This window comes from Lygodium microphyllum, chromosome 13 (genome assembly GCF_053477565.2).
Source record: "Lygodium microphyllum isolate KBCC chromosome 13, Lygodium_microphyllum_v1.1.10, whole genome shotgun sequence".
Lineage (NCBI taxonomy): Eukaryota > Viridiplantae > Streptophyta > Polypodiopsida > Schizaeales > Lygodiaceae > Lygodium > Lygodium microphyllum.
In genome coordinates this window covers 45,026,466-45,170,644 of record NC_141147.1, presented here as the reverse complement: position 1 = coordinate 45,170,644, position 144,179 = coordinate 45,026,466, and the positions used below count along the sequence as shown (strand labels likewise).

At 42.0% G+C, this 144,179-nt stretch overlaps 1 protein-coding gene, 1 long non-coding RNA gene and 1 pseudogene across 2 annotated transcripts; all 3 read left to right on the top strand.

Moving 5' to 3' along the window:
- Positions 1-27,295: 27,295 nt before the first annotated feature.
- Positions 27,296-99,568, top strand: LOC148026577 (uncharacterized). The gene is made up of 14 exons (XM_087691022.1): positions 27,296-27,913; positions 49,017-49,082; positions 49,167-49,249; positions 56,515-56,659; positions 56,763-57,293; positions 59,328-59,423; positions 59,543-59,643; positions 59,820-59,964; positions 60,147-60,305; positions 60,887-61,036; positions 61,181-61,268; positions 61,365-61,423; positions 98,746-98,803; positions 98,911-99,568. Exons 1-14 carry the CDS (start codon positions 27,434-27,436, stop codon positions 99,042-99,044), a joined length of 2,295 nt encoding a protein of 764 aa, XP_087547148.1. The 5' UTR covers positions 27,296-27,433; the 3' UTR covers positions 99,045-99,568.
- On the top strand, positions 66,524-68,272 carry LOC148026578 (uncharacterized). Its single transcript, XR_015692772.1, has 3 exons — positions 66,524-67,100; positions 67,214-67,887; positions 67,996-68,272. It is a non-coding gene; the product is annotated as an uncharacterized LOC148026578 (long non-coding RNA).
- A 14,011-nt stretch (positions 99,569-113,579) lies between the features above and the next one.
- On the top strand, positions 113,580-123,189 carry LOC148026576 (uncharacterized; annotated as a pseudogene).
- Positions 123,190-144,179: the final 20,990 nt, after the last annotated feature.

Below are 144,179 nucleotides of genomic sequence, written 5' to 3'. Positions count from 1 at the left end.
AGGAAAATCTAAAGCAGAAGACAAGGCCAAGGCAAAACTGAAAGACGAAGGCGTGCCAAGAAAAATATGGAAACACAAGAAGCACAAAAATCCAAAAAATCAAGGAGAAAGGTGCACAAGAAAAAGCGCAAGTCAATACTTTTGTAAAAGAGCTCAAGGAGTATCATGATTTATTTTAAGAGCGTCAGCTCTCACCCGTGCAAATTATAAAGGTAGAAGGGCAGTAGAAAGGAAGCCAGGAAAATAGGAGGACAATGGAAAAAAGGGCCTAGAGGCCACAACCGGCCTTGTAAAAAGGGGATGGATGCCCATGGGATTTTAGGGCATGTATATAAAGTTCAAAAAGTGAATGAGAGCTCATTCTTTGGTGTTTGGAAAAGTAGACTCTTCTTCTTCTCTTCTCTTTCTTGCTTGCTTGTGAGTGCTTGAGGGAGAAAGTGTGAGTTGAGTGAGGGAATGAGTGTGTGAGGGTGAGGGATCTTGGAGGTGAAGCCCTCCACCATCTCCTCTCTTATTCTTCTCTTCTCTTCTCTCATCTTGCATGTGGATATGGAGGATGGAGCTTGGAGAAAGGCATCACAAATCGTGGAGTTATAGGAGTGCTTGAGAGAGGAAGCAACTCAATCAAGCATCAAAGTAAGCTCACTACACTCGTAGAGAGGGATAGCGTGTCGGCTGTGTGAGAGGTAGCCATTAGTGTCGCTTGAAACGCTTGAACAATAAGTGACAGCAACCCTCCCACAGCAGAAAATGAACATGAAACCAAGGTAGAAGCGTGCAAAATTTATGCACATGGCTGAGCCATTAATCTCAAAATTGAAAAGAAACCATAAATCTTCCACTTAATAATGAACAAATTCGTTATCTTCATCATCTTCATCCATAGCTTCAACCATTATACAAGAACAAAAGGGAAAAGAGGAATTTCTGCATAAAAGACAGAGGAGAGAGGAGAGAAAACAACTTTTTGCACCACCAAAAAGGGAATATGCAATTGGACAAAAGAGGGAAGGGAAAGAGGCACATAACCACTCGTGCACTCCACTCCACCTCTTCCCCAAAAAGCACACCCCTTCTTATTTTTATTATTTCTTTAAAACTTTGATACATTTGACATTATAAGACCTTTGGCCTTTAATTTTGAGTATTCCTACCCTTCACAAATGCATGCACGTAACACTTTTGTGTATACCATTTATTTATGATGGTGGATGTGGATGTGGATGTGGATGTGGATGTGGATGTGGCCCCCTCATACCTCTATCTCTTTTTGGTGATTTTGTAACAATGTAATATTATTTTCTTGACAAAAAATAAAAATATGATGCATGCTTGGATTCTTTTGTGCCTTGTTTTTATGCTTCTTTTGAGTGTCATCAATAAGCAGTCCATGGGTATTGGTAGTTGAGCTTGAGCTCACCTCTACACATGTGAGTGTCAGCATGGTTATTAAATACCCCCAACATAAAGTTGTTATGAATATGAGAGTTTATTTATGCACTACTTTTACTAATAACATGGAAAAATACAATGCCTTAATCATGGGCCTGAATATATCCCAACATGGTGGCATTTGTTGTTTATTGGTGAAAGGCTACTCGTAGCTTAGTGATCAACCAATTGAATGGGGCCTACAATGTGAGGGATCCCATTCTACAGCATATGTATTATCATGTAGCCTTGGATATACTTCAGATTTTTGAGACAATGACTTGTTAGTTGGTTCCTCGTCAATGGAATCACTTTGTGGATTCGTTGGTAAATTATGCATTTGTTGAGGACATATTTCTCAACTGTCATCCTGAGGAGTTATTAGAATTGTATGATCTTATTAGCCTAGGACTACTGTGGGAACTACTTGCTAGCATGTCTTGTTATGGCTGCCAATGGTTAGTATGGGTGATGAGCTAGGTAGCGATTGATCATCTTTCTATTCTTTCATAGACACATGGGATGGTTCAATGACATATTCGTCAAACACCCCTTGCCATTTATGCAGAAGGCTAGCTAATAATTTGATGCATTTAGTGTAGGGCTTGAACGGCCCATCCCTTGGTCTAGTTTTGTGCTTCAGTAGAGTTTATGTGGGGACCAAGGGTTTGCTTTTTGCAAAGTAGAATGTTGAATGGTGCACTGTATGGTTATATTTCATAAGGCCAAAAGGGTCATTTCTTTTGGCATGAAATGCTTTATTTCTTTAGGCCAAGACTACAGTCAATCTCGTCGCGAACCGTCGATACATGTAGACTTCTGGCGATCAAGAACCCCTATTTCCACTGTCAGATCGCGAAGGACCAGGCTCTGCAGGCGGAGGACCACTCAAACACCTCCTTCATCAAGTCGTGGAGTTACAGAGATAAGCTCCATTATTTTTATCAATATTTCTTTCAATAAAGGTTAGAGAAAGCTTAAGAAGCTTATTAAGCTTCCAAAATTCAAATCGATTTGCAAGAGGACCCTCCGAAAATCACGCGTGGAGAAAAAAAACGCCCCCCCCCCCCTTCACGAAAAAATGGCGGCCTCTTCCACCATTAAGCCCTCTTAAAGCTCTCTTAATCTTAAGTCAAAGCTTAAGTCACTCAATTTTTACCAAGTCACACAGGGCAGAGAAGTCTGTAAACTCCGGGTCCTGCGCTCCAGAAGTCAAGTTCAGTAAGTCACTTGGAATCAAGTACTGCAAGTTCTGCAAGTCGGCCTAAGTCCAGCAAGTCAACAACTCTGCAAGTCTGCTAAGTCTGCAACTCTGCAAGTCAGACTAAATCAAAACTGACTAGTGCTTAAAACTCATAGAAGACTTGTTCGTATGCAAAAACTCTGAACTGGAAAGTTGTTCGCAGCAAACTGTTCTACCTATCTACAAATTCGTTGAAGTAGTTTCAGCAAACGGAGACAGAAATATTGCAGAATTTCTGAAAATTGAAGAAGAAAATACCCAAAAATACATAGCCTTGTAACCCCAAATTTGAGCTACGCTCATCCCGCTAACTGATTTTGAGTGAGAAAGGTTTGTTGAGTTTTACAGGATGACTACCCCACATATGGATGATCCTATGGCTGAAGACGATCTACCCGAGCCTACCATGGAACAAAAGCTGGATCTTATCATGCTGCAATTGGAAGAAGAGCGAAGAGCTAGGCAAGCCTTGCAAGCGCAATTGACAAAGCTACAAGGAGCGTCCACTGATAAAGAAGAACCTCAAGCTGAAGATTTGATTCGCCAAACCATCGACGCCACTCTTGAAGCACAAACCATTCGCAAGGAATCCAAGATAAGTAAACGAAGTTTCAAGTTTCGCACTTTCAATGGCATAAGAGAAGGAAAGACTGTTTTATCATTCATTAGCCAGTTTGATGACTATTTCCATGAGGAAACTTATCCCGAGAAAGATAAAATCAAGTGTGTTACTAATCATCTGATAGACAGAGCATCACTTTGGTGGACTGTAGTCCGCAAGAGCATAGAATGTCCTGCTACATGGGAAGATTTCAAGAAGAAGTTCATGCAAAATTTCCTACCACTGCAATTTCATGAGAAGGCTATCAAGCAATGGGATTTACTTCAACAATGCGATCGTGAGCCTATTCCACAGTATACAGAGCGTTTTTGGAATGCACTCCTACAGCTACGCATGCTTGAAGACGTACCAGAGACGACACATAAGCGGAAGTACATGTCTGGACTTCTTGGACATTACTACGCTGAGGTGAATATGTTCAAGCCTGCTACCCTTGAAGACGCCATCTCCTTAGCTCACGACACTGAAGATAAGTTACGCGGAAGAGATCGACGACCACATCCATTTCAAGCAAACGGTAATTATGGATCTAAACAATTCAATTCCAATTTCAGAAGGTTTAATCCAGGTCGTTTCTCATCACCATCTTTCCGCAAGAATTGGCCTAAACCACCTGCATTACCATCCACTGTCAATCCAAATCCTAAGCCTATTCCACAAGCAAATCCAAATATACCCAGACTCCCAGCCATTGCAAATAATGTGACCAAAGCCAAGCCCATCGTATGCTACAAGTGTCACCAGCCAGGGCATCTCGCAGCAAATTGTCATTCAAAGAAGCCATCAGCACATATCAACTACCTTGGAGCTATAGACGAAGACGAGCATGAGGATATGTCGGATTTCACTGAAGAAGAAGATGATCCTACTACTACTTCCGACACTTTACCAGGTATGCCTACTTCACATTCATTGTTACTATGAAATGTATGGTGCATGGAAAAGAAAGAACTATATTGCATGATGATGGTAGTACGCATGACTTTATTTCAGCAAAATTGGTAAAGGAATTGAAATTGCATACAGTACCTACGCACTATCGCATAAAAGCTGCATTTTTAGGCACTAGGTACAATGGCACACAAGAAGTTCAAGATTTAGAAATTCAAATTGGTTCATATATCGAAAGAAGAAATTTCTTAGTTGTCCCATTACAGTCTAGCGACATTATTCTAGGAATGCCATGGAGACACCAACATAATCCCAATATAGATTATTCCACACACATAATGAATATAAATTTTCAAGGAAAATCTATTACATTATTTGGTATGCATGCATCTCATATTTTTCCACTGCTTTCGCATACTCAAGCAAAACGTGCACTACGCAAGAACACTAAATCATATCTCATTTGGGTGAATGAATTGCACGCAAAAGAAACTCATATGCACCCTCAGCATAAGGAATTTCTTGCATATTTTAAGGACTGTTTTGCAGAAGACCTACCACCAGGTTTACCTCCATCACGTCCAGAAGGCCATAAGATTGACCTAATACCTGGCACACAACCACCTTGCAAAGCCCCATATAGGCACAATCAAATAGAGCAAAAAGAAATCCAGAGTCAAGTAGAAGAATTACTAAATAGAGGTTTAATTCGACCTAGCAGTTCCCCATTCGGTGCACCTGTGCTCTTAATCAAGAAAAAGAATAATACTTATCGAATGTGTATTGACTACTGAGCATTAAACAAGATCACTGTAAAGAATAGATATCCTATACCTAGAGTTGATGACCTTATGGACAAACTGCAAGGATCTTCTATATTTAGTAAAATTGACCTTAAGTCTGGATATCATCAGGTGAGGTTAGATAGATCCGACATATTTAAGACTGCATTCAGGACACAGTTTGGCCATTACGAATTTTTAGTCATGCCATTCGGATTAACTAATGCACCTGCTACTTTCAGTAGAATGATGAATCGTATTTTTCTAAAATATCAATATTGTGTGATTGTTTTCTTTGATGATATTTTAGTGTTCAGTCAAAGTGAAAAAGAGCATTATGAGCATTTATCATTAGTTTTTCAATTACTAAAAGAAAATCAATTGTTTGCAAATCCTGACAAGAGTGAATTCTTTAAGACAGAAATAGAATATCTAGGTCATATTGTATCAAAAGAAGGAATTAAAGTTGATCCTAAGAAAATTGATGCAATATTGCATTGGCCTATTCCTAAAAATGTACATGAATTACGCTCATTCCTTGGTCTTGCTAGTTTCTATAGGAAGTTTGTACGTAATTTCTCATTACTTGTTTTACCATTGACCAAACTTCTTAAGAAAGGCATTGTTTATCAATGGACTGAAAACCAGCAGAAATCCTTTGATTTACTCAAACGTGCATTGACCAATGCCCCTGTTCTACAATTGCCTGACTTTAACAGACCATTCTTTCTAGTTGTGACTAATGCTAGCGGATCAGGAATAGGAGCCGTGCTAATGCAAGACAACCATCCAATAGCATATTCTAGTTCTAAGCTGAAACCCTCTGAGCTCAAATATTCCACTTATGACAAGAAACTCTTAGTAGTTGTCCAAGCATTAAAACAATGGAAGCATTATTTAATGGGTTCAGAATTCATGATCAAGACTGACCAGCAAAGCATTAGAGATCTACTTAGCCAACCCCAAATTTCCGACCGTCATATCAAATGGGCTTCATTCATTCAAAGTTTCCATCCTATCATTCAATACCAACCTGGAAAAGAAAATGTAGTTGCTGATGCATTAAGTAGAAGACCTGCAATTCATAACATTTCTATCATATCTTTTGATTCTTTAATTGCTATGAAAGACACATATCACCAGGATATTACTTTTCATTTTGATTGGCAAAAATTAGTTCAAAATAATTTCATTCCTGTTGATTCATTGTTATATAATGATGGATTCATGTTCTTTGAAAAGAGACTGTGTGTTACTATTCCATTCCGATCTCTTGTTTTAAATGAAATTCATTGTCCCCCATATCAAGGTCATAGAGGTATCATTTCTACATTACGCATGTTAACTGAAGATTTTTATTGGTCGCATATGGATGCAGATGTATCTAATTTTGTTTCTGAATGTTTGATTTGTCAAAGAATAAAGAGACATCATGGTAAACAGTATGGACTATTAATGCCTTTATCTATTCCATCTAAACCTTGGGAACATATATCTATGGATTTCATTACTGGCTTACCAAATACTAAATCTAACCATGACATGATTTGGACAATTGTAGATAGATTTAGTAAGCAAGCATATTTCATTGCATGTAAGAAAACTTTAACAGCATCACAAGCAGCACAGTTATTTTTGAAAACTGTTTTTACTAACCATGGATTGCCGAAAGTGATTATTTCAGATAGAGATTCTAGATTTTGTAATAATTTTTGGATTACACTGTTTGCAAATCTAGGCACAAAGATTGATTTCTCATCTGCATTTCATCCAGAAACAAATGGACAAACAGAAGCCACAAATAGCACCATTCTAGATCTTTTACGTGCATACACTATCTCTAAACCTCAGACATGGGATACTCATTTACATTTATTATAGTTTGCATATAACAATACACCGCACACATCTACAAAGAAAGCACCTTTTGAAGTTATTTATGGATATAGATTATCTACACCTGTTGCCTCTTTGTCTAATAGAATACAAAGTGCCGATGATATTGCTGTTATGCATAACACTATTTTTGATGAGGTAAAGGATATGATTGCTAAAGCCCAACAATCATATACCAAACAAGCCAACAAGAAAAGACAAGCTATGAATTTCAAAGTTGATGATTATGTTTGGCTTAGAATAGAAAAGCGTAGACTGCAAAGTGTAGATAGACATCCAGTTGTCAAATTAGCTCCTAGATTCTACGGGCCATTTAGAATCATTCATAAGATTAATGACAATGCATTCAAGTTAGAACTGCCATCTCATTGGAAAATTCATAATACATTTCATATTAGTTTATTGAGACCATTTAGAGGCCAATTACCTATCCACCCTGTCTATGAAAACCCACCTTTACTAGAAGAAGAGACTGAAATACTTGAACCAGAAGCCATTATAGACACTGACTACATGACCACTAGAACTGGCCGAAGGTATTCTAGATATCTAGTGAAATTTAAGAACCATCCTGTAGAGGAAGCACAATGGATGCACGCTAGAGACCTAAATGCTTTCCCCACTCTGTTAGCTCCACATTGAGCTAATAGCAATTGAGGTCAATTGCTATCCCACCCCGGGGGTATGATGCCAGGAGGCATATTCCACGGTGGATTCCGTGAGGTTTTACGGTGGATTCCGTAAACTTAGATGACCGGGGCTCATACGCAAAGAGGATTCTTTGTGCGAGAAGTTGATGGGGACGCCTGTCCTTTTCGGGCGTTTCATTAATTTAGTGTGTACATGGGTGATTCCATAGCGGGTGATTCCGCAAAATGCATATTAAATTAATAAACATTTATGAGTTTAGAGTGCGCACTCGTAATAAATTAAGGTTAGGATTTATTTCTAACCAGTTGATTTATTTATGTAGCTGAAGACTGCTAGGTATTCACTTTTGTCGGTTTAATTGTGTTATTTTACTAACGATTGTGAATGCTTCAGTTGATGTGTAGAGATAGCAGCAGTGGCGGAGAAAAGCATTGGAGTCTAGCGGGTTTTCGACCTTTGGACTATATTTTGATAGGCGCCACACCTATATTTTGTTATGTCTCTAGAGACATTGATTATTTATTATTATTTTGTATGCGCTTATGCGCCTGGATATGTTATTTCTATTTGGACATTGAGATTGGGCGTGCCAGACTCTATGGGCACCGTCCATTAGCTTTATTTTCTTATTTTTGGTAGAAAGCAAACTCAAAAGCTAAAAGCTTGTCATATTTTTGTAATTGGGCTATTTTTTAGCATAAAGATTGGAAATATACATTAAATACATGCTTTGTGAAGCGCTCACACAAGGCATGGGGGAGATTGAACCCAATTTGTCTCTTGCCTCTTGTCGTGCTTGCTTTTACATGGGTTTTTGTGCTAAAAAGTAGAGTACTTTGTTCTTGGGGACCTTCCGGGATTCACCACGTGAGCTATCTGCGTCCGATCTGCGCACCAAAGAGACTCAAGAAGGATCAAAAGGTGCCAACTTCCAAGTTGTGCAAGTGTTAGCCAGTTATATACCATGCAAGGAACCATGGTCTTGTTCCCAAGATCTACAAGTTAAGAACTAGTTTATGTGTAATGGAGGAGCTTACTCCTTGTCAATAATATAACTCCACAAGGGGGGGGGACTAGCCCATCTTCTAGTCCCTAGTGTGTTCTCTCTCTCTCTCTCTCTCTCTCTCTCTCTCTCTCTCTCTCTCTCTCTCTCTCTCTCTCTCTCTCTCTCTCTCTCTCTCTCTCTCTCATCTGTTCTCTGTCTGCACCAGCATAATATTCACCATATATCTTTTAAGTATATAAGAAGGTCGAGCGTATATCTCAAATCTTATAACAGTGGTATCAGAGCAGGTCTCTTTGCTTTTCTCAAATTAAAGGTGATCCTTGAAAGAAGAAGGTAAAGATGGCAATTGATGAAGTGCCTACAAGTGAGCAATTACATGCTCAATTGATAGAGTATTGTAGCTTGTTGAAGATTCCCTAAGTACGTCAATTGATTGACAGCTTAAGGGAAAGGGAAGAAGCTAGTTATAAAGGACTGAATCCTCCAAAAGATGGTGATACTCGAGGAAACACCATTGCACCAATTGATGGTGAAGGTGCAATGCATCAAATTGCTGAGAAGCTTCCTAGAAGGAAGAAGGACTTTCGGGTTAAGAAGAGTAAAAAGGGTTATCGTAGGTCATAGTGCATGACATGGATGCCAAGTTTGTAAGCAAGTTTGGTAAGCGATGTTCAACTCCATGGGTACCAAATTAGCTCCTTCTATAGCTTACCATCCTCAAACAAATGAATAGATAGAGAGAGTTAACAATTGGTTGGAGACTTATTTGAGACACTTTTTCCATAATGTATAGAAGAATGCATAGGATTCATGGTTGCAATTGGTAGAGTTTGCCTTAACAACTCCACTCATTCCATCATAGGAGTTTTACATTTTGAGGCTTTGTATGGCTACAAGGTATCCCTTCCCACAGTCATTTTGACATGATAACCCTCAGAGCAAGGATCACATGCAAGCTCTCCTTCATCAATGTAAAGTGAATTTAAAGAAGGCCCATGATAAAATGAAGCTATATGCTAATGAGAGAATACGAAATCTAGAGTTCCAAGAAGGGGATTTAGTGCTCTTCAAGGTGCCCAAGTCTCATTACGATACTCTCAAAGATGGATCTAGTATCAACCTAGCTCATAGATTTTATGGACCTTACAAGATTTTTAAAAGAAGTGGTGACTAGGCATATCGGTTAGCACTTCCTTCATCCATTAGGACTCACAATGTTTTTTATATGAGCTAGTTAAATCCATTGGATCCATTGCGGATTGTGTTGAGGAGCTTCTACCTATGGATTATGAGGGTGTCGTTCAATATGTGCTTGAGAAGGTCATTGGCCAATGGGATAAGAAGTTTAGGATAAGAATGATCAAAGAATATTTAATCAAATGGAGAGGATTACCCTTGGAAGAAGCTTTTTGGAGACCGGCTTTGGTTATGAAGGAGTTTCCTTATCTCAAGGAAGCAATTGTGGGTGGCTAAAGATTTGTCATTTATGGCCTTATTCTAGCACAGTTAGCTCTCTATTTTAAACTAGATTTTATTATGTTTTAAGACAATAAACCACAACTTACATGGACTAAAAGCTTTCCAAAAGACCTTCATTTTGAAGCCTAGTACACCTCGATGGGAGCTTTCTACTATAGTTGTAGCAGATTTACTACAATAGGGTACTAGTTTACATCATGTTGTTCCATGTCTGTAGTCTTCATTTGGCCATCAATTTATGATCAAGTGATGGACTTTATGAGAGAGGTGAAAGTTGGTTTGCATTGAATGGTTGAATTCTCGAAACAATAGGAGCTCTACACTTGTCCCATAGTTGAGCACAATTTTGTGTGTGTATGTGTGTGTGTGTAAAGAGAGAGAGAGAGAGAGAGAGAGAAGTTTACTCATTTCTCCCATCATTCAAAATTTTTACTATTCTTACATTCATTCATTTTGATAATTATAAATAGAGGGAAGCATCATGATGAAAACATGCGTATAAAGGCCAAGCCTCTCTTAGAGATCAAGTTGTAATCAGAACCATGCACACACACACATGAGAGAGAGAGAGAGAGAGAGAGAGAGAGAGAGAGAGAGACTTTGCTCTTACCTTTACAATGACTCCTCTTCCTCTTCCTCCCCCCCCCCCCTTAATAACTTTATTTTCATTTCCAAGCTTTATTAGAGCTACTCTTACAAAATAAGGTGAGGTGTATGTCGGTGTTTAAATGTATGATTTGTAGTCCTCTCTCTCTCTCTCTCTCTCTCTCTCTCTCTCTCAACCCCTTGGGTTCGAGTTCATCTCCTCTACTGAAGAGGTGTGCATTATGTGGTTACATTATTTCCCTATTTCTCAAAGTTAAATATTGTAGTGGAATGCACTTCCTTAACCACAAACTATTCCATAGCAATTGTGTATGCATTCAGTAAATCATTATGCTCTAGAAATGTTTATAAGCTTGCTTATTACAAATGATTTTGACTAAATACATATCCACTATGTCACAATTGTGGGAGAGAAGGAAGGAGTCTCACTTGTAGCTTTCTTGCTTGCACAATGGGGGAATACACACAAAGGTGGAGGCTGAAAATAGGTTTCCTCTTCTTAGTTGTGTAAGCCAAAAGAACTCTAGTACATAGAAATAGAAGAACCCTATATATGGGTCTCAAACCAAACTCAACTAACTAACGTGGCATAGTAACTGAGCCACGAACTAGAGTAGATGAGGATAGCTTTCATCTAGCTATTATTCATGGGCAGTGTACCAACCGCATCTGAGCTAACAAGTCGATGACATAAAATGCACAACAGTCACCCTGGCGTATCACGAGTGGAGCTCGATATCTCAACACTCCCCCTCGAGCTCAATCCCAATTCCTGCACACCAAGCAGGTCTCTGAACTTGCGCAGCTTCTCTACACCCAATGACTTCACAAATATGTCAGCTACCTGATCCTCTGTGCTGACATAAACTAGATCAGTAAGACCTAGTAAAACCCTCTCCCACACATAGTGATAATGCACCTCAATGTGCTTTATTCTAGCATGATAGACTGGGTTATTTGCCAAGTGTATACTTTTCTTGCTACTACAAGTGACCGCAGCACTCCCAAAAGAGAACACATATCCACTGGTAGATCATCTATAAAAAATACTACCAGACCAATCAGCATCAGTGTATCCATGCAACTGTATCTGAATCCTAGTCTCATAAAATAGTCCATACTGCAATGTGGACTTCACATACCTGAGTATGCATCTAGCCGCATCCAAATGCGGTTTCCTTGGAGTCTGCATAAACTGACTTACCAATCCAACATCATAGCTCAAATCTGGCCTGGTAATAGTCATATAAATCAAACTTCCTACTATGTGTCTATACATAGTAGGGTCTTCAAGAAGCTCACCTACATCTGCACTCAGCTTCACATTCTGCTCCAAAGAAACTGAAATAGGCTTACAGCATGTCATCCCATATTTGGACAGCATGTCCAATCCATACTGCCTCTGCAAGAGCCACATCCCACTTGGTGATCTAATCACCTCAATGCCCAAGAAATAACGCAGCTCTCCCAAATCCTTCATCTCAAACTTCTGCTTCAATAGCATTTTCACATGAAGGATATCTTCATCACTATCACCTGTGATAATCAAATCATCAACATAAATGACAAGCAGCATAATACCTTTCTCTGTTTTTCTCACATAAAGTGAGAAATCTGCCTTGGAAATCTGAAAGTCAATAGTGACAAGATACTGACCTATCTTGTCAGACCATGCTCTAGGTGCTTGCTTCAAGCCATACAAGGCTTTCTTCAACTTGCAAACAAACTCAGGATGAACATCATGCACATAACTTGGTGGCTGCTCCATATAGACCTCTTCTTGCAAATCACCATGCAAGAATGCATTCTTTACATCCATTCTGCATGATCTATCATGTGGTTTGATGCACCTGAGTCAACATACCACATATCGTTGCTTTCTTTTGCACTTGTCACAGAATTGGTCATGTGCTGCACCATAAACAAATGCTCATTTATGTCATCACCCTGTCTACTAGAAGATGCATAATCTCCTTGTTGCAATTTTCCATTCATGATGTCATTCTGCTTTTTATAGCAGTCTTTAGCCATATGACCCATTTTACCACAGTAGTAGCATTCAACATTGTTGTTTGCATTTTGGCCTCTTTGCCATCCACCACGACCTCTTTGGCTCCCCCTGCCTCTAGAGTTACCACCACGTCCTCCTCCATAGGACTGGTTTTCAACAAGTTTGAATAGGTGTTTTATGCTATTAGCAGAGGTAGAGGTCATCTTTGTAGATGCCAAGGTGGTGGTCGTGGTTAAGGTTATAATGCACAACAAAATAGAGGAGGAGAGTCTTGATGAAAGAAGATTCAAAGAGGAAAAGTTACTGATTCTAATAGAAAACATAATTTTTGTGATAGCAAAGAGTGCTAGCATTGTGGTTAGAAAGGCTACATTTCTAAAAATTGCTTCCAAAAAAAAAAAACTGAAATTATAAATGGAAAAAAGCAACAAGGCAATTATGCATCCAATAGGAGAAACAACGATGATAGAAGTGAATAGTTGTTTGTTATGCAACACTTTATGAATACTATGACTGTTGATGATTCATCAAAAAATGATGTATGGTATGTAGACTCAAGTGCCTCTAACCACATGACTTCTCATAAAGAGTGGTTTAGAAAGATGTCTAGTCTAAAGTCTCCAAGCTATGTGGAGATAAGGGATGATATAGCTCACCCCATTACTCATGTTGTAAATATTCATTTGAGTATGCAAGATGCTAAAACTAAGTACTTGACTGATGTGTTGCATGTACCAACTATTACAAAAAACTTGGTTTTTGTTAGTCAAATGGTAGAACAAGAATTACATATTCGGTTTACATATGATGGTTGTCATGTAGAAGATCTAAAAAATGATTGCATGTTGATTGCAAAAGGAAAACATGCTGGCAAATTGTTTACTCTTGATGTAAGTCTACCTAAAATGGATGTTGTCATGTTTGCACAAGGTTCAGGTGTTGTGGCTAATATTGAAATTTGGCATAACAGAATTAGTCATGTGAATGTGCAATGACCGAAAGTCATGTAGTAAAAAAAAATTGTGGATGGCTTGCCCAGGTTTAGGATTGATGGGATGTATAAAGTTTGTGAGGCATGTCAATTTGGAAAGCAAGAAAGGCATGCATTTCCACATAAAAAGCATATATGTAAAAAGCCACTTGAACTTATACATTTTGATGTGTGGGTTTCTACAAAGGCTACAACTTTGAGTGATTGCAAATATTTTGTTTTTTTCATTGATGATCATACTTACAAAATATAGATTTACTTTATGTGTGAGAAAAGTGAGGTGTTCAGATAGTGTTGCATATTAAATGCCTAAGATCGGATGGAGAGTGAGAATATCTCTCCAATGAGTTTTCTAAAATTTTATATAAAAATGGTATATAGAGGCAATATACATGTAGATATACTCTGTAGCAAAATGGAGTTGCTGAGTGGAAAAATAGGCATATTGCAGAGATGGCTCATGCATTGATGTTAGAAAGAAACTTGCCTCATTACTATTGGGCTTAAGCAGTTGCTACTACTATATACATAATGAACAAGACACCCACTGTTGCTATACATGGTATGACACCCGAAGAGAAGTTTACGGGTAAAAAGCCAAATCTATCCCATCTAAAAGTATTTTGATGTATTGCTTATCTGCATATTCTTGATGGCTTGCACAATAAATTGGATCCCAAAGCATAAAGATGTGTATTTGTAGGATATTCTCTTGAGCAAAAGGGATATAGATGTTATAACCCTATTACATGTAAGCTGAGAGTTAGTAAGGCTGTTGTTTTTTATTAAATGAGTAGATGGTATAGTAATGTGCAAAATGCACTTGGGACTAATGAGCATGCAAGTGTGGTTGTGAAGAAAACATATCAATACACAAACTACTTGGTGATTTGGGGATGCAGGTTAACAAGAAGGTTATCATCTACTATGATAACCTTAGGAGCACCCAATTGGCTTGGAACCCAGTGTATCATGCATAGACCAAACACATAGAGATCCATTGCCATTTCATTTGGAAGTGGGTTCTAACACATGATATTGACTTGGTTTACATCAACATAGAGGATCAAGCTACTGACATTTTCACTAAGGCCTTGGGAGCTGAGAAGTTTCAATGCTTCAAGACTATGCTTGGAGTTCGCGAGCTCATGCTGAGCTTAAGAGGGAGTATTGAGATATCAAGATCTACATGAACCGGCATCCACTATGTGTCTTGGTGGTGATGTGGTAGGATATTTTTCATCGGCATGTTAGGTAACCAACATGAGGATATGCTAGTGATTCTACAATTGGACTACACCCACATAGTCCATCCTTGGTTATGGCATATTCATTGTGTCACATTTTCTTTCCTTTGTGGATTCACACTTAGTTACCACATGTACATACATTGTGGTACTTTGATATTAGTCTTTTATCATGTTATAGACTTAGTTATTTTATGTGGAAGAAGAAGGAAAAAGATTTCAGCCCTATATCTCTATGTGCTCAAGTCTCCATTGCCTTTGTGTATGCTCTTATTTTTCTCACCTCTCTCCCTCTTGTTTGTTTTTAGTTACCACATATTTATTATGATCAATATCCTCTGCCACTTAAATATATTACATTTAATTTCATGCTACTTATCTTTAGAATAGCATGTGAAGTGGTAAGATACGCTAACCTCTTAAGATTTGAGAAGGTAAATAAGTTAGCATAGTAAGGAGTATTACTTTAGACATGCTTCTATGAAACCTCTAAGTTACTCTCCATGTGTATACTTTTGTGAAAGCCTCTATAGAAAGATTTGTAAAAGAAAGCATTGCTTATTGGTCTTAAAGAATCACATATAATCTAAGATATCCACACACTCTCACTTATCTAATATGAAATACTTAGCTATAGTTGAAAAATAAGTAAAACCAGAATCATTAGGGCCTAAAAACTTATCTTTAGACTATAATATTTGATATAGATTTATATTTTACTATTATCTTTGTATAGAAAAAAGATTGAGAGAAACTAGAATAGTATCAAGTATTTTTCATGAAATCATGCGAATGTTTGCTCATTGAACAATTTTAGGGCATCTAAGGTACTAGGCTCCTAGGTGCCAAAGATTGCCTTCAAGCCTCCTTGCTTCATAGCCAAGGTTGAGCACCACAACACTTTTTCCCAAATTAAAAGAACCATAATGATTGTGATGATGGTGATCGAGTAAAGGCGGCTCATAGTAGATAGGTCTAGGCATGGCGAAGGTCGATTGTTTGCCACAAGGGTGCAGGCTAATTGAGGCTGCTCACTTTTGTCATCTACTTGCATATCTCTCAATGATCAACTAGGAAAATCATACAAAGCATGAGAGAGAGAGAGAGAGAGAGAGAGAGAGAGAGAGAGAGAGAGGAGACTTATAGTATTTTGATGCTCGAACAAGAGATCCATAGCCTCATGATAGGCCAACCCGGCATGCATGCCTGCTTGCCCCGTGCCTTCCTCATGGCCCTACATGGCTTCCATAGCAAGAGAAATATCTACATCCTCATGGTGGACCAACCAAGCATGCATGTATGCCTTCTCCATGCCTTCCTCATGATCATCCATGGCCAATGACAAAGAGATTTACCACATGGTAGGCCAACCCAACATGCACACATGCCTCCCCCCTGTTTCTTCCTCACGGGTATCCATGGCTACCTATACAATAGACATGTTGCAAGACTAGCCAACGTGTAGACATGGCTTCCTCTACATATCATTCATGATATCAAGAAGTGGTTTGGGCCTAAACCTCAAAGACCCTTTGTATCTTAGCTCCATAGCTTAACACCTTTTATAATACACATGCACAAATGGGATACGAAAAAGCTTGCACATGATGTTTTCTATGATGTTTCAAGGAAATTTTTGGCAAGCTACTTTCCAAAGGGGTTGCAATCAACCCTATACATAAAAATACAATGGCCTACTATTGCAATTGAGATAGGACCATCCTCTCATAAAACTTCATGTGTACTCTATGGGGAGGCCAAATTAACAATTGTTTTGTAAAATGTTGTCATTAACATGGAAGAACATCACAAAGACTAATGTGTTAGACAACAAATGCACACAACTTCAATTTTTAGTATCCAAATCATGATAAATATGGGTTTGATGTTAATTTGAAATGCTATCAATTTTAGTGCACTTTAATTAAAATGTAAAGAATGGAAAATACAAGAAATAACTATTAGGGGAAAATAAGAATATACCAACCACATTGGTTAGTATAAAAGGATGTAAACGGCTATTATTTTTCACTATTCAATACCACACGAGAATTGTCTCTTCATGTCACCTACTCCTCCGAGCTTTCATGGTTTCTGTCATCTCTTTCCTCTCATTATAGTCTTTCTCTCTCCTCATCAATAATTCTCTCTCTCTCTCTCTCTCTCTCTCTCTCTCTCCCTCCCTCCCTCCCTCCCTCCCTCCCTCCCTCCCTCCCTCCCTCCCTCCCTCCCTCCCTCTCTCTCTCTCTCTCTCTCTCTCTCTCTCTCTCTCTCTCTCTCTCCCCTCTCTCTCTCTCTCTCTCTCTCTCTCTCTCTCTCTCTCTCTCTCTCTCTCTCTCTCCTACACTCTTCTTTCTCCTTCCTAGTCTCCTTCATGATAAGCAGTATTAGAGCATTGGTCTTTGATCCCATAGTCACATCCTAAACCAAGATTCATTGATCCAAATAGTTAATCCAAGTTAGACAAGTACATGTTGTACAACTCTTAAAGGAGACTGGTGCATAGACCAAAGGTCCTTCAAGTGAAGAAGATAGCCTAGTTGGAGCTGAAGGGGACAAATTACCAGGTCGTCACCAAGATACATGCCATTTTGGAAGGTATTTTGGTAGAACAGGTCTCAAAAATTAGTCACCATTTAAACTCCAGTTACTTTTTGCAAAAGGCTTTCTCTATCGTCTCCAGTTACTTTTTGCAAAAGGCTTTCTCTATCATCTTCTTGCAAGCTTTATTCCCAAGCTTTCATGGTGGCTAACATTTAATTATTCCTCTTGATCAATAATGACTTTGTTATTCTATGTAATCATGAGGTAAATGATCTTCATGAAGAGCTTGTATGCTTGAGATAGCATTTAGCTAGAGATTGGAGCAACAAATCAACAATTTTTTTTGTCGCATTTCGCACTAATTACTATATGATACCACTACATCTTTCTCATGCTTTGACTCCTCCATCTTGCTTTGGTGCTTGATCACTACTATAGTCATCATTCCATGAAGGTAGTGAAGCCTCTCCTTCATCCTTTGAGCATTCTTCTTCACCCTTACAAACCCTATGGCAAAAATAGGGCAATAGCTCTTCTTGTGGAAAATCTTGAAGAATGCAAAGGGACTTTACATCTTCTTACTCTTAAGTGTAAAAATTACATGGCATAGTGGATAGAATTTGAGCAAGGAGTAGAGAATACATAGCAAATATGAGAAGAACAGAAACTGCTTTAATCTCAAACAAATTGATACAAAGATGGCTCTGTCCACCCATGCACTTCCACTGTGAAGCTTAGAGGCGATCTAGACAAATGATAGGCAAAGAGCTTAAGGGTGGTTGGAAGAACTCTGACTGGGTGAAAGTTAATTTGACGATGGCTTTAGAGGGGTTTTCCTTTTATAGCTCGAGAAGGTAGTCTAGTTGACTTGTCCAACCATATTATGAATCTTCCCTAGTCGGTCAAGGAGGTTAGCGCTAGGAAAATAGGGGTCATTGATAACTCCCATACCTTGCAACTCGATGCATTGTGCCTCGAGTTGCTACCAACATAACTACTCTATCTAACCCAAAGGTACCCACAAATGTCACCTTTTTTCCATCCAGTCATATAGACCACATTTGACATATAAGTTAGGACCCAACCACTGTGGCTTCTCCTCATAATGGGAGCCTTACAACTTAGAGTACCATGGATCATTGGCGGTACCTTACGAGGGTGGGGCATTGAGCGTATCTGACATCCCCCTCCTCAATGTCCACCCATAAGTGAACTACATCCTCGACCCAACACTGAGTCTTTGAAGTTGAACTCAAAGTAGATCCTTCATAAGAGATTTGGTGAAGATATCTACTCTATTCTTCTCCATTGGACAATAGACCTAGACAATAGACCAGCTCTGCTATCCCATCCTCGATCAAGTCATGCACCCAGTGATATTGGATCTCAAAGTGAGCATGAAAAACTTAATTTTTGGCAATAGTGATGCAACTCTAATTGTCACATCTTAGCACTATAGGATCTTCATCCTATGCTGCCATACACCATAGAATCCTCCTTAACCATACCACTTTAGATACATCAAAGCAAGCTGCCTTATACTTTGCTTTGATAGAAGACAATGTCACAGTTAGCAGCTTCTTATTACTGATCCAATAGAGTATTCCTAAACCTAAAGAGAAATAATATCCAAAAACAGATTTCTTGGAATCGCTGTCACCTGCCTAATCTGAGTCACTTTTCTGCATAAGAGCACTTTTGAAATTATATGTGATGCCATAGTCAAGAGTTCCCTTCAAGTATTTAAGCACTTGCATCCCATTTTTCCAACAACTTTGTCATGGTTTTTTTGAGAACCTACTCAAAACACCAACAAAAATTTTGATATTTGGCTTAGTATTACACATGTAGATGAGGCTACCAGTCAACCTTATGTACCTTCCAAAGTCTGCTATTGTGCTAATATATCCTCAATGGATAACTTCACATTAACCTCCATAGGTGTAGCTATCTCCTTGCACTTTGTCGTGCCAAATGCTTTTAAGTTATTCCATGCATACTTTTTTTGAGCGATGAAGATTGCCAGACTTTAATCCCCAAACAATAGTGCAACAAGTCTAAGTCTATCATTTTAAACTCAGAGCCCAAAGCCTTTCAAGTTTGATGGATCATATATTCATAGTCACATGTAACAAGAAGGTCATCCACATATAGGATAATCACTATTGACTTTTCTCCATCCCTGTAAACATACAAGTTAGCATCTAAAGCATGCCTTTTAAAATTAAAGCCTAAAAAGCATTCTTGAGGTCTCCATTCAATAATGTTGATTTAACATTCATTTGTAAACTAGTCACTTCTTACGAGCAGTCACTACAAGTATTATGTGAATAGTGATCATTTTAGCAGTTGGAGCAAATGATTTTTGAAAATTGAATCCTTCAATTTGTGAAAATCTCTCTACAACTAATTTGACTTTGTACTTTTCTAAGCTTCCATCATCCTTGTACTTTACCTTCTAGACCCACTTGGTGCCAATGATCTTTCTCTTTTCTGGCCAATCCACTAGCTCCCAAGTATCATTCTTCATTATGTTCTCATACTTAGCTTGCATAGCTACTCTTCATATTGGATTAGCAAGTGCTTCTCCCAAGTCTACTAGCTCCTTTACTTCTCTCGTAATCTCAGCCATGAAGGCCATATTGATTATGTGAGTAGATGCCTTTCTTTGCTCCTCTATTCTCAAAGAGCTCCTTGGTCCATCTATCTTTTCCTCAATTGTGGTAGACATAGGATTATTGCAATCAAAGAGTTGCTTTGTCCATCACGAAAATGGCTTTTTCAGTGACATGATTGTAGGTCAGTGAACTTTTTTCTCATCATCCGAAGATGATGCATCCTCCTCCTTGAGGGTAGGGACAACTCTTGGGATATATTCGTAATGGAATACTTCTTCACTAGTTGATAAAGTGGAAGAACTTATATTCTCCTCCTCCATTATTGTATGTGGCTACTCCTTAAACACCACATCATAACTCACTATGATCTTCTTTACCTCTTGGTATACAATTTGTAAGCCTTTTTCTCATTGCTATAACCTAAAAAGATACATTTTGTGCTTTTTGGATTTAACTTATTTTTATTATCCTTCGAAACATGTGCATGGCATTCACATCCAAAAGTTCTAAAATGTGAAATAGATGTTTTTTTTACCAAAATAGGCCTCATGAGGAGTTTTGCCCTTAAGGGCCTTTGTGTAACTCCGATTGAAGATGTAGACTTGTAGTATTAATAGCTTCAGCCCAAAACTAGTTAGGAAATCCCTTGCCCGCCCTTAAGCATCTTGCCATTTCCAGAACAGTCTGATTTGGTATTCAATAATACCATTTTGGTGAGGTGTATGAGGTATCGTTAATTGACACTTAATCCCTTTGCTCTTGGAAAAGTCTTCAAAATCCCTTGAGTTGAACCCACCACTACCATCTGTTCTAAACATCTTCACACTTTGTCCTATTTCATTCTCAATAAGTTTTAGTCATTCTTTAAACTTACCAAAAGCTTAAGCCTTATCACAAAGAAGTACACTCACATCTTCCTAGTGTAATCGTCGACGATCAACATAAAATAAGAAGATTCTCTCAAGGCGCATGTAGGCATTTTACCACACAAGTCAGCATGCACTAACTCTAGAGGAGCCTTCGCTCTGTTCTTGCTTTCTTGTGGAAATGCCTTTCTTTGTTGCTTACCCATCATACAATCTTCACATGGTTCCCTCATTTCAGTTACTACAAGTAGGTGAGCAACCATACCTTGCTTATGTAGCATCTCCTTTAATAGTGCAAAATCAATGTGACTAAATCTTTCATGCCAACGTTTACTTATGTCCACACCGACAATGGCTATAAGAGCACTTAATCCATGCTGGTTGTTCCTTATTGCTCCTTTGCCAACAACTTTACCTAGCGATGTTGATGATTTCTACACCTATCTTAGTGAACCTCAAATCATGTTAGCCAAGATCAATTAGAAGCAACTGATAGCAGATTTCTCTTAATCTCTGGAACATACAACACATTTGAAAGATTTTTTAGTTCACCATTTGTAGCAACAAAAAAAATAGTACATGTGCCCTTAGCAAGGCATTTTGCATCATTTTCAACTGTCACAGTGATGGATTCTTGCAGAGGCTTCATAGAACTATATATACATACATTTCTCATTGATCATGTGATGAAAGGTGCCACTATCCGATACCCATGAGTCAATGGTAGATATTTATTGCACTGAGGAACATACTTCCTTAATGGTTGCCATGAGTAATGCCAACTCTGCTTCAACTGTATTGGCAGCCTCCTTTCCTTTAGTATTCACAATGCCATTCTTTTCAACTCCCTTCTTGACATGACAATCTATCATTGCATGTCCTTTCTTCTTACAAGAGAAGCACTCTTCGTGAAACTTTTTCTTACCACCCTTCTTCTTTTTGTCACCGTTGGTAGAGGAGCCACCTTTGCCTTTCGCATTGGTAGAGAATGCAACATCTCCATTGCTATTACCTTCTCATGCTTTAAGCCTCAACTACTCCTCCATTAATATTGCCAAAATTCCTCAAGCATCAAATCTTGGGGTCTCGCTTGAGTGTTTAGGGTAGTTTACCAATCCATCAAACTTTGGTGGATAAATCCGAAGACACCTCTGAGCTAGCTTCTCACTAGTATTTTGTATCCCAATGCCAGCATTTGGTTGCATAGATTCTTGATCCAAGTGATCAATTCTTTAGCTATATCTCCTACAGCAAACTTCTCTGCTGCTAGTTGATTCTCCAAGTTCTGAACCCTTTTTTGATTTTGCCTTTCGTATTCACTTTTTAGTATGTTACAAGCCTATGATGCATTGGTTGTATGCTGAACCAAGGTCAAAACATCGTCATAATAGCTTATAACTAAGGCACAAATGCATCTGCATTCCTTTGTTTTCAAGCTTGTAGAAGATCAGCATTTAGAGGAATCATAGCACTAGAATTCTGCAACACCGTCTCCAAAAGTTCATAAGAATCGAGGATAGTTATAACTTAAATGCTCACAAAGTGTAGTTTTACCATCTAACTTGCCTTCGTTGAAGGTTAGTGGACAAATCCTTAGTGTTTGAATTATCGGTATAGCAACAATACCACCAAGTGCACCAACACTGCTACTTGATGCAGCAAACAATATTTCTTCTCTTGGCTATTGAAGCCCTTACCACTTGCATACTCTTCACTCCTCATAGCAACCTAAATTTGATACCATGTAGAAATTACATGCCATAACGATGGATAGAATTTGAGCAAGGAGTAGAGAGCACTCAATAAATATGAGAAGAATAAAAATTGCTTCAATCTCAAATGAATTGATATAAAGATGGCTTTGTCTACTTATACGCCTCCATTGTGAAGCTTAGATGGCGATCTAGACGGACGATAAGTGAAGAACTTAAGGGTAGTTGGAAGAACTCTGGCTGGGTGAAAGATAGATTGATAATGGCTTTGGAGGGGTCTTCCTTTAAAAGCTTGGGGAAGGTAATCTAGTCGACCTATCTGACTGTATTATGAACCTTTCCTAGTCGGCTAGGGAATATTCCTTTTATTGTGGGTTGAGGGTGTTGCCCCTAGACCCTTGTTAGGGGGGCTGTTGGCCCCCTTGAGATCTCCTAGCCAAGGGAATAGGGATCCCTAATAACTCCCACACCTCACAACTTGATGCATTATGCCTCAAGTTGCTACCATCATACTACTTTATCAACCCAAAGGCTAGATCCATGAAGGTCACCTTTTTGCCATCTAGTCACATAAACCTCATCTAGCATACAAGTTAGGACCCAACTAATATTTGTGCTCACATATGGTTTCTCCTCATTACGGGGGCCTTACAACTTAGAGCACTATGGATCATTGGTGGTACCTTATGAGGATGGAGCATTAAGCATATCTAACACTAAGGTGTATCTACTATCCATGGGCTTCCATATATGCCAAGATTAAGTCATTTTCCCTGTTCTATGAGCTTTCTTCTTCTTCGATGTTCATGGACAACAAGGTATTGTTGAATTTCTCATAGATCCTTGCAGATTTATCGAGAACATGTAAATAAGGGCAAATAATACAATTCAAGAAGGCATTGAGGAGGGATACCTTCAAGATTAAAAACATTGAAGTCATTAACTATCAAGAAGGCATTATGGGCCAACATTTTGGGGACTTTGTGCTGCCTAGAGCTCAAATTTCTCATCAATAAGCTTTCAAGAGGCTTGAAGTCTCTTCTATTTCAAGGCTTTTACACTCTACAAGCATTGGATTGGATTGATCAATGGACATTGTAGCTACGGAGCATTATGGAGCAAGTCGGGGCTTTCATTCTATCTTGATGGCTAAGGCTTAATTCTTATTGAATCATCAATCTTATTTAATCTTTGAAAGAGGTAATCTAATCATTTAAATCTTTGAAATCTCTCTTAATCCAATTGTTGAAGCTTAAACACTTGTTGAAGGGAGATTATGGTGTTCTTAGGCTTCTAATGTACCATGAATCTAAGATAGATGCCTCTTTAGATTGATTTAATCCTCTTGATCAGTTTTTGCATCGAATCAAATTGATTGCCAATCTTTTTATGCTTTCATTGAATAACCGTAATTTGTGCTAGGATATTCATTTTCCCAAAAGTATATTGTAAAGAGTAATCTTATGCAATTAGTGAATCAACGAATTACAATGGTCAGACCCACATCCCATATTCCATTTCATATTCTCTTTTCCAATTGATCCATGCACTTTATTAAAGGTTGAAACCTTCAATTTCAAAATTGCATATCATCCCTGGTTTCATAGATTAGCATGCTCTTGCTATGATAAATATTCCCATGGAGGAAAAAGGCGGATGTTGGGGGAGATAGTGGGATAGAAAAGAGGTGACCCTCCCTCACTATCAAAGATCCTAAAGGGATACAACCAACTAACCCAAGGGAAACTTTGCCCACCTCCTAGTGATTCAAAGCTCATGTAGGGAGTCTTTAACCACCACTTTATTCCTCACATAGATACCGTGAGTAAAGCATGGAATATTTGAGCTGAAGTGCTAGAAACATGGTTATTATTGATTAACCTACAAGGTTTACATGTTATTTTGATCTTCAAGAACATGGTACATGAGCTTACAGGTAAAACTGGATATTAGAGGCTATTTTTGGGGGTGATTTTCATCATTGTAGAAGTGTTGCAAGTTCTTATAGGGCATATATAGGTCATTGAAGGTTGTTCTCAATCCCCACTGGAATGTGGAGGTTGTTATAGGGTTTAGGTACCTTACTTTGGACCTATGGGTGGTTAGAACACCAAAATAGGGCATTTATAGGTTGTTGGACAATTTTGTATAGCCACAAAAGAATATTCCAAAAATATTATATTCTAATTCTAATGGAGTGCTTGATAGCGCATCTTGAAGAGCTCCTTCTTGCCTTTGATTTGAATCAAAACTAGCTCATTTTTGCATAACAGAATCAAAGGTTATAGCCATTTTTCTAAAAGGTGGTATGTTTGGCACTACATACAAAAATGGTAGGAAACAAGGGAAAGAACAAGGCAAATGAGGATGTTTAGCAACACATCAAGGAATCTAGAGATGTAATGATTGACCCACATCACGAGAAAGAAGAATCTCAAGAATATGGGATGTATATACCTTAAATGCCACTCTATGTAACCATGAGGCTAGGCATTTGATTAGGCATATGGAGCTTGTTTCTAAACTAGATCAAGTGGTTGAGTAGATGGTATAATCTAATACTCAAACCAAAGAAGCAATGGAGCAAATGATGCATTCTACCAAAGATTCTTTGGATAAATTCATTGCTTCTATGAACAAATAATTAGTCAAGCTCACTGCCCAAACATCACAGCTTGTGGCAACATAGATAGTTGATAAGGAAAGTAGGGATAGATCTGAATTAAAACAATCATTTCACCATGAGGCTAGGCATTCGATTAGGCATATGGAGCTTGTTTCTAAACTAGATCAAGTGGTTGGGTAGATGGTATAATCTAATACTCAAACCAAAGAAGCAATGGAGCAAATGATGCATTCTACCAAAGATTCTTTGGATAAATTCATTGCTTCTAAGAACGAATAATTAGTCAAGCTCACTGCCCAAATATCACAACTTGTGGCAACACAGATAGCTAATAAGGAAAGTAGGGATAGATCTGAATTAAAACAATCATTTCAATCCCCTAGTCTTAACCCGCACCCTAGGATTATTGGAAAAAAGGAATACCTCATGCCACTCATGAGATTGAAAAATATCATTTAGAAATGAAGAGTTGATCTTGAGGATTCATGCATCCAATCATCCAAGGGTAAGAATTTAGCCACCTACAGCTTCAAATATGTTATCAAAGGAGTGCTTCAAATAATCCAGCCTCCATTGCTAGTTACATAAACACACATACCTAAGCTTCTAATAGGCAGCAAGGCTTTATCGAAAGGGAACTCCATCATAAGATAGTGTTGACAAAGAGAGTGGGGATAGAATGTAAAGAATGGGAAATACAATAAATAAGAAAATACAAACCACATTGGCTAGATGTGAAAGGATGTAAGAAGCTATTATTTTTTTCTAATTAGTAATACACAATAATAGTCTCTTTATCTCACCTTCTTCTCCAAGCTTTCATGGCTTCTCTCACTTCTTTCTTCTCATTCTAGTATTTCTCTGTCCTCTTGTCTTTCTCTTATTCACACTCTCTCCTCCATAGTCTCCTTTATGACATAAGTGTAAAGGAATACACAAAAAGAAAAATGGAGTCAAAACTTTTATTAAAGGAATACACAAAAAATGCAAAAGGAGGTTGGAATTTTGCTTGAAATAAATAACAATTGTTAGCAACAAGTGATCCTTGACATTGGGATCATGCTTACTCAAGTACAATTGCTTTTAACAACATGAACTACACTAATAACAAATTCTTGATATTTAGTATTGGGATATGGAACGAGCTAAATACTGCCAAGTTCAATGTCTTTATAGTACAACAAAAGTATAAGGCCAATTATGATGCATACTTTGATTAGTTTATCATATGCTTCAAGTGTTATGTGACTAAAAGAGATGATAGAAGGATGGCCACCAGAGAGAGAGAGAGAGAGAGAGAGAGAGAGAGAGAGAGAGAGAGAGAGAGAGAGGGCTACCGTGAACATTAAAATAGTATTAAAGTCGATCATATTATTTCAAGCCTAAGATTTAGATGCTTTTGTATCTTAAATCCATAGCTTGACACATACATTATTACAACAGACTTTATATAATCAACTTTAATAATGTATTTTTGTACATAATGTAATTCCTATTGAGTCATATGCTTTCAATCATTTCAAAGATTTATATACTCTTCAATACATGAACATCCTCCAATCAATATGTGTGTAGATGAGTTGAATTGTATTGGAGAAGATAACACTGGATCAAACATACAACAATTGCAAGAAGTAAGTTCCAGGTTTAGGATATAGTTATTGGGGAAGGTATTGAGAGAGAGAGAGAGAGAGAGAGAGAGAGAGAGAGAGAGAGGCACCATCGCTTTGTAGGTGCCCTGATGATATGCGCTTGCATGGGTCTTAGCATGGATTGCTAGTTGTACTAAAATGGGAATTTAGTAGTCCACGCCTGGCCCTTGTCAATATATGTACTAGGGCACAGAGCTAAATTGTCTTGACGATTTGGAAGACTTTCTACTCTTGTTTGTTGTACCACCCAAGCTTAGGGCAAGGGCCGTGTCCAAAACAGAAATCAAAATGTTTAAAAAACATCAACAGTTCAAATAAAAAAAATCAACAGTTCAAAAGAAAAAGAAAAAGAAATGCATGTTCCATAAGGGTCACATGTCACTGGGGGATCTATATAGGTTTACGCTCTCTCCCCGCTCTTTTCCTATTCCAATTTTTGCCAAACGTAGAGAGCCCATTGCCAATACCCTCTCCTTGTTGCTGGCTGCATCATCCCCATCATTATCATCATCGTGCTCTTCTTTGCAATGCTAGCTAGCTTCGGGAGTGTCAACCAAAGATGGAATTTCGCTGCACAGACGCAGGTCCTCAGCATGGCTTCTGCGGCAGTAACAACTTCAAGCATCCGGAAGGCGGAGACTTGCATGGCGTAACTCGAATTGTAGGCCCAGCTCCCGCGAACCATGCCTCCCCGTTCCCTCTCCCTCCATGCAATTGCAGTTCCTGCTGGAATAATACCCCACCCCTCAGCAGCAGGGAGTTGGTTCCCCCAAACCCCACACCTTCTCTCCATAGTAGCTATCATCGTGGAAACGCCTGCTCCCAGGGCTTCAGCCATGCCGGGTGGAGAAGTGCAGATCCCTTGTACCATTCGCTCCTTAGCAGGCATCCGTCGCCGCATCGGGCCTTGGCCATGGACTACGTGATGACACCCCTGCATCATCAGCCGACTGCAGCTCCCTTTCACAGAGTCTCTGATGGAAATCTAGAGCTTTTTGGTGTTAGCTCTTGCGGGTACACCTCACCCGCTTTACATAAGGTTAGATTTGCCTTCCTAGATTGCCCCTGTTGTGATAGGAAGGGGTGGCAGGGGAAAAGTACAGACAAGATGCCTGCTTTGATTGAGGTTCTGGGTAACCTGCATTGGAGTGACAGAGTATAACATTTCCTATAAGAGGGAATAATGCCCCTCAGAGCTTGTGCTTTTACAATGGTTCAGTGGCATGGTGAATTGTTTTTCAGAAATTACTTTTAGTTGTCTTGAGTCAAGATGTAGATTTTTGAGTAAAGTTGATATTTTCTTCTTTATGAAAAGCAGGTGGACGTTTATGGTTGCACAGAGGAAGGCTTTCAGTATCGTTTGAAGCTTGATAAACTACGGCAAGTTGAAATATTAGCACCGCGATCTTATGTCACTGCATATGGAGGCCAATAGCTTTTTCATAGCCACATTTGATGAAAACGGCTAAATTAGTGGTCCAAGATATCAAGAGGGGGCTGTGGGGACTTGAGAAAATTGGACTTCCTTTTCTCCAGTTTGTAGGAAGTAACTCAGCCTTTATTTTACCTCTGATTTCTACATTCAGATATTGTTGAGGCCATTACGAGCTTATACTTGGCTTGCCCTTACTTCTTGGCTACTCAAGCCAGCTTCTAGCTAGTTAGAGAGATCAAGAGTTTTAGGGAACGGGAAGAAAACAGTGATATCAAGACTTTTACCAAACAAGAAGAAAACACATAAAAGAAAATAGGATGTAATGGAAGCTAAGCGATGACATGCTTGAGACCAACTCTGTTCTCAAAACTCAAACGAACACTATATCTCCACTGAAGTGACTAGTCTGATGACATCCAAGATAACCAATTTTGGCACGATCCTCACAATGAGTCATCTTGTGCTTGCCACCTTTTGGCTTTTGTGAATTAGACTAGAAGTAGACATATGAGGAGTTGCTGTTGTGGGGGCTTTCTTCAGCTTTGAACTTGTGAAGGCTTGATAGGAACTGTTGGTCAATTGGCTGCCTTTCCTCTCCGCCAAGGTGGTATCAAAGCTCTTTGCATACTCTAATGAGTGGAGAGGGTTGTAGAACTCATTCTGGTACGTTGGTGGCAGCCCACAGAGATAATGCATGTAGAAGTGTACTTGCAGATTATCCAAGGCCTTTATCCTGTGAAGAAGGTCCTTGAACTGAACTCTTGTGTGTGTCCAAGTGTGAGAGTGCACAATGAAAGCAGATCGTGAACACGGAGAGAGAAGGTAAAAGAGAGACCAAGACATTGTAGTGAGACAAGGAACAAAACTGATCTGATCTGAGGTTGAATGCAAGGCTGCTATAGTCAGTCCTTGCACACTGCTTGACTGCCTTAGTGAGGGTGCTTTGGTAGGGAGGACAAAGAATGCAGGTGATTTGAGAGAGAGAGAGAGAGAGAGAGAGAGAGAGAGAGAGAGAGAGAGAGCATGGAGGCGTGGTAATGATGGACAGCCAAAAGTGGCAGCACTCCAAATGCACAGGCCCTCAAAATCTGGCTGATATGCTGCCATAAGTAGCGAAATGCAGAATTGTTCCAGTTGTTGTGGAAAAATGTAAAAATCTGGTCAGCTTGGCTGCTATGTTGCAGGTTGGAAATGTGCCACCAAAATTGGGTAGAAACAACCGGGAATTGGGCTGGAAATACTTGTGAATGTTAGATGTGACAAATGCACACGAGACAATGCTAGTGCTCTTTTTGCTAGAGAGAGCTCACAACCAAGAGATGGCATCGTGATATACAAGATGCTAACACCCCCTCTCAAATCCCTGGAGTGGATTCAAGCCTAGAAGGTGCATATGATGAAGTATCGAATACTATGAAAGATGCTTGGCAAAGATGTTCAATGCATTATCCATAGTAGGGATGGTAAAGAATTGGCAATACCAACTCCAAAATGTAGTCTCAAACATTATGATATTGAAACTTTGTGCTTTGTGCCGGCATGAAAAGCTGAGCTCTTTGGAAGTGCCAGAGTGCTTTTGTTGTTGACCTAAAGTAGAGTAGGTCTTGCTTGAAGGAATCCAATGCCTGCAAGCATGGAGCAAAGTCACATTGCATCTTGAGTTGTAGACCATAGAGCTCGATACTTGACTTTCGATGTTGTAATACTTTCACGCAATTAAAAATTAGATGGTTAGTTCGAAAGTTAGTTAGTCAATTATAATTAATAAGTTAGTAAGGTTACTAACTAAAGTAAAAACTAACAAACATTGCTAACTAATAATTTTTGTTTAATTAAAAGTATAAAAAAAATCGAGAGTCATAATCCGATATTTTTTCCAGATTGATAAGCACCATAGCCATTTTTTACGGAAGTTACAATGTAAATGAGAGTTATGAGCCATATTAATCACTAGTGTTAATGTGTATAGTATGGATGGTCCAAAAATATTAGATTTTTGGACAAAACTAATATACTTTAGATATTATTTATTGTAAATATCCTAAAAAGCTATGGAGATTTCTAGAACAGGATGTTATGTAAAAAAGAGAGAGGTTATTTTTAGCTTGTTTTGAATATTTAATGCAAAAAAGAAGGATTGGCGAAATCGCGTGTGCCGCGATCACAATTTACAGGCAGTAAACAACACTTTGAACAGAGAGAAGGAGTGATCTGAAAGATTTTTAATCAAGTGTCTTGGAGTTTTAACCCCCTTTTAGAGTCAACGGAACTATCAGAATTGTGACTTGAGCATCATATTGTTGATTGTTCCAAGATCCCCTCCATAAAGAGCTCTTCTTCTCAGCCACAACTCTTTTTCTCTTGTTTAGCTATATATATGAGGCATGGGGAGTAGTTAGAGAAGCACAAGGAGACCTTGAGAGGTTGTGAGAGTGAGGTAGAGAGAGAGAGGTAGAAGAATATCCCTCCAAGAGATTGCGAGGAGCTTGAGAGAGAGAGAGAGAGAGAGAGAGAGAGAGAGAGAGAGGTTACCCCGAGAGGTTGCGAGGGAGAGTTAGCTTAATTCCCTCTATCTCGATCTTCGACTAAGACATCTTCTCTTACGCTCTCCCATCTCAAATTCATTCTTCCTTTATCTCTCGAATCCACTTGTGGACGATGGCCCCTAAGCGAAAGATCTCTTCAAATGCTGAAACTCCCACCACAACCAACGGGACCGCGAACCAAGGGACCGCAACTACGGAAAACGCATCTCTTATGAATCAGGTGCACCCCGTTGTATTAGGGAAAAGAAATTGGGAGAAAAAATGATTATATTAATTTTAGCAACTTAATTGAGCATGTTTCGAGATAATGAGCGTACTTGGAAAATTTTGTTCATCACATTCATCTCAGGTGATCGATTAAAATTGCAGTTAGAAGTTGTTGAATTGCACATAAATTGCATGAAAATTTCATGCTAATATATATATAAAAAGATTCAAGAATATACATTAAACTACAATTAAGCGAGAGAGATTTTATGCATCCGCATCTGTTTGTTTGGTTGAAATGATAGAAAATCCTATTACATCTCACAAAATATAGATTGAACTTGTGATAGAATACATAAGGTTCTTGGGTGTATTATGACGCCTGTAACTCAAGGAGGGGGGAATGATCGATTGCACGGATGTCGACGGTTGATATGCTAATTGGGATGCATGGCCGTGCTTGGAAGCGGCTCTTTACAGCGACGCCTATCTCCAAGTCACGAGTGGATGAGATCGTTGCCGCCCGGAGGGGACTGACATCTATCTGTCGGATTGTTGCCGCACGCAGGGGACTAGAATGGGACTTTACCCTAGTGGTAGAGAGGTCGAGCGATGCATTCCTCTTGTTTCCCATTCTCTTTGAACCAAGTGCGATATGAGTACGTCTCGGTTTAGATGCTCTGTGCAAAGTAGATCCCGATGCTAGAAGACTGTAGAATGACTAGACCATTAGAAACCTAGGACGATTCAGGTCGATCCTAACAGGGTTGGCCGATACATTTTGTTGCGGAGTAGACTCGAGAGTCGTTAATCGACAAACCTTGTGACATTTCGTGGGAGTGCATTAACATCTTTTAGATTAGACTCCCGATGGACTACTAAAACATGTTGTGACGTAGGCACATTACAGATGCTTATCTATGAAAAAGCAACGATAGGTTGCTTCTTATTGCTCCATAAGATAGCACTAGATACAAGAGAGAGAGCATGTTCAATAGTAGACGTTTGAGTGTGTTGGGATATAAAGGCCCGATGACCTCCGTGTATATAGTACACGCACATTGTACATATGAACGCACCCTTTACATGTCCTAAGTATAACTACATTTTATTCTTTGTGTACCAACACATTGTTGGTGCACTCTTATCGTCTGAACTTTCACTCTGCTCACACTCTCTCCAGCCGTCACACTCATACACTCCTGCTCAATCTCAAACTCTCTAACCTGTGTCCTTACAATCCAACAACTGGTATCAGAGCCAAGACTCTGCACGCTTTCAAGATTGAGGTGATGACTGTTGGGCCTGCGGCAGCAGGCGACTGTAGCAGGGAATCGTCAATCGTCGCATGACGGGTGACAGAATCAACGAAAAGGCAGGCGTCAGACGTCGTGTGACGGGCGATAGGCAGGCAGCTCCAGCGGGCATGCGTTAGTCAGACGTGACGCGACGTGCAGATGACGACTGGAATGACGCGACGTACAGACGACCTCTGTGGGCGGTTCGCGTGGCGGGCGACATGATGCGACGGGGGTCAACGGACCCCCCTGTTAGTTCCTTCATTTTTTTTTTCAAAAACTAATCAAATTTTTTTCTAGTCCCCTCATTACCACTTGTCTTGGTGGGTGTTCACACACCAGAGGCACAGTTTCAAAATTTGTGCAAATTGGGCCACAGAATTTGGGGTTTTTCTCAGATTTGGCATCATTCATGCCTGTCAGTGACTTTTGAGTCAGAAATTGCAAACATCGCGAGTGGAGACCTCAATTAAATTGGGGATTTTGCAAAATTTGTCAAAATTTTGCCTTTTTTGGGTAAAATTTCTTGACATTGGATCCTAGAATTTTGGGGCTTTTCATGTATTGGCAAAGCTTTACTCAGCTGGGTCAAATTGACTGACATTCATGCAATTTTGGACTTGAAATTTTGGGGATTCACGCAGAATTTGGTAAATTTCTGCATCTTTTACCCGTGCAATGGCTGGTTAATGTATAAATAGCAGAGATTTATTTCTGGTTGAGGAAAAACAGCAGGGTATTTTGTTGGTTCAGCTTGTGCTTCCGCAGATTAGTGCATTTACTCTTGTGTTCGTGACAAAATGGCTGCAACTTCTTCCAGTTCAGACATCAAGAGTTTGATGGAGATTAAACTGTTTGATGGTCATGGATTTGACCTTTGGAAAGACCGCATGCAGGGCATTTTGTTCCTGAAGGATTGTGAGGATGCTTTGCAGGAAGATAAACCCGCACTAATGTCTGATGCAGATTGGGCCATAGTGAATAAAAAGGCTGTGGCTTACGTAAAGATGGGTGTCACTGATGACATTCTGACATACATTAAGGGTTTAGACACAGGTTATGCAATATGGGAGAAGCTGAAAACTACTTATGAGATCACCACACCTGTTAATCAGGTGCATTTAATGCGTAAGTTGGTGAATATGCGACTGGATGAGTCAAAGCTTGCAGCTGAGCACTTGAGTGCATTTACAGGGATTCTAAATCAGCTCAAAGATGCAAACTTGGACTTTGATGATAAGTTGAGGGCGATCTTTTTGATCATGACATTGCCGGACTCGTGGGAAACCTTGGTGGTTTCACTCAGCAATAACCCCAATCTCTCATATGATGGGGTGAGGGGTTCTATCTTGAATGAAGAAATTAGACGTATGTCTAGTGGAGAAGGCAGCAACTTAGCTTATAATGTAAGAGGCAGGGCTGAAAAGAAAAATGCATATGCAGGGCAGAGAAACAGGAGCAAGAGCAAAGGAAAGGATAAGAGTGATATTACTTGCTATCATTGTGGTCGGAAGGGCCACAAGAAACCTGATTGCAGGTACTACAAGAAGGAACAAGAGAGAAAGAAGAATGCAGGAGATAAAAAGAAGAAGGAAGAAAAGACAAATGCATTGGAGACATCCAAAAGCAAAGAAAAGGCCAATGTGGCCTCCAGTGTGGTTATAGAGGAGCTTTCAGATATAGAGGTTGATGTATTATGTGCAGTTGATTATGATGCCCTTGTATGTCACATGCAGGATATGCAGATTACCAAGGCTGATGTGATTGATGCACTCTTGTCAGTTGATGATGGTGTCACTCAGACTTGGATTGTAGACTCTGGTGCCTCTTTCCATGTAATTCCTTGCTTGGAGTGTTTTGCTATGTTTAATGCAGGCAGTTATGGAAAGGTGTACCTTGGAAATGTTAGCGATCAGATCTTGTCCTGGCAGCCAGTCGGACTGGTCAGTCGGACTGACCAGTCGGACTGCCACATGGCAGTCCGACCTATTACTGCACCAGTCGGCTGCATTTAATGCAGCCGACCTGCCTATTTTTGGCGCCCATTTTCTGGCTATTTATAGCCGATCTTCTGCAGTCTCTCCCATCACTGATCCCAGGTTTCAGGCTGGAGGCTCGTGCAGATTTCATCTCTGTTTGCAGATTTCAGGTTGGAGATCGTGTAGACTGCAGCGGACTTCGAGGTGAACAGCAGGTTGCATCGTCGAGGTGGAGACACGCAGTCCTGCGCACTGCGCCCGTGTACATATCTGCATATCTTTGTATACAACACACTTTATACAGCAGATCTTCATCTTCCACTGTTTCTTTCTCTCTCTTCTCTTTGCGTTCTCTCTCTCTCAATCTTGGTCCCACGCTTCCGCATCGCTGCACTCTGACATGGTATTAGAGCAGTGTAGAAGGACTGGCTGAGTGAAGTACGATTTGGCAGAGCTTGTACAGGAGGAGATCGACCGACCCTCGGTGAGAGATGAGTCCAAACTCTCTTCCGATGCTTGTGCGGAGTTGGCCAAGGCACAATCTCACTGGGATAAACTGAATATCCGGATTCGTTTTTTTCTTTTTCTGTTATGAACTACAGCCGTGATGATAGCCCATACCATGCGTCTCCTGCATTCGTGGGAAACAGCATAGGGATGCGATTCCCAATAAAGCTTCGTGGCGGTCTACTTCACCGATGGAGCTTGTATCTACGGATCTTTGTGGCCCTATGAGGAACGAGTCCTTGAGAGGAAGCTCGTACTTCATGTTGATCGTAGATGACTACAGCAGGATGACTTGGGCCTATTTCTTGGCGTCGAAGTCAGAAGCTTTCTTTCACTTCAAGGATTGGCTTTTCTTTGAGGAGAAGCGATCAGGCCAACGATTGAAGACCTTGCGATCCGATAAGGGTGGTGAATTTGTTTCTACCGAGTTTGCTTGTTTTTGTGCAGATAAAGGTATTCACCAAGAGTTTGCTAACACCAACACTCCTCAAGAAAATGGCATTCTTGAACGGAAGAACTGAAGTGTGATTGAGATGGCGCGCACCATGATGGAGCACCGATAGACACCTCAGTTTCTGTGGGCCGAGGCTGTGGCTACTGCAGTTCACATCCTTAATCAATCCCCCACTTCGGCCGTTGATGGGATGACACCTTTTGAGGCTTACTTTGGGACTAAGCCCGATGTTTCCTATTTTAGGGTTTTTGGGTGTGATGCCTATGTTCACATTCCCAAGGCTCATCGTGATAAATTTGAAGCAGCTTCCCGAAGACAGGTGTTTGTTGGCTATAGCTCTCAGTCCCAAGGCTATTGTTTGTATGATCGTGTCAAGCGGGATGTGTACACCAGTCGAGATGTGCGGTTCGTGGAGGTTCCGGCCATAGCAGCGGGTGAGGAGCATCCCGTTCTTAGAGATCCAGGGGAGAGCTGGGCTCCCGTGACAGTTCCTTTGGAGCCTGCGCCTTTTGATTTCGATTCTGTTTCCGATACAGAGTCTACTGTTCCACCGGTCACCCCCGAGGAGTTACCATCGGTGGATATCCCAGAGTCTTCAGCTGATAGAGAGAGATGAGGAGAGGTCCCCGGCCTCCTCCTCGTTGGGCCCGTGACACACTCCGTGATTCAGGGATCGAGGGGGTCCCTGAGGAGTGGGGACCGCAGGATGGTCCGCGGCGGTCAGGGAGGCACCAGGCATATTCTACGGAGGTTGTTTGCTCTAACTATTTTTTGATGACCCGTGTTATGCAGGATCGAGAATCCACCTCCGTGAAGGAGGCTTTACAGTCCGCACCATGGAAGAAAGCTATGAAAGCCAAGTTGGAGGCTATTGAGAGGAATGACACTTGGTATCTTGTGCCTCGCCCCCCACATTAGAAGGTGATTGGCGTCAAATGGGTCTTGAAGACCAAGTACCTTAGCGATGGTTCTTTGGACAAGCACAAGGCTCGCCTTGTTGCTAAAGGTTTTGCACAGCGCCCAGGGATTGATTGTCATGACACTTTTGCCCCCACTGCTCGTGTGGTGACTATTCGAGCTGTTCTTGCCTTGGTTGGCCATAGGAGATGGCCTGTCTACCAGTTGGATGTGAAGTCGGCCTTCCTCAATGGTGATTTGAAGGAGGAGATCTATGTAGAGCAGCCTCCTGGCTTTGGATCTTCAGATGGGAAAGTCTACAGGTTGAAGAAGGCCTTGTATGGCCTCAAGCAGGCTCCGCGTGCATGGAACGAGAAGATTGATTCGTTCCTTCAGTCACAGTTGGGATATCGACGTTCCAAGGCTGATCCGTAGCTTTATGCACACACTTCCGAGGCTGGTTGTGTGCTTTTTGTGTTGTATGTTGATGATTTGATTGTCACAGGTGATCATGCACAGAAGGTCAAAGAGACGAAGGCAGCTTTACATCAGACGTTCGAGATGACGGATTTGGGTCTACTCCATTTCTTCTTGGGCCATGAGATTTATTAGTCTCAGAGGGGGATTTTCATCTCTCAGCAGAGATATGCACAGGAGCTCTTGGTTTCTTTTGCGATGGAGGATTGTCGGACCATTTCTACTCCTATGGATCCGAACTGGAAGGTCACTTCACATTCAGCTTCTCCCATGGCAGATGCTTCCCGCTATCGTCAGTTGATTGGATCATTGATTTGGCTCCTCAACACTCGTGTTGATCTTTGTTTTGCTGTTAGTCTCTTGGCGGGGTTCATGAGTGAACCTCAGATGGTGCATTGGTAGGTTGCCCAGAGGATACTTCGGTATTTGAGGGGGACATCTGATTTAGGGATTCATTATCCAGCAGGCACAGGTGGTTCAGATCTTGTACTTGTAGGTTGGAGCGACTCAGATTGGGCTGGTGATGTGGACCATAGGCGGTCTACCACAGGTTACTGTTTTACCTTGGGTGTAGGTGTTATCTCATGGAGTAGCAAGAAGCAGCCCACGGTCGCCCTTTCGTCTACTGAGGTGGAGTATCGGGCCGCGTCTTCCACCACATGTGAGGCCGTGTGGCTTCGGAGATTGTTGGAGGAGCTTGGCTGCCCGTAGACTCGTCCTACTTTGCTGCAATGCGACAATGAGAGTTGCATTGCCTTGGCACGGAATCTTGTTTTCCATGCCCGGACGAAGCACATAGAAATCTAGTACCACTTCATCAGAGAGAAGCTTTTGGATGAGACCATCGCTGTGGCGTACTGCAAGACGGAGGAAAATCTTGCAGATTTGTTTACGAAGGCGCTTCCCCAGGCTCTACTTCGGAGACATGCCAGATCCCTCAGGCTTCTGCCCCGCCCAGGCTCTGAGAGGGGGTGTTAGCGATCAGATCCTGTCTTGGCAGCCAGTTGGACTGGTCAGTCGGACTGCCACGTGGCAGTCCGACCTATTACTGCACCAGTCGGTTGCAGCCGACCTGCCTATTTTTGGCGCCCATTTTTTGGCTAGTTATAGCCGATCTTCTGCAGTCTCTCCCATCACTGATTGCAGGTTTCAGGCTGGAGGCTCGTGCAGATTTCATCTGTTTGCAGATTTCAGGTTGGAGATCGTGCAGACTGCAGCGGACTTCGAGGTGAACAGCAGGTTGTATCGTCGAGGTGGAGACACGCAGTCCCGCGCACTGCGCCCGTGTACATATCTGCATATCTTTGTATACAGCACACTTTATACAGCAGATCTTCATCTTCCACTGTCTCTTTCTCTCTCGCCCCGACACCAGGCAACCGCACAAGTGGGGAGAAAAATGTGAAATACTCAGCGATTTGGAGCAGCATTGACAAGGTGACAGACTACCACACAAGGAAAGGCATGGAGGCCCTCCGAGATGTATGCAAGGCGCATGACCAAGACATCAGCAACATCAAGGAAATCATGGCAGCAATGTGCGCAGAAACTGCACACCAAATCAAGGAGGAAATAAGCACGAAAGTGCAAGACTGGAAGAACGAAATCTACGCCGAGATCGCATCACACTTCACCTCCTGGAAGGTGGACATTGAAACGTCCCTCTAGGAGAGAAACAGGGTGATCGCAGAACTGAGGCACGAGAGCTGAAGACACAAGTAACAAAGGAGCTCAACACATGGGCAAATATAGTGAAACAAGCACAAGCTGAAGTGGCCGAGAACTCCAAATGGATTAAGGTAGCCAAGAAGTCACTAACAAAGAAGGAGGAGTTTGTGAATGCAGCACTGGAGGAGGAGAAAAGGAGAAAGCTTAGATTTGCTCAACATAGATCTCCTCCTTCAAATCACCATTGAGGAAGGCCGACTTCACATCCAACTGGTAAACAGGCCATCTCCTATGGCCAGCCAAAGCAAGAACAGCTCTAATGGTCGCTATACGAGCTGTGGGGGCAAAAGTATCATGATAGTCAATCCCTGGGCGCTGTGCAAAACCTTTAGCAACAAGGCGAGCCTTGTGCTTATCCAAAGAATCGTCGCTAAGGTATTTGGTCTTGAAAACCCACTTGACGCCAATCACCTTCTTGTTCGGGGGGCAGGGCACGAGTGACCAAGTGCCATTCCTCTCAATAGCCTCCAACTCGGCTTCCATAGCTTTCTTCCATGGTGCGAACTGTAAAGCCTCCTTCACGGAGGTGGGCTCTCGATCCTGCATAACACGGGTCATCAAACAATAGTTAGAGCAAACAAGCTCCGTAGAATGTGCCTGGTGCCGCCGCGACCGCCGCGGACCATCCTGCGGTCCCCACTCCTCAGGAACCCCCTCAATCCCTGAATCACGGAGTGTGTCACGGGTTAGCGAGGAGGAGGCCGAACCTCCCCTCGGCTCTCTCCATCAGTAGAAGACTCTGGAATATCCACTGGTGGTAACTCCTCTGAGGTGACCGGTGGAACAATAGACTCTGTGTCAGAAACAGAATCATAATCAAAAGGCACGGGCTCTAGTGGAACTGTAGAAGGAGCCCAACTCTCCCCTGGATCTCCAAGAACGGGATGTTCCTCACCCGTTGATATAGCCGGAACCTCCACAAACCGCACATCGCGGCTAGTGTACACATCCCGCTTGACGGGATCATACAATCGGTAGCCTTGGGACTGGGAGCTGTAGCCAACAAATACCTGTTTTCGGGAAGCTGCTTCAAATTTATCACGGTGAGCCTTGGGAATGTGAACATAGGCATCACACCCAAAGATCCGAAAGTAAGAAACATCTGGCTTTGTCCCAAAATAATCCTCAAACGGGGTCATCCCTTCCACGGCCGAAGTAGGGGATCGATTAAGGATGTGGACGGCAGTAGCCATAGCCTCGGCCCACAGAACCTGAGGGGTCTGTCGGTGCTCCATCATGGTGCGCGCCATCTCGATCACACTGCGGTTCTTCCGTTCAAGAATGCCATTTTCTTGAGGAGTGTTGGTATTGACAAACTCCTGGTGAATTCCTTTATGTGCACAAAACCGAGCAAAATCATTAGAAACAAATTCACCGCCCTTGTCGGATCGCAAGGTCTTCAACTTCCGGCCCGATCGGTTCTCCTCAAAGAGAAGCCAATCCTTGAAGTGTGAGAAAGCTTCTGACTTTAATGCCAAAAAATAGGCCCATGTCATCCTGCTGTAGTCATCCACGATCAGCATGAAGTACGAGCTCCCACGCAAGGACTCATTCCTCATAGGGCCACATAGATCCGTAGATACCAGCTCCAGCGGGGAAGTAGACTGCCGCGAAGCTGTGTGGCGAATGGCATCCCTATGTTGCTTCCCCCGTATGCAGGAGACACATGGCTGCTAGCTCACCACTATATCCGGCAACCCTCGAACAAGCTGTCCACGTGACGCCCTCCGAAGATAATCATAGTTCAGGTGACCAAACCGAGCATGCCATAACTCTGACTGTGATTGAGAGGTAGGAAGAAGAGTAGAGAGGGCGGTGGAAGACTTCAGTTTATAAATGCCGTTCTCCTCATATCCGGATGAGAGAACCTTCCGCGATCCACGATCAAGGACTCGCACCGTAGTATTGTCAAACTCCACCAAAAGGCCAAGGGAGCAAATCTTATGAAGTGAAAGGAGATGGTACCCTAAGCCTGGTACATGCAAAACCTCTGAGGTATGGGTACCACCTCGTCCATCGGGAATAAGCTGCATCTTACCCCGACCTGCAATAGAGACTGAAGAGCTGTCTCCAATGAGAATTTGCCCACGTGAGGGTCGTAATTGGGCAACACCATCTGATGAAGGAGTCATGTGCCGTGAGGCACCACTATCAACGATCCACTCTCGAGTCTGGGGAGCCGTCATCGCAGCATCAGAAGCATTCGGTGAAGCGTCCTCAATGACAGCTAAATGAAGAAATGCAGCTGATGAGGGTGCAGCCACCGCTCCAGAATCCTTGGTGTCCTTCTTGTTGGTGTCCTTCTTGTCTTTGTCAGGGCAATCCTTCTTCCAATGGCCAGTCTTTCCACAAATATGGCATGTGGAGTCTTTGTCCTTGTCCTTCTCCTTGTCCTTCTTGGACTTGTTATCCCCCTTCTTCTTCTTTTGGTCCTTCCCCTTCTTCTGAGAGGCTTGACCTGTCAGCGCCTCCGACTTGGAAGCATTCTGTCCCTTTAACTGTTCCTCTTGGTCCAAGACCATAGGAACCAACTCTTCCCACCGAAGGGTAGACTCTCGCCCCAAAGCAATAAGGGCAGAGTAAAATGTACCGAATCGTGGCGGCAACTGGGACAAAAGTGTGATCGCCATGTCTTCGGAGGAAATCGGCTTCCCCGCATTCTGAACATGCATCTGAAGCTGCCGTAGCTTATTAATGTGCTCCCGCAACAAAGAAGACTTATTTACGGACAAGGTCCGCATCTGTACCTCCAAAGAAACCCGCTTAATAAGGGTCATCCGATTGTACATCTGATCAAGCTCCAGCCATATCTCCCGAGCCACCGTCAAGTGCTCGATGTGAGCGATCACGACTGTAGTACATGATAGAAAAAGAAAGGAACGAATCCTGGCATTCAGTTTGTCCCAATGAGACTGAGCCTTGGCCAACTCCGCACGAGCATCGGAAGAGAGTTTGGACTCATCTCTTATCAAGGCCCGGTCGATCTCCTCTTGTACTAGCTCCGCCAAATCATAGGACTCAAGGATGGCCAACATCATGACGCGCCAAATGCGGTAGTTGTCGCCGTCGAGCTTCTGATCTGCAGGAAGAGTCGGTAAGACAGGCACCTTCCGGTCCATAATCGACTGGAACTCCAAGTCAATCTCTGTAGACATCTTCACCTGTAATGCCTTCACAAACGCAAAAGCAGCCCCCTCTGACTGGGAAAACTCAGCCTGCTAAGGCTCTTCCGCGTCCTGAACCTTCTTCACCCGCCGGAGGCGATGAAAAAGCAAAACCTACACTTGTAGGCTGAAAACTCAAACTTCCTCCTCGTCAAACAGCAGTAAACAGCAGCAAATCCACCACTTGGACTCCTTTCCTGCGCGCCCACACTCGTTTCAGCCTTGTTCCAAGGCGCAGCCCTCCTGTCTGCCCTTAAACGCAAAAAACGCAAATTTGTGTCGCGATGGAAACTCCTCTTCAGGTTGATTCTGCGCTCAGTCAGCCCTCTAACACTGCTCTGATACCATGTCAGAGTGCAGCGGTGCGGAAGCGTAGGACTGAGAGAGAGAGAACGCAGAGAGAGAAGAGAGAGAAAGAGACAGTGGAAGATGAAGATCTGCTGTATAAAGTGTGCTGAATACAAAGATATGCAGATATATACACGGGCGTAGTGTGCTGGACTGCGTGTCTCCACCTCGACGATGCAACCTGCTGTTCACCTCGAAGTCCGCTACAGTCTGCACTGTCTCTTGTCTGAAATCTGCGAACAGAGACGGTATCTGCGCGTATCACCGGTCTGTAATCTGCGAGCAGAGAAGTGCGGGAGACTGTGGAAATCTTCGGCTATTTATAGCCAGAAAAACAGGGCGCAAACAGGACAGGTCGGCTGCATTTAATGCAGCCGACTGGGCTGCAGGCAGTCGGACTGCCACGTGGCAGTCCGACTGCACAGTCCGACTGTGCAGACTGCTTGCCTGCCTGGCTGTGATCTCTAACAGTATTTTCACGAGTGGTGAGAAGATGACTATGCTCTGTGTTTTGTTTGTTCTCACTGCATCCTTGCATTTAGAGTTGGATCAGATGGATGTGAAGACCGCTTTTCTTCATGGTGACTTGAATGAAGAGTTAAACATGAAACAACCGGTTTTGCTATTCTAGGGAAAGAGGATTTGGTTTATAAGCTGAAATGCAGCTTATATGGGCGGAAACAAGCCCCTAGACAATGGTACAAAAAGTTTGCTACCTTCATGCTCAGCCATGGATTTAAATGCAATCATGCAAATCACTGCTTATATACTAAAAAGCCTGATGATGGAAGTCTTATTGTGCTGGTCTTATATGTGAACAACATGCTGATTGCAGGAAAGCATAAGAATACTTTGAATGCTCTTAAAAGGTAGCTAAGTTCAGCCTTCTCACTGAAAGATTTGAGGGTAGGTGAACACATTTTGGGCATGCACATTAGAAGAGATAGAGGGCAATACTTGCTGTTTCTCTCACAAGACAAGTATATTAGCAAAGTACTTGATAGGTTTAATATGGCTGATGCTAAGCCTCTTGGTGTATCGTCACTGCCACATACAAAGCTGATTACCCAAAGGATGACGCAGTTGCTAGTGCTATGAAGGGCATACCTTATGCATCAGCTTGTGGATCTTTGATGTATGCTATGGTTGCAACTCGCCCTGACATTGCTTATGTAGTGGGAGTTGTTAGTAGATTCATGTCTAACCTTGGCAAGCCACATTGGGAAGTAGTGAAATGTATTTTTTGATACTGAAAATGTATACAAGAAAAGTGTATATGTTATGGAAAGGATACACTAGAATTGCAGGGATCTGTGATTCGGACATGGTAGGAGATCTTGATACTAGGAAATCTACGAGTGGGTATGTCTTTACTTTGGTTGGTGGGGCTATCTCTTAGTGTTCAAGGTTACAATTTTTTTTGGCACTGAGTACTATAGAGGCTAAATATATTTCAACCATAGAAGCTTTTAAGGAAGCTATTTGGTCAAAGATTTTGGTCTTTCTTCATGTACTCCAATGCTTGGATGTGATAGCCAAAGTGTAGTATGTCTAGCTAAGAATGCCATGTTCCATGCACGTGCCAAACACATAGATTTTCGGTACCACTTTATTTGACAAGTCTTGGGTGATGGTCTTGTCACATTGACTAAGATCAAAACCCAAGATAACCCTGCAGATGTTTTCACTAAGAGTCTTGTAAAGGCTCAATATGAGCATTGCATCCAATTAGTGGGAGTTGGTTAGCTTACAGGTACAACTTTGGGCCTTTAAGTGGAGGTTGTTGGGTGTAAAGTCCCTTCATCTTCGTGTAAAATTATACAAGTGTGAATACACCCTTATTTGTACCCTAACATATAAATATATTCTTTATTCTTTGTATACCATCACAATTTGATACACTTATCTTTGCGTTCACTCTCTCTCACTCTTAACATTGCTACTCCACTTCTGACTCGCACTCCCATTGTGCACTCTTCACTTTAGAAGGAACATCAAAAGCTATAGTTGTCATGGGAATAGGCAATTTCTTACCGTATACAATCTCGAATGGTGCTCGGCCAGTAGTAAAGGGTGACATGTTATTATAGGTGAATTGTAAAATGGGCAAATGTTTGTCGCAATTATTAGGTTGATCGATCGTATAAGATCAAAGGTGGTCTAGAATAGTGTTGTTAGTAGCCTCAGTTTGACCATTGCTTTTAAGATGGAAAGGAGATATGAAATCCTTTTTGAGAACTCAAGTTCTTAAATAAGACAACCAAAAAATGATTATAGAAGCAACGATCGTATAAGATCAAAGGTGGTGTAGAATAGTGCTGTTAGTAGCCTCAATTTGACCATTGCTTTTAGGATGGAAAGGAGATATGAAATCCTTTTTAAGAACTCAAGTTCTTAAACAAGACAACCCAAAAATGATTATAGACGCAAGGATCAAAGAGAAAAATTTGTGGAAAGCCATAATGAGGAAAAATGTTTATAAAAGGCTTGGCGGATTGAGATGCAGTTAAAACAGGCTCTATGGGAAAGATGGAGAGAGGGGGAAGAAGAAGGAGAACGCTACTCTTCTAAATGTTGAGACCGAACAAAGGGCTCGGAGACCGGTGGTCTTCACGAGGATCATACCGCTTGTTTGAGGACTAATGAGAAATCTCCTCACTAGAGTCATCAAAGCCATTGAACTGATGGTAAGACACCTTCAACACTTGCTAACCTTCATAAAAATCAGTGTTTTGTTGTAGATAGCCCCAAATGGTGGAAATCAGCTACACCTCCATGAAGGAAAGAGTGTAGCCTGACTTTTATGGACTAGTCACTTGTAGAAAATCTGCATTTTCAGCAAGGAACAAATCACTCACTCTACTTTGACTTGATGCACCATTGTCAATGAGCCAAGGCTACTTAGAAGGCGAGATAGTCGAAGATGACGACTCCATCTGATAAATGTGTAGAAATATAGACTTGGTGGTAATGGCCGGTGACAAAGTAGAGGTAGATAAAGACTTCGACTTTACTCTTGGACGAAGGTGAGGGTATTTTCTACAGCACTTCTCCTCGGAGTGTGAGACTCCAACTTCTTCCTTTTTCCTTTCTTCTGCATGGCTTGTCATATACCTATAGATAAAGCAGCATAAGTATGGCCATGTGCATGGGCTCCGCAAGAATCAGTCTCACTGTGACTTGCATCTTACTCAAGCACCAATGGGACTAGCTCCTCACAAGTGATAGCCTCTTGACTTTGAGAAGTGAGAAGATTGGTGAAGAACACAATCATATGTCATTGATGGAAGATGTGAAAGAAATGCTGTAGCTAGGTTCTTTGAAGAAATGTCTGTACCAAGGGATGTAAGCTCATCCCGAATCTTCTCCATCTTGTGGATGTGGTCCCTCATCACAGGGGAATTTGCAAGGACAAAAAGTTATCGTTGCTTCAACTTGAGAGATAATCGATGTCCAAATGTCTTGATTCAATAGAGAGATGCCAATCTCTTTCAAATCTCTGCAGCAGTGCGGATATGCCTAATATATATGAGCACAGAATCTGCACAACTCAAAAAGTGAAAGGAGCGGACTCTGGCATTCAAGTGATCCAATAAAGCTACCAAATCTGAGGTTGCTTCATTATGGGGATCCACGGTAGGTTGGGGTATAGGGATAGTAACAAAATTCCAAAGGTCATAGGTGTGGAGGCGCCAATCCATTTGGCGCGACCATAGAGGGTAGTTCGTCCCATCCAGCTTGTTGGATGCGGGTAGAGAGGATAGGAGTGGCAATTGCTTAGGAGATGCCATCAATGCCAATCAGGGATTGGAAGTGTCATGAGGATATGTATTTTTGAAACCTCACTTAACATGTGGATTAATTTTTAATTACATGATTAAGTAAATATTGCACATGTGAGGTGCAACTGGGGTTAAAGTAAATTTACAAGCCCGGAACCCGAAGAAATCACGGGATGTCAAAGGAAAAAGTTGCTATAAGTTATGCCGCATAGGTACTGGGTGGTATCTGATGCTAGTTATTGGCCTAGGTCATCCATTTGGCCATAAGTGTCAGTTGTTGGTGATACTAGAGAAGTGACATTTAATGATACCTAACATCAATCTGATGGTCAAAGATGGCGCAGAGATACTCGGGAATGGAAGTTGCCTAGCCAATTTAATTATTGGCCAGTCGGATTATTTTTTAGGGCATCGAAATAATTATTAGATTAATTTTCAGTATTTAAAGGCTGAAAATAAATATTTAATTATGAAAAATGTTGGAAAAACCATTTGGGAAGGTTGCCACTTGTCAAAAATGTCCATGCAAGATTGAAAAACGTCTCTAGAGATTGGAGAGAGGCATTTTTATAAATTCAGCCCGCAAGAGAGGGAGGGGAGGCTGTTGGTCTGATTTGCAGCCATTGGAGGACCTTTTGAGGCTGTCAAGGGCAGGAGAAGACCAATCAATAGTAGGAGACAGCATCTACAGGCTGTTGAGACAGGGCAACAGTAGTAAATGACTGATTTTCTTCAGTTCTTTGCATCTAACAGCTGCTGTGGCAAGGCAGCAGCTGCATTTGACTGATTTTCAGTCATTCTTCGCGACAAAACTCTGAATTTTCTCTCTCTATAGCTTTCCCTCTCATCTCCCAGCCATTTCATAGCCTTGCTCCGAAGATCTTTGCATTTGGACCCTTAGAGGCTGAGAAATTTCAGATTTCTTTGTTGTAAAACCAAATCTGCAGCAGAAATTAGGGTCTAGCAACAGCCTTGAGAAGCGTGCCAAAAATTGGAAGCTCTAAGACTTGGTTTCAACAGGGTTGAAGTTGTTTTTAACCTATTCAAGTGGAGGGACCAGCAAATAATTGAATTTGGGGCATTTTCCATCTCCATCAAAGCAGGTGAAGGCCAATTGATTGCCCGAATCAAGGGGAAAATGAGATTAAAAACTTGCTGGTGATTTTGAATAGCAAGGGGAGTTGGAATATCGAAAGGGATTGGGAGAATCCCATTGTAAATCAACTTCTTCTTCAATAAAGCTAAAGAAATACCGAAAGGGGCGTCAATTTTGGGGCCAATCGGATGTGCATTGTCCAAGATTAGTAGGTAAATTTGTATTTTCAGATTTGCATTAATTGTTTGCTGCTGTAATTAAGTTGTAATCAAGGATTTACCACCCATCCATGGAAGAAAGACTGGTTACAGGAAGCCTCGGAAGAATATAGCAGGAAAGAGAGAGAAAGAGAGGATGGTGGTCGGTTTGAACCCTCCTAAACCATACATGTCGGCCATAGATATCCTTCAATAAGTACCTGGAAGAAAACAAAGAAAGATGGTGCAACTAGGATTTTCTCCACTTGTACAGGGTCTGTTGGCCTGCTGATCAGAAAGGACTGATGTGCATCTATAAAGACAGGGAGTTTTCGATGCGGAAAGGACCTCACAATGCTGAGCAGGAGGGGTAGGTTTGCAAAACACAAATATGGAGGGTGCTGCAGCAATAAACGCAGGCAGGGTATGGACCTGAGTCATTACCCAACGCAGATCTGCTGGAGTAAACGCAGACAAGAAGGGACTGAACAACATCCTGTTCGTAGAGGACTCCCTTGTTTAGAAGCAGTAGACAGGAGCAAACCTGCACAAAATGCAGATCTGCTGATCTGTCCTGGGGTTGCCAATCAGGCAAGAAACACATGGGAATGTTTTGCCAAATGGTAGCCTTCTAATTGAAAATTTCAGCCATTTAGTTAATTTTCAGAATTAGTGATGAGAACTCATTCACAATGCTTTAATCAGGTCATTATCACCCTTTCATTGGAAGGAAGGCTGATTTCAGTGTCCATGATAACTTATGCCCACAAACTTGCACTTCAGAAGGAGAAATGAAAGAAAGACTTAGCATGAATGAACCAAACATACCTTGCACTGGATTTTATGGAAAGAAAGACATAAGATAGCGCATTATTCCCATGCTTGGTGGTGAGCTTCAACTGTTGTGACCTCCCTTTGGGTTGTAGACTCGGCCATCAAGATGGTATGCTGAAGCTGTTTTAGTAGTATGAAGAGGATGTTTGAAGCAAAGGATTACTGAGGCCTACTTCTTTTGACTATTTGTGTTTTCTGCATTTCAATATTTCATAGTAATATTCATGAAAGAGTGAATAGCAATCCTTCTCTTCATGAGATTCCCTTGCTTCCTTGTATGAAGAGTCTGTTTACCAATGCCTTAGAGCTGGGAATGAAGGGGAAAATCAACCCTTAAGGAAGAGGCCCCGAGGGGGATTGATCTGTTGATGTTGGTTGAGACATAACTGAGAGTGTTCTTGCATGCTCTTGAATGCTGAGCTTTCATGATTAAGGCTCAGGTGTCAAGAGCACCCAGCTCTGATACCATGTAAAGAAATGCTAGGGTAAACATAAAGAGATGCAAACAGTATGGCAACACAATGAACACAATTTGATGAATGCTCAAGTGATGATGAGGGTGAATAGGGATGAAGACGATGTCCACAACATGTTCTTCTATAGGGAATTTGTCCCATTGAATAAAATAAATGCCATTTTAATGAATAAATATTTTTGGGGTGTGTTTGAGGAGTAAAATTAGGGCCTAATGCATGATAATTTTATGTTATTGTAGCCCTCTGATTTAGTGTTGCAACAAAGTGGACAACTAGACTCAATGAACATTGCTGTAGGGATGTGAAAACTAACCTACAATAGTCTGACCGTAAACCCAGACAGATTGGCCAGCCCATAAGTGGGTTCTAAGATTGAGCTAGACCAAAGAAACTCTTAACACTGTCCCCCTACATTGGTGGCTCTTTTTAGAGTACGTATCATCAATTTAATGTCCTAGTTCTAATGGTGGTCAGTTGCAATGTTAATACTTTTGATGAACTATGGTTGCTCTTAATAATTTAATTATTACATGTAAAAATCCTTGGACCAATGCCACAATTACACTGCCTTGAGTTGATACTCAAGTCCTGATAATAATTGATAGTATACTTTGCAGTAACTGCAGTGGAGGCTGTTTGATGAACTTTGAGGAAAGGGAGCTTTGACAAGAGCAATTTAAGAATTAAACATTTTTCTCTAATTTTTAATACATACAGCACACATCAAGCACACGATCTACTGCAACAGGAGCAGGCCATTTCCCTGCAGCTGTAGCAAATGAGGCAAGTCTTTCAAAGAGTTATTGTGTTTGTTTAGGGGACTGTGCTAGATTGGTGCTTTGTCAGTGACGTTATTCATTCTTACAGATTACTGTTTACAACTGGTTCTTGTTAAGAGTAAGTGGTGACTGCAGCTTGGAGGTTGCTATTGGTGGTTTCCTTAGTCCCAAGTATGTCCCTTGTCCTACTTCTGAGATTTATGTTTGCCACTTTATGCTGAGAGTGATAAGAAAAGAGGTCCAGACTGCATAAAGTATGTTTTGCAAACGGTGATTGTCTGTCACTTCTCAAAATTAGTTTAGTCAATGAGAAAAGTGCTGCATGTTCAGGTCATGAAAGTAGAGGTGTATTTTTTTAATACCATGTTGGTTGATGAAAATTTCAGGATGATTGAAATGCATATGGATGTACTATTCTGGTAAAGGAAAACCATTAACATCTTACTCGGTTGAGAAGCCAGGTGGATTAATAAGCTTAAGATGAAATAAACGAATTGACAACCAAGCACAGCAAGTAGATAGTGTGTGATGAACAAGGAAAATGGACACCTGCCCCAATGGGGAACCACAACAACAGGATGAACTGCCTGATTTCAATCTGTTTCACAAGAGAGTATGGACCTTGATAACAATCTGAATGTTTCAAATCAAGGGCATGATTTACAAGCTGTCAGAGTGCAGCGGTGCGGAAGCGTAGGACTGAGAGAGAGAGAACGCAGAGAGAGAAGGGAGAGAAAGAGACAGTGGACGATGAAGATCTGCTGTATAACGAATGCTGAATATAAAGATATACACGGGCGCAGTGCGCTGGACTGCGTGTCTCCACCTCGACGATGCGACCTGCTGTCCACCTCGAAGTCTGCTGTAGTCTGCACTGTCTGCTGTCTGAAATCTGTGAACAGAGACAGAAATCTGCACGGCACCGGTCTGTAATCTGCGACAGAGAAGAGTGGCCAGACTGCTGGAAACATCGGGTATTTATAGCCGAAAACTGACACGAACTGGGGCGCCAGAAATAGGGCGCAGCCTGGAATAAGTCGGCTGCATTAAATGCAGCCGACTGGGCTGCAGGCAGTCGGACTGCCACGTGGCAGTCCGACTGCACAGTCCGACTGACTGTGCAGCTGCCCTCCAAGACAGGCTATGATCTCTAACACCCCCTCTCAGAGCCTGGACAGGGCAGAAGCCTGAGGGATTTGGAATGTTGCCGAAGTAGAGCCTGAGGAAGCGCCTTCGTAAATAAATCTGCAAGATTGTCCTCCGTCTTGCAATACTCCACAGTGATGGTCTCATCCAGAAGCTTTTCTCGGATGAAGTGGTACTGGATCTCAATGTGCTTCGTCCGGGCATGAAAAACAGGGTTCCGCGCCAAGGCAATGCAACTTTCATTGTCACATCGCAGCAATGTAGGACGAGTCTGGGGGCACCCAAGCTCCTCCAACAATCTCCGAAGCCACACAACCTCGCATGTGGTGGAAGACGCGGCCCGATACTCCGCCTCAGTAGACGAAAGGGCTACCGTGGGCTGCTTCTTGCTACTCCATGAAATAACACCTGCACCCAAAGTAAAGCAGTAACCTGTAGTAGACCGCCTGTGGTCCACGTCACCGGCCCAATCCGAGTCGCTCCAACCTGCAAGTACAAGATCTGACCCATCTGTCCCTGCGGAGTAATGAATCCCTAAATCAGACGTCCCCCTCAGATACCGAAGTATCCTCTGAGCAGCCTGCCAATGCACGGTCTTAGGTTCACTCATGAACCCTGCCAAGAGCCCAACAACAAAACATAGATCAACCCTCGTGTTGAGAAGCCAAATCAAAGACCCTATCAACTGTCGATAGCGGGACGCATCCGTCAAAGGAGAAGCTGAATGGGAAGTGGCCTTCCAGTTCGGATCCATAGGAGTAGAGAGGGCCCGACAATCTTCCATCTCAAAAGACACCAAGAGCTCCTGTACATATCTCTGTTGGGAGAGAAAGATCCCCCTCTGAGACTGATAAATCTCATGGCCTAAAAAGGAATGGAGTAGCCCCAAATCCGTCATCTCGAACGTCCGATGTAAAGCTGACTTTGTCTCCTGAACCTGCTGTGCAGCATCACCTGTGACAATCAAATCATCAACATATAATACAAACAGCACACAACCATCCTCGGAAGTGTGAACATACAGCTGCGGATCGGCCTTGGACCGCCGATATCCCAACTGAGACTGGAGGAACGAATCAATCTTCTCGTTCCAAGCTCGCGGGGCTTGCTTGAGGCCATACAGGGCCTTCTTCAATCTGTAGACTTTCCCATCTGAAGAACCAAAGCCAGGAGGCTGATCAACGTAGATCTCCTCCTTCAAATCACCATTCAGGAAGGCCGACTTCACATCCAACTGATAAACAGGCCATCTCCTATGGCCAGCCAAAGCAAGAACAGCTCTAATGGTTGCCATACGAGCTGTGGGGGCAAAGGTGTCATGACAGTCAATCCCTGGGCGCTGGGCAAAACCCTTAGCAACAAGGCGAGCCTTGTGCTTATCCAAAGTACCAGCACTGAGATATTTGGTCTTGAAGACCCACTTGACTCCAATCACCTTCTTCTTCGGGGGGCGTGGCACAAGTGACCAAGTGCCATTCCTCTCAATAGCCTCCAACTCAGCTTCCATAGCTTTCTTCCATGGGGCGGACTGTAAAGCCTTCTTCACGGAGGTGGGCTCTCGATCCTGCATAACACGGGACATCAAACAATAATTGGAGCAAACAAGCTCCGAAGAATGCGCCTGGTGCCTCCGTGACCGCCGCGGACCATCCTGCGGTCCCCACTCCTCAGGAACCCCCTCGATCCCTGAATCACGGAGTATGTCACGGGCCCAGCGAGGAGGAGGCCGAACCTCCCCTCGTCGTTCTCCATCAGTAGAAGACTCTGGAATGTCCACTGGTGGTAACTCCTCAGAAGGGTCCAGTGGAACAGTAGACTCTGTGTCAGAAACAGAATCATAATCAAAAGGCACGGGCTCTAGTGGAACTGTAGAAGGAGCCCAACTCTCCCCTGGATCTCCAAGAACGGGGTGCTCCTCACCCGTTGAAGAAGCCGGAACCTCCACAAACCGCACATCACGGCTAGTATATACATCCCGCTTGACGGGATCATACAGTCGGTAGCCTTGGGACTGGGAGCTGTAGCCAACAAATACCTGTTTTCGGGAAGCCGCTTCAAATTTGTCACGGTGAGCCTTGGGAATGTGAACATAGGCATCACACCCAAAGACTCGAAAGTAAGAAACATCTGGCTTCGTCCCAAAATAAGCCTCAAATGGAGTCATCCCTTCCATGGCCGAAGTAGGGGATTGATTAAGAATGTGGACTGTAGTGGCCACAGCCTCGGCCCACAGAACCTGAGGGGTCTGTCGGTGCTCCATCATGGTGCGCGCCATCTCGATCACACTGCGGTTCTTCCGTTCTAGAATACCATTTTCTTGAGGAGCATTGGTATTGGCAAACTCCTGGTGAATTCCTCTATCTGCACAAAACCGAGCAAACTCATTAGACACAAATTCACCTCCCTTGTCGGATCGCAAGGTCTTCAACTTCCGGCCTGATCGGTTCTCCTCAAAGAGAAGCCAATCCTTGAAGTGCGAGAAAGCTTCTGACTTTAGTGCCAAAAAATAGGCCCATGTCATCCTGTTGTAGTCATCCACGATCAGCATGAAGTACGAGCTCCCACGCAGGGACTCATTCCTCATAGGGCCGCATAGATCCGTAGATACTAGCTCCATCGGTGAAGTAGAGCGCCGCGAAGCTGTGTGGGGAATGGCATCCCTATGCTGCTTCCCCCGTATGCAGGAGACACATGGCTGCTGGCTCACCACTATATCCGGCAACCCTCGAACAAGCTGTCCACGTGACGCCCTCCGAAGATAGTCATAGTTCAGGTGACCAAACCGAGCATGCCATAACTCAGACTGTGACTGCGAGGTAAGAAGAAGAGTAGAGAGGGCAGTGGAAGACTTCAGTTTGTAAATGCCGTTCTCCTCATATCCGGATGAGAGAACCTTCCTCGATCCACGATCAAGGACTCGCACAGTAGAACTGTCAAACTCCACCAAAAGACCAAGGGAGCAAATCTTATGAACTGAAAGGAGATGGTACCCTAATCCTGGTACATGCAAAACCTCTGAGGTATGGGTGCCACCTCGTCCATCCGGAATAAGCTGCATCTTACCCCGACCTGCAATAGAAACTGAAGAGCTGTCTCCAATGAGAACCTGCCCACGCGAAGGTCGCAGCTGGGCAACACCATCTGATGAAGGAGTCATGTGCCGTGAGGCACCACTATCAACAATCCACTCTCGAGCTTGGAGAGCCGTCGTCGCAGCATCAGAAGCATTCGGTGAAGCGTCCTCAATGACAACTAGATGTAGAAATGCAGCTGATGAGGGTGCAGCCACCGCTCCAGAATCCTTGGTATCCTTCTTCTTGGTGTCCTTCGTGTCTTTGTCAGGGCAATCCTTCTTCCAATGGCCAGTCTTTCCACAAATATGACATGTGGATTCTTTGTCCTTGTCCTTCTCCTTGTCCTTCTTGGACTTGTTATCCCCCTTCTTCTTCTTTTGGTCCTTCCCCTTCTTCTGAGAGGCTTGACCTGTCAACGCCTCCGTCTTGGAAGCATTTTGTCCCTTTAACTGTTCCTCTTGGTCCAAGACCATAGGAACCAACTCTTCCTAGCGAAGAGTAGACTCTCGCCCCGAAGCAATAAGGGCAGAGTAAAATGTACCGAATCGTGGCAGCAACTGGGACAATAGTGTAATCACCATGTCTTCGGAGGAAATCGGCTTCCCCGCATTCTGAACCTGCATCTGTAGCTGCCTTAGCTTGTTAATGTGTTCCCTTAGCGAAGAAGACTTATTTACGGACAAAGTCCGCATCTGTACCTCCAAAGAAACCCTCTTCATCAGGGTCATCCGATTGTACATTTGATCAAGCTCCAGCCATATCTCACGAGCCACCGTCAAGTGCTCGATGTGAGCGATCACGGCTGTAGTGCATGATAGAAAGAGAAAGGATCAAATCCTGGCATTCAGTTTGTCCCAATGAGATTGGGCCCTGGCCAACTCCGCACGAGCATCGGAAGAGAGTTTGGACTCATCTCTTACCGACGGCCGGTCAATATCCTCCTGTACCAACTCCGCCAAATCATAGGACTCAAGGATGGCCAACATCATAACGCGCCAAATGCGGTAGTTGTCGCCGTCGAGCTTCTGATCTGTAGGAAGAGCCGGTAAGATAGGCACCTTCCGGTCCATAATCGCCTGGAACTCCAAGTCCATCTCTGTAGACATCTTCACCTGCAATGCCTTCTCAAACGCAAAAGCAGCCCCCTCTTACTTGGTAAACTCAGCCTGCTAAGGCTCTTCCGCGTCCCGTAGCTTCTTCACCCGCCGGAGGCGATGAAAAAGCAAAACCTGCACTTCTAGGTTGAAAACTCAAACTTACTCTGCGTCAAACAGCAGTAAACAGCAGCAAATCCACCACCTGTACTCCTTTCTTGTGCGCCCACACTCGTTTCAGCCTTGTTCCAAGGCGCAGCCCTCCTGTCTGCCCTTAAACGCAAAAAATGCAAATTTGTGTCGCGATGGAAACTCCACTTCAGGTTGATTCTGCGCTCAGTCAGCCAACACTGCTCTGATACCATGTCAGAGTGCAGCGGTGCGAAAGCGTAGGACTGAGAGAGAGAGAACGCAGAGAGAGAAGGGAGAGAAAGAGACAGTGGACGATGAAGATCTGCTGTATAACGAATGCTGAATACAAAGATATACACGGGCGCAGTGCGCTGGACTGCGTGTCTCCACCTCGACGATGCGACCTGCTGTCCACCTCGAAGTCTGCTGCAGTCTGCACTGTCTGCTGTCTGAAATCTGTGAACAGAGACAGAAATCTGCACGGCACCGGTCTGTAATCTGCGACAGAGAAGAGTGGCCAGACTGCTGGAAACATCGGGTATTTATAGCCGAAAACTGACACGAACTGGGGTGCCAGAAATAGGGCGCAGCCTGGAATAAGTCGGCTGCATTAAATGCAGCCGACTGGGCTGCAGGCAGTCGGACTGCCACGTGGCAGTCCGACTGCACAGTCCGACTGACTGTGCAGCTGCCCTCCAAGGCAGGCTATGATCTCTAACACAAGCTGCTCTAAAGCAAATGATTGACCATAGCAGGGTTTAAGATTTTTGTGTTTGCAGTACAAAATGTCCAGAGCAGGAAGGCTCTTCAAACATTCAATCCCGACAATGATCAGCTTTTTCAATTCTATGAATCTATGAACAAGACCATATCAAGTACTTCTGATAGTATTGAATGGACAGAGCAAGAATGATCCTGATCTATTTGAAAGATCTGTGATTATACCAAATATTCTGGAAAAATGATCGAGCAAAGGAGCATGGTTCACTTCTAAGAAATTGTGCATTTTTTGATAGTCAAGGTTTGGACTAGTATGTTGAGGGATAGAAAGAAGTCATAGTCTCAGACAACATGTTGCCTCTCAGAAGGATATTCAATGACTTAATGTTTAGTCTACTAAGTTGAGGGATAGAAAGAGGTCTATAATGTCAGAAAGGCATGTCGTCCTCTTTAAGAAGCCTTAAAAATGAGCAACCAGCTTCATGAATGGCAGTTGGTACTGCCAAACGCAATCCACAGCATCATCTATAACCTATAAGCAGACCGTGCGATTCTGCAATGAATGATAGTCCCATAGTTCATTTGTGTACCAGCATTTAACATGCATGCATTTATGAACCTTCAAACAGAAAATAAGTTCTCTTATCTGTGAGGATGACAACATCTATAATCAATTTTATGTACCAAGATTCCATATTTGTCATCTACTTACTCATTGGCCTTTAAAAATGAAAAAGAGAAGTCTCAGTCATAATGTCCGTGTTTATAGCTTAGGTTCTGTTTGTTAGCACATTTTGTTTACTCGCACAAGTGAAGAGAAAAAGCTGTGTCCTGCATGTGATTGTCTCTGTTGAAACTGTAAAAAATGTTGCAGGAGAATGACTTCCCTATTCTCAGACTATAATTTGATGCCGTCTTTTCTTCTGGGGGGGGGGGCAAGTAATGCTGCACCTTTTCTCCTGCTATAAGCTGCATGTAAAACAATATCACCCAGTAGAATTTATTTGCCAGAAGTATTGGCTACCCCAAGAAAATATTGCGATTCTGATCGCAGAAAGGTTATTGTTGAACTGTTATGACTCTTTGAGCCTAAGTCAATGCACATTATCATAAAGCAGCTGCCCCATTGAATGTCGTTTTTACTTGGTGACCTTTACATGTACGTTTTCAATATGAACATGTTCATATGTGTGTGCGTGTGCGTGTGTGTGTGTGTGTGTGATACTTTCCCAAGGCATTAACTGGTGGTTGTATTTGGTTCTTTGCACAGAGCAGGAGATGGTCAAAAGATACAGACTGCAGCTATTGTAGATCGCTTGGAAGAATGTAAATTAGTGGCAAAGGATGGTGCTGTGGTGAACCTAGTTGGTGTGATTGATGACTTCACCACTGTCTCCAATGGTTTCCCTCTCCAGGTGTTGACATGATTACTTATTGCTGTTGAATTCACTATGGACTTTATGATTGCTATGATTGTTGAAATGGGAGGACTAACCAAGAAATGATGGCTTTTGGCAGATAGCTCAATTGTTCCTTTCAGGGTTTCCACATATATGGATGCTGCTTTTAGGAATTGGGCTGCCAACAAGAGGCAGTGGAGCAAGCATTTGCTCAAGAAGCTGTGATCACTGTGGTGCTGAAGCAACATCTCAGATAAGCATAGAAAGAGGTTTAAAAGGAGAGGGTGTGTTTCAAGCCCAAGAAATTGGTGGACAGGAGGCCCAAGCTTATACTGTAAATGAAGTACCGGTTTCCGGCAATACTTTAGAACTTGATGCACACAAAATTGCCATGGAGGTGTCAGTCGTAGGTGCCATGGCAGAACATGGTGAAGCTGCGAGTCCTCATCAGGAGAAGGACGCTGTATCCTCATTGAAAGAAAGGGATCATATGAAGCCTACAATTTCGTTCAGAAATGAAGCCTCTTTGGTTAACCATGCAGATGAGCTGTCTACAAGAGATCTAGAAACTTCAAGAGTCCATGCAAATCAGATTGCTAAAGACTTGGCTTCACAGGGTGAAGAGGAGAGCCTTGAAATGACAAAACTGGTGAGTGGATTTGTACTTGGTGTGTTTTCCTGTGAGGGATCATTGCTTCTCTTACAGAGAAATTGTGAACAGCTTTAGCAAAAAGGAATAATAGAAAGCATGTAATATTTGTGGATTTTTTAATGCTCCATTTTACAAAGAATTATTGATGAGGTGAATTGCATTAAGCTTAACAGAAGGCTCAGAAGTTTAGATTACATACAAACAATTTAAGAAACAAAACACCACAAAAAGGAGCGAAGGAAACTTACAACCCTTTTTGAATTCTTTGGAATTGTAGGCACAAGAATGTTGTTCAATCTAAGCGGGTATACTTAGTCCTGTCTTAGTTGAGTAACTACTTGGAACTTTGATGTAATAAGTCCAATTTCTTGTGGGGCCTGGTTCAAACCACGTATTGATTAGTGCAGGTTTCCTTACATCTTTGTATGTTTGATAACATGGCTTACAAATAGGCCTAGAAGTGGACATGATGTCCTTACATCCAGCAATGCTCTGAGAGAGTGTCTTCTTGAATGCTCAATGTTAGTACATTTATATTGTGCATGAAGCATAGGTTTGAGTCTCAAAGGGTGAAATAATTAGAAATGATTCAAACTGTATCTAGAAGAAATGCCACCACAACATAGTCACCAGGAAACTTGTTTCATACTTGGGCATTTTAGAAACCTAGGAAATACCCATTTTAAATTTTCAAAAAGGACCTAGCTTAAATCACGCATTTGAAACTTTTGTAATCAACATTTGTCATGGATTTAGTTGACACACTGACATGGACATTGACATTGATTGCAAGAAGCTTTCTTGAGTTGTTGTCGATGATGCATGTATATATTGATGGCTTCTTCTATGATTAAAGCTAATATTGTCGGGAATAATGGACCACGATGCATGTATATGTTGAATCTGCGTTTGCATTGTATAGGATCATGAATTATGATAAATTACATTATACGAGTCATACTCTATACGCATAATCTCATGATAGTTTCTTCCATCTCGAATGAAACCTGCTTCTAATGTTTTAGGAAACTCATATGCAACCTATGAAACCTATGAAACCTGTTTCATACCTCTCTTTTCAGAAACCCTTGGCAACTATGCACCACAAGAGAATTGACGAAGTGTCATAGGTACAAAAGTCATGTCTCAATTTGAGATAGGTTAATGAAGTGACACACTTTAAGAAAAACTTTCGTGAATACGTTGAATGATGTATAGGGAATTTTGGGGGAAATACTCAAGGTAAGATAAGCTCAGGATGTACATGAAATCTTAGTGGAATGGTTTAATCTGGGTTGTTTTTGAATCTTTAATGGGGGAGAAAATGTAAATCAAGGGATATATTAGGATGAGGGAAATTGTGGATTGAGTTTATTGAGAAATCTTTAGGCTAGGGAAGAGTGTCTCAATTTGGGTGATAAATTTATATACCTTTTCAATTAAAATCAGCCTTGAATGCAGGGCATAAATGATCCGGTAGGTGTGAAAATGAAGATGAATTTAGGACTTAGGATATCTACCTGTGTCAGCTAACTTCTATCATCTACTGCAAGTAATAATGGTGATCAAGGTGCGTCGAATTTGGTCATGGAGCATGCACGGCCCTTCCAGGACAAATAATGATGACCCTGGCCAGGAGTTGAAGAAAAGAAGAGTTGGAACTTGGGAGTGAATTTAGCGTGTATAGGCAAAGTGAGATCCATCATGGCTAAAAGACATGACTGTGGTCTTCATGACCTCAAGTCAGTCTAGGATCAACTTCTGTTTCTGTAGAGTTCCCACTTTTGCATTCTTAGGTCATGTAAGTTGTCTGTTAATTTTTTTCCTGCTGTAGGTTATGCATATGCCAATGAAAGGGTTTGGAGCTTGTTGTTGATGGGGAGATAAGGTGTAACAAGACAAAGCAATCATACTTAATAGTATAAAGAAATCATTTCGTTTATGATAGTGATTGTGTTATATTTGTGATTACCTGGAGTCTCTTTCATGTGTTGTTTTTGGCTGCTGTCTTGATTGTTTGTGTCATTCCAGGATAAGTCTGGTGTCCCTGCAAAAGAGCAAGCTCCTTCTGCATCAAAAGAGAAAATGTTAGAACCAGGATTTGAGGTCAATGTGGTTGCAGATAGTGTAAGTGTGGAGACAAAGGAGTCAATACAAGTTTTAGACATTCTGCTACATGTGCTTCTGGTTGAATAAATTCACTTCCTGAAGATGTGTAAATGTCTGAGGATGTGAAGTGCATGCAGGTTCTTAATGTGAATACCACTTCACATGAAGCTGATGTCTGCGTCCACTCAGAAAGTTCTGCAGGAAAATATAGAGAGAGCAGATTTCTAGTCAACAATAGGTATGTTGATGGTACTGAAATGATTTTCATGATGGTACTGGAATGATTTTCCCTTGCTGCTGAGAAAAGCTCTACAATGACCCAAAAGAGAGAGAGAGACTGGTACATGTTGTTTTGCAAGTTATTCTTATGCTTGTACTCAATGCCTCACACTTCTGACTACCCTCTGTATGTAGTGAACTTGCAACTGGAGATGGTGAATCTGTACCTTCACATGATTTGCCATTGGAAAAGGTGGACAATGCCTCTCCCGTGCTTCTGGAGGAAAAGCATGAATATACCAAAACGGGCATTTCAGCCCTAAAACATGCCAAAAATCAGGTTAAATTATCTTGTTTTACAAGGTTCAGGAGAAAGTCAGCTAATCATGCAGTGAGCTTGCTTGCTTTGATCTTTTGAGGCTTGTTGCACCTTCTCTAGCTGTGAATGCAACTTTTAATGTTAGAAAAGAACATCGTCTTAGTTTATTCTAAGCCGGTAAAGATGAAATAGAGCCTGTGCAGACTGGTGTAGGATCTGAAGCAGCTGCTCCTATCATGGGCTTATCTAGAGAAGACAGGAGGGAAAAGAAAAATGAAGAAACATGCACTCGAAAGAAGGTGAACTCAAAACAGGTCAAGAAGTGCTTCCTGATGTCAGGGCAATATTCAACCAAAAACAAGGTAAAGAATGCTTTCTGTATTCGGTGAAATCTTATGTCCAAAACTAGAGCCTTGGTTATCATAGAGACAATGCAAATATATTTTTGCCATTTGATGGTGGAAAAACTGCTAATTGTCTTAGGAAAGTTTATTTGTTGGTGCTGCCGGTGAAAATATTGACATGCAATGAAATGAGCTGTATTTCTCTGGATCTATTGTCAGTGGTCTGAAATTGTACATCATCTCAATCACATCCCTGTCCGGTGTCTAGAAGTGGGTTGTATAGAGCATTAGTAGTTGGCTTTTGTGTCTCTGAACCTAGCTTCAGTCGGCCTTGGTTTGTGAAAACATGGTGTCCTGCAAGTTTGAATCTAGGCGTCGAAAATGTGAAACTGCTAAGCTCAAGCTACATGATGGTATGATCCATATTGGAGATGAAGTTGTCGAAGAACTGATTTTACAACTTGATTATACTGGAGGAGTTTGAATATTAGTAAACAGTTCGATGCATGATGAGTTAATTTTCTTTCCTTTTCTTGGTTTGACATACTGAATGCTATTGCTTTGTTCTATTTGACTGTGACCTTCAAGTTTGGCATCAGGTGCAGCCTTCTGATATGAAGGAATCTTCAGCTGTCAAACAAGCTGGACCATTGTCAAAGAGCGATGAGAATTTGATGACAAACAAGAGACAATTATGTTCAGTCAAAGGTGACAGCTGGACAAATGATGCAAGAAAAAAAAGGGCTAAGGTTGCTTCAGAATTCACATTGCAAAGATGTTTATTTGTATAGATAGAACCCCTAATTTGTGGGGTTTTCTGTAGTAACATCTGAATTTCAATCATGTGTATTTTGATTTGTTATGACAGTAAAGAGCTTGGTTTTAAATTCCAGATGTTGCCACCACCACTTCCTCCTCCAATAGTACCTGTTTCAAAGAAAACAGTTTCAACAGCATTTGGATTAAAGACATCCAGATCTGGTAATGCCCATCTTGATAATCCTGGTGTTATTGGGAAGTTTCTTGCGCGGTCAGCTTTTACTTTCGACACTAACAATTTCTTGATAGCACCACCAGGAAGGCTACTTGTTCCACCTTTAGCGCATTGGCGTGGCCAAGGACTGATGCGTGACATGGTAACGACTCTGCCTTATAGAACATGTCGTTAGGAAAAATAAACTTTGTGTTGGCTTCCTCTTTTGTCAGTGTCAATGCCGTACAAAGGCTCTTTCATTAGAGTTGGTTTGATATAGGCGATAAGGTTGAATGCTTCAGGAAACCATGGAGGAGGGTGAAGTTTCCAGAAGCTTGACTTCAGTGGAAGGGTTTATGGCAGATAATGAGTACCTCCAAGTGGGTTGAGCGTCAAAGAGTCATTAGGCAGAAGACATGCAAACTTCAGAGATCCATGTGAAGGATACACACAGGACAATGCCAGGACTGACAATAAGGAACTTTTCAAAGGTAGTTTGATTGATAGTCTGTTAGATGCTGTGAATATGCTGCCTCATTCGATGGATACAGACAGATCAGGAGAGGACAACATGCAAGCACTCACCGATTGTAGCTTCCCTAATGCCATGGAAGGCAACCATTAAGGGCTTGCATGTTTTCATTTTTGACGGGATTACTCTAGAAAAGTAGCACACTTACAGCAGGCTGTGGTGGAAATTCAGGAGGCTACAGACATTCTTTGGGATGCCATTGACAGATTTCAGTCAGCTAATACTGTAGTACGAATCCTTAAAGATGGACATCCTATGGTTCCAAATAACTATAGGACCAATCATGGTTGGTCACATGCTACCCAAGCTTTATGAATTTTGACAAACATGAGGTGATCAAGTGGTCAAGATGCACTATTGTTGGGCATGTGGACAGGTGTGGTTGAAGAGGGGGTATTATACTTTGACTGCATCCTCACACTGTTAAGTTATTATGAGGAGGATAGAGCACATTAAGAGGCAGATCTTTTGTTGCTTTGTGGATTTTTGTGGAGCATTTGATACTGTGCCACGAGCCAGGCTGATGCAGAGAGCCATAGGAGCCTGGGCCCTGAGGTCCCTATTTGAGAGTGTGTTGGCATTGTAAGAGTCAGTCCACTTGATGGGTTTAAGCTCCAAGAGGGATGCCAAGGGGAATCATTAGCACTGTTGGGGTGAAGTGCACACTCTCACATGCTCTTTTAGACTTACATTGATGGAATATCTGATTATATTCATTGGGGGAGTATTGATATCTTTACTGCTATATGCTAAGGATATTATGCTCCTCTCAAACACCCTAGAAGGGTTGGAGTGACACCTAGATGTGCTTGTCTTCTACCAAGACAAAGGCCTTATGATCAATCTTGGGAAGACCAAGGTTATGGTATTTTACACCTCCAGTGAATGGATTGGAAGATCGCTGTCTCATAGGGTGGGGAGATAGTGGAGCAGTTCTAGAGAGATGTCTATTTGGGGGTTACTTTTACAGGAATGAGATTCAGTATGAGGATAGTAGTAGAGGACATGTTGGCTTGAGGATATGGTGCATCAGGAGCCACAGAGAACTAGTGCGTGCACATAGTTTCAGGAGCCTTGGTTGAAACTTTGGCTGTGGTTATGCAGACTATGGAGCACTACACATGCAGGTGTCCAGTATACTGCGAGATTAGATGGTGCTTCTATGGCCTATTCCAAGAAGTATTTGGATTGCTATCTAGGGTGATGGACTTCCTAGATTGGCATTGCCTTGGACTCTTCTTCTTGGAGTTTTGCCAACAGAGAGAGCACTCCTTGCAGTCTTGAGGGAGGCACTTTGGGATGTAGGGTAATGTTATATCCTTGGACATCTGGATGGGCGTTAGTAACGTTGGGCACAATGTTCATGAAGTGACTTAGTGTGAATGTACTAAGGGCCCTTCGCAGTTAGGGCAACCAAGTCCTACTTACAGGACTCCAAGCCTTAGTGTACACATTCATTGTGCATGTGATCGCCACTCTTGGAATCTTGTCTCATAGGTTTATGCTTCCGCACATGAGGACCATGTGGGTTGGTGGTATGGGATGCTTGCTCTTGGGACATGTTTGTGACTTGATGTGCTGCTAGCTCCTAGGCTTCGGGGGAGCCCATTTGGTTCCATGACTCGGAGGTGAGTCTGATGTCCATTACCCATATGTTCATGGATATAGCTTGTGTTGTGTCTTTTGCAGATGTTAGATCCTAGGTGGATGTTTCATTGGTATCAAAGTGTCAACGTGCTATACAACGGAAGACTCAATGATGTGCACAAAACCATTGTTTGCTCATAGAACTGTGATGGTTCATGCATAACAAGTACACTTTTGTCTTGATTAGGGTGGTATGTGTTAGACAGTCATTTCTTGGACAGTTGGTGGACAGAAGGTTCCACGTCAGCATTACGGCAGGACACGTCAGCAGTACAACAGGATGCCATGTGGCACTGGTACAGTCGGCCAGATTTACTGCAGTACCGCAGATTTTCTGCGTTTACACTGTTTCCTTTTCTCTCTCTCTCTCTCTCTTCTCTCTGTGTTCACTCTCTCTCAGTCTTTGTCCTACGCTTCTGCATCACTGCACTCTGACATGGTATCAGGGCGGTGAAGATGGACTGACTGAGGGTTGAACCTATCTGAAGAGTGAGATTTCATCGCGACACAAGGCTGCGTTTCCAGGTTTCGAGGGCGAGCGGGAGGGCTGCGCATCGGATCAAGGCTGAAGCGAGCGTGGGTGTGCGGGAAAGGAGTCTAATCGGTGAATTTGCTGCAGGTTATTGCTATTCAAAGGTGAGGAAGGCTGCGTTTGAGGCCTTCCATTGCAGATTTTACCTTTTCATCGCCTCCGGCAGGTGAAGAAGGTTTGGGCAACGGAGGAATCAGTCCTAGAAGGCTGCGTTTTCACAGTCAGAGGGGGTTGCTTTTGCGTTTGTGCAAGTATTGCATGTTAACATGTCTACAGAGACTGATTTGGAGTTTCAGGCGATCATGGACAGAAAGGTGCCTGTCCTACTGGCTCTTCCAACGGATCAAAAGTTTGATGGTGACAATTATCGCATTTGGCGAGTGATGATGTTGGCTATTTTAGAGTCTTATGATTCGGCGGAACTGGTGATGGAGGAGATTAACAGGCTCTTGGTGAGGGATGAGTCCAAACTCTCTTCCAATGCTCGTGCGGAGTTGACCAAGGCTCAGTCTCATTGGGACAAACTGAATGCCAAGATTTGATCTTTTTTGTTTCTGTCTCGCACCACAGCCGTGATAGCTCACATCGAGCACTTGGCGGTGGCTTGTGAGATATGGCTGGAGCTCGACCAGATGTACAACCGGATGACCTTGATGAAGAGGGTTTCTTTGGAGGTGCAGATGCGGACTTTGTCCGTGAATAAGTCTTCTTCGCTTCAGGAACACATCAATAAGCTTCGGCAGCTTCAGATGTAGGTTCAAAATGCGGGGAAGTCTATTTCCTCTGAAGACATGGCGATCACTTTACTATCCCAGTTGCCGCCACGATTCGGTACTTTTTATTCTGCTCTTATTGCTTCAGGGCGGGAGTCGACTCTTCGATGGGAAGAGTTGGTTCCTATGGTCTTGGACCAGGAGGAACAATTGAAGGGACAGAATGCTTCCATTTGGAGGCATTGGCTCGTCAAGCCTCTCAAAAGAAGAGGAAGGACCAAAAAAAGAAGGACAACAAATCCAAGAAGGACAAGGAGAAGGAATCAACTTGCCATATTTGTGGTAAGACCGGTCATTGGAAGAAGGATTGTCCCGACAAAGACAAGAAGGATACCAAGAAGGACACGAAGGACTCTGGAGCGGTGGCTGCATCCTCATCAGCTGCTTTTCTACACTTAGCAGTCATTGAGGACTCTACACCGACAACTTCTGATGCTGCGATGATAGCTCCCCAGGCTCGAGAGTGGATTCTGGACAATGGTGCCTCACGGCACATGACTCCTTTTTTCGTTGGCGTTGCCTATTTGCGACCTTCATGTGGGCAGACTCTCATTGGAGATAGCTTTTCTGTGTCTATTGCTGCGGGGGGTGAGATGCAACTTATTCCAGATGGACGTGGTGGTACCCACACCTCTGAGGTGTTGCATGTGCCAGGATTGGGATATCATTTACTTTCGGCTCATAAGTTTTGTGCTCTTGGTCACTTGGTGAAGTTTGATAGTGATACTGTTCGAGTCCTTGATCCACGATCAAGGAAGGTTCTCTTTGCAGGGTATGAGGAGAATTGAGTTTACAAAGTGTGAGCCATCAGCCATGTGTCTCCTGCATTTGTGGGAAATTGCATAGGGATGCGATTCCCAACAAAGCTTCTAGGCGGTCTATTTCACCCATGGAGCTTGTATCTACGGATCTTTGTGGCCCGATGAGGATCGAGTCTCTGAAGGGGAGCTTGTACGTCATGTTGATTGTAGATGACTACAACAGGATGACTTGGGCCTATTTCTTGACTTTGAAGTTGGAGGCTTTTTCTCATTTCAAGGATTGGCTTTTTTTTGAGGAGAACCATTTTGGCCGACAACTGAAGATCTTGCGTTTAGACAAGGGAGGTGAATTTATGCCTAATGAGTTTTTGCTCGTTTTTGTACAGATAGAGGCATTCACTAGGAGTTTGCTAACACCAACATTTCCCAAGAGAATGGCATTTTGGAGCAGAAGAACCGAAGTGTGATTGAGATGGCACGCACCATAACGGCCGTTGACAGGATGACACCTTTTGAGGCTTACTTCGGGACTAAGCTTGATGTCTCTTATTTCAGGATCTTTGGGTGTGACGCTTATGTGTACATTCCGAAGACGCAGTGTGATAAGTTCGAGGCGGCTTCTCGACGACTGATGCTAGGAGGCATATTTCACGGTGGATTTTGTGAGGTTTTACGGTGGATTCTGTAAACTTTGATTACCGGGGCTCATACACAAAGTGGATTCTTTGTGCGAGAAGTCGATGGGGACGTCTATCCTTTTCGGGTGTTTCGTTAATTTAATGTGTACATGGGTGATTTCATAGTAGGTGATTTCGCAAAATACATATTAAATTAATAAACGTTTATGAGTTTAGAGTGCGCACTCGTGATAAATTAAGGTTAGGATTGATTTATAACCAATTGATTTATTTATGTAGCTGAAGACTGCTAGGTATTCACTTTTGTCGGTTAATTGTATTATTTTACTAACGATTGTAAATGTTTCAGTTGATGTGTAGAGATAGCAGCAGTGGCGGAGGAAAGCATTGGAGGATAGCGTGTATTCGAGTTATCACCTATATTCTGATGGGCGCATACCTTAGGCATGGCGCCTATATTTTGTCGCGCCTATTTATTAAGGCGTTTGATATTTATTTATAATTTTTGTATGCGCATGGGTGCACGATTTAGATATTTGTATTTGGACATTGTATTGGGTATGCCTGACTTCTTGGGCGCCTGTCCATTAGCTTTATTTCTATTTGGCACTAATGCAAACTCAAAAGCCAAAAGCGTGCTATTTTGTAATTTGGGCTATTATTTGAGCTTAAAGATGATTAATACAAAAAAATTTATGCTTTGTGGAGTGCTAACATAAGGCATGGGGGGAGATTGCACCCAATTGGTCTCTTGTTCATGTCGTGCATGCTTTCTACCTTTAGTTTTGTGCAAAAATTAGAGTTATTTTGTTCTTGGGGACATTCTGACGCTCACTACGCGTGTTTATGGCATCCGATCTGTGGACCAGTGGTATCAGAGCGAAGCTGAGATCGAGAGCTTCCAATCGCTACCCATCTTGCGCGAAGGCGGAGCTCCTGGAACGATCGAGCTCTACAGTGAGTTTCATCGTGAATGGTTGATACGAGCTGTTCTTGCCTTGACTGGCCATAGAAGATCGCCTGTTTCTCAGTTGGATGTGAAGTTGGCCTTTCTGAATGGTGACTTGCAGGAGGAGATCTATGTTGAGCAGTCTCCTAGCTTTGGATCCTCGGATGGAAAAGTTTACAGGTTGAAGAAGGCCTTGTATGGCCTCAAGCAGGCTCCGCGTGCATGGAACGAGAAGATTGACTCGTTTCTTTAGTTGAAGTTGGGATATCGGCGCGCCAAGGCCGATCCATAGCTTTTTGTGCACACTTTCAAGGTTGGTCGTGTGTTCGTGTTATATGTTGATGATTTGATTTTGACAGGGGATCATGCACACAAGGTCCGAGAGACCAAGACAGCTTTACATTAGGCATTCGAGATGACGGATTTGGGGCTTCTTCATTTCTTCTTGGGTCACGAGATTTAAGTCTCAGAGGGGGATTTTCATCTCTCAGCAGAGGTACATTCATGAGCTCTTGGTGACTTTTGAGATGGAGGCTTGTCGGCCCATTACTACTCCTATGGATCCGAATTGGAAGGCCACTTCACACTCAGATGCTCCCATGATAGACGCTTCACGCTACCGTTAGTTGATTGGATCCTTGATTTGGCTTTTCAATACTCGTGTTGATCTTTGTTTTGCTGTGGGTCTTTTTGGAGGGTTCATGACAGAACCCAAACAGGTGCATTGGCAGGCTGCCCTGAGGATTCTTCGGTATTTGAGGGGGACCTCTGACTTGGGGATTTCTTATCCCGCAGGTACATATGCTTCCGATCTGGTTCTTGCAAGTTGGAGTGACTCGGATTGGGCTGGAGATATGGACCACTGACGGTCTACTACAGGCTACTGTTTTATCTTGGGTACAGGTGTTATCTCTTGGAGTAGCAAGAAGCAGCCCATGGTAGCCCTTTCTTCTAGTGAGGCGGAGTATCGGGCTGCGTCTTCCACCACATGTGAGGTAGTGGGGCTTCGGAGATTGTTGGAGGAGCTTGGTTGCCCCCAGACTCGTCCTACTCTTTTGCGGTGTGACAATGAGAGTTGCATTGCCTTGGTACAGAATCCGGTATTTCATGCCCGGATGAAGCACATTGAGATCCAGTATCTCACTTCATTTGGGAGAAGCTTCTGGATGGGACCATTGATGTGGAGTACTGCAAGACGGAGGATAATCTTGTAGATTTGTTTACGAAGGCGCTTCCCCAGGCTCTTCTTCGGCAGCATTCCAGATTCCTCAGTCTTTTGATCCGTCCAGGATTTGAGAGGGGGCGTTAGACAGTCATTTCTTGGACAGTTGGTGGACAGCAGGTTCCATGTCAGCAGTACGATAGGATGCCACGTGGCACTAGTACAGTCGGCCAGATTTATTGCACAGTCGGCCAGATTTACTGCAGCCGACCTGCTGCTGGGGATTTCCTATTTTTTTGGCTATTTATAGCCAGTTCGTGGCACACTCCAGTATTCATTATTCAGATTCTGATCTTGAGATCTGTTGGCTGAGACAGACTCTGCTCGGGCTGATGGAGATCGAGGTCATCAAGTTGGAGACATACGTAGATATTTCCTCTGCCCTCTTGTGTATTTCTGCACTCTTATACAGCATACTACACCGCAGATTTTCTGTGTTTACACTGTCTCCTTTTCTCTCTCTTTCTCTCTTCTCTCTGTGTTCACTCTCTCTCAGTCTTTGTTGTACACTTCTGCATCGCTGCACTCTGAAAGTACGGGACTCTACTAGCGAGAGGTTCATACACGGGGGGCATGTGTTGTATGTGTTGAGTATGGCAAGGTATGTTTCTTGTTTGATACTTGTGTTTGAGTAGGTGTTTTGTGCGGTTTTTGGTGGTACTTATGATTGGAGCTTGGGAGGCTGCCACTTCAAGGCTATGGCAAAGTAATCAAACTCTTGTGGCTTGGATAGGCCTTGGTATTTTGCCTTAATATCATCATTTACTTTTAATTTAATCATTAAATGTAATTCTGATGTGACATTTAATGCTAATCATTAAACTAACATTTAATGTAAATGTTAATGTTTAGTGAGACTGCTGCTCCATTTTTAATGTTAACATTACTCTTTGATGCTATTAACATTAACATTAATCTTTAATGCTTAAACTGGTGTTGAGGACACAGAAGAATTTTTTGTTGAAGAATGAGAATGAATTCTCAATTGTGGAGAGAGAGAGAGAAGACAGGCTGAGAGAGAGAGAGAGAGAGAGAGAGAGAGAGAGAGAGAGAGAGAGAGAGAGAGAGAGAGAGAGAGAGAGAGAGAGAGAGAGAGAGAGAGAGAGAGAGAGAGAGAGAGAGAGAGAGAGAGAGAGAGAGAGACGATCGTGAGCGCGATGGTGCCCCTGCTTCGTGCCGTCCTGCCATCGCCTGGTCCTGCACGCCCTGCCGTCGCCTTGACCTGCACTGTCGCAGACTAAAGACCTGCCTGTCTTCCTCTCTCGCTCGCGTCCGCACAGTCGCTGCCTGACGTTCCGTCGCTGCTCGCCTGTCACTCGCGTCTTGTCCGCTCCGTCGACGCCTGCAGATCCGCCTGTCAACGACCTCCTTCGTGTCTTGTCCCTGCGCCGCCAGCGGAACCCCTCGAGCCCTGTTCCTGACGCCCTGCGCCTGACGCCGTCAGCGCGTCCTGCTCCTGGCGCCCTGTCCACGACCGCCCTTGACGCCCTGCTTCAGACGCCCTGTCCACGGTCGCCCTTGATGGCCTGTTCCTTGACGCCTTGTCCCTGACGCCCTGTTCACGGTCCATCGCTTGTGCCTCACACCCACCTCAGCTGCGACCTCTGCGCCTGCCTCTCGCCCCTTCGCCTTGTCAGTTAGGGTTTCGCTGCTGAAGGATCCCTGCCCGGCACCTCAGCCTGTCCCGTCCTGCCGTTGCGATCGCCAGGCCTTTGTTTCGCCCTTCTGCCCCTGCACGGTGACAGGTACAGCTTCGCTTTCATTAGCTGTCCTTGCAGAGTACACCCCTGGACAACGCCTCTGTACAGACAAGCGGGCGAGAGAGAGAGCGGGAGAGAGACAGGGTCAGTCCTCCTTCGAGATCAAATCGTCATACACGATGGCTGGTTTGGATCTGGATTTCATAGACCAAACAGTGGCAGCACTTGGCCCGGATTCTGATGCCGAGGAACCTGAGGATATGGTTCCGTGCAACGAAGGGATGCCCCCTGGTCCCGACATCCAGCCTGCGGGTAAACGTACCAAGCATACTTCAGAAGAGATAGGTGTTCATCAGGATCGTTCCTATGCTCAGGTTGCTTCGGATTCTGTGGACTCTCAGGATGTTGACTGGGAGCATTTGCTGGAATTTGCCAACACTTTGCTTGGCGATTATGTTCAACATAATCAGGAAGTCTTTTCTGACTCTGCACCTGACGATGTTCTGGAAGCCACCGTGGACCCAAAAACTGTCCTACGCTCCTTTTCGGTGTTTTATGATCGCGCTGTGATACTCTTCTTCACTGGTCGAATCCCACTGCTTTCCCGTATTCGCCAGTGGCTGCACAGTCTGCTACAAGGGGAATGTGTTGAAGAGATTTTTGTTGGCTCCCGAGGTTTTTTTGAGGTTCTGTTGAAATCAGAGACGCACCGTGCTGCTCTCCTGTCTAAACTGCCTTTGTTTTTTGAACGCCGGTTGGTTCATGTGGTTCCCTGGCGCCCAATGGCAGATTTTCAGCGTCTGCTGCAACGTGAATGCCCTGTGTGGGTAGAAGTGGAAAACTGTCCGGCTGTTTATTGGCCACTGTTGAAGGATGCTATGGCCGCTGTGGGCACTGTTCTGGTCCCTCCCAGCCTCCGGGCAGTGAATCGCAACCGCTTGTGTATGCTATGGGACACTGCAAGAAAAAGGCCTGCTTGGTTACGCCTCAATTGCTCTGGCATGCATCCGTTACACTTTCGTTTGAAATGGGGCAATTTTGCAGGGCATTGCTTTTCCTGTGGACAGTTGGGGCATTTTATGGCCGAATGCCCGGAACAGCAACATACTTCCGATGTTGGCCATGCTGCGCCACCCATGGAAGATATGGTGTGTGATGCCCCGTCGCTGGATGCTATCCACCAGCCCCAAGTTCTGGCCAAAGGTAAACAACAGGTTTCGGGTCTGGATTCCCGTGCCACTGATTGGGTTGAAGTACGTGCAAAAAAAGGCAACAGGGTTGTTGCTGGCATGGAAAATACTGTGCCTACTACCTCACAAGATTCCATGGGTACATATATGCGCAGGAAGGAAATGTTGTCTTCCGAGCGCTCTGCTCCTGCTATGATTTCCTCTGCCCCCCGTCATCAGCCCGCCAGAAAAATGTATTAGGATCGTCCAAAGGGCCCCCCTGCTAAGCTGGCATTTGACACCAGAGGTAACGTCATTACCCCGTGGGACCGTCGTTATCCCCGTGCCAACCCCAAGCCAGCAGATATGCCGTCTACTTCCAAATCTGGTCCTCAGAACTCTTTTGTGGTGTTGGCGGATTTCTTGGACGAGGGAGTCCTGGACATTCTTGCCGACAAAGTCAAATCGAGGCAAGCTGTGCCTCGTACCTGATTTTGTTTTAACTACACATGAAAATAGCCACGTGGAATGTGCGAGGAATTTGTTCTTGACACAAGCAACATGCCATGTGGACTGTATTGCATGAAAATCAGTGGGATGTCCTGTGCGCTGTTGAGCACAAGAGTCACGGTGAAGCCGGAAAAGTGGTGGATTGCCATGGCTTTCGATTGTTCTATGCAGGGACACAGGCCATGCATTATTCGGGTGTGCTCATGATTGTACATGACAAATATCAGCCTGTTCTTATTAAAAATGATGTTCATGGCCACTTTTTGGTGATTGAGATTTTATTCGAAGGGGAAATCTTATGGTTACTTGACCTCTATGCTCCGAATGATTCGTTATCTCGTCGGGAGCTTTGGCAGACTTTGCAGACCTCCTTGTCACTTGGCAGACGGGGCTTCTTCATGGGGGATTTCAATATGTGTGTTGATTCTTCCCAGTCCACATCGGAGCATTCGGTAATGGATGCGCCGGAAAGTCGTATGTGGCATGAGTTGGCTCTCGCTGTTCTTAAGCAAGATCTCTGGTCCTGGCTACACCCGTCTTCTACAGGGTTTACTTTCCATTCTGCCCAGTATGCAACAACATGGTCGCGACTGGATCGTATATATATCATGCAGAATGATGATTTTCTTCCCGAGATGCTCGACATAAAAGTATTGCAGCAATATGCCTTGTCGGACCATTTCCCTCTGCAGCTTGAGCTGCTTGCACAACCCATTGCACCTTTCAAGCAATTTCTGGACCGACTCCCTTTGCGTTTTAACTCGTCTTACTTGAAGCATGCAATCTTTCAGGGCTATATGCACCAATTGATCGACAGATTCTTCTTGGACTTCTCTTCTCAGGGCACTGCGTCATTTGAAAGATTGCTCTCTAATGTGCAGCGGGTCGCTCGGCAGTATGGGATCTATCATGCCTCTCTTTGTCGGCAGCGTCACAAGGCAGCAGAGGATCTGCTGGCTTTGGTTCGTTCTCTGCTGGTGGACACTCCGGACGATGCATTTCTGCTCGCACTGGCCATGCGGGTGGCTGATCTTATTAAAGAATTCCATTTGAAATCATATCAGCAGGCCAAACTGCAACATCTGACGGAGACTTTGCAAGATAGTGCATGTCAGACCCATAAGTTCTTTCGAGCTCTCCATGCCTCTCCTGCTGGAGAGAATATGACCAGACTCGAGGATGCAGAAGGCCCGTTCGGTTTTTTATGACCTGGTCCGCAATCAGCTTCCGCAAGACATGCAAGCTACTATGGAGTCCGATATTTGTGAGGCAGAGGTTATGGACGTCTTGTTACACTTGCCCAAGGATAAAAGCCCGGGTTGGGATGGTCTCACCAATGAGTTCTTTGAAGCTTTTGCTACCCAACTGGCGAAACCTTTGCAGGCTTTGTTTCAGCAGGTGTGGGAAACGGGGATCATGCCTTCCTCATGGAAAGAAGGCCTTATTAAACAGCTTCCAAAAGTTCATTCGCCATCTAAGTTGACACAGTGGCGCCCAATTTCTTTGATGGGTTCAATGTACAAAATATTTTCCAAAGTAATGGCGAATCGGCTCCATAAGCATCTCCCGGCCATTGTGCACCCTCTACAGTATGGTTTCATTAAGGGCCGAAATATTCTGCACAATGTATTGAATGCTCAACTGGCAATTGATTATGCAAGGCATTCCAATCAGGAGGTAGTACTGATTCAACTGGACCTGGAAAAGGCTTTTGACTATCTGGACTGGTCTTTCGTTGCTGAACTTATGTTTGCTATGGGCTTCGGTCCTCGGATGTCTCGTCTAATATACACCATTAGCACTGCAACGTCTTTGCGGGTCATGCTGAACGGAGGTGTTACTGAGCCATTTGTCCTTGCCCGCTCTGTCAGACAAGGGTGCCCTTTGAGCCCTCTATTTTTTGCCCTTGCGACACATCCAGTTCTTTCGATGTTATCTCATATGGCAGCCTCTTCTCAGTTGGCCGGACTGTCGCTTCCTACAGGACAGCACTTCATTAGCCAATCCCTGGCAGATGATACTTTTATGATTTTGCGTGCGGACAAGGATAACCTTCGAAGAGCATTGGATGTTTGGGGCCTCTTTGGTCAGGCGTCCGGCCTTCGTATCAATGCGCTCAAATCAGCCATTCTCAGCTGCACGGAGTCGGATTTGCAGTCCTTGGACTGGCAGGGTCTGGTTGTTCCTCGTGGCTCCATTGTCAGGCACCTTGGGTACCCTTTGGGTGTTGATGTTCCCCCAAAGCAGCTTCTGCAGTGGATTTCTCAGAAAATGGTGGCTAAGTTTATGTATTGGAAATCTCAAGCCTGGCCTTTCCCTGTTCTCCTCAAAGTGGCCCAGACAATTATGTTGCCAATGCTCACATATTTCTTGCCATTGTTGCCTTGGACTACTACGACTCTGAATGCTCTTACTCAGTCTATTCGTTTCATGCTATGGAAGAAGGACTCAGTGCATGCAGGTATTTCCTGGATCTCTTGGTCGCATGCGTACCCCCAAACGCATGGGTGGCGGAGCTATTTTAGATGCCCAAACTCACATGCAGACACTCCGTTGGTCGCTTTTCCGTGCCTTGTGCTCGGATCATCATCCATGGGTCGATATAGCCCGTTATTTCCTTGAGGGCCATGGGCTTCTGCATGGCAATACCCAAATCCGGAGTTCTTGGTGGCATGTTCTTAATGCTGATTCGTGGTTCTCCAGTTCTTCTTCGTCGCTGCTTACTCATTTGGTATGTTCCTGGAAACAGGTCCTCCAGAAGGCTTAGTGGCATCCAGCGGAGGATCGCTTAGCTACTAACTCTTTTCAATTGGAGTTGCTGGCAGTCTCGCGTTTACTTGCATGGGAAGGTAAACATGAACTTAGACCACAATTCAACCGGATGGCCCGTTTGGGCTTGTCTTCAGTTGCGGATGCCACCCTTGCCAGTCGCAATGTGCTTATATCTTTACGTACAGCTAGGAGGTTTTTCAAGATCCCTCGTGGATATAGGCCTTTATGGGAACAGCTTTTGAGGGTGCTCCAGAGGAGACAACCCTTTCCTGCCCTTGCTTCGGATCATCCCTGGCAGGATTGGGACCTACAAGGCCGGCTGACTTTAAGCAAAGCTTCTGCTAACCAAGTGTATCATATTCTGATTAAAGATCATCAATGGCTCGTTACCAAGGCGAATGCCTTATGGGGATTACGTAAATCCCGGTCATGGTGGAGGGAAACTGTGATGGCGGGCTGGTTGAACAAGACACCCTTCAAATGTAAAGTCTTTCTCTGGAGAGTGATGATTGGTGGTCTTCCGCTTGCTTCGGCTCTTTCCAAGCGACGAATCTCCAATGGCCACTGTTTCTTTTGCACCACTGCTGTGGAATCTGCCCGCCACCGATTTATTTCTTGCCCCATCGCAAAGAAAGTCTGGTTATTTTTGTCGGCTGTTTGGCAAGGAGTGGTTGGTTTCACCTTGCGCCCCTTTGATTGGGTTTTCGGGCAGCCCAAATACCCCGCTCCTGCACAGCCATATATGAAGCTCGTGTATCATTTTCTTCGTTATTGGGGCTGTTGGCATAACTGGACCATTCGGAATGCTTTTCTTTTTGACTCCGCCTATAATGTTCAGCGGCATATTGCGAGGCTTAAGGGCCTCTTGTATTGGCAGTTGGATCTTCTCCGGCATTCTGATTTGCTCTCTAGGGAGGACTTACGTCCCTGGCATATGGCAATTTCCTCTGCATCTTTGCCATGACGTTGTAACTTGTAGTACTTAGAACCTCTTCACATGATGACTTACATTGTCGTCATGTATCTTGTAATCAAGTAATCTTGTACTTTTTTCGTAATTAATACAATTACCTTTTACGAAAAAAAAAAGAGAGAGAGAGAGAGAGATTTACGGAAAAAAAAAAGAGAGAGAGAGAACCTGAGTGCTTGGAAGGGTGGCTGGAAGGCTGAATGACAGGGCAGCTGGGCACCAAGGCAGCTGGTACAAAATCTGCACGTGGGGGGCTGAATGTGCTTATCACATGTTCGCATTGGGTTACACGTGAGTAGGGAGAAAGAGTCCTCTGATCAGCTGCATGGTGGGTATGTGGCTGTGTGGCGTGTAGGGTTGAGAGTCATCTCCTGTGCCACATCAGCAGTGCCACGTGGCAGTAGTCGGACTGTTCGCAGTCGGCCGACTGCAGTCGGCTGTAGCCGACCTGATTATTTTGGGTTATTTTGAGGCATTCTTTTCAGCCTTTATAAGGCTGAGTTTCCAGCAGTCTTACACACTTGTATCTGACAGATTTCAGCCTGTTGGTGATGGAGATTGCTCTTGGGGCTGACGGAGATCGAGATCCTTGAGGTGGAGACATACGCAAGTATTTTCTCTGCACCTGCGTATAATTCTGCATCCTTATACAACATTCTTCACTACAGATTTTTTGCGTTTCACTGTCTCTTTCTCTCTCTATTCACTCTTTGTCAAGGTCATTCGCTTCCGCATTGCTTCACTCTGACATGGTATCAGGGCATTGAAGGATTGTCTTAGGGTGGATCTATCTGAAGAGGAGTTTTCATTGCGACACAAGGCTGCGTTTTCAGCGTTCAAGTGCAAGCAAGTGGGCTGCACATCAGAACAAGGCTGAGGCGAGCATGGGTGTGCGAGAAAATAGAAGATTTGCTGAAGCTGTTGTTTTTTTGCTGTTAGAGATGGAAGAAGGCTGCATTTTTGGTCTTCAAGTGCAGATTTTACCTCTTCATCGCCCCCGGCGGGTGAAGAAGAAACGGGACGAGTGAACTTCAGCCCTAGCAGGCTGTATTTTCATAGTCAAAGGGGAACTGCTTTTTGTGTTTTGTGCAGGCATTGTAGGTGAAGATGTCTTCTGCGATCGAGACAGAGTTTCAGACGATCATGGACCGGAAGGTGCCTGTCCTACCGGCTCTTCCTTTAGATCAAAACCTCGATGGTGAGAACTACTGCATTTGGCGGGTCATGATGCTTGCCATATTGGAGAACCCTAAACCCTAAACCGTCCTTCGCGAGACGAGTCCAAACTCTCTTCCAATGAGAAGGTGGAGTTGGCAAAGGCTCAGGCACATTGGGATAAACTCAATGTACTCATTCGTTCGTTTTTATTTCTCTCATGTACTACAATTGTTATCTCTCACATAGAGCATTTGACGGTGGCTAGGGAAATATGGCTGGAGTTGGATTAGATGTATAATCGGATGACCGTCATGAAGTGTGTGTCTTTCGAAGTGCAAATGAAGACTGTGAGTGTCAACAAGTCATCATCCATGTGGAAGCATATCAACAAGCTAAGGCAACTTCAGATACAGGTTTAAAACGCAGGAAAGGTGATCACTTCTGAAGACATGGCGATAGCTCTCCTTTCACAGTTACCGCCTCGCTTCAGTGGTTTAATTCTCCTTAATTGCTTCAAGGCGGTCTGAGACTCTTCGGTGGGAAGAGTTGGTTCCTATGGTCTTGGACCAAGAGGAGTAACTGAAAAGCACCAATGCTTCGAAATTTGAAGCGTTGGTTGGTCAATCCTCTCAGAAGAAGGGAAAGGACCAAAAGAAGAAGAAGGAAGACAAATCTAAGAAGGACAAAGACAAGTAGTCTACTTGTCACATTTGTGGCAAAACAAGTCATTGGAAAAAGGATTGCCCCGACAAGGAAAAGAAGAAGGAGAAATCTTCAAAGGATTTCAGAGCGGTGGCTGCTCTCTTATCAACTGCTTTCCTCCATTTGGAGGTGGTTGAGGATTCGACTATGCCGGCTTCTGATGTTGCGTTGACTGTCCCCTTTACTCCGGAGTGGATTGTTGACAGTGGTGTCTCTAGGCATATGACTCCTTCTTCAGTAGGTGTTACTCATTTGCGGCCTTCTCATGGATAGATTCTTATTGGAGATATTTCGTCTATTCCTATTGAGGGACGGGTAACATGCATCTTATTCGAGATGGGCGTGGTGGTGTCCATCCATCTGAGGTACTTTATGTGCCGGCTTTGGGGTATCATCTTCTCTCGGTGCACAAGATTTGTGCCCTTGGCCTTTTGGTTGAGTTTGATGTGGATTCTTTTCGGATTCTTGATTGAGGATCGAGAGTGGTTCTTTCTTCAGGTTATGAGGAGAATGGAGTCTACAAGTTGCGGTCTTCTTCTGCCTTGACTTCTCTTCTTCTTACCTCTCAAACACAGTCTGAGCTTTGGCATGCTCGGTTTGGTTACCTCAATTGTGAATACCTTCGAAAGGCGTCTAATTCAGTTTGAGGTTTGCTAGATTTTGTGGTGTGTCAGTAGCCTTGTGTATCTTGCATCCGTGGAAAGTAGACTCATGATGTTGTTCCCCACAAGGCTTCGAGGCAGTCTTCATCACCCTTGGAGCTTGTTTCCACTGATCTTTGTGGATCGACGAGGACAGAATCCCTTTGCGGGAGTTTGTATTTCATGCTCATCGTAGATGATTACAGTGGGATGACATGGGCCTATTTCTTGAAATTGAAGTCGGAGGCTTTCTCCAACTTCAAGGATTGGTTGCTCTTTGAGGAGAATCGATTAGGACGGAAGCTGAAGATCTTACGATTAGATAAGGTTGGAGAATTTGTTTCTAATGAGCTTACTTGGTTTTGTGCAGATCATGGCATACACCAGGATTTTGCCAATACAAACACCCCTCAAGAGAATGGCATTTTGGAGCAGAAGAATCGCAGTGTGATTGAGATGGCCCATACTATGATGGAGCATCGTCAGGCACCTTAGTGTCTATGGGTTGAGGCTGTGGCTACTTTAATTCACATCCTTAATCGTTCCCCTACTTCCGTTGTTGGTATGACATCTTTTGATGCGTACTTTGGATCCAAGCCTAATGTTTCTTATTTCAGGGTTTTTGGGCGTGATGCTTATGCTTACATCCCGAAGACAGAATGTGACAAATTTGAAGCGGCTTCCAGAAGACAGGTGTTTGTGGGCTATAGGTCGCAATCTCAAGGTTACCGATTGTATGATCTTGTTAAGTGGGATGTCTACACGAGCCGTGATGTTCGGTTCAAGCCCTAGAAGTGGTGAGGATCACCTTGTACTCGGAGATCCGAGTGATAGTTGGGCCCGAGCGACTGTTCTCTCGAGCGTGTGTCTCTTGAGGATTCTTCTTCAGATGAGGAGCCTATTACCCAGCCACTGGATTCACCGATTGGCCCTCCATTGCCGGTGGACCTTCCAGAAACTTCAGTAGATGGAGAGCGCCGTGGCGAGATTCGGCCTCCTCCTTGTTGGGCTCGTGACACGCTTCAAGATTCAGGGGTTGAGGGAGTCCCTGAGGAGTGGGAATCGCAAGATGGACCGCGGAGGTCACAGAGGCACTAGGCACATTCTACGGAGCTTGTTTGCTCTAATTACTGTTTGATGTCTTGTGTTATGCAGGATAGAGAGCCTACATCAGTGAAGGAGGCTTTACAGTCTGATCATTGCGGAAGGCGATGGAAGTCGAGTTGGAGGCTATTGAACGGAATGGCACTTGGTCTCTTGTGCCTCGTCCCTCTCATAAGAAGGTGATTGGTTGGTGTCAAATGGGTCTTCAAGACCAAGTATCATAATAATGGATCTTTGGACAAGCACAAGGCTCGCCTTGTTGCTAAAGGTTTTGCATAATGCCCAGGTGTTGATTTCCATGATAATTTTGCCCCCACTGCTGGCATGGCGACTATTCGTGTTGTTCTTGCCTTGGCTGGTCATAGGAGATGGCTTGTCTTTCAATTAGATGTGAAGTGGGCCTTCTTGAATGGTGATTTGAAGGAGGAGATCTATGTAGAGCAACCTCTTAGCTTTGGTTCCTCAGATGGAAAGATTTATAGGTTAAAGAAGGCCTTGTATGGCCTGAAGCAAGCTCCGCGCGCTTGGAACGAGAAGATTGATTCGTTTCTCCAGGCCAAGTTGGGATATCGGCGCTCTAGGGCCGATCCGCAGCTTTATGTGCACACTTTTGAGGGTGGTCGTGTGTTGTTTGTTTTGTATGTTGATGACTTGATTGTTAGAGGTGATCATGCCTAGAAGGTCGCAGAGATGAAGACAGCCCTACATCAGAAGTTCGAGATGATGGATTTAGGACTTCTCCAATTTTTTTTGAGCCACGAGATTTATCAGTCTCAGAGGGGGATTTTCATCTCTCAGCAAAGCTATGTATAGGAGCTCTTGGTGACTTTTGAGATGGAGGATTGTCGGTCCATTTCTACTCTTATGGATTCGAATTGGAAGGCCACTTCACACGCAGATTCTCCTTTGCGGATGCTACCTGCTCTACTGTCAGTTGATTGGATCGTTGATTTGGCTCCTCAACACATGGGTTGATCTATGTTTTGCTGCAGGTCTCTTGACTGGGTTCATGAATGCACCTTAGCAGGTGCATTGGCAGGCTGCTCAGAGGATACTTTGGTTTCTGAGGGGGACTTCCGACCTCGGGATTTCCTATCCCGTAGGTACAGGTGCTTCTGATATTGTTCTTGCAAGTTGGAGTGATTCAAATTGGGGTGGTGATGTGGATCAAAGGTGGTTTAATACATGTTATTGTTTTACCTTGGGTGCTGGTGCTGTCTCTCTTGGAGTAGCAAGAAGCAGCCCATGGTAGCCCTATCTTCGACTGAGGTAGAGTATCGGGATGGGTCTTCTACCACATGTGTGATTGTGTGGTTTCGGCGGTTGTTGGAGGAGCTTGGCTGCCCCCAGACTCGTCGTACTATTTTGCGATGCGACAATGAGAGTTGCATTGCCTTGGCACGGAATCCCGTATTCCATGCCCGGACGAAGGACATAGAGATCCAGTATCACTTCATCAGGGAGAAGCTTCTGGATGCGACCATCGATGTGGAATACTGTAAGATTGAAGACAATCTTGCAGATTTGTTTACGAAGGCACTTCCCTAGGCTTTACTCCACTGACATTCCAAATCCCTTCGTCTGCTGCCTTGTCCAAGATCTGAGAGGGGGTGTTGAGAGTCATCTCCTGTGCCATGTCAGTAGTAGCAGTGCCGCGTGGCAGTAGTTGCACTGTCCCCGACTGCAGTCCTGACTGCAGTCAGCCCGCATTTAATGCAGTCGACCTGATTTTTTTGGGTTATTTTGAAGCATTCTTTTCAGCCTTTATAAGGCTGAGTTTCCAGCAGTCTTATACACTAGTGTTGCGCAAGAAGGATGGTAAGTCGTAAGTGCAAAGCAACATGCGGTTGCTATTTTGTGTACCATTAGATTGGAGATTTTCATGGAGAAAGATAATGTCCATAAAATATAAAGGCGAAATCAACTTTAAAGGCTTTAGTAAACACTATAGAAGCTCCAAGTATATCTTTTGAATTTTTAGCAAGGGATTGCTCTATTAATGCGACTAGTTGTAAAGGCGGTTTCACAAATGAAATTATGTTTGGTCTACATGACCTTTTGAAGGTCACTGTAATATTAATGACCAAATAGTTACAATCTTATTGGACAACGGTTCTACTCAAAATTTTCTTTTTTCTCAATTTTTGTAGAAATTTTGACTCCACATGATATCTGATTGATAACATCATGTCCCTTATGCAGAGGGCCCAACTGTGGATCATTGGGATTGACTAGTGCTAAGATTGGATCGTTTGATCCAACAGTACTTGGACTTACGATTGATGAGCTTGGACCTTGTCAATGTCATCCTTGGTATCCCATGGTTCTTTGATAGATCTTTCTTTATATACATTGATCATAAAACTCACGTATATTCTTTTGAGCTTGATGGCCACTTTCATGTGATTGAGACTTGTTCACCTTTCAAGATCATAGAATCTAATGTACATATGATACCATTCAATAGATGTTTTCATGATCCAAATATTGTTGCTTACATTTGTTTTGTCGAAAAAGTTCTATTATCAATTGTACAATGTTTTTCTCTTTTGTTCAATAATAATGTCAATATTGATTTTTATGTAAGTAAATATTTGGATCTGATTCTATGTAAATACACTAATGTCTTTCCATTCGAATTACTTGGTAGACTTCCGTATTCTTGGGATACATTAGCTTATAGGATGAAGGTGTTGTCTAATAGCCATTCTGTTTGTCGGCAACCTTATTGGTTTAGCCCAAGATAGCAAGATGAGATAGCTAGGTAACTTCATGATTACCTAGCAAAGGGTTTTATTGAACCTAATAAGTCTTTGTGGGGCACGCTTGTTCTTTAGGCAAAAAAGAAGGATGACATGATACACTTCTGCGTAGGAGTCTCAATAAAGTGATTGTCAAGAATAAATATCTATTATCTCATATGGATGATCTTATAGATTGACTTTGTGATACACGTTATTTGACTGAGATCGGTCTTAAGTCCAGAAGACCTTGTGTTTTGTTGCATGGAGTCATCATCGACATTTTGGTGACAGGAAGATTGCATTTCGCTCCCTCCATTGCTGTCTAAATCATTCCTTCAATTGCGTGAAGTCTTCTTCAGCATCCTATTGTCCAAAGGAATGTGTTTCACTCCTTGCACAGCTCTTCCATAGGTGCTCCCGCTCTTCATCAGCCAGGGACGATACAATTATCTTGAACCACCCTTGTGCAACTAACTCCTTGGCTTGTTGGGAATAAAGGCTCATGGTGCCTTTTATGGTGTTCGGGTGTGCACACACCCTTACACATGTACTTTATATATATTATCAAAAACCTAAAGTGGTACACTTCGTCATTGTACCCACACATTGAGTGTTGTGCTCTCACTCTCTATTTTGAACTTTGCACTCACTCCCTCTCTCATTGTGCGTACCTCAACTGTCCTATGTCTCAATCCTCATGCACATTTGTCTTCAAACTGGTATCGGAGCGGGCAAGAGGCAGCTTGACAGTTGGTCAGTTGTGACATAGGCAATTGTCAAGCAGATAGACTAGCGAACAGTTGACGGATTGGTCAAGCGAATTGGGAGCAGGTGACAAGCTATGGTGGTCAGGCGAGTTAGGAGCAGGCGACAAAGTGATACGTGACCAGGTAGTCGACAGGCAGGTGGCGCAGTTAGGTGCACACGACAAGCGACCGGCCGGGGGGGGGGGTGCGCAGTTAGGTGGACGCAATGGGCAATAGGTCGCATGCGGCGACTAGGAAAGTCAATGCAGGCGGGGCAACACGTGACATATATTTTTTGTCAAATTTTATTATTTCTTGCAAATTTTTCTTTTCCCACTAATGGGCGTTTGCGTGCATATTCAGAGTGTGCAATCTTGATCCAAAAAAATTGGGGCTTTTCTCTATTTGGGGACTTTGATGTAGAACAAGACAATCTAACTCAGAAATTGCAAAATTAGTGCACATTTTCCCGGGAAATTTTGGGGCTTTTCACATTTTAGAGTATTTTTTTCAATTTTATTGAAATTCGTGCACATTGGGTCCGAGAAAAATGGGGCTTTTGCAGAATTTCATCAATTTGTGCAAGAATTGCTTGGTATATACACTTGGGTCCATGTATGGATGCAATCTGGGCGGACTTCCTTTTGAAAATTTGGGGCTTTTGATTGAAATTGTCAAATTTGTACCTGAGAATGCTTTTTGAGCAGAAATTGCAGTCGAATTTTGGGGATTTCACTTGTAATTGGTGCATTGACCTTTAAATGTGGCTGGAATTGCTTGTGGAGTGTAGCAGCAGACATTCTCTAATTCAAGAAATCAATTTGCAGATCTGAAATTTCTGCAATTTCCTGATTTTCACTGCTGGTTGGTACTTCCACTATACTGTGGTCATTTGTGTGACATTTGGGCTTGCATTTGTTGACTTTTGAGTCAATTTAGTGCTGCAAATCATGGCTGGAAATAGTGACAGCAGCAATCTTTTGCACATCAAGAAGCTTAATTGTGCACATAATTTTGCAATATGACAAAAACAGTGCTACAATGTCTTGGTGGAGAAGAAACGGGTGAAGCCCATCAAAGCGAAGGGAATAAAACCAGTAGGTATGGAACAAGAAGAGCGGGATGAATTGGATGAGCTTGCACGCTCTACCATTGAGCTTTGTGCCAGACAACTTGCTCTTTAACATTAAGAAGCTGAATTTAGTATATACAATGTGGCAAAGACTTGAAGAATTTTATGGTCAGAAAAGTGCAGCCGGCAAGGTTTGTTGGCTGAAAAAGTTGATGGACTTTTACATGAAGGAAGGTACAGCCATGTCTGTACATTGATTGCTTTGGATTTCCATATTGATGATGAGTTCAAGGCTACTTTCTTGCTATGCACTTTGCGTGAAATATGGGATACTTTCAAGACAACTTAGAGTAACTTAGATGCTCAATTGTTATATTGTTATATTCTGATGTGGAGAGTTCTTTGCTGATGGAAGAACTCAACAGGCAAAATAACTTAGGAAACAAGTTTTATAATGAATTGCACATTAGGGGAAGATTTCAGCAAAAGGGCAGTTCTAAAAATAGAGCACGCAGAAAGTCTCGTGGCAAAAATGTGAAGTGTCATGACTCATTGTTGTGGCAAGAAAGGGCACTACAAACGGGACTGTTTTCAATTGAGAAAGAGATGTAAAAACAAAGACATTGAAGATGACAAGGTTCAGAAAAGGACAACCAGCTTGCAAAGAAGAGCAATTTGAAGATAGAGGAGATAAATGTAGTCACTCATGAGAATGACATTGATGGTGATGTACTTCTTACTTCTTTGAGTGCACATGCACAAATTGCAGATTCTGAGGATGACATGTACACTTGGATACTTGATTCAAGTATATCTTTTCATGTCACACCACATCACGAGTGATTTTGTGACTACAATGGTGGTGCAGGTGGTGTTGTCCACTTGGGGGATAACTATGTATGTAAAATTGGAGGCATTGACATTGTGAAATTAGAATTTCGGCATGGCTTTGTGTTTGTTTTGCATAATGTGAGACATGTACCTTAGCTCAAGAAGAGCTTGATAAGCACAGGGCAGTTAGATGATGAAGGCTATTGCACCACCTTTGGGGATAGCAAATGGAAAGTTTGTAAGGGCTCTTGCATTGTTGCCAAGGGCTTTAAAAGTGATACTTTGTATCCTTTGCATGTATCTAGCGTGCAAGACCATGTAGTCGCCATAACCGAGCAGCCAAGTGTTTCTTTGTGGCATAGCTAGTTGGGACACACGAGTCAAACTGGAATGAAAGTGCTTTCTCGTTTGGATTATTTGCTGTCTTTGAGGTATGCTGATTTTGAACAATGTGATCATTGTATTTATGGTAAGCATGCTCAAACGTTACATTAAAAATCTATTTCTCTAAAATCTTCACCCTTAGAGTTGGTACACTCAGATGTATGTTAGATACTAGGGTTATCTCTAGGGGGAAAGAAGTATTTCATTACTTTTATTAATGATGTTACACTCAAAGTATGGGTTTATCCAATTTGTTTTAAAGAGAGGCCTTGGTTACATGTAAAAAATTCTTGGTACTTGCTGAAAATCAGACCAGCAAGACATTAAAGTATCTTCGCTATGACAATGGTGGGGAATGTGTCCAAAGCCTTTCAAGACTTTTATGGTAGCAAAGGAATTAGAAGGGAGCTCATCGCCGCCCACAATCTATCCCAAAATGGTGTTGTAGAGCATATAAATAGGACCATTCAAGATAGGTTTCGTACCATGTTGTCACATGTTGCTTTACCTCATGAATTTTGGATAGAGGTTGTTATAATAGCTGTACACTCGATTAATGGGTCACCAAACAGGTCTTTTGGGAGGAGGGGGGGTCCCTTCAAGAAGTGTGGTTGGGCAAGCCACCTTTGTATGCTCACTTGAGAGTGTTTGGCTGTGAGACATTTCTGCATATTTGCAAGGAAGAACGCAAAAACTTGAGCCAAAGTCCTATACATGTATTTTCCTAGGATATGGTGACAAGGGTGAAATGGGGTATTGACTATGGGATCTTGAGAAAATGAAAGTAGTACACAGCAATGATGTTATCTTCCGGGAAGATCGCATGCACAAACAGTCCGAAAAGACAGAGGAGATCAGAAGGGTTGTATTCCGAGAGGATGCACTGATAGGACAACAAAGAATGCTCGTTAGACACAGCAAATACATGTTGTAAATATCCTTGAGAATGCAATGAATAATGCTGAAAATGATTAGTAAGATATTGCCCATGATGTACCATAAACTCAGCAAGAACAGATGCCTTTGCAACAACGAGAACCGGCTATACAGTATGCTAAACCTACAAAAGATGTAATGAAGGAGACCTAACTGTCCTAACTAAGGGGAAAGAGAGAGAGAAGGACTGCAGAAGAAGAGGGAGAGGAGAGAGAGAGGCAAGAAGAAGAGAGAGAAAGAGGGAGAGAGGAAGAAGAAGAGGAAGCCATGGGAGCTTGAGAAGGTGAAAAGAGAGATTTTTGATAATTTATGTGATGCCTCAAAATACCCTCTTACACCTTATATACAGTCAGTGTGATTGGTGTGTTCCCATGCCATATTCCTGTGATCCTCGTTCATTACAAACCATCCTGTCTCATAAAGTTTTTGTCTTAAAAAACAAGGGATGTAGTCATGGACTGTAAGAGTGTGCTGTAGGAAATCAGCCATAACTTTGTGTGGGAAACTCCGAATGGGACAATTGAGGTGTCGTTACGTAGCCCATGAGATGTACTTTCAGCCCATGAGGGTGAGGCGGGGCGGCAATCAGGTCAGGACCAAAACTGGTACAAAATAAAGGGCTGTCCAGGAATTTCTAGTGTGCAGTCCCAGATGGTATGGCTGGAGAAAAACAGCCATAACTTCCACTAGGGAACTTCGATCGGGGCAAATAAGGTGTCGGCACGGAGCTCTCGAGGTATACTTTCAGTTCATGTATGGAGGATGGGGCTGAGAATGGACCAGGACCAAATCTGGTACAAAACAGGTGGCTGTCCAGATGCAGACTGCAGCCCAAAACATGGTGAAGTGCGAGCCAACACAGCCTCCTTGAGGTATGGAAATTCATCCAATATAGATGCTGGGCGCCAAGAGGCTTCCTCTATTGGTAGGCCTTGCCATTTGATCAGGTATTCATGTATGGAACAGGTGCGGAGTTGCTTTTCACGTTGCCCAATGACCGCTTCCGAAATATACTGAATGAGGCCCTCCTCATCTATGGGTGGGAGCTCCTCTACATGATCTTTGGGAGTGCCAATGAAAGGTTTCAATTGGCTCACATGGAAGGCATCATGGATCTTAGTGGTGGGAGGGAGTTGGAGGCGGTAAGCCAAGTCCCCGACCTTCTTAATGATCTTGTAGGGCCCATAGTAACGGTGTGCCAACTTGTTGCAAGAGCCGTCCTTTAGCGTGGCATAACGGGACTTGGAGACCTTGAGGAGTACCATTTCACCCTCTTGAAAGTCCCCGGGGTCTTCTTTTTGCATCAGCATGGAGCTTCGTGTGCTCTTGAGCCCTTTTGAGGTTTACCTTGCATTGTTGAAGTAGAGCTTGCATGCGGTCTAGCTCTTCTTTTCCCAAGGGGTTGAGCTTTTCATTGAAGATCATGGTGGGAAGGGGCACCCGATAACCATACAATGCTTCGAAGGGAGAGACTCCAATGCTTGAATGAGTGGAGTTGTTGTAAGAAAATTCAGCCAAGTGCAGCCATACGTCCCAAGAATTCTGCACATTATGACAAAAATGTCGTAAATAAGTTTCAAGCCACTTATTGACTCTTTCGGTCTGCCCATCCGTTTGGGGATGATAGGCTGTAGACGGAGCCAATCTGGTCCCCATGGAGCTGAAAATGGTCTGCCAAAATTGACTTATAAATTTGGTGTCCCGGTCATGTACTATGACTTGGGGCAAGCCATGCAACTTAAAAATATGCTCCATAAACTGATTGGCAACTTGGGATGCTGTAAACTGGGATTTTGTAGGGATGAAATGGGCTGCTTTAGTGAGTTGGTCAACTACCACGTAAATGCTATCCCAACCCTTCTTGGTTGTAGTGATGAAATCCATGGTAATGTGGGTCCATTTTCCTTCGGGAATAGGTAAAGGCTGCAACAAGCCACCCGGTTTAAGAGAGCTATCTTTATTTTGTTGGTAAGGCACACATCTAGACACAAAGTCTTTTACATCCCGCCGTAGGCCTTTCTAATGGAAGCTTTTTGAAACTCGATCATATGTTTTGAAGACCCCTAAGTGGCCAGCAATCGGTGAAGAATGCATCTCTTCAAGGATCCTTTGGGTGAAGGGAGAGGCATGGGGAATCACAATACGGCCATGGATCCAAATGAGGTCATTATGGAGCTGATATTGGGAATTGTCATCCATGACACCTTGCTGTAATTTTTGGAAAAGAGGGCTGAATTCAGCATCAAGCAAGTATGTCTCTTGGAGCTCTTCAATCCAATCATGGTGGAGTTCAGTGATGGATGAGACCTTGTATGCCCACATGCAAGAGAGTGCATCGGCCACTACATTGTCCTTGCCACGGGTGTGGATAATCTCAAAGTCATAGTTTTGTAGTGTCGCCACCCATCTACGTTGTTTGGGAGTGAGGTTGGGCTGAGTCAAGAAATATTTGAGCACATGGTGGTCACTTTTCACCTTAAATCTGCTGCCATACGAGTAGTGATGCCACTTTTTGATAGCATGAATGACTGCCAACATCTCCTAATCATAGACATGCAACTCTCTCTCTTTATCATCCAATTTTCGGCTCTCAAATGCTATTACCCCGTGTTCCTGCAGCAAAACTGCACCAATATCCCGTCCACTAGCATCACACTGGATGGTAAAATCCTTTGAAAAATCGGGGCATACAAGGATGGGGGCTGAAGTGAGCAAGTCTTTCAGCTGTTGAAAACTGCGGGCAGCCAATTCATCCCATAGGAAAGCCTCTTTTTTCAGCTTGTCTGTTAACGGGGCTGCAATTGTGGCATAATGGCGAATAAATCTCCTATAAAAGGAGAGACCAAGAAAACCACGCAAGGAGGTAGTGGTAGTGGGGGTGGGCCATTCTCGGACACATTGCACTTTTTTAGGATCAGCTTGGATTCCTTTTTCACTAACAATGTGTCCTAAGTACTCAACCTCAGTTTGCATAAAGACACACTTGCTTTCTTTGGCAAAGAGGCGGTGCTCTCTCAGTACATCAAAAATCTGCCTGACATGCTTCAAGTGCTCATGCATTGACTTGCTGTAAATGAGTATATCATCAAAGAATACCAACACAAACTGGAAAAGCCATGGCTGCAATATCTTGCTCATTAAGCTCTGAAATGTGGCGGGTGCATTTGTGAGCCCAAATGGCATGACAAGGAAATGGTACAAGCCACGGTAAGTCCGAAAGGCTGTTTTGACTTCATCACCCGCCCTCATTCTGATTTGGTGGTAATCGGATCGCAAATCAATCTTAGTGAAGTAGCGTGTACCCTTGAGTTCATCAAGCAAGTTATCAATTCGGGGGATGGGATATCTATTTTTGACGGTGATCTTATTGAGATCTTGGTAGTCAATGCAAAACCGGAAAGATCCGTTCTTTTTCTTAACCAATAGGACCGGGGAGGCATAAGGGGAAGAGCTAGGCTCTATGAATCCCATCTCAGTGAGCTCCTTGACTTGCTTTGCTACTTCCTCTCTCTCACATTTAGAGCGTCTATATGGGGGTTTATTGATGGGCTTGGCATGGGGCTTCAAGTCAATCGGGTGATCCACCAATCTTTGAGGGGGAAGGGTAGTGGGAGGCTGAAATAGGTCCTTATATTCAGCATGCTGCATTTTGCTTCCCCAAGGTGTGTTGGTCATCATTATTTTTATGCAAATGCAAGACAAAGATTTGGGAGCGTTTCTTGAATTTCTTTTTGAGTTGTCTTGCTGTTATAAGCTGAAAATCTGCATTTTCTTTGATTCCCTCCAAGTGTACAAGCTGCCCATGCATTAAAACTCCATATACAGCTGAGAGAAGTCCATAGAGATTTTTCCCAACTGCTGAAGCCAATTACATCCCAATACAACATCCACGGGGCCCATATCAAGGGTAATCAAGTCCACCTTTGCTGTGTAATTTTCAGCCAGCATAAGCGACACTTGTGTGCATACATGGGAGCTCACTTCCTCATTTCCATTGGCCACTTGAACCCGAAGGGGTCGCTGTAATTTAGTGGGAACACATGTCAAACGGCTAAGAGTTGATTTATTTACAAAGTTGTGTGTGCTGCCACTATCTATGAGGATGTATACACTCTTGCCATCAATGTTACCATGCATCCGTAAGATGTTCGGACTCCTAGAGCCAGTCCATGCATCCATGGAGATTGAGCAGGCTGATATAGCGGTGAATGAGGGGTGCCAAGGGTCATTCCCAAGCATGTCATCAATGGGGCAGTCACCGGGGTCAAAAGGGAACCCGTCCAGTGAGTCATAAAACTGATCGGGATCAATATCCTCCTCATATTCAGCATTTTCAGCAAGTGTCATTATTTGAGGGCTGTCATGCATGTCCTCTTCCAGCTTGTCACTATCTTCCAGCACATACATGCTATTAAACTTGACAGTGGCGTTCTTAAAGGGGCATTTGGATGCATGGTCAGTCGTGTACTTATACCCGCATTTGAAACACAAGCCTTTGGCTTTTCTATCCTTGACAACTTTAGGAGGAATGAATTTTTGACCGTTGGGACCGAAGCCATTCCTGGCCTTATTTTCAGCATACTTTGGGTCACTTTTGGAGGGTGGTGCTGTCCCAAAACTGCCATATTTCCTTTCAGCATTAAAAGTGGGGTAAGTAGGAATTTTGGGGCTGCCATTCCTTGTATTGTTGCTACGATAATTATTAACATATGGGGGTTGTCTAACAGGGTATCTTGGCTGTCCTGCAATGGGCTGCGTGCTCTCATTGCGGCGGTACTTTCGACCATAGCGTTCGGCCAATTCTATGGCTGCAAACAGGGTGGCTGGCTTTTGAGCCATTACATCAGCTGAGAGATGCGCATCCAGCCCATAAATGTATTTATGCAATTTGGCCTCATCACTAACTGCCTCAACATACATGGATAGGTTCATAAACTGGTTGGTGTACTCCCTCACGGTGAGATTTCGCTGATCAAACTGATACCATTGCCTAGCCAAGCGTTCTTTTTCCACCGGGGAGACAAAAACTTGGATCATATGCATCTTGAACTCTTCCCAATCACGAAACTGCTGGTTTTCCCGTTAAACAAATCTCCACCATGTGTGGGCAAAACCTTCTAAGTGAAGGGAGGTAAAAATGATCTTTGCTTCATCGGTACGGGGGTAGATGAGAAAATAGGCTTCCAATTTAGAGGTCCATTCCTCTAGTTCAGCTGGGGATGAGGATTGCCCATTGAATTTTGTAAACACAATCTTGTCATGCAGCTCATTTGGGCCTGGTTGCCCATGAATGCCATGTGCTACATGCTGCCCATACATGCCTTGCTGTCCAAAATTCCCATGGGGGCCACGCTGCCAATGCATTACATGAGGACCAAATTGCCCATTAGGACCTTGCTGTCCAAAATGTCCATGCTGCCCATTACCATATACATGCTGCCCATTGCCATATGCATGCTGCCCATGCACTCCGTGCATTCCATGCTGCCCAAGATTTGCATTGGAGCCATTCCCTTGAGTGTGCAAGTAGCTTCCGTTACGGGAGAGTTGGGGTGCCAATGATGGGCTGGAAGGATTCGTAACGGGGGAGGGAAGGAGGGGCTCATCATGTCGAGTGGAGGGCTCACCCGTCTCATAAGTGCTATGGGGAATGCCATGAGTACCACCAAGACCTTGTGGGCTGCGTCCAGTCTCCAAGGGGGGAGGGCAGTTAGCCTTATGGGGAGGGACATACTCCTTGGGTCGATCCGAGGGGGGGGCAATGGCGGGGATGAGGGCGCCCATGCGCTCTATGAGTAAGTCCATCTTGGCCATCATCTCGGAATGACGATGATCTTGGCAGGTTTCCATCTCCCTGTGGCGTTGCTTCATCTCTTGATGTCGTTCAGCATGACGGGTCTCATGTTAGCATAGGGTTTGGTTGAGCAGAGACAAGCGATCTATCTCGGGGGCACCTTCTTCAAACAAGTCTTCACGATCCTCCTGGGCTGAGCTAGGATCGTTCATTGAGGCACGGGAGTCCCTTATTTCACGCTGAAATTCCTCCTGGGCCTTTGCTTTACCCTTGTGGCCTGCCATCCCAAGTGCAGTCTACCAGACCCCTTGTTACAGAAATGATGATAACTTGAGCTAGGGAACTCTGATTGCCAAAATTTCTGATTCAAACGAGAGCCCTCGATCCCCTCTACGAGGCTATGTAAAAATATCTCCGACAGTAAATGATTAGGGCTTTGCTGTAATCACTTTTTGTGGGCTGACTGTGTAGGACTGCTGCCTGTCCCACAGTATCTCTGGGCACAAAACTGAGTGTATCTCCCAAACCGTAGGGCGGAATGGGGAGTTTTTAGCTCAGTTCGAAGGGGAAGATGCCCTCTTTGAATCAAGCTATAGAGCTCGCGCTCAGTCACACAAGAAGGCTTTGCTGTAATCAATTATTGCGGGCTGACTGTGTAGGACTGCTGCCTGTCCCATAGTACCTCTGAGCACAAAACTGAGTGTATCTCCCAAACCGTAGGGCGGAATGGGGAGGTTTTTAGCTCAAATCGAAGGGGAAGATGCCCTCTTCGAATCAAGCTATAGAGCTCGCACTCAATCACACAAGAAGGCTTTGCTGTAATCAATTCTTGCGGGCTGACTGTGTAGGACTGGCTCTCTGCAATATCCTGCAAAGGCTCCCTCAAGGAGCATACTTTATCCCAATGGTGAGGGTCTTATCCCAGACATCCAGGGCCTCAATGGTGGCTCTCAATACCCCGTAAAGCCATACATTCTTTGCATCCATAGCTCATTGTTGAGACCAATTTCACACTGCATACCCTGCCCTTCTTGCATTGCATCCACCATACATTACCAAGCGGTTCATGACATTACCAATGTATGTAGGGGTTTGTAGGCTCAAGTGATTAGGGTTCGGGCTATTCCATCAAATGTTCTTGCATCTGCAATAATTCTTTGGGCTTTGGATCACCGGGAGGTGGGCAAAGTTCTCCCTGGGCCAGGTTGTGCACCCCTTCAGGGTCTTTGATGGCAAGGGGGGGTCACCCCTCTTTTGTCTTGCCATCTCGCCTGGCATTGGGCTTTTCCTCACCCGAAATATACATGGCAGGCATTTATTAATTAAACAACCAGCATGAGATGCATTTCAAAATTCAAAATTTTGGGCTTTTCATGAAGTGCATGGAATTGGAATGGGGAATAGGGATAGGGAGCTTACCGGCAGTGACTCATTGCCTACTCACCCTTATACAATGGATTTTTTATCACTTCTTAGCTCAGCCAATTCACAAGAAGCCAAACAGGTTATGGGTAAGCAAAATATAATCACAATGAAGCTTGAGCATGAGTTAAATCCATTTCAGCACTATAAGATCAAAGGGAAATGATTGGGACTAATAATCAGCATGCATTCAAGGTTTGGGCCTCCTATTATCTACTTGGACTCATACATTCTCTCAAACAAATGGATGGGATTCAACAAGAGGCTTAAACGGAGAGAATGAGAGCCAAGAATCAGTTACCTTGAGTCTTTTGGAGAAGAAGGCAGCCACTAATGCCACCTCAGTCCTTCATGAGAGCTCCATTTGATCCCGAATGCTCTATGGCTCCAAAATGGGTGTGCTCCGTCAAGAAAGGGTGAAGTTAAGCTTGGGGCAGGATGGTTTAGGACCTTCCCATAAAGAGTTCTTGCTGAAATTGAGGTCCTACTCCATAGCCATGGCTGCTCACAAGTGAATGCCTTCAAATCTTGCTTGTAATCTTCTTTCCGTTCTTCTTGATAGCTGAAATCTTGAGCTATATTGAAGAGGGACTCCCGGGGACCAAGGAGAGACCAAAATCTTCAGGATTGCTGAGCTTGATGTCAAGGTTCCATGGCTGCCATGGACTGCATCAAACCAGGGTTTCTTGAGTGCAAAAGGGGAGTCCAAGGGCTGAGGAAGATGTCTCTGATGCTGCCCAAGAAAGTTGCCAAGGGCCAGGACTGACGCTAGGAAGGAGGGGAGGGCTGCCCTGCAGGTCAGGAAGCAACCCGTTTTTTGCGCCGCAAATTTCGGGCTGCTCCTGGGGGGGCCACAAGCAGGGAAAACCAAGGGTGTTTTGCTCAATGTGCTGCTCCAACTGAGGGGGAGATCTTGGGACAAGCCAATCTTGCTGAGGAAGAGGAGGGGGAGCAAGAATTCTGAGTTTCTTGGGCTGGAGCTTCCATGGCAGCTTGGGAAAAAGAGGAGAGAGAAGGTCTTCTTGAAAAGTAACAAAGTTTTTGGCCTTCTCTAATTGTGCTACCCTCCTTTTTGCCCAAAACCCTAAAAAACTTGCACGAAAATTAGTGACGACCTGTCAAATTTGTCTGTCCGCCTTCAGATTTGTCCATGGTTCTTGGGAAAGCTCCAAGAAAGGCTGCCACAGTCTTCAAGAGGGCTGATAGTCTGCCTGAGTACTCCTGTGTACCTGTGAAAGAGATGTAACTGGAGCTTTCTAACTGTGGGAAACTGTGAGAGCCCTAAATCTATGGGGAAAGAGAAGGATCAAGGACAAAGCTCTGATACCACTTGTAATGAAGGAGACCTAACTGTCCTAACTAAGGGGAAAGAGAGAGAGGACTGCAGAAGAAGAGGGAGAGGAGAGAGAGAGGCAAGAAGAAGAGAGAGAAAGAGGAAGAGAGGAAGAAGAAGAGGAAGCCATGGGAGCTTGAGAAGGTGAAAAGAGAGTTTTTTGATAATTTCTGTGATGCCTCAAAATACCCTCTTACACCTTATATACCGTCAATGTAAGTGGTATGTTCCCATGCCATATTCCCGTGATCCCCGTTCATTACAAAAGAGGAAGCTGCTAATGTAGATTTGCATGTTGAACAACTAGCAAATCTTGATCATTGGGTCCGCAGGTCGACCAGAGTGCAAATATAGCCAGATAGGTTTGTTCCCAGTGTCAATTATGTGGTTGATTATGTCACGTTGACAGATTGTGGTGAGCCGTCATGCTTCCAAGAAGCAATGGATAGAAAAGACAACAAGAAATGGCATAAGGCTATGTTGCCAGAGATGGAATTTCTCATGAAAAATGACACTTTGGATTTGGTGCATTTACCTAAAGGGCAAAAAGTGCTATCATACAAATGGGTTTACAAAATGAAAGTCACTTTTGGTTCTTTGCCAAAGTACAAGGCACGACTGGTTGCTAAAGGATACAAGCAATAATATGGAATTGATTTTAATGAAATTTTTTCTCTTGTAGTGAAAATGACTACTTTGTGAACCATTTTGGACTTGGTCACATCTGAAGATATAGAACTTATACAGATGGATTCCAAAACAATCTTCTTACATGGTGATCTGTATGAGGAGATCTATATGTAGCAGCATGAGGGTTTTGTTACAAAGGGGAAATAGCACATGGTATGTAAACTCAACAAGAGTTTGTATGGGTTGAAACAAGCACCACGAGAATGGTATCATAAATTTGATACACTTATGCAATCTTAGGGATTCCATAGATCTCAAGTTGATCATTGCTTATACACCAAGAAGATAATATATGGCGGCTTTATTCTCTTGGTTTTGTATGTGGATGACATGCTGATTGTAAGCAAGGATGTTCATGCCTTGGACTCTTTGAAGCAAAGCTTACATAGTAGTTTTGATATGAAGGATCTTGGTGGGGCCAATCATATTCTTGGCATGCATATATTGAGGGACAGATCGAAGGGTCTTCTCTACCTATCACAATATGAGTATGTTATTAAGGTTTTATAGCATTTCAATATTGAGGGGAGGAAAATCCATTGGTGTATCATTACCTCTATATGTGAAACTTAGTGCAGATGACAACCTTACATCTGATGATGGAAAGATTGAGATGACCAAGATTCCTTATGCTTTAGCCATTGATAGCTTGATGTATGCTATGGTTGCTACACGTCTTGACATTGCATTTGTGGTGGGAATGGTTAGCAGGTACATGGCATATCTTGGCAAAAAGCATTGGGACGTAGTGAAGGGTATCATGAGATAGCTTAAAGACAAAGTATTTGTGTATTGGCTTTGGGAAGCAAAAGTCATTTGTTTGTTGGCTTCGATGCAGACCATGCTGGTCATTCTAACTACAAGAAGTCTACTTTAGGATATGTGTTCACATTCATAGGGGGAGCGGTCTCTTGGATATTCAGGTTGCAAAAGTGCATTGCATTGTCTACTATAGAGGTAGAGTATGTGGCTGCCACTGAGGTATGCAAGGAGGCTTTATGACTTTCATGTCTGGCAAGAGAGCTTGGTATTACGGAGGTTCCTATTCTTCACTGTGACAGTCCGAGTGCTATCATGCTAGCATGGAATATTGTCTTTCATGCAAAGACAAAGCACATATAGGTGAAGTATCATTTTATCAGGGATGTACTTGACAGCAAGAGCATTGAGTTGGTTAAGGTACATACAAATGATAACCCTGCAATCTTCTCATGAAGGGTCTTCTAACAAAGCGGTTTACTCATTGCCGTCAGATGATGGGGGTTGGATGGTATATGTGTATTTTAGCTTTGCACCTACATAGACTTACTTGATTCTTTCCTTTACCTTTAGGCACGTTGCCTTTAGGTGGGAGGTTGTTGGGAATAAAGGCTCATCGTGCCTTTTACAATGTTCGGGTGTGCACACACCCTTACACATGTACTTTATATATATTATCAAAAACCTAAAGTGTTACACTTCGTCATTGAACCCACACATTGAGTGTCGTGCTTTCACTCCTTCTCACTCTCTACTTTTAAACTTTGCACTCAATCCCTCTCTCACTATGCATATCTCAATTGTATTTTATTTCGATTCTCGCACACACTTGTCTTCATGGCTCTCCATAGCCCTAATCCTTTAGACATGGAGGCTTTGAGGTCACTATATTATCATTACATTTCATTCATCATTCATCCAGTCTTTGTGTTTTTTAGCACATTCATTGCTAGTGTGTTGTCTCCATTGCAAACCCTGCTATTTTTTTTACAGGTTACATTTGTATTGATGGATATATGTGTAAGATCTTGTTTGAGGCCACTATTGGAGAAACTAGTAAGACTGCCAATTCGTGGCTGGTTAGTCTTAGGCCTTGCATGTAAATTGTGGTTTCAACATTCGTGTATGTGAGCCTATTGATGCTATAGGTAAATCAATCATCTGCTCGACGTGATTTCGAGCTCATAGTAGTACATGTATTAGTTCTCTCTTAGCTACCTATTTATTGTAGTGCTTGCTTATCCTTTTCCTAAAATTTGTTGTCAAGCTAGTCCTATCATTTTTGACCTTGCAATGCACATAATGAGCTAACTAAATTTATAGGGACAATTTGTGGCAGACTGAGTAGCCCAAACTCAAAGCTTAAGAAAATAAGGGGGATAGATTTTAATATGATAGAATTGAAGTCGGCGTTATATATGCAGCCCAACGTCTAAAAACTATGGAAAGAGGGGGAACTTTAGGTTTAGGGGTCTTAGGTTGTAGCTTAGTATCAAAACTTGAAAGAAGTGGTGGAAAGATGAAGTTGATGTTCCCCCCCTCCTTTGTAAGGGCTTTGTAACTATGCCATAGTGGTGCTACCAGAGACACCTATATAGGGAGTAGTAGTGACTCTGAGCCTTGCTTGGTTTCCAATCTAGGTGTGATTCCCTATGCCCAACGGTGAATCCTCACATGTGCGGCATCACAATGGTGTAGTCCTGTGGGATGTGCCTATGTTGTACCATTTCTTTCATTGAAGAATAGAAGAGTATACCTTTCTCTTACATATCATACTACCTTTCTGTGCCGTGTCGAGTGATCATACTACCTTTCTGTGCCGTGTCGAGTGAGTGATTGAGTGCAGGTGCATTACACTTGGCACGCCTTCTACGTAGGTTTTACCTTGACACCTAATGGGGGCGGCATGTTTCATTGCTTCACTCCAATGGCCCCTTCGAAGTAGAAGCAATCCTTTGGCACCAGGAACACAAAGGTTACCTTGAGTACCTTACCAAGTGGAAAGGGCGCCCTCTCAAAGAAGCCACTTGGATCTCAGAAGCAGAGGCCCGTGAACGTGGCAACGAGGCCTTCGCCACTTGGCTCAAGGAGAAGCCCAACAATACTTCCAATGTATCTTGAGTCATCACTTAGCTTACCATAGGACTTGGCAAAGCCTCCACTCCTCACATGTAATTGAGTGGAGGGTGGATTGGGATGACAAAGAACAATAAAAAATCCAAGTCTAGATGGGTGGACATTAGCCAGCTTGATAGAAAAAGCTGTGTTAAGACCTCAAAGTCGTATTGTGAGGCAGACATTGACTAGCATGATAGAAAAGGTTGTGTTAATACCCCACTAAGACATCAAGTCCTAGATCAGTAGACATTGACCAGCTTGATAGGAGCTGGGTTAAGACCTCGGAATGAGTCAATAAGCACTACCTTAGATTGCTGAGGATAGCAATCCATTGTGTGGAGTTGAGTGTAAGGGCTTTGTAGCTATGCCATGGCATTGTTGCTAGAAACACCTATATAGGGAGTATTAGTGACTCTGAGCTTCCACTCTACAGGTGATTTCCTATACCTAGTGGTGAACCCTCACATGTGTGGCATCATGACGGTGTAGTCTTGGGATGTGCCTATGTTGTACCGTTTCTTTCATTGAATAATACAAGAGTATACCTTGCTCTCACATATCGTGTTTACCTTTCCGTGCCTTGTCAAGTGAGTGATTGAGTGTAGGTGCATTACCCTAGAATAAACCAACCCCCACTGGATTCAGCCAGTCCACATGCGGTTTTCTGCAAGAGAGGACTTGTGTCTGGTGTCGCATAGGGGTTAAAGTGGGTAGACTATTTGGTGCTTTGCTGATTTTCTAGCATAGTACTAGTTTGAGCACTCAGAGTGCTTGGCTATTTATAGGTTTTTAAAAGATGGTTTGCTTGCATCCAGTGAAGCAAATGAAAAGGTTGTGCAGATTCTTTTTTGTAAGTTAACACTGTTCCTTTTACAGGATGGTGGAATCATTGCAATCGAAGATGGTTCTGAGGATACACTGAAAGTTGACACAGGTATGTCATCTGGTTTTCTTGCTATGTGGGGTCTGCTGAGTTGTCTGCAGCAAGCTTTCCTCATATCACATGTTCTTGGCTTTCTTTGTTTTCTCTTCTGAATGTAGGAATATTTAACTTCAAACCACCTGCTGAGGCCAGGGCAAAGAAATTGCAAAAATGGGTTTGTGCTGCTGCCAGCAAATGCTTCACAAAGAAGCTTGAAGCCCGGAAAAGGAAAAAGAAGTCCAAGTCAAGATAATCTGCCAAAGTGGTGGAACCAATTTGTGCATCCTATTTATTGCGTTTTCAGAAGTTGTAAGGAAGCAGTCAACTCATGGGGAACTGCCATGCTTCATTTTCCCATTGATATGTTTTGCAGGATACTGCAATGTCTCCCAGATTGGAAACTGCACAGAGGTTCACACTGCATTTTGGAAGTTTGGAAAGCTGTTTACTTATGCTCAGCATTGTATTGAGAATGCCACTCTGTTTTTATAATTATCAGGTGTGCTCTATTTCTCTGAGGACAATGTGCACCAATCCAGTGTACTTCCTGCCTTTGTAAACCTCTTGCCTTCCTAAACCTCCTGTTAAATGACACGAATCATCTAGTTAGCTCACAAAGGACGTCCTGTGTAGTAAAGCCGAGTCCAATGATGACTCCCAGAGCTCAGATTTGCACTATGTAATTGAAGATATTCTAGAGAGTTTTTTGAATTACTTTGTATTGTTTTGAGTTGAAAAAGATCACAGGAGCCGATTTTACTCAGAAAATTTTTTCCTGAAAAGATTAGTCTGAAAGCTACTACGCAAAATGAGGTGGATAGTTTCTCATTAGAATGATGCTAATGCCAGCTACTCAGTAATCTGAGGTCCTTTGCATTTTTGGGTAAATCTGATGTGATAAAAACATATTTTGGGTAAGTGTGTGAATTTGGTTTCCATTGTTATGCAATGAAGGTTCCAACAAAAGCCTGTGAATTGTGCCGCATTAAAGTGTGAAGCCTTTCATGATTTTCAAAGTTATATTTGGTTCAACTTTTCATAGATGGATTGATGACTTGTCCACTGGATGATGGATGGATTACTTGTTAGTTCGATTGATCGATTCTTTTATTATGATGATTTGGACCAGTCCATGATGTCCTCCTCTTGGTTTGGATTCTTCTTGTTTTGCAGATATTTGCATGATCTCTCAATGCTGGTTTGCAAAATATCATTTACTATATTTAAGGCACATTGCATGGCCAAGGAGTATTATTTCTCACAAGAATAACAGTTGATTTTTTGTTTTTGGACAGTTGTATCCAAGCTGGGGTAAGGCTTCTGATGGGCCTCTATAGAACTTTTGTATGCTCAGTTCCACAATCACATAAACTAGGCGCTTGCTTGCAGTGTCTTGTGGTCGCTTTTATTATACACAATCTATCACATGGATCTATGATGCTTCTGACTTGGGACCTTAAAACCTTGGGTTCCCTCATGATTTTGGCTAATATGCTACCCAATCAAAAAAAAAAAAAAAAAAAAAAACATAATGCCTCACTCAAGTTGAGTCGTAGCTTGATAAGCGGAGGCTTCCAAGGAACATGTTCCTTAAGGAAGTAGCAAAATTATAAGCTAGTGGCATAGGGTTCCACCTTTGAGCCTGATTAGGCACCGGCTCAAAAAACAAAAACAAAAACAAAATTTAACTTTATGAAACATCTAACGGAGTTTGAGATTTGTAACTTCAAATGCTTTCAATGACATTGAGGGAAATGTAGTATAAAGCCTTTCCATCTTGCTCTTGTGTGATTGTGAGGTTCGAGGCTACCTACTCCATGATAAGATGGTTAAACAAGGATATGTAAAAGTGGCTGATCCAATTGGAACATGTGATGGATTGTGTTGTAAGAGTTGAAAGGGGGGTCATATACACCCCAAGCCTTGAAGTTGGACCGCATATATACTCCAAGCCTTGAAGTTGCACCTTTGGTAGAATATTGAATACAAAACATCAATCCTTCCCAAGTCTTTGGAGTGGAAGAATGCTTACATGCAATTTCTTTTCAGCTCCAGGATGTTGTGCAAGTCACCTTTGCTTGAAGGACTATTCTTTGAATCTTAAACAATTTGTTAGTTGCTTAAATACACCGTAAAAATTAAATGAATTTCAAGACATCTATAACGTAGTGTTAATGTGAAACCTTGTAGTATGGCCAATGGATCTAACCAATTAGGGATATTATCTAAAACATCCCCAAAATATGCCTCATTGTGTATGGATGAATCCATGACCATCTTAGTTCCTCTCTTGGTCCCATCGAGTTGGACTTTCCTTGCTCTAGTACTTGATGTAATTCAGTAGCATCATTGACTTGCAATGTCATCCTTATTGAAGTTCTTCCTTGATGTTCCAAACTATATTTGGTATTGGCACAAGTAAGTTGCTCAATCATTTTACAAGTGACATTATTAGTTACAAGTTGTATAGAGAAACCTTTAACTTGTTATGAGACTTGTGTCAATAGAGTGGCCTATTTGGTAATAGTGGTAGCTTGTTATGACACACCTCTTAATTGAGTTCAACAACACGTCATGGTGTAAATTGTGTATTGCTGCTCCAACTTAGTATGCCCTTTTCTACCTTATATTGAGTAGCAAGGTATGGTACAAGCTTTCATGCTATGATACACAATGGGAAATAGTCATGCTATATACTTTTAATCTTATATTTGGAAAATGTTTTTAAATTTATTAGAAGATAGTCAAAAGTATTGCAATAGTTGGTATGCTATGTTTTGATTTATTTTGAAAACTTTGTAGTACATTTCTTAAAATTTAAAGCAAATTATAAACTATTTGTTATAAAAAAGGTAGAAGTTCCATTATCTTTTTGGAAGATGCAAAAATTAATATGTAGATAACTAATTAACTTATCTTCAGTGTTACTCTTATCTTTTGCTTGATTTAGTACTTACTAATTTTAATTGTTCTCTTCTTTGGGATTTGTTACAATTTTTGAATTTTGAACATGCTAATTTTATCCCTTGCTAAAATTCAATACTTATGATCTTATTTTACATTTTATTAACAATTGCTACTCATATTCTTTGTTAGATTTTTTAATAAAATTGATTATAGATGTGCGTTTTTATCAAGAATTTCATGTATTACAACTTTAGTAAAAATGATTACATATGTAACATCATTCAAAAGCGACTCATGCTGTTTTGTTATTATATGTTTTTTGTGCATGTGATGTATTATATCTAGTTGCTTGTTGGGTGTAGTTTTATACCATCTTGTTCTTTTTTTGCTTATTAACCATTATTCTTATGACTTGCTTGGAATTATTTTGTAAATGTATTTGACATTGCATTAAAAGTTGTGAAACGCTTTTGTCTTGGCTTTAATTGTATGTAAAAGCATTTTGAATTGACATCATAACCAATAATTAGTAGAAACAAAGACACCTCAATAATACCAAGTGGTGAAAAATTTCAACACAATAAACTAGGGAAAAGCTAAAATGTGTATCCTTGTAATACCTTAAGTAGGATACAACATAGGAGAGAGATCTCTTCTTATAGAGCATGGTTATAATGAAGAGAGAAGGTCACTTTCTAAAAATAAGATGGGCCTACATTTTCCTATAAACCATGGCATGCTCGCCTCGCACTCACTTAAGGACCATTCACATTAAGTGATAGCCTCTATAGGATAAATATTGATTCTATTCTTATTCATACTAATGCTATGTAATATAATTCTCTCCAACAAAAATATGCTAAAATAATGTGACCTAACATGCCTCAATTATATGATAGCAAATGTCCTCAATTGCTATGTATAGATAAGTTTAAACTTGACCTACATCCAAATCGTTAGTATATAAGCATTCATAAAAACCAATCTTATAATATAAACGCTAGGTAGTCCATAGAGAATATCAAATAACAATTAGTCTTTTCAATGAGTAGTTGTACAAGATGATCATTTATTCCAAATAGCTTCATAAAAATCTAAAACTATTCTTAAAATCATAATTATATAGGTTACGCTCCTTTAAAACAATTAGACATGTGTTGGCATTAAATATACCTAGAAATACTTGAATTGCCAACCAAGGTCCATGTGAATAATCCATAAATGCATGCATTGCACATAGTTTACAAGATCCATTTGAATAATGAATAAATAGGCTAGCAACACTCTTCAATTGCCCTAAATGTGAAGGGTGCAAAAACTTCCAAAATGATACGACATGCCATGATTAGTTAGCATATCATAAAATGACTTGGAAGTGAAAATCACCCATGTTCTTGCTAAGAATATCAATGACCAGAAAGGATAGTTATGCCATCAACTTTTCAATCCAAGGGGAACTATAAGTGATTGTTATCCCCTTGAAAGCATGCACATGGTATCAAGGGATAACCCATTAAGGCCATTAACCCCATGTGTAGATAAAATTATACCAGATGGCAAATTCATACCATGTAGAAAGTCATGGAAAAGGAAGTATGTGTAATGAAAGAGTAAAGATGGAGTGAAGAGATGAAGAATTCTACTGAAATTGAGTTGAACTGAGGTTGTGAGAAGTTAGAGAAGTAGTGAATTGAGCCGAACCATGCTCACCATAGCTCTGATACCATGTTGAAACATAGATCCTTGAGCAAGGTTTAGCTATGGTGGTTGGAATTCATGGGAAAGAAGCATGATGACTTAGAGTATTACTCAAGTGAATTAGGTTCCAAGATAGATTAGCTTAGACTCATAAACACAATCTTGAGTAGACATGGACAAGACTGAAAGTACAAAGTACAATAGCATTCATATTCAAATGATTGTAAAGTACATTCTTTATAGTTGCAAGATGGTACCACTTTTCCTCACTATGCCTCTGGGATACAAGGGAGTTTTTCTAGGTTGTTGCATGTTCCTTGGCTTATTGCTCCATAAAAAGGGGCTATCATAGGAGTGTGATTGCATATTTCTCAACAACCTTGAGCTCTTCTAACAAATAAGTAATATGCTATATTGCCTCATTTCTCTCTTTTCACATCACTTCATTTTCTTCAGTGAGGTTTTCCACCAATTCTTTGTATGAATCTATTTCATTCTAGAGGGCCTCATATTGCTTTACTATCATTGTGATCGGTACCACACGGTTTGGTGCCCAATTCTCTCTTCTTGCCATAGCCTTGGTTTGTGCCCTTCTTAAGCCACTACCAATGTTTGCAGGCTTGCACACTTAGTCCACTTTTCTTTTCAAAACATTGTGAATATAGATTTGTTGGGAAATGTATATAAAGATATGCATGTTATAGAGCATCACCTTCTTCACTTCTACCAAGCATTTGAAAAGGACCTTGGCCATGCCAACACATTGATAGCCATTAAACTTTGGTAGGGATGTATCCTTGCAATTTCCTAATTTGCAAAATAGTTTTTCTCTTAGGAATTACTTTGGACAAAACTTTTAGATTGCATGGAGGTAAATCCTCAAATGCACTATCATCTGGAAGCTCCAGTAGGGGGAATGGTCCTACTTTTCCTAGAATCTTGAAGCTTTAATCCATGATTTGTTGTGCCTCCACTTAGATTGATGCCATCGTATCAAAGTAAACTGTTAGAAAAAATCATATTACATTTAAAGCATTATAGACATTACATTTGAATAAAACATATTATAACTTGACTAATGTTTAAAGCTTAGTAAGAACTAATCCTAAGCATGTAAGTGCATGATGCATGCAAACTAGCACCGAGATGTTGCTAAAATCTAATGTTTCTTCGTTCCAATCTAACATATATTTGACTCTAGCCCTAAATACATTGTCATGGAATGCATGTAGACTAGCATTAATGTCTTAATAAATTTAAAATTTAAAATTAAAGTATATTTATTTTTATCTATATTTATTATTTTAAAATTTTAAAATAAAAAATATTTTTTTACACGTAAAGAAAGCTTATGGAACTATAAAGCTAGATTAAAATTGATCTCCTCTTCTTTCATACGTAATTTGAAGTGAGGGTTGGGGTTTATACTAGGGAATATACTTTTCAATCAAAAGATCAAAATAATCTTTTGTACAAAAGACTAGTGATTATATATTAATTAGGGTATAATAAAATTCATATGTGGATGTTGAACATATAAAACATGTTTTCAAATAGTATGGCTAGATAAATGCAACTTAGGCTTGGTGTGCATTTATCTTAGTTATTGGATCTTGATGCTATTTTAGCCATTGTTTAGAATTGTGGGGTACTCATATTACTATTAGTTGGTCTCTTTTGAGACTGTGGTTGGGCATATCTTGATATTTTGGTATGCATGATACATTGTAGCTATTGCAACCTCTTCATTCACTTTTGAAATGCATAATTTAATATGGAAACACTCGATGGCATCAAGTTTTCTTATTTGCAATAACAAATCTATATTGTATTGGTTTAGAATATGTAGGTAAAGTCAATTGAATGTAGGGGTGTTAAGCATGAGGGGAAGATGCTAATGTATGGGAAGAATTGGATGAGTCGGCATGTTCCACTATCATTATGGCACTCTCCAAGCGTGTGTATTTTAATGTAAAAGAGATAGAAGGTGGTGCATTCCCTGTATGAAAAATGCTTGGTGACCTACATGAGAAAGAAATTGTAGCTTTGTAGGTTTATTGGCTGAAAAAACTCATTGATCTCCATATGGAAGAGGGGGCTTCTATGTCGAACCATCTCGATGAGTACAACACTATTATAAGCCAATTGATATATGAGAATATCACCTTTCATGATTTAGTTAAGGATATGTTTTTGTTTGTCACCTTGCTTGAGAGTGAAAGACAACCATTAGCAACCTTGGCATCTATAGGTGGTCTTACGAGTACTAATGTTGAGAGTAATTTCCTTACTAAGGAGGTGAATAGAAAATAATAATGTTGGGTCAAAGATCTCTAATGCACTCATTGTGAGAGGAAAGTAAAATGCAAAGGGGAACTCTCATGAGAGATGCAAGGAGGAAATATCGTAGCAAGAAGGCCAAATGCCAAGGGGAACTCTCATGAGAGAGAGAGAGAGAGGCTAAGGAGAAAATCTCATAGCAAGAAGGATGTGGAAGGCTTCTTTTGTAATAAGAAGGGACATATAAAGAAGGATTTCTATAAGTGGAAGAATAAGCAAAAGTGAAAAAAGTAAAATGAAGATGATAACAAAAAGGAAGAGAAGGACAAGGCAAAGATAGAGAAAATTAATGCATGTATAGTAATGATGGGAAAGTTTTGCATGTATCCTCTTTTGATAATACCTTTTTGGTTGCCATGGATAATGGCATGTTGCAAAATTTACTTTTTGATTCTAGAGCATCATTTTATGTCACTCCACATAGAGAGCGGTTCACTACTTATAATGCTAGAAAATGAGGATGCTTTTGTTTTGGTAATAACTATACATGTGGCATTATTGGTATAGGAGATATATATCTAATGCTGCGTGATATATTTTCTTTTATCTTGTGGAATGTACGACATGTTACGAAATTGACTAAGATTTTGATTGGTACAAGACAACTTGATGAGACTATGGTTACAAGATGATATTTAGAGATCATGTACAAGATAGCTTGATGATTGTGGTCACAGGGCAACCTTTAGAGATCATTTATGAAAAATTTGCAAATGATATCTTGTTATTGCCAAATGGCCTAAATCCAATACTTTGTATCATTTGCATATTTCTAAGATTAGAGACCATGTTGTAGTTGTTACTAATAGCAATTAGTTTCTTTATGGCATCACCATTTCGAGCACATATCAGTTACATGAATGAAAGCTTTGTGTGGTTTGAATTATCGTTTGTGTTTGAACTTCTCTAATCTTAATTTTTGTGAGCATTGTATTTTTGGTAAACAAATTGAATTATCACATAAGAGAGATGATGATACTAGAAGATAAGAGTGCTTAGATCTAGTTCACAGTGATTTATGTGGGCCTATGCCCATGGTTTGATTGGATGGAGCTTCATATTTTATTGCTATAGATGATGCCACTAGGAAGCTTTGGGCTTACCCTCTTGGTAAGAAGAGTAATCAATTAGATACATTTCAAAAATTCTTGGCATTTGTAAAGAATTAGTTAGGCAACAAGCTTAAGTACTTAAGAACTAACAATGGTAGTGAATACACTCCTCATGTCTTTACAAAATTTTTGCTAGTGTGGTATCAAAATAGAGTTGACATATCCTAAGAATCCTACTCAAAATGATGTGGTTGAGAAGATGAATAGGACCATTTGGGAAAAGGTCAGTAGTATGCTCTTGAATGCTAGTCTCACTAACGGGTTTTGGGCTGAAGTTTGATTAATAGTCCTAGAAAGCCATTGGATGGTAGAATTCCAGAGGAGTTATGGCTTGAAAAGAGGCCTAGTTATGATCACTTGCATGTCTTTGGCTATGAGGCATTTATGCATGTATCTAGGGACAAGCAGAGTAAGCTTGATCCTAAGTCCAAGAAATGTATCTTCAATATTGAGATTCAGGAGAAATGGGTTATCACCTAAGGGTTCTTGAGTCTAAGAAGTAGTACGCAACCATGATGCCACTTTTAATGAGAATAAGATGCATATAGGGATTACACTAAAACAATTGAGATTTGCAAGGTAGTGTATTAGGAGGAAGGACAACCATCACATGAGCAGTATGTACCACCTATTCCACATGATGTTAGGCTTGGATAGGTAGCTAATGTTGAGGTGGGAGTACCACATGTAGGTGGATAGCCTCATGTTTTATACGATAGACATCTGGGACAATCAAAGTCTTTTGTTGAGTTGATTTTATTATGGTCTACAAGGGTTTCTAGACAATGAGATAGATATACTCTGTCTCTAGACTACGCATGGTTATAGATTGTGGTGAGCCTTATTCTTATGTTGATATTGTAATTAGGAATGATAGTCATAAGTGAAAGAGGGCTATGTAGTCAAAGATAGATGCTTTTGTGAAAAATGCTACCTGAGAGTTAGTTCCTTTTCCTAAGGGTAAATATGCACTACCATGCAAATAGGTCTACAAGTTGAAGATACTTTCATCTGATGCATTACCTAAGTACAAGGCGACATTATGGCCAAGGGATTCAAGCAAAAGAAGGGGATTGACTTTGAAGAGACATTCTCAACAATAGCCAAGATGACTAGTCTTTGTATGGTACTTGTATTGGTTGTTAGAGAGGACATGGAGTTGGTTTAGCTAGATGTAAAGTGAACTTTCTTACTTTGAGACTTACATGAGGACATTTATAGGCAATGGCTTGAAGGATTTTTTGTGGAAGGTAAGGAATAACTAATATATAAGCTACACAAGAGGTTATATAGTTTGATATAGGCTCCTAGGACATGGTGTCATATATTTGATGTCTTTATGCGGTGTTAGTAAGGGGTACTCTAGAAGTGAGGTTGGTTACTGTCTATGCACTAAGAAGACTAAGGATGGTAGCCTTATGATTTCAACTCTCTATCTAGATGACATATCGATTGCTGGGAAGTCAATGATGGATGTGGATGCACCTAAGAAAAGGTCACATGAAACCTTTGACATGAAGGGCTTGGGAAATATTGGTCACATTCTTGCTATGTACATTATGTGGGATAGAGACAAATAGATTATTTTTCTCAAAAGGAATACATTGAGAAGGTATTGGAGAGTTTCCATTGTGATTAATTGAAGAGATGAGCTCATGTTTGCCATTTTTCACAAAAGGGTAGGGTAGTCTATATTGGAAACTTAGCTAAGGGGATAACCCCAAGTCAGATGAGCACAAGACTGAAATGGCCAAAGGCTCCTTATGCATCCACAATTGATAGCTTGAGTTATGCCATGGTTGCTATAGGTCCAAACATTCATTATGCAGTGGAAGTGGTTAGCAAGCATATTGCAAACCTTGGCAAGAAGCATTGGGAGATAGTGAAGAGAATCATGAGATACTTGAATGGCATTAGAAATATGTGCATATATTTTTGAAGGAAGAATGTATCTATTCTTGGATATATAGATGTTGATTTTGCAAGGAGTGTAACTCTAGGAGATCAACTATAGTCTTTGTCTTTGCTTTCATAAGTGGTGTAGTCTCTTAGGCTTATCGATTACAGCCATATAAGGCTTTATGTTACAACCATTGAGGCTTGTTAAAGAAAGCTATATGGATTAACTTTCATGTAGATAGAAAGCACATTGAAGTGAGGTATCGTTGCATCAAGGAGGTGCTTGAGGATAAGTGCATTGAGCTTGTCAAGGTGCATACAAATGATAATCTTGTAGATCTTCTCATGAAGGGTTTCTCTTCTAAGCACTTTCACATTGCAAAGTAATGATAGGAATTTGATAATATATTCACTTTCTTCTTATATTCCTACAAAGATGCATTGACATTTAAGTGGAAGGTTGATGGGATAAAGGCCAATGGCCAATAGCTGGATGGATACCCCTTGTATAAGTACACATTATAGAGCTATATATAAGTGACGATAACAAAGAATAGTGATACCATTCATTCTATCCACTAAACTCTCTTGTGTGCTTCTCTCTCTCAACCCTCTTGCATTTCATAGCTTTTGTACCTCATCCCACCATTTCTTTCCTCTCAATGTGAGCATTCCCTAAAGGAATATCCAAAATCGCCTTGAATTGTGAGTCTTTGATGTGCCTAGGGAGAGCTTTATTCCATTTTCTTAGAGTTCAACTTTGTTGCTAGAGATAGATATAGAGAGAATGACATCTAAAAGAGGCTCCCTTTGAAACATTTTACATGCATTTTAGTGTCTGCAAATCCCCAACTATATATCATTCTATTTTGTAGTTTCCAAACCCCTTGACAAAGCTCTTCTCCTACTTGTTGATTATTGATCACATTAGATATTAAAGTTTGATGGAAATCCCAGTGCTTAAAAATCCTCTATATCTACTTCAAAAGCTCACAACCACCAAATGTTTTGTTCGGATTGAATACTAAAGGACACTAAATCAGTGGATGGACTTGATGAAAGTACTTTGTTTATCAGGATAACAGAGACTCTTTGTCATTTTGTGTATTTTAATATCTCACTTTTATCAAACTTAATTACAAAGTTGGCTGCTCCTTGTGCCTATTCTAAAGATAATGATTAAATTTGATTATCAAACATTGCACAATAGGCAAGTCGAGAGAAGTGTTGTTGAGTTAATTGAAAAGAACTGTTTTTTCTTGCCCGTAAGACTAGCTTTAATACAAAAAGGCTTGCCTAAAAGCTCCATCACTTTACCATTGATTCTTTTTTAGATAGTATTCACCCAAGATGGTCTTGCAAGAAAATAATTGCGCACTTGACCTTGTTTCATATTTGATTTCATTAGCTAAAAAATTGATGTATATCCATCTCTATTGATGCCAATATTGTCCAGAGTCTTTTGCACTTTCTCACTATCTAAAGATTAATGCAAAGAGATTAATTGAAAGATAATATCTTTGCATTTTTAAGTTTATTTTCCTCAATAATATCCTTTGGAATCAAGAAAGGTAGAAAGTCATAATAAAACTAAGATACTTTTGAACTATCCTCTCAATGTTACAAATCCAATTTCATTATAAACAAAGCCATACTAAATATTTCTATTGTAAAAAAGAGTATCTTGTTGCTCAAATTCTTTCCTCATTGTTTAAGATTTTCAATGTTCTTGAGAGCTATTTATCAATTTTGAAAACCTAAAATAGTTTATTTTCATTGGTGTGCATTGCTATGTTTCTCCAATGAATAGATATTCTATTAATAATCTTGTAGTTTTTACAAAAACTCACAGTGTTTTATTCATAAATGATTCTCCAATCTTAGAACATCTCTCATTATAACAAGATTGAGTTTATACCCTTAAAAACCATTATAACCATCACCAAGAGACCTCACTAATGATGAAAACCTATAGAAAGAAGGTGTGCTATTTTTTTATATGACTTTAGAACATAACCTTCCATCTAACCAAAGATCAAGTTCTTTCTTTCCTTGAATTCTCAACACATGCTTCATGGACTCCAAAATAGTGTTGCATTTGTTCTTTTTCTAATTGGTTCATACTCATTCTTTGGCTCAATGTGAAGATGATAAGGTGCTCTTTTACTATAGTAACATATAAATTATTATAGAAAGGATGTGTTTTGAAGGTCACTTTGAGGACACTATGTGAATTCAAAAAAGAAGAAGAATGACAAAGACACTAGCAAGGAGAAGAAGAAAGAAAGAAGGCAGAGGGAGACAATCAAAAGTTGAAAAACTTAAAATTGAATATTCATTTTTTATTTTACTATGAAAAAGCATGATTTTAATTTTCTAATCATTGTCACTTTTATGGAGGTCTCGATTGCCAGGCTTGATGTAAGCCATGACTATGTTATGATTACGATTTTTTATAATTTTAGATATGCTTATTTATAAAAATATTTTAAAAACTCCAAAAAAATGTTTCTTTTGCCCAAAATTCTCTCTCTCTCTCTCTCTCTAGGATTTCTTACAGGGGGTTTTCAAGATCTCAAAACTCCCTAATGGGTGAGTAAGGAACTATGAGAGGGAAAATCCTCTTCTTGCTTCCTTCACTTCTTTACTTCTTGAAGAGAGAGAGAGAGAGAGAGAGAGAGAGAGAGAGAGAGAGAGAGAGAGAGAGAGAGAGAGAGAGAGAGAGAGAGAGAGAGAGAGAGAGAGAGAGAGAGAGAGAGAGAGAGAGAGAGAGAGAGAGAGAGAGAGAGAGAGAGAGAGAGAGAGAGAGAGAGAGAGAGAGTGTGTGTGTGTGTGTGTGTATGAGGGACTAGTTGAGAAGCTATATCTGCCTACTCTTGTTGTTGTTGTTGTTGGAGATGCAACTTGCTAATTGGAGAGAGAGTAGTGGTGGCTTGAGGAGTGCATCACTTGAATTTTGATGTCATCAATACCCTCTCCTTTATTTAGAGTACAATTGTAGAGAGGTAAATGTAGTGAGTCTACTATGATTGGGTAAGTTTCTTTACCTTCTTTCCTTTCATGGTGATGGAGTGAATTAGACATTGTAGCTCAAAGCTAGAGTACAAGCTAGCTAGGTGAGAGATAGCTTGAACCATGAGTGGGTTGTCATAGCTCTTGAAAGAATAACAGCTATGCCAATTTCCAATTTTTGAGTGTAGATACTAGCATTTTGGTTCCATTGCAAGGACATAGATACAATCAATTTTCTCTAGCTTGCTCCTACTCTCATGTCGTGGTGAAGTATGAGGCATTGAGGTATTCCACAAGCATGGAATGGTGAAGAACCACACTCTCTCATGCATGATTTGCATATTGCAAAATACATATAGCTAGATAAGAGGCAAAATTCAAAGGAAACTAAATTTGAAGAATGAATAGTACAGAGTAGAAAGTAGAGTAAGATACTTTTAAATACATTGTAAGAATTTAATAAATCATTAAAAAAATCGTATTAGATCATATGTCGAGCTTGCTTTTTGAAGCTCTCATGGTGGTCTTGATTGGTGTGCATCTTCAAGCTTGTGGCTCTAAGACTATATTTCTAAGACTATATCTCTAGGATTGTATCTCTAAGAATGGAAGAATTTTATGGTCTCCAAGGTTGCAAGGAGCAGTAGCACTCTTATTGAGAATTTGGCAGTCACACCCATTTGCATGCCACTTTGTATGGAGTAGTGGGCAAGGGAAATGCAAGCAATTTAGGAAGAGGCGCACGAATCCCATAGGCACAATAGAGGAAAAGGGAACCTTCATGAGCCTATAAAGAATTGTACATTCTTATAATTTGAATATATGTTGTTTTCCTTTGTCCTTTCAGTCAAGTATCAGTGCCATTTTCCATATACACAAGATTCTATTTATGAGTCCAAGTATTTAATCTTGGAACCTAATTCACTTGTGTGACAATCACTTTTCTTGTTCGTTTCTTCATGAGTTTAGTCTTTGTCTTTTAGCCTCCATAGCCATGCTTTAATTTCGTGTTTTTCAACATGATATCAAAGCTCAATTAGATGCTCATCTCTCCTCTCTGCTCCTACAACTTCTCTTCGCCTTTGCCAAGCTCAGTTTGAGTATGTGACCTCATCTTCCACCTCCAACTTCACTCTGTCTTCTTGTTTGCTATAACCAGCATGCACCTACCTTCAATGGAGCTCTTGGATCTCACTCTACAAGCCATATCTTTGCAAGGTTTCTTCTGGGGACTTTCTCCTTTGCTTAGGGCACAACTCTATGTCACTTCACTTCATGTAGTCTATAGCTCAACATTGTAGAAATTTGAGCTCATTGTCTAAAATCGTGCTTGCAACTTGTCGTACGATTCATTCTCTTTCCATGTAGCAGGACTGACCTTGCGACCATAGGACAATTGAAGATTGATCTATGACTCTCTCCCCATTAAAGGATTCATCAAATGATTGATTCTACATGTTGCTATGGCAAAAAAACTAGTCGCCTATATTGAAACCCTAAAGGTAGCCATAGCCAGTTCACTTGAAGCTCATTTTTCCTTCATTTTCTCACTCTTGTCACTTGGACCGTCACATTGACACTCTGATATGATTAATCACTAAAGTTTCTAGCAAGTCTACTCATCAAATCAGCAAAGAGGGAAGATTTGGAAGACCTAAAGAACAATATCAAAATTCAAACTAGTATCTCTTGATACTACACTGCCATTTCTTGTGTCTTTTGACACATTCAAAGCTTGCTCATTACTGACCTAAACATGAGAATTCTAGTGTTGATTTGCTGCCATTCTAGTCATTCAACATGGGAAAAGATTCACTGACATGTCGCTTCAAAGGAGTCAGGTTTCATACCTGGCAAACATGAATAAAGCTGATCCTGATGAAGAAGGGCTTATGGGCAATTACTAGTGGTTCGGAGAAGAAGCCTTGAGATGTTCTCTTGCAGCAGCTTGGCAGAAAAGTGATGAAAAGGCTCAAGCCATCATAAATCTTGAGTTGGATGACACTTATATTCACCATGTGGATACCTGTGACACATCCCATGACACCTGGAAAAGATTGGACACTCTGTTTGGTGCATAGTCAAAGTCTTCAAAGTATTGATTTTTGAGACTAGACATGAAACCTAACACATCCCTTGCAACACATCTGAATTACATGGACATTCTCTTAACCCAGCTTGCAGGGATCAACATTAAAATGGATGAAGATGTATGCTTTGGCGTTTTGCTAAAAAAATTGCCTCCAGACTATGATAATGTCTCCATTGCTTTAATCAACATGCCAAATCCTAAACTTGTTGACATTCAGAACTCTTTGTTAGAATAGGAAAAGAAGATAAAAAATAAAGAAGAGCCAAGTACTTCTAAGGATGAACAAGTATTGTAAGTCAAAACAAGTACAAAGGCAAAAAGGACCAACTAGTTTCTGACTTTTGCAAATGGACTGGACATATGAAAAGTTCTGTCATGCTAGGAAGAGATATTAGAAGGCGACCTTGCAGTTGTGAAGGAAAATGGGGATCATGAAGATGAATAAGAAGAAGAAGAAGACCATTAGGAGCAGAAGGACAAGCCTTGCCAGTCCTTCTATTCCCACTACTTTGATCAACTCTTTTAAGTCTTGTATGAACTTGCCGTAGTGCTCCTTTCATAAGGTTTGTAAATCTCCTCATGTAACTTATGGGACTATAGTCACTGTACACTTTGTGAAGCCTCTGGATTTGGTGCCCACACTTAGCATTGTTTGCAACAACCTCTAGTTGATCACCATGTTTGTGGTGTGCCCACACTTTGTAGGTGGTTATTCACTAAAGCCTCTACACACTTTGTGCCCTCTTGGTTGTGATTGAGGAGGGGTATTGAGAGTTTGGAAATCACACCAGTTTGTATGCCTCTTCTTATGGAGCATTGGGCAAGGGAAATGCAACCAGTCTAGGAAGAGGTGCATGAATCCCATAGGCATAGTAGAGAAAAAGGGAACCATCATGAGCCTATAAAGCATTGTACTTTCTTATCATTTGAATATATGATATTTTCCTTTGTCCTTTCAATCAAGTGTTAGTGTCATTTCCCATATACAAAAGATTGTGTTTATGAATCCAAGTATTTAATCTTGGAACAACCTAATTCACTTATGTGACAATCATTGTTCTTTTTTATGTCTTAATGAGTTTAGTCTTTGTCTTTCAACCTCCATAGCCATGCTTTAGATCCATGTTTTTCAACAACTCCAAGATGGGTCATGATATGCATGATTGGACGATAAATCATCTCTTAAGTTTATGAAAAGCATCACTTGCATTCTACCTTTTGACCCGCTCTTTGTCATCATGACCTGATTTGACTTGCTTCTTGATATATCCACAACTACATGGAGTTGGGCTCATTGAAGCTTCATGCTGTCCACAATTATAAAAAGCAAGACTTTCCTTTGATTTACCTAGTCGAGCTTGATATGTCAACACTATCTCTTAAGCTAAAAACCAACTTTTGCATCCCAATGTTGTTTAAAATCACTGAATCTTCTCTACTGTGAGGGCCTTAGTAAAGATATCCACAATGTACTCATCTATGGTTACATATATAAGATTGAACCACTCAATGTTTGCAAAACCACCTAGGGAGGGGCAACCTTATCATTGCTACCAATCAACTATAAAGCCATGCTTCCCCCTAGGTTTTGCATAGGGTGACTCTAGCTGCCATTATATATATAAAAAGAGAGAGAGAGAGAGAGAGAGAGAGAGAGAGAGAGAGAGAGAGAGAGATGGCATCGGATGGTGGCGGCACATTGCATGAGATGGAGTTGACTAGTTGTGCCATACAAGCTTGTGGCAATTTGGGGAGGGACTAGTAGCACGGATGGTGGTGGCACATTGCATGAGATGGATTTGACTAGTTGTGCCAATGCCATATCTCTCTCTCTCTCTCTCTCTCTCTCTCTCTCTCTCTGCAAACACATCATGCGTAGGTCCACTAGCAATAGTAGTATCGTGAAATTCCATTTTTAGCATATGTACTTTATGAAGAGTCCCTTTCAACAGAATAGGCAACTTCTACTACCGTCCTTGAGGACATAGTATCGCCACCCATTGAGAAGGGGTTGGCCTACCCCTGCCCACGTCAACTACAACCCCGTCACTTCTTACATCTAGTTGTCAACCTTGCCACATCATCCTCCCTCCTTACTAGATCAATATATGGTATTCCCACCACCATCACAATCACCACCAAGTTGAAAGGGATGCAGGAGTCATCCTCCCTCCTTACTAGATCAATATATGGTATTCCCACCACCATCACAATCACCACCAAGTTGAAAGGATGCAGGAGATGCGGGATTTGTAAACATCATCTCGTGCTTTAGGACATGGATTTGATGGTCCATTTCTCATTCATTGATTTCATGTGTTCTTGATTTCTTCTTCATCCCTTTCATTAATGGTCTCCAGATTTGGTCTGGATACTCCTCTTCTCTACGTTTAGCTGCTAATCTTGATCTCCATCTGCGATGTGGGCGCTGCAGCTATGGATGTGGCGGCCAACCCTATCATTACTGCATGACTTATGATCTCTATCTTGCATTTGCCTTTGTAGCCCGCCGTCGATGACCCTGCATTGGTCTTCTATAGTCGTTCGTCTCTCATCCTTGCCTTTCATCGCTGCGGACTGTCGCAATCGTTTTCTTGTATTTGCCCGTCAACCTTGTCTTGCGTCTCATCGACCTACTCGACTTTGCCTTTGCAGCTGCCCATTTCATGTGATCATGTTAAACACTCGATTTTATTGGGCATATTCGACCAAAGTATCCCAAGCACTCATTTATACTATCTTGTTCGCTTCCCTCCATTTCATCATCAAATGGCTGCTCCACGTTCCAACACTGACAGGTTGCTCCAATGGAGCGCAGTTATTAGGAAAGCTTGGTTTGTCCAGAATTGAATATGATATCTTGCTTTAGGATCCACTTCTCATCCCTTCACAACCATATGTTCTTTCAGCTCGTTTGGAATGAAGATAATTTTAAGGAAGCAATCTTCAAATGGGATGCTCATGACCCCAAAATATATTGGATGCTTCTTCAATATCTCAAATGAAGTTCTACCAATGGTAACCTCACATGGAACATCTTCTGAGGTGTGGGAGAAGCAAAACCTCAAGTATGATGCTCCCTCAACTAAGCAGACTATCTCTCTCTATGGTAAGCTTCAGACCATCCAACCCAGATTTAAGACCAGCTTTGTAATGTGCAATCTACTCTACTCGAAGCTCACTTGTTGGGAACTCTCCTCAATGAGTTACTTTCTAAGTATGATGATGTGGCAAATGCCTTACGAGTCCAGATGTCATCAACTCCAATCAATTTTCAAAATATGATATGCATGTTATTATATGAGTCTACACTCAAGTTATTAGGAGGTTGCCATCCCAATCTATTGGCATCCCTGATCAAGCATTCCCCACTTGAGAGAAGGGGCGTGACACAAAGGAGATGGAGAAGGCAATGCTACTTTTGTGATAAGAAGAGGCATCTCTACAAGGATTATAAGAAGCTAGTAGCATTGTCAAATCAAGAATCAAAGGGAATGGCTTATACCAACTCTTCATCATCCTTAGGTTAAACAACGAGCGATGTTTTGCTCCTAGTCTATTCCCATATGATGGGATCCCCTTAGTAGCCATAGGTGGGATTCAAGTGGGGAGTTGATGGTCATCATGTGCTTTCCAATGAGCCAGTTTTGGCAATTCAACACCCATTAGCACCATCTTGTGGATGCCAAGGCAATTCAACACCCATTAGCACCATCTCGTGGATGCCAAGGTGGTGATAATGGGCCAAGCTATATTCATCATTCGCCTCATCTCAGTGAGATGCAACACGAGAGACCATGATAGCTCTCCAATTGTATATGCTCAGGGAGCCATATATATGGTTCCATGTAGGGCCACTTCACAATCCATTCATTTGGGCATATCCAAAAGATTCCCCAGATATTCTATCACCCTCCTCTTCCTAGGTCTTGCATTCGAGTAGAGGTTGTGCTAATTGGTCAAGGTATATTCATGGTTTGTCTTGCCTTTGTTATGAGTATGATTGATCACAAGCTTGGATTCAAAGACTTGCTTGCATACAAGACAAGACAATACAAGACTATACTAGGAAAAAGACTTGAATTGTAGAGACCAAGGCCTTCTCTAGCTTGAGCATCTGTGTCAACCTCAATGGATGATACATGAGAGCTCATCAATAGCTCTCCAATTTAATTTGCTAGAAATTTCTTCAAGAAACTTCTAAAATTTCAAGACAAGACCAAGGCCTTCTCTAACTTGAGCATATGTGACAACCTCGGTAAATGTTGCATGTGAGCTCCTCAACAGCTCTTAAGGGGGTCATGTACATTGTTGCATGGTACGTTGGCTTCACAATCTCCTTCTTTAAGTGTATTCATAGCTTTCCCAAATTTCTTGTCACCTTCTCTTCCTAAGTCTTGCGATCAAATATTGTTAGCTATTAGAGGACTTTGGGCGACTCTTTGGCAGAGTCAAGGCACAGTACTCCCTTGTTTGTTTTTCGAGACAATAATGTCACCAAGGGTGCAAAAGGAGCGTGTGTTAGAGACAAATATCAAGAAAATACGTAAATTTCCAGAGATTGAGGTTAGAAGATCATTTATTAGTCAACATAGAAAAATCCAAAGACAGTATTGGTAGTGTCTCAGATACTATGCTTTTAGATACCAAGCTTTAGAGTGCACATGCTTTGGGGTGAAGGCCAATCAGCAGTAGGAAATTCATCAGACTCCATCAATAGACAAGGGAAACTTCACCACAATTTAGTGTTGCCAAGGTAGGCATCAGTCCCAATAGCCCTAATCAAGAGCAAGTACACCAAATGCACCCCCAGTTAGCACGACTCCTTATAACAACAAGCTCCCCTCCAGCAAGAGTGCTGTCACACCCACCCCCCATTGTCATCACCACATCTCCCCATCACCACCGTCAACTCAATTCCCTACGAGCCCATCACTTTTGAACACCAAGCCTCGTATTACACACACATTGGAGAATGATGTTCACTCAACATGAGGATGTTCATTAGTTAGAGGCACACATGTCTTTGGACAAGGATGGCTTCATTAGAGTTTAATGAACCAAGGTACATGACCCAATATCCCCAGGCACATCAAATGTGCCCCCCATCGGCACAGCCCCATGCAGCAGCAACCTCCTCCGCAACTAGAGCATCGTCACCCCTTGCCCCCCATCATCACCACATCCCACCCTTGTCCTAGCTTCCCACACCCCACCTTCCATCCGATCACCCCCATCCTCTCTACTTCCCCATAATGTAATCCTCAATTGAGTGGACCATCTTATCACAAGCAAGAAACCTCACATGCACCCCCCCTCCCCAAACCACCCTTTGTAAGCAATGATGAGCCTCATGTCCTCATGAGTTGTGACTTTTCCTCTACATCAACAAAGTGGCCCTTCACTCCTAGGGGTAAACATTGCAGGCCCCCAAGAGGCCATGCCTTTCCACACCATCCCCAACTCTTACCACAAGATTCTTATCATTGCATGCCTTGGTTATATAAGAGTTGCAAGGCATGAGGAGTTTCCATTTTCACTAGAAATGGGCGTCTTTGTAATTCATAAGTCTTGAAATGTCAAGATGCACATATTGGCTCCCCTAGATGGGCCAAAATACTCCTTTCTCTAGGCATTCCCCTCTAACAGACGGGCTAGGACCAAGTCGAGGTCATCAATGACCAAGTGATGAAGCATGTTTCCTAGTACAAGGTAAGAGCTACTTTCAAATCAACAACCCAAGTGCAATGCTACTTGCTCCACCCTATGATGGCATGTGCACTACCTTTCAACATGAAACCCACGTGCCATGATCTAACCATCTTTTGTCCTATACTTGATCACCACCTACCATTGCTTGCATACCTAACTTTCACGTACTTGTGCTCACTACACAAATGATGTTGTCCAATGCCTGATAGAATTATCACCTGAGATTCACCACCACCACCTCTCCTTCTAACCTACTCCACCTTTTATCTTCAAATTTTTCTAATCCCCTTTCTCCACAACAACATTCCACCCATCGATTGATTAGCAACTCACTTGAGAGGTTTTTGAGAATGAACATAATGAAGACCTTAGGTTCAGTGCATTCCAATGTTGCTCATTGATAGGTAACATCAATCGGTGTAAGTCAATTCGTTTTCTTAAAAGCCCCAAGTCTAATAGTAATTAGGACATCCAATAGGGATTCAAGTGGTTAACCAAGGGAGGGAAAGACAATAAGGTAACCTTGGATTCCATGTGGGACTAGGCTTCTTAATAGCGTGGCAATTTGTAACAATGCTAGATTCCATCCGACGAAATTTGACCTACTAGAGCACGGCCCACCTCTCCCTTGTTGGTAGGGCTTTAGTGATTAGAACATCCACTTGGAATTTAGATCGGTGACCAAGGGAGGGACAGAAAATAAGGCACCTTGGATTCCATATGGGACTAGACTTTCTAACAACCTAGTAGTTCGTAAGAGTGCTAGACTCCATCTGATGAAAGATGACCTATTGAAGCACAACCCACCTCTCCATCGTTGGTAGGGCTCCACTGATCACTAGTTGAATTGGGACCTATGACAATGGCTCTAGACAACCTCAACATGAATTAGGCCTCATAATGCAGCACACATGGGGAAAAACATAATATTATGGATGCTTCTTGCTAGACCTTTTGGTGATGCCTACATAATGTCTAAGAAAAGTCTCCTTCTTCTTATGGCTTGTAGTGTGGGGGGTCAAGCAATTAGTAGCTAGTTGGCCTAGATGCAACAATATGGAGTTTGCAAGTGATGCATAATGCAACTCTTGGAGACTCCAAAGTGCTACTTATGGTCATGCAAGGCAATGCAATTGATGTGGAGAGGTGCCTACTATTTGCTCCATTGAGTAGTGCCTAGATTGGTGTGTATCTCACAGGGACATTCTATCAACAGTAAGTCGGCCAGGACCACCACTTACTATATGAGACAAAGGTATATAATCAATCATCATCGAGTTGGCTCATGTGCCATGACAAGCCTAGAGTCTTTGCCCAACCACCACATACTGGAGCCTAGGACATCATAATCAAAAGTACAGGAGCTCAATGGGAGCCTCGTAGGATGGCACATTTGGAAGGCATGCTATGAGATGTTGAGTGGTTAGAGCCTATCAGATTATATTGCCTTTGGTAGACCATCATGTACTCACTCTGGCAGCTAGGAGCAACTAAAAGGAGACTCGACAATGACGAGAGCTTTAGCAACAATTTCTTCATTGCTTGGGGTAGCCATGTACCAATTTTGAACCTTACAAGATGGCCATCCTCAATGGTGTTGCATTCCTCTGATCCTTCCCAAACCACCCTGAGAGGCTTGCATATATGAGTAGGTTTTGATATGCAATTAACTCCAACTAGACTCTTGAGCATTTGAGCTTCATCATGTAACTTCTGAGTAATATATTTGACCACATCTTTTTTTACAAAAACAAAGAAAAAAACTATGTAGAGACAATATTGGCAAGCCCCCTCAGTATTAATGTAGAAGTACAATGAAGCCAATGAGTAGCTTTTTGAAATTATTTCTGGGGGATCAAGGGGTGCTCCTAGTACAAATTTCTACAGACTGTTTTATTTTACAACCATAGCAGCTACAGTCAGCTTGGTCAAGAGATATAAGTATTTCCAAGGCAATACTTTGATGAGAAATACTATAGATGCTCACCCAAAGTTCATCATCAACTAAACTAAGTGTAAATCTAACCAGGAAATATGTATAGCCAGATGGATATTGTACATCATCGTAAAGGCATGTACCCCAATGTTATGCTACGGGAAAAGAGCTTGCAAATTATAAGTACAAATTACAGTCATTTTAGTCAAAAGCACATTGAAGTCATAAGGCTATATGCAGATGAGAATATCCTCACTTGATATAGTTCTATGAGGGCTGGTTGTAGTATAAATCTACATTGCTACCCACAAGCAAGTTAAGTCAAGAAACAGAGACATGAGAATGCTGCATCAATGAGTCCACCTAATTAGATCCATTGGGTATATACTCTAGAAATTGATCAAGGGTCAATTGATTTTGCATTGATGCAAGCAATGGTAAGTATAGGTAAGTCCATAGTTGATGATATTCAGGAGTATGCTATTGAAGGAGATACTCCAATGGCTTGAATTTTGGGGCAGTTTGAGACATATGAAGAGGAGTAGACAAAGTAGCAAATATATGAAAAGGAGCAAATTGGCTAGAAAGACTCAAAAATTATGATTGAGCATCATCCTAAAAGAGCAAAGGTTCTAGGTTTTGGTGCAAGTGGTAGAGTTGAAGAGGAGGAGGCTAGCCAAAAAGATTGGCAAATTGTGACTAGGAGTTGTGCTAAAGAGGCAAACCTCACGGTTGCAATTCTACTATAGGTGGTAGAGCTATTGGGGGTGATTCTAGTACAAGTAGTGGTGGTGCTGAGGTACATGGCTCCACTAATTGGGATGGCTCTAGTACAGATGGTGGAGTAGAGAGAAATGACCTTGGGGATATTGGCCAAGGCTCTAAAGGAAGTGAACCTAAGGATAAGATTGATGGTCCATCTCATTTAATCTCCATGAAATATAATACTTTCAAAGTGCAACTTGCTTTTGATTTGCTATCTAAAGGTGTCTCAAGCAGAGGTATTCACATAAGGGAGAGGTCTGGTATTTTTTAACAAAAAGTTATGGGTTACATTCAAAGGTTGTATGACCTGCAAAGTGAGCATGCATGAGGTTTTGTGAGTCTTTTTCACAGGACATAAATATCTTCCCTAGTCTCTTTTGCATTTGAGGGCATTGTTCCAAAGGTGGGAGAAAGTTGTCAAAGGAGCTTGCCTTTTATGCATGCACCTCCATCCACCATGCATATGAGTTGCCCTTGCATTACAAAATTGGAAGGTATATTGGGGACTATATCTCTATTTTGGAGTTCAATGTGGATGTGGAGGTCTTGCATGGGGCTAAAACCTCCTGTTGGAGATATCAAGGCTTTTGATGTACACTAATTCTCTAGATCGTGTGGAGAGTGGAAATAATTTTGCATTGGTGACATGGCCCAAGATCCAAGGTTGAGAGTGAAGGTTCCGATCCACTCATATGACATGATAATCAGACCTATATGTAAGTCGTTAGATAGAGCAATTGATATGGTTGTCATGTCAGATCCGATAGGGACAACATGCAATCACTTTTTAACACAAGTTACTTTTTGTAGTTCAAGTTCGTCACATTGGTTGAAGCCCTGTTTTACGAGGGTCTTTGAGAAGCGCAAAGAGCTTTTAGAATCAAAATTAGTATGCGAGGATGCTTTTGACAAGGACCTTGTTTGACATAAATACAATATGAAGAATGATACAATCTTAGGGTGTAGGCTTGATATATGATGTAACTAACTTCAAAACTTACACTTGATCTGCCCTTTAATTAGACCTCTTCTTTATGTAGATATCTCTATCTGAGATATCTTGAGGTAGTGTATAAAAAACAAGCTACACTTTGAAAGTATTATCTTTCATAGAGGTAAAAGAAGTTGGAACATCAAATTTAGCCTTAGGTCCACCATCTTAGAGGCTTGGTTAACTGTACTAGGACTATCCCAATTAGTAGAGCCATGCCCCTTAGCACCACTATTACTTGTACTAGAACCACCCCTAACAGCTCTACCACTTGCAATAGAATTTGTAACTATGACCTTTGCTCCTTTTTAGTGTAACTTCTAGTCACAAATGGCCAATATTTTTGGCTAGACATCTCCTCTTCAACCCTACCACTTGCACCAAAACTTGCAACCTTTGCTCTTGTAGGGTGATGTTTAATCATAATTTTATGATCTTTTTGGCTAGTTTTCTTATTTTCATATATTGTTGGTCAGCCTACTACTCTTCATATGTCTCAAATTGCCCCAAAAAAAGAGCCAATGGAGTATCTCCTTCAATAATATGCTTTTGAAGATCATCAACTATGGACTTTACTATACTTACTATTGCTCACCTCAACGAAAAATCAATCCCCAAGTAAGAGTGAAAGAGCTACTAAGTTTTTTACAATGATATTAATAAATTGCTACAAAAAGAATGGCTATAGAAATGCAAGCAACTTGGCTCCATCCTCTGTAAAACTTTCACTATTTGACCCTCGAGAATACATGATATCCACTACAACACTCCAAGTGGTGCCAAAGTTTGGTGGAAAGAGGAGAATGCAAAAGTGATATAGTATGAAGCCAAGAGTTTTTAAAGTTCTCTATGACAGCATTTGTTATCATAATCTGGTACTAGTTGTTCTTGTATATGTACAAGCCACATGCACACATGTTTATTAAAATTATAAATGATATGCTAATGCATATGTTCATGCATGACAAACATACCCATAACTATGATATATAACAAGGAAATGTGATACTTGGGATAGACATCTTGATGTAAACCGGGAGGTGTAGACCTTTTCTTAGTAGGTGATATCTATAAAAACTACAATAAAAGGCATGTATTAAATGTTGCTTCTTTGTAGAGCTCATACATGAGTTTGGCATGTGTTCCTGTGGGCTGGATATTTTAGAGCATCTAAGGTATTTTTTAGTGATCATTATGCTCATTATTTTAGCATTTTATACCGGCTGACCAACATTAAACACTGACCGACCTGATCACTTTCTTGGCATTACATTGTCCTATTTATTCATGTTCCTCCTCCACAATTGGTCAGTTATCATTTGCAGATTCCAGAGTGCATGCTCTATTGGAGAGAGAGAGTCGATGCCAATGCCCATGCAACTAGTGACTCACTATTGTATGCAACTATCTCATGTTTGGTATATGGATTCCATTTCTTGTGCCTATCTTTGAGTACTCCTTTGTAGTGTTCACTACAAGATATAGGCCTTATACCGACGTTAAAAGCGACGAAAATGTAAATAACAAAAATTTTCCCCATCATCGCAAAAAGCGTCGTTATTGGCAACGCCATAGAACAGTTAGTATCAACGTCGTTATTGGCGTCGGTATTAGCATCGCAAATGCAACGCTGATACCAACGCCAATAACGACGTTGATACCGACAGTTTGCGATGATAATAACGACGCCAATAATGACGTGAGCAGTAAAATTTGCGACGCTAATAGTGACGGTAACATGGAATTTTTTTTTTGGTTACAAAATAGTTTCTGCACTATGTACAATGCTCGTGTAAACAAAAAACAAAGTATACTAAAATCATAACACTGATACATGAAATAAATACTTGATCGCATAATGAAAGCGATTGGTACAATCATGACAAGATATCTCTAATACATAGAAAATATCTACACAAATCAGGCGACCAAAAAAGAAAGGTGTGTGAGCTCCAGGGATCCAAGGGCGAGCTACATATCGTCGCCATCCGAAAGCTCATCTCGCTGCAAAGGAGCATTGAACGGACTCTGCAAAAAAAGAAACAATAACACATCAATCCACCATACAATAATGCATTCTAATTAAACATGGTAACTATGGACAAGAAAGATGAGTGACTTATAGGGCCGCCGCGTCTATACAGTCGGTTGATCAATGAAGTGAGACCGTGCCTCTCTGCATATCAAGTCTCAAGGCCGGTCGGATCGCGATTTATAATGGAGTGCTTCAAAGGAAACAAAATACTAACTGTTAGAAACATGATTGTCAGTACAAAGGATATTGCAAAAAAATAAACAAGCAAAACAAAAGAAAAACTTACAAAGTCCTCCAAATATGTCCTGTGGCCGTCACTCCCAAGATGATGGACCACTCCGGCCTTGAGTCGTACCCTTGTCGCCTCGCACTGCTGACTCCAACGTCTTGGAGAATCTGTAGCCTCCTCCCTCAGTCGGTGCCAGTCGTCCGGATCTAACCACTCGGGCTTTGCAGCCCCACTCTTGAGTGCCTTGCGCGTGTGTCCGATCGTCTGTGTGACATATATACACGCATGCAATCCATCATCCAGCTCGTAGAAAATCTATCTACTGAGGTTGGAACTGGAAACTCCTCATGCAAGGATGCTACTATGTAGTCCTTGCTCCCCTTCGGTATGTTCTTCCAATGATCTAAGACATTGTGCCAAAAAACTTGTTGGCATAATTCTCTCATGCGAACCATCATCCTCCTCCCCTCATCATTCCTGACCTATCATCGACTAGATATGCATATCCCCTCGGGGTATGCCTAAGATGGGTCCTCTCCCATCTGCGTCCACGCTCCTGGGCATATCCAGGAGACCCCCGGTGTATCGACCGGGGTAATATTTGTCGGAGTGGCACCCATAGGGGTGCCACCTGCAGATGGCTGAGCAAAAGCCAGAGTAATTGGAGTAGACATCCCCACATGTGTGATAAATCCTGGAGGTGATGCAACTCTAGCTAAACGACAAGACGGAGACACTGCATCCGTGCCTCCATAGCATCCACCTGAGCCTAAGCCACACTTCTTGGAACCGCCACGAGAGTGAGAAGTCACACCTGTATCCCATGCCGACCGCAAGCTCACTGCCTCCGTATCTTTGCAGCATCCCCTTGACCCTGAAGCACTCCCTTCCTCTGGCCCAAGTCTGGAGCGTCGACCTCGTCTGCTCAAAGCTGAAGCATCCGATCGCACTGAAGTAGATCTAGCAGAGCGGCTTGACGAAGATCGAGACAGCTCCTGGTCTGCCATGTCTCTGAATCTCGCGATCTGGTCTGGAGACATGCGCATGAAGATATCCTACAACTCCTCATCGCTCATCTCTCGACTCATCCTGAAAATGTCACCTGCACAGACAAAAATTTGTTAGAATAATCAATTTAAATCATACAAAGCACAATAATATAAATCCTTAAAAAAATATCTCACTTAAAATGCATATCTTATGTACCCTTATAAGCGATTGGTCAACGAATTGAGTAAGTGGATGCTCCAAGTATGAAGTATCCTACGGTCCCATGTCAATCTCCTGACACAACTCCGCATACACTGGAAGGTCGACAGACATGTCACCACAAAAGGATGAGTCCACCTCTTTCTCAAAGAACTCTTGGACTCGTGTATTTCCATCATTATTAGCCGATGCTGGCTCCAAGCTTTCAGTGGCCTCCACCCCTTGCAATATCCACCCTCTATTTGCATATTATCTTCATCTATGATCGGAATATTACTTTGATCATATACTCTCGCACTTCGGGGAGCTGAAGGTATAACATACCACCATCGAGGTTGTCGGGGATTTAGATAGAAGATTACCTATTCACAAACATGTACAAGAGAGTTTAAACTATTGTGACATGTACCATGTCGTAATACAATTAACAAACAAATGAGTCCATGCACCTGTTCACAATGGGTCGGCAACACAAAGGTGTCCCTTCTCCAAGTACCACTTTGAACCATTGCACATCGAATAGTATCATGGAGAAGCTACGATAATCCACCGTAACAATACCTTGCAAGTTTCCAAAATACTCCATCTCATCTATAACTGTGTTTGGATCCGTTTCTTGTCGCCGGCTCTCTTGCTCGAACCTTGCCATGATACCACAATCCATTGTGGAGCACATTTTATCAATACGCTCCACGCGAAAATGCCGTCCGCGTGACTACGCTGCACTATATATTTTGTAGTGTACATTGAAACACTCAAATTAGATGTCGCATATAAAATATAAATATGACAAATCCTAAACACCTCATCACCTTTGGACTACATCCCCTCGAGAATTCCCACTCCTCCATTGAGACCTCTGCCCCTTCGCGAGATGCTGCGGTCAAAGCTCCATGCAACCATCGTGTTGACATGAACCGCGGCATCTCCTCCATGCCCTCGGGATATCAAATTGGTCGATGATGCGTACTACGTTGGAATTTAGATCGCGCTTCCTTTCGATCTTGCCTAGCGATCTGGTACTTGGCGAGCCATGTCTCCATAGAGGCATGGTGCAACATACAAAAGCGATTCACCTTCTCCTCCATTGTAGCATCCATTCTTTTTTCTACCCCATTTCCAACCACCACATCTCCAGTCAGTCTATCATCGTCCTTCAGTGACCATAGCATTTTATTGTCTGGATCTATCGTTGGTAGCCATTGTGAAATATGCACTAGTGCCTTAGACACCAACCAACCTTTAGCCATGCTACCTTCTGGCCGAGCTCATTGTCGCACAAAGCCTTTCAGGGTTTTCATGAAGCGCTCCAAGAAGAATATCCATCGCGTATGGATAGGTCTAGCAATCTCCATTTCATCTACAAGATACACAAGAAGGTGGATTTGTATCGTGAGCATGCTGGTGGACAGGTATTTCTCAAAGAGACAGACCGTCTCCACTACTCCCTGCCTCGCGGATTCAATAGAGGACATCTTAATCTCCTTTTGTGAGATCCATTGCACCAAAGTTGACAACCTGTAGATTGCCTTGCATATTTCTGGAGTAAGACATCCTGCGATACACTCCAAATAGAAAAATGTGCACGCCAATTACAATCCATTCCTAGTACAAATCTGACATATCTTATGCCAGTCATGGGATTTTAGCCCTCATAATTGGTCATCTTTAGAAAATGCAGACCTGAGAGAACGCATCATACCAGTCGGAGTGCGGATAGACTTGACTACTTGCTTCACAATGCGCTCTTCTTTACTGGACAAAACCTAAGGAGCACGAGGTAGCTGCACGCGACCATCAGCACTCGACTGCTGCCAAAGTGCCTCCGTCTTACCTACCTCCTTCAAATCCATTCGTGCCCCTATAGTGTCTCTCTTTCCTGTGATGTGGTCCCATAGCAAGCTTCCCACATTCTTGAAAATATGCATGGGATCCAACAAGTGGTTGACCCGTAAGTGGGTCCAATATGGCAACTTGTAGAAAACTGAGAACCGCCGCATTTCGTTTGGATGCGATTCCATGTGGACCATTTTTAGCTCATACCAGCTTGCGGCGTTCATACGCGTTGGAGGTCGTCCAAGAAAACCTTCCTTGAGTTCATGATCCTCTGGCAAGAAAGCGGCGTGTCCTTGATATATCATCTTCTTCATGGTTCTTGACCTTCAGGAGTCTAACTGTGGTTCGCACAATGGACATGCATGATAACCTGAGGTAACCAGACCTGTTCCAACACCACGACCCAGTGAATACAAGCTTGAACAAGATAAAATATAGATATTACCAACGAGAATGGAGGCCTATTCACTTGAGCACTCTCCGAATCTCGGAAAGTCATGCATCGTTCACATGAGAATGGCTTGAATGTTGGCAGACCGCCGACCATCACGCTTACTCATATCTTGCACAGTGACCCCCTCCACCCACAAAATCTTAAGCTCATCGACTAATGGACGAAGATACATGCCTATATTTTTGACTTTGTAGCGGCCGTGGATAAGTAAGCTAAGGATGAGATGTCCTTTCTTCGTAGAAAGCCATGGAGGGATATTGTAGTTGACAAGGACTATAGGTCACACACTGTAAGAAGTTGAGCGCAGACCAAATGGGTTCACGCCATCCATTGGAAGACAGAGCCAAATATTCCTTGGCTCTCGGGCAAAGCCTGGGAAGGTAGAGTCAATGTGGCTCCATGCGCGTGAATCCGCTGATATTCGTTGAACTCCATCTGTGGACCTATTCTACGCATGCCACGTTGTCAAGCTCGCCATGCCAGACGTATGAAACATGTGGTTTATGCGGGGGATAAGCGAAAAGTGTCTGAGAACTTTTTGAGGGATGGTTTGCCCTTGCAAGTCCTGTCGATACCTGTGAGCACCACACTTTGGACATGTCTCCATAGTCTTGTATTCTCCTCGAAACAGTATGAAATCGTTGATACATGCATGGATGTTGTTGTAGTCTATGCCAAGCTTTTGTAAAACATGTCGTGCATCATCACGAGACTCAAGCATGGTATTTGTAGGTGGTAATATATGATATTTCAATAACCTGAAAAAAATCATAAACACCTTGAAAAAGCACAAATGTTTTTAATAATAGTGCCAAAAAAAAATTCAACGAAGCGTATGTACAAGGTACCTGAACAACTCGGTCATACTCGCATCGCTCCACCCGTATTTTTCTTGCACACTTAAGAGTGCAAGCAGTGTCTTCAGGCGAGATACTCAGCACCCATCATATAATGGTATGGATGCTTCCTCTCTAAGTGGATTAGAAGTCTCGACATCCATGGGAATCAATGCATCGATCATTGCCTCCATCTCAGGCTCCAAGATTGTAGGTAGGTCTGGAAGGCTGCTTGTCTCCTCTGGCATTGACGGTATAGATTGGCCTTGCAAGTGGTAGATTGGCCCATGCACTTCATCCATCGCATGCCCACGAACTCTTCTAATTGGCCGCAAAGGGTGCACTCCTCCTTGGGACGAGATATCACCTCCCTGGATAGAAAATTTACCAGCCATACCCAATCTTATTGTATATGGTATTCAATTAGCTTGTGAGTACAATGCATGATTGATATTAATTTTTCTTACCGTTTGCTGAAAATCCGCAATCTCTTGATCAATGATCTCAGATTGAAACTCGCCAAATCATTGTACGTGTTCTATAGACAATTGATAGTTTCGTCTAATTGCCAGCTTGCATTGAGAGCAAGGACATGGGACACGATGATTAAGATACGCCTCGCGATCTTAAACAATAGGACCTTCATCGTTTTCCATTTTGTCTACGTTACGACAAACAATTTGTTTTTGTTATCATTCTTTTTTTTTTCTTAAATTGTTATCCTCTCCTTCCATCTCTCTCTCTTTTTCTATGTTATGACTATGACCACGACCACGACTATGACTATGACCATGACTACGACCATGACCATGGCCATGACCACGACCACAACCATGACCACGACCATGACCACAACCACAACCACGATCACCATGACGACGACGACCACGACGATGACTATGACCACGACTACGACTACGACTATGACCACGACCACGACCACGACCACAACCACGACCACGATCACGACCACGACGACTACGACCACGACCACGACCAAGGCTATGACCACGACCACCACGATCACCACCACCACGACCACCACCACTACGACCACGACTACGACTACAACTACGACCATGACTACGACTACGACCATGGCCACGACCACGACCACGACTATGACTACGACAACCACAACCATGACCCACGACTACGACCACGACTATGACGACCACGACCATGACTACCATGATGACCACGACCACGACCATGACCATGACCACCACGACCATGACTACAACCATGACCACGATCACGATCACGACCACGACTACGACTACGACTACGATGACCACGACCAAGACTAGGACCACGATCATGACCACGACCACGACCACGACCACGACCACGACCACGACCACGACCATGACCACGACCACCACGACTATGGGTAGGTTGCACTCTTTAAGAATAGGATTGGCGATTCACCTCATCTTCTCTCCATCATCAATAGAATTCTCCTCTACCATTTACAACTCACCCATCTTCTCTCCACACTATTGCACATTACAATCTCTATGAGGGCATGAGATTGGGATCTCCATAGATACCAAAGCATGATCTCTAGGTTGGTGGTTGCATATATACTACTACTACTCGTGGAATAAACCTTAAAATAGTTATTATGCTCAAATATATGCTTGTTAGAGCAGACATTTGTTCCTAAGACTATTCTAAGGAAGAAAGAGGGTTAATGATAAAAGAGTGTCTTCCTTGCAAGTGATTTTATATTATATTTATTAATTAAAATTAATAGTTGAAGATGAGTTTCCTAAGAGATCTTGTGGTGATGCTGTTTTAGTTTTGCGAAGCATATGAATGATGCTGTTTTAGTTTTTTGTATTTGTCTTTTTAAGAAGAGATTGATTTTTATGGAATATCCAAAGTTATTTTTGGATTTACGTTATGAAAAATGAATGTTTTTCATATTGATAGGCTGATTGCATTCGCTGTATACTTGTGTGGTGGAGGCTAGAACAAGCCCCATGTATGAGAGCTCTTTGCAGGAAGAACATTATGCTAGGAGGCACAAGTATGCTAGGGCTCTCTAGCCATATATCCCTTAGGTTTGTTGAGGATCGGCCTAACCCCTATGAGCCTAGGATGAGCTAATTGTAAGGTCCTTTCTCTCTTTCTCTCCCTCTCTCATTTCCTCTCCCTCCCTCACCCTCACCCTCTCTTTCTCTCTTTCCCTATTAGGTTTAATGATTTTTCTCTCTTTTTCTCTCTCCTCTCCCTCTCTCATTTTTTCTCTCCTCTCCCTCTCTCATTTTCTTTTCTCTATTTCTCTCCCTCTCTCACTCTCACCCTCTCTTTCTCTCTTTCTCTATTAGGTTTAATGATTTTTTTCTCTTTTTCTCTCTCCTCTCCCTCTCTCATTTTTTCTCTCTCCTCTCCCTCTCTCATTTCCTTTTCTCTCTTTCTCTCCCTCTCTCATTTCCTCTCTCTCCCTCACCCTGACCCTCTCTTTCTCTCTTTTCCTATTAGGTTTAATGATTTTTCTCTCTTTTTCTCTCTCCTCTCTCTCTCTCTCATTTATTTTTCTCTCTCCTATCCCTCTCTCATTTCCTTTTCTCTCTTCCTCTCCCTCTCTCATTTCCTCTCCCTCCCTCACCCTCACTCTCACCCACACCCACACCCTCTCTTTCTCTCTTTTTCTATTATGTTTAACATCTTTTCTCTCCTTTTCTCTCTCCTTTCCCTCTCTCATTTCCTTTTGCTCTCTTCCTATCCTTCTCTCATTTATTCTCCCTCCCTCTCCCTCTCTCATTTTCCTATTATGTTTAATGTCTTCCTCCCTCTCCCTCTCTCATTTCCCTATTATGTTTAATGTCTCCCTCTCCCTCTCTCATTTCCTCTCCCTCCCCCTCTCTTTCTCTTTCCCTCCCTCTCCCTCTCCCTCCCTCTTCCTTTCCCATTTCCTCCCCCTCTCCCTCTCCCTCTCTTTCTCTCTCTCTCCCTCTCCCTCTCCCTCTCCCTCTCCCATTTCCTCCATCTCCCTCTCCCTCTCTCTCATTTTCCTATTATGTTTAATGTCTCCCTCTCCCTCTCCCTCTCCCTCTCTCATTTCCTCTCCCTGCCTCTCCCTCTCCCTCCCCCTCTCTTTCTCTCTCTCTCCCTCCCTCTCCCTCTCTCATTTCCTCCCTCTCTCCCTCTCCCTCTCCCTCTCCTTCTCTCTCATTTCCTCTCCCTCTCTCAATATACACAAATTATACAAAAAAAAGTAAAAGAGAGAGAGAATGCACTCTCCCTCCCTCTCGTTCTCTCATTTCATCCCCATCCCTCTTCCATTTCCTCCCTCTCCCTCTCCCTCTCTCATTTCCTCTCCCTCCCTCTTCCATTTCCTCCCCCTCCCTCTCCCTCTCTTTCTCTCTCATTTCCTTTCCCTCTCTCACTATACACAAATTATATTAAAAAAAGTAAAAGAGAGAGAGAATGCACTCTCCCTCCCTCTCCCTCTCTCATTTCCTCCCCCTCCCTCTCCCATTTCCTCCCTCTCCCTCTCCCTCTCTTTCTCTTTCTCTCCCTCTCTTTTTCTTTCTCTCCCTCCCTCTCCCTCTCTCATTTCCTCCCCCTCCCTCTCCCTCTCCCTCTCCCTCTCCCTCTCCCTCTCCCTCTCTTTCTCTCTCATTTCCTCTCCCTCTCTCAATATACACAAATTAAACCCTAAACAAGTAAAAGAGAGAGAGAATGGACTCACCGTAAAGATTTGAAGGAGGGTTTGGCGGCTCCTCTTCGTGATGGTGGCTCCTCTTCACGACGGCGGCTCCTCCTCTCCTTCACAAATGATGACGGCGGCGGCGGCGGCGGCGGTGAGAAGCCTTCTTCCTCTCCCTCTCTCACCCTCTATGCAAAATGATCGCTCTCTCTCTCTCTCTCTCTCTCTCTCTCTCTCCCTCTCGAAAAATTTCACGAATGCGCAAAATGAAATGCGCTCGGGTTTCGGCCCGCTTTTTTTTCTCTATGGGGCGTCGCTATTTGCGTCGCATTTGCGACACTAATAGCGATGCAAATAGCGATGCCGCTATTTAATGTCGCTAATCGGTGTCGCTATGGCCTAGTTTCCTTGTAGTGGTTCTTGTGCTTTCTCTTTCCTTTCTCTTCTTCAATAGCCTATTTCAACACTCTTACATGCTTCTATTATTGCATCCACTCTTAACATGGTTTCAGATGTCAAAATCTCTACTCCTATTTGCTATTTTTCTATTGATTAATGATCCTCTTTGTTTGTTGTAGTTTGGCAACCAGTTTTAGGAACTTTTCAACCATTTGATCTTTGCATTTTAGTACAGTAGCATCATTGACTACATTTTAGGAACTTTTCAACTGTTCAAGGAACTTTTCAATTGTTTAATCTTTGCATTTTGCTGCTGCAGCATCGTTGACTGCATTTTATGCTATTTCTGTTGTGTTTACTAATTTTCTACCTTCTTTTATTGTAGGCAACACCATTTAATGCTTCCTTCACTGTATATTTAATCTGCAAATTTTGAGTTTTCATACTCTTGGGCTCCTAGAGGCTAGGCGATAGGGTTTTTAGCCTCTATTCATCCTACCTTAGTTGATTCTTCTTGGTTTTCTTTTGTAGATTTTGTGATCCAACACTGTGCAAGGACTCTGTTTAGTGAAGCCTATGCTATGCTTTGACTGTACTCTCTCTCCTCATTTTCTTTCCTTTATTTTCTCTACCTATCGTCTCCAAATGGCTCCCCCCTACTATTCTACTGATGATGAACTATAGGACCCTGATTACCTAACATGGAGTGCTATTATGAAAGTATGGTTTGTGTAGAAGCAGTTATGGTACTTTATTTCTGGAGCATTTGAGCACCCCACTCCTCTTCTAGTTGATTTCCACGAGGACAATTACAAGGAAGTTATGCTTACATGGGATTCTAATGATGCCCATGCATATTTTGTTTTTCTTTGCTGTATCTCTAAAGAAGTTTTTCTGGCAATCACCTCTTGCAAGTTTGCTTTAGTGAGACGATATGGGTGAATCTTTAGATGTTGTACAAGGTTCCCTCGACCATGCATGCAATTCTCTTGCTTTTTATTACACAAGTACAAGATTAACTTCAACACATGCAATTTTCCCTTCCAAAGGCTCATCTTGTGGGGACTATGCTCTACAAGCTCCCTTTGGAGTTCAATGGAGTGGCCAATTCTTTGTGGGCCTAGACATCATCAATGCAAGTGAGTTTTACACATATGTCCTCAATGATACTTGAACATGAGGCATCTTTATGGTTACAGGGGAGGCTTCAATCCCAATGTGGTGGCTCCAATGAAGGATTTACAGCTTCAAAAAGGGGTGACAAGAAGAAGAAGTCGAAAGCCCAATGTTATCACTTTGGCAAGAAGGGACATTTGTGCAATGATTGGAAATAGTTAGCGGCTTTGAGGAAGAAGAAGGAGAAAAAGAAGCAATAGGAGACAGAATCCTCCACTGAGTCATCTACCTTCTCCAACTTTGACTCGGATCCTCTAGCCAAGGCATGGAAAGGGTCATCTTTTTTAGATCATGTGAAGCCCCTCCTGCATTCTAGTGTAGGTGATGCGGTCATCCCTCATGACTCACTAATGATAGAGAGGAAATGTAAGAGGATGGTGAGGTGAGGTAGGTGAGTCTCATCTATACAAGTATATAGGTGCATAGGTTTGAGATAGGGGCTTCCCCAATGAATCAGTTGATGTCTAGCAAGTTTTGAAATCCTAGAGTTGGGATTCAATTCCAGGTTCATGATGGATTGTTACTTGATAGAGAGCGGGATAGACTCCTAGTTTGAGCTCACATGAGGGGACACTTTGGCAGCCTTGGCCAAAGGCAAGGAATCCATGGTCACAAATGGCTTGATCACCCACTCCTTGGGTACCCATGGTTGTATTTTGGTGGTCTTTGTTGTATGGACTATGATGAGTCATTATCATTGTATCATTCTAGTGTATCATATCACCCATGATTTTGAGAGAGGGTGTTAGAAATATAGTCAGCTCATGAGTGAGCCTGATATATATGTTCCAATGGATTGGACATTTTAGAGTATTTTAGGTATTTTTTAGTGGTCATTATGGTCATTATTTTAACATTTTACATTGGCCAACCAACATTAAATGTTGGATGATTTGATCACTTTCTTGGCACTATTTTGTCCTATTTATTTAAGCCCCTTCTCCATAGTCACACTTTATCACTTGTAGATTCTAGTAGTAGTCATGTTTGTCATACTTTGTCGTCGCCTACCTGTGAGCCTCAATGTGAGTCAAATGAGGACTTTAAGAGCTCTAACATGTCTGTCAATTGTTTTGATAGAGGAGGTATCTCACTCTAGAGTAACCATCTAAGTGCATTCCTATGCATTTTCTCCTTTTGTTGACTTTTTGTGTGCTTTTCTTGAGTAGTTTCTACATTTTCCAGGTTGTCTCCATCTACCAGATTGTATCAAGCCACCTAGCATTTTTTCGATGTCCCTAAACATTTTGCTTGCATAAATGCTAGTCAATCCATTTTAGGGTAGCCTAAAGTGCAAGTCAGACAGATTTGGGGATAGTTGGCTATATATAGCCCCCATACTCACTTGGCAGATCATCTTTCTTCTTCCTTCGCAAGTGCACCACTACTCACTCTCACATGATATCATCACCAGTTGACCAAAGGACACAGAGCAGTGTGGAGCTGTTGCAGCCCTCCTCTAGTAGCTGAAGCAATTACTCTAGAGTGGAAGTGACTATTCGAGACTGCTCCACAAACACCACAGCCATATGTCTTTTGCTGCCACACAACCAATTCTCTTGTAGGTAGTTTGTTTTCTTCCCTATTCCCTGTGTTTTGGTATCAACTATTGTCTACATTAGCAAACACAAACTTTGTTGGAGCAAGAGAGATCAGCAAGTGACATGTTTCTACATCATTGTTTTTGACAAATGTAACCTTTTGTGTGCAGATGTGTGATAGTCATATTTCTCTAGCCATACCATCTACATTGAATCCTTTGTGATCTTCTAGCTACTTTCCACTGATTGAGGGACTATCTAGTCTAAACATAGTTTATGTGGTGGGTGATTCTTTACAGATTCTTGAAGATGTCTTATTACTAATTTCATGGCTTTGAGGATATAAATGAGAAGTATTCTCATCACACTACTTTGTTGAGACTTCAAGTTCAATTGCTCATATGTATGTGTGTGTGACTGACATTTCCTATAGTTGTGTCTAGTTGTACTCATGTGTGGGATATTAAATAAGTTGGTGTTGACCTAATCATAGTTAGTCATGGTTAGTGGTAAACTAGTTGTACTATCTCTTTCATGTTAGTAGAGATTGAATAATGAAGATGAAGAGATGGGCTAACTACTCACTTTTTGGCTCCACTCTGTCTCTCTTATCTTTGAACATGGTATCAGAGCCAACATGAATGGGCTCTTTGGAGCATGGCATTGAAGGAGTCTAGATCTAGAGCTTGAAGATAAAAGTCTTTGTTGAAGAAGAAAGACTGCTATTGTTTCTGTTAAGGTATGCATCAAGGTTTATGCTTTGTGCTTGTGCAAGAGCTTGCTGTGGCTTGTTTGGGAACTTCATAAGGCTTCATTGAGCACCTGTGAGTGGCCATTTGACATCAAAGACATCGGATCTGAAAAAACGTCATCAAAAGGAGATTGTGCTTGCACCCCATTTTTTTGTAGAAGCCATATATTGCTATAGAAATGGATTTTGGAGAAATGGCCCATTTTGACATGATCTACAACTTTGCAGAATAAATTTTTTTCAAATTCTTCACAAATTTTGAGATATTTAGCACAGACCTATGCAAACTGGCTGTTTATTGTAGTAGCTGGAGTAGTAAGAAACATCCTACCATTGCTTTGTCTAGCACAGAGGTGGAATATAGGGGTGCAGCATTAGCAACATGTGAATCAGTTTGGTTGATGAAACTACTAAATGTCTTGGGGATACAGTTGGACAACAGAGTCAGATTGCATTGTGATAATCTCAGCAATGTGATGTTAGCTAGCAATCTTGTCTATCATGCTAGATCTAAACATATCGAGATTCATTACCATTTCATCAGAGAAATGGTACTTGCAAGGTAGATTGACTTGTTGCATGTGAAGACTGAAGACTAGGTAGCAGATATCTTTACCAAATCACTTGGTGAAGAGAAGTTTATCTACTTTAGACAGCTACTTGGAGTTCAGCAGTTAGTTTGAGCTTGAGGGAGAGTGTTGAGACTTCAAGCTCAATTGCTCATATGTATGTGTGTATTACCAACATTTCCTATAACTGTGTCCAGTTGTACTCATGTGTGGGACATTAAATAAGTTAGTGTTGACCTAACCATAGTTAGTCATGGTTAGTGGTAACCTAATTGTACTATCTCTTTCATGTTAGTAGAGATTGAATAATGAAAATGAAGAGATGAGCTGACTGCTCACTCTTTGATTCCACTCTATCTCTCTTATCTTTGAACATCCTCTAAATAGTGGCAAGATTATCATGAAGATTGTCATGCAGATCATGAAGAAAGATGGAGGCCTCCTAGCTGATTTGTATAGAATCTCTCTCCTCCCCATTCTCTCCTTGTTTCATAGAAGGCCCATTCTGTTGCCTCAAAATTCCACCTATGGCATCCTCTATATAGGTTCCCCTACTCTCTTTTTTGCCCAAAAGAAGACAGTTGGCTTGATGGTTGCAACTATTCGCTTTAGTCGTGTAAGGTGGAGTATATCCTTGATACCTTAGATCTTTTTGGGAGTTTGTTACCCACTCTATGTTAAGAAACCACTTCTTTACTTTACACACTTTATTTATATTTTTTTATTGACAACCCTAGAAAGGGCTAGCATCCACATTCTGGTCACTTTTTTAGTGAGTGTCCACATAGTGGTGTGCCACCCTAGATAACTTATGCCTATAAATAATCCGGCACTTCATTCGTTCTTCACTCACTTCTATAATTCTCCACCACTCTTCGTTCTTCATCAGACACCCTTTTCTTCTCTCTCTAGCCCTTCCATTGCCCTCGCACCTCTTTTTGGCAGACATTGTGTTCGTGGTTGCCTTCTCCATCTTCATCCCTTGCTTCAGGTGCCCTTTTCTATAGCATTAGGCTTTGTGCTTTGGAGCTTCTCCTTATATGCTGTTAGCATTCATAGTTGGCATAGCTTTTTCTTCCTTCAAGCGATACTCATTCCTATGTTTGGCTATCTTGAGGCCTTCCCTTGCATGGAGTCATCATCAGATTGCGTGGCAACACTCTCTCCTACTTGGCATCAACTTATCGAGCCCTAAGTATTTGTGTTTTGTAGCTTGGAAGAGTCATCATATAGGACCTAGCATTTGCGTTGCTCTCCCTACATTTGATAGCTATGAGATACTCTTGCATTTGTGCTTTGTAGCTAGGCTATCTCCTCGGCATCCAAAGATAGTGCTTTGCTTCCTTGAGCTAGTGATCACCTTCCTCGTCTCTGATGGCCCATTGCCTAGAAGACTACATTTTGCTCCCTTCATTGTGTAGGTTGCCACATGTAGTGCTGCTTAATTAAAATAGGATAGTGCAGTCATATTTTGAGCTTTGAATCTATTGTATTAGCTTTTCTTCTCATAGCATGATTTAGTGCATCATCACTGTGTTCTTCTTGTGTTTCTAAGTTTCTCTTCTCTCTAAGTGTTTGCAGTACACACATTGTATTTCTCCTTGCAAATCCTATTGCTTCTCTAGTCTCTTAGTCATTTTTTGACATGGTATCAGAGCCTTCTTCTGTTAGTTATTTTTGACAACCTATTTCCCATCCATTGGAGGATCCCACAGTGGGATCATCAATGGATTGTGAGGCCCTATGGGATTAACTCAACTCTAGAGCTCGATCTTTTCTCTTTATGAGCTTACATCATTATGTCCTAGAGCATGTGCACAAGTTGTAGAAAGCAATGCAGGTGTAGAAAAATCTTGCTTCTTTATATCATCATAAGACGTTTGCCCATTGGATTACTCTTGAGAAGAAATTACAGTGCTCATTATTGATGACTCTTCCATGTTGAAGAACCACATCAATAGGTTGGAGGATATGAGGGATGAGCTTGCATCCCTTGGTAGGATGACCTCTTCACAAAGGATATGGCCATGATTCTTTTGATTCGATTGCTATCTCCCAGTTTGATGTCTTCTACACCAACCTTCTTACATTGAGAAACTGTGAGAAGCTTCTATGGGAGGAGCTTGCCCTGCTTGTTTTGAAGCATGATGAATGAGCCAAAGAGATAGACAATGGATCCACCTCCAGCAAATCTTTTATTTCAGGTTCAAAATGGGAAAAAAGAAGAAAGGGAAATCAAAGGCTAAACAACATGAGAGTTCTTCAAGCTCTGACTCCAACCCAAAGAAGCCTAAATGCCCATATTGTGGGAAGGGGACATATCCAGGAGAAATGTTGGAAGAAGTTCTCTCATCTTCGTCTAAGAGCAAAGGTTGGATCTACAATGAAGCCTTCTTCTATCTCTATACCCATTGTTACCCATGAGTCCATGTTCCTTCATATCCATGCATTGGAGGAGGAGCCTTCTTCAATGGGGCTATATAGGATCCATTCCCCTTCTCTTATGTAGGGATCCTTCGAGGAAATTGTCTATTGATACACATGTTCCCACTTGTGCACCATCTATTTCATAGATTCCTTCCCATCCCCTACCCTCTCGTCTGGTGGTTCCATTGTACGCCCCATAGTTTTTGAAGGGGCATGATCTCAATGATATGGTTGTGGATTTCTTGGCCCCTAGTATTGCAGAGGGGGATGATCTCAATGATATGGTTGTGGATTTCTTGGCCCCTAGTATTGTAGAGGGGGATTCCTAGGAATGTGAGGAGCTTCTTCATCATCAATCTACATTGATAGACTTCCTCGACATTTGCATTCTTCTTGCTACCACAAGACCTATTTCTTCTTTGGCTTTTAGCCCCATCTAGAATCTGAGAGGGGGTATTAGCAATCATGTTTGTCTTGCTTTGTCATCTCCTACTTATGAGCCTCAAACAATCTAAGTCAAAGAAGGACTTTAGGAGCTTTGACATCTCTGTCATGTGTTTTGAGCAAGGAGGTATCTCACTCTAGAGTGACCATTTGAGTGCATTCCTAAGCATGTCATGTTTTTGTTAGCTTTTTGTGTGCTTTCCCTGAGCAATTTCTACATTTCCTAGGCTGTCTCCATTTGTCAAATAGTATCCAGCCACCCTGGCATTTTTGTAGTGCCCTTAGACATTTTTTCAACATTTATTGGTGGTTGGGACCAACATTAAATGCCAATAAGCCCATTTTTAGGGTCCAAGGTGCATGTTGGCTAGATTTGGGGATAGTTGGCTATATATAGCCCCCCTACTCACTTGATAGATCATCTTTCTTCTTCCTTGGTAGGTGTATACTCCAACTCCGTCATCTTGCTCCATCTCTAGTGCTACCACCATCATCAACCTGATCTGGTGCCCTCACTAACATTGTGGGCTATGTGTATGGATTGATCACTTCTCTTTCTATATTCAACATTTGTTTCTTATTCAGTGTAGATTTCTTTCTTCTCTTCTTGTAGTCTCTCTCTGTTCCTTTGTCTCTGTATTTTTGTTTCGTTTCCTCTTCGCACTCTCATAGATTCCATGGCATGCTCTGTTAGAGAGAGGAAGCTGGTGCCAATGCCCACATAGCTCAATGATTCAATGTTATACACGACTGTCTTGTATTTGATAAATGGATTCCATTTCCCATGCACATCTCTAAGTTCTCATTTGCAGGGTTATTGTGTTTCCTATTTCCTTTCTCTTTTATCTTGTGTTCAATGGTCTATTTCAACATTCTTTCATGCTTTTATTATTGCATCCACTTCCCATACTTACATCAATGATGACAAGATTAAGCTTATATTTTTACTTGTCAATCTCCCTGAGTCATGGGACACATTTTGTACTACCATTAGTATTAATGCTCTTGAGGGTGGTTTTACATGCTCATATGTAGAGGAATCTTTACTCACTAAAGAGGTTAATAAGAACAATATTGATGCAACCTGCACCTCTCATGCTCTCATAGTTTGTTAGGACCTAAAACGGGCCCAACACTAGCTCTAGGGCTCTAGCCAACGGGCCTCCTATGCTCACCAAACCACCCTCATCGCTTCATGGTTAGGAGTGTCTAGAAGCTATACACTATTTTACATAGATCATGCATTTGTATCAATTTGTAATCCAACATTTTTGCCCTACTTGACTCCAATAGAGGGAATACCCAAACATATAGGTGATCAACACCTCAATTCACATACAAAGAGAGCTCCCTCCCTAGTAGAGTGCAATGGCTCCTATGGCTCTCCTACCCCAGGGATTGGCCCTTGGATATGCCACCTTACACATAGAACATGAATGTAATGGATTCCTCTCATAGTATAAATCATAACGATCTAGGGGACTGTATATGTTTCTCACTTGATTTGTTTCCCCAAGATATTCCACTATCCTACAGCAAAGGGGAATCTTATGCTCTTAACTTTGGTCATCACCTAGACATACAATTGCCATGCATCTAGGAATTTATCTTTTGATACCATATTTAGATTGCATATGCAAAGTGTGTGGCATCCCATGCTCAAAGAACTTAACTAAAAACAAGCCAATGTGAATTGCACGAACAATCTTTCCACGATTCCTTTCTACTAACATCATGCGGTGGTGTTGCTAAAAGGAACAACACTGGGATAACTCGCTACTGAACCCTTTAAACCTTATCTACTTCATGAAATGTCTTTCCATTTCAGCCCCCACATCCCCTACCGCGTATATTTTTCTTGTTTGCACAAATGTAGGGAGATTTCATGATAAATTTTCATAGAAATAAGCCTAAACATGCGCTTTAATATATTCACAAACATTCTTGTAGTTTGTTTGGTAAATTTTAACTCAAAAAACCTAAAATTTTCTTAAATTTTATCATTCATTTAACTATTTTTCATGAATTTCCCATTTATTTTAAAATAAATTATTTATTTTTCTAAGTTTTTTTATTTGTATGACTTATGTGAAGTGTGGTCCATCAACATATTCATTTTCATGTAATATGAACATCATTTGATTCCTAAAATTAAAAAAATCCCATTTTTCATTAAATCTCGTATTTCAAATTTTTGTACTTTTATTATATTTCAATATACGAGAAAGAAAATGAATGAATTTCTAGAATTTCAAACATCAGCAAACATCTTTCAATCATTTGCAACCATTTTTTTTTCATATGCACTAATGATTCATCATAAAAACTAAATAAAGTCTGCTTACTTGAAAATTCACACATGTGCATCTCGTATTTCGAGAAAATGGAGGTGTTGGTGCATCCAATCCACTCGATCTACTTGTCATTATGCTTCAAACCATTATCCATCATTGATTCATCAAATTATCCCTCCCTCCATCTCTCATAAATAGCCATATGAACGAGGCATGAAGAGGCAAGAGAAAGATTGAAATTGGATTTTGCTGATTACTACATCATTTTGTGCGATATCTAGAGTGATTGATGGTGAGGAATTGATGGAACTCAAGTTTAAGAGGAGGAGAAAAATTATGATAGTCGCAAAAAATGGATTTTTAAGTGGGAGGAAGGGGCATTGAAAAAAATGTGTCCCTCCTTCCCCCTTTTGTGTGATTTTTTTCTTTGTGGCTTCTTAATTATGATTTAAGGCATAATCACTAACTTATCTAGTTCAAGTTTTGATATTCACACTTGACCCTAAGTGGTTTTGTCCTAGACAGAGGGGCAAATGGTCTCAGAATCGTGATCTGACTGAATGGGAAACTTTTTGGCATTGAAATCTATCACTTGGCCTTTGTCATGTGTTTTTTAGCTTCAAGATCTAGTAGTTGCTTCATAATACCAAACCTTGTGACTAATAAATGGGGGGGTCAAACCTACTCTGATTGACAAATGGACACTTGCGTTGGATTTCTAGCATTTAAGAAAAATCTAGCTCCTTGATTTGTGAGCATTTCATTTTTAGTAAAACCATCTCTTTTAGGGTCTTGGGTCACTTTTTCTCTTGAAATTCTGCTTTACAATCTGCTCTCATTTTGGCAACTATGGGAGATGAATCATCCTGTAAATTCACTACAAAGCACAACCATAGCTCTCACCCTACCCCTTGACAAAATCAAAGTATGAAGTTGACAAGGGATAGGCCAAATATAATCTGATAGAGATTTGGAGCTAGTCACTAAATAACCAACTACTTCAACACAAAGACTGGCTAAAAAGAACTATCAAAGGAGTCATCCTAAGTGGTGGTTTGACCTG

Coding starts and splice junctions, on each gene's coding strand:
- LOC148026577 (XM_087691022.1), top strand. CDS start 27,434: ATGGAATTTCGCTGCACAGACGCAGGTCCTCAGCATGGCTTCTGCGGC. Junction 49,083..49,166: donor CTGCAGCTGTAGCAAATGAG/GCAAGTCTTTCA, acceptor TCATTCTTACAG/ATTACTGTTTACAACTGGTT. Junction 49,250..56,514: donor GGTGGTTTCCTTAGTCCCAA/GTATGTCCCTTG, acceptor TTCTTTGCACAG/AGCAGGAGATGGTCAAAAGA.